The 144,179-nt window shown below is 33.1% G+C and overlaps 3 protein-coding genes and 3 long non-coding RNA genes across 7 annotated transcripts; 3 read left to right on the top strand and 3 right to left on the bottom strand.

The window, feature by feature from the left end:
• The first annotated feature begins 49,711 nt into the window (after positions 1-49,711).
• On the top strand, positions 49,712-50,538 carry LOC137397057 (uncharacterized). The gene is made up of 2 exons (XM_068083340.1): positions 49,712-49,740; positions 50,097-50,538. Exons 1-2 carry the CDS (start codon positions 49,712-49,714, stop codon positions 50,536-50,538), a joined length of 471 nt encoding a protein of 156 aa, XP_067939441.1.
• Positions 50,539-82,653: 32,115 nt separating this feature from the next.
• LOC137396151 (uncharacterized) lies at positions 82,654-84,351 on the top strand. The gene is made up of 3 exons (XR_010978485.1): positions 82,654-82,759; positions 83,098-83,127; positions 84,300-84,351. It is a non-coding gene; the product is annotated as an uncharacterized lncRNA (long non-coding RNA).
• An 8,412-nt stretch (positions 84,352-92,763) lies between these two features.
• LOC137396664 (uncharacterized) lies at positions 92,764-110,171 on the bottom strand. The gene is made up of 7 exons (XM_068082982.1): positions 109,998-110,171; positions 101,829-101,969; positions 99,663-99,857; positions 98,765-98,848; positions 98,159-98,242; positions 97,236-97,350; positions 92,764-93,846 (listed from the first exon to the last, which is right to left on the bottom strand). The coding sequence occupies exons 1-7, from the start codon at positions 110,143-110,145 to the stop codon at positions 93,294-93,296; spliced, it is 1,320 nt and encodes a 439-aa protein (XP_067939083.1). The 5' UTR covers positions 110,146-110,171; the 3' UTR covers positions 92,764-93,293.
• A 7,965-nt stretch (positions 110,172-118,136) lies between these two features.
• LOC137396775 (uncharacterized) lies at positions 118,137-122,212 on the bottom strand. Of its 2 annotated transcripts, XR_010978608.1 has the most exons (4): positions 122,072-122,212; positions 120,927-121,087; positions 119,893-120,027; positions 118,137-118,487 (listed from the first exon to the last, which is right to left on the bottom strand). It is a non-coding gene; the product is annotated as an uncharacterized lncRNA (long non-coding RNA). The 2 variants fall into 2 exon arrangements; XR_010978607.1 differs by lacking the exon at positions 122,072-122,212 and having other exon boundaries at positions 120,927-121,508.
• A 1,877-nt stretch (positions 122,213-124,089) lies between these two features.
• On the bottom strand, positions 124,090-133,202 carry LOC137397056 (uncharacterized). The gene is made up of 17 exons (XM_068083339.1): positions 133,180-133,202; positions 132,917-133,091; positions 132,351-132,469; positions 131,395-131,520; positions 131,056-131,208; positions 130,293-130,513; positions 129,606-130,006; positions 129,107-129,247; positions 128,627-128,736; positions 128,136-128,308; positions 127,175-127,955; positions 126,733-126,918; positions 126,387-126,507; positions 125,794-125,927; positions 125,013-125,138; positions 124,686-124,885; positions 124,090-124,300 (listed from the first exon to the last, which is right to left on the bottom strand). Exons 2-16 carry the CDS (start codon positions 133,086-133,088, stop codon positions 124,727-124,729), a joined length of 3,123 nt encoding a protein of 1,040 aa, XP_067939440.1. The 5' UTR covers positions 133,089-133,091; positions 133,180-133,202; the 3' UTR covers positions 124,090-124,300; positions 124,686-124,726.
• Positions 133,203-133,374: 172 nt separating this feature from the next.
• LOC137397020 (uncharacterized) lies at positions 133,375-143,446 on the top strand. The gene is made up of 4 exons (XR_010978702.1): positions 133,375-133,393; positions 140,277-140,367; positions 142,900-143,042; positions 143,340-143,446. It is a non-coding gene; the product is annotated as an uncharacterized lncRNA (long non-coding RNA).
• The last annotated feature ends 733 nt before the right edge of the window (positions 143,447-144,179 follow it).

Raw genomic sequence — 144,179 nt, 5'->3', positions numbered from 1 at the left:
GCGGAAAACAATTAACTCAGCATCATCATTTTTTCAACTACACTCAAACCTTTCTTGGGCACCTTCTACAGACTGCCTGCCAAACATGAAAGTAAGGTTTGAGCAGATTTTCAGTTAAAATCCGGTGAAACATCTTGAGATAAATTTCAGTTTTGGCACCAAGTTTCGCTTGCCTGTTTCAGGCAAACTTTGTCATCAAATTTATAGTAAAGGAAAATTGAGTGGTACAGACATACTAATAAAGTCATAAATAAGTTTAGAATACATCGAGGTAACACAAATAAAATATCAATGCTATAGTTTAAATCTTAATATAGCTAAAACAGACATTCCGACATACTGCCGCTGGAAAAGCATCAAATAAAAACACCCGAGTGATGCACTCATGCATTCTTAAAAAAAATTGGTTACATAAATCAAGCATTTAAACCCCCTATAGTCATGTAGCTTGAGTTTAGGTTTTTTTATACCTCTTGCCACTACTAATGCATCTAGCAACATCATTAGATAATGTCTGAAATTACCAGTTCTGCTTCTATGTAAAGCTTTTTTCTAGTACTTGTATAAATCACAGCTAATGCATAATAAATCTTGAACTGAACTGTCTCATTATAGCTTCACTTTTAAAGCAGCTTGTTAACAAATGTTATGACAAAAATAAGGAGCAATGAAAGACCAAAATGTTGTTACTTGGCCTTAAAATGTGTTAACATGTGATTGGTCTTTAGCTAGTTTTGCATTTTTCAAGGCAGGATTGAAAAAAGTTTTGCTCTAGCTATATGCTAAATAACATAAAGCTATGCTTGCAAATTATCTACACATCATACTCTAACTATGAAAAGCTATTTTTGTAGATTTGAAAGGTAATATCTGGAGAAAAAGTTAGAAAAAGTTAAAATCTTAGGCAGCAAGAGTTTTTTTAATGTAAAACAAAAATAGCTGCGTAATTTAAAAAAATGATATATATTTAAAAGAACAAATGTTTGACGAGATGTTTAAATGTTAACGTTTGATGGGTTTCAAAATCTTTGAATGCAACTAGTGCACTGCGCCAACAGACATATTACTCTGGATAGTAAAAAACAAACTTTTGGTAGTTTCATTGTTAAATCTAAAAACTGTTAGTTTTTAAAATAAAAAAAATCTATTGACTTTTCTTTATTAAAAAGTATTACAATTTAACAATATAGTGCATGCTGATCAAAAAAAGGACACAATTAGCTTAAAGCTGGTTTATTATAACACTATGATAACCTTACCTTATAAACCTCAATCTACCAAATCTTTGGATTCCACTAAATTCACTCTAAATAAATTTTAACTAACAATTTAAATGAATTGGTAATACTTACTTTAAAAAGCCTTTGGTTAAATACATTTTTCTGCCACATGCTATTTCATTTGTATAATGCATGGTAACATTGCAGAATTTGTACAATAATACATCATATATATGAAAACTGAATATGCTGTGAGGCTAAGGTTAAATCTCATCAATACTCAAGAACTGCAAGGTATGCAACTGGCTATTTGGTTAGGATTTTCTCCCTATTATATCTTACAGCTGATAAATAATATATGCAATAAATATTGTTTTACTCACTAATAGTTTTTTGGAAAGAACATTTTCCAAGACACAATTTATTTCTGGTAGTGTTGATATTAGAGTGGTGTTGCCAAACCTTTAGTGTAGATAATTTAATTGTCATTGTAGTGAAATGTTTAATCTGCTATTAGTCATGTGTGAACAAGTTGAAGCTATTTTGCATGTTTTTTGTAGTAAATAAATATTCTACATAAAACATGTTCACGTTTCTAATTACCAATATATTCGAACTCGACATGACCAAGACTTTTCCTGAAATCAAATTTTGATGCAGCAAACAAAGAGGCAATCAGATTTTAAAGACGTTCAACATAAAAACAATGAGGCTTGACTTAAAAAAGAGGTTTGTTCAATTGCTGCTATGAGGAATGCTTTTTGATAACAGACAAAGCACAAAAACTTTACATTTGCTATGTCTAAGTTTTAAATTTTGAACTGTCTTTCATTTTAAACTGTTTCACCATAAGTTACCATAGTTACGAAGAACATAAATTATTGTGTGGAGAGGTAATTTAAAATGCTCTGATGCAAAATGTGGACCCACCTTATTATGTTGAACTACAGCAAACTAAAACAATTATATCTTTGGAAATATTGTCTTTTGGAGACTAATAACACTGTTTTTATTTTTGTGGCTTGTTGTAATTCACCAGAAGTACATTAGGAAAATGCTTATATGGTTTCACTTAATTTCATGCTCAATAAATTCATGCGGGCAATTATTTTTGATGGATTCTTTGGCTGACTGGTTCCTTCATGATTCACACATCTTATGTTTTATTTAGAGCTTTTGGATCTCTTCAAATAACCAGTACTTTTCCTAATATTGAAGGCAGATCGTAAATTGTTAAAAAAATAATTAGTTTAAAGTTGAGTTTTTAGCCCTGATGTTTGAGACTAATGTCTCTCTCTATGTAAATAAATATCTAATATTTTGAGCTAAAAATAGCCTTCCTTCGCTTGAATTTTTGTAGAATTGTAAAATTACTTTGTATACCATTAGCTGCTCATCTATCTGTTTTTTTTTGTTAAAAGACTGTCTTTATATATATTTCTCAAAGTCCGTGTGTCCGTGTGTTGGAAATCCGGCTACAGATCTTAAAATCTTGAAACAAATATTCCGTACTGAAGAGGATTCGATATCGGACTAAGCCTTTCACAAGTCTCACGCCTAGCCCACTGGACTATGGAAATCAAATTGGTCCACCAGCCAATATAAGTCATTATATCAGAGCAATACCTAACCACTTTACGTATGACGCGGGTCATAGCATAACGTCACGAGAAGCTGTTCTCTAACATTAAACTGCCTAATAACAAAACTCTCACTACTTCTCACTGTTTATAAGACAAAAAACTTTTCTCATGATACATGTATGTAGTTTGAAAGTTAGAACGGCAAATGTTGTAATATGGTAAATACAAATCAATTTTCTGTCCAAATACTCTTCTATTACACGGGCAACGCCGGGTGGCACAGCTACTAGGCTTCAAAAAGTTGTTTGTGGTAATGCCTACATTTCTCAATTATTTCCATTATTGCAATGACTTCAATCCTCCTTTCCTTAAAGCGCGAGCAAAATTAGGAAATTAAACACAATTAGGTTGACTTTAACTTTGACAAAAAATAAAAATGAACAATAAACTTTAATCTTCTCCACTTTTTCATTGGTATCGCAATGATTTGAGTTAAAATGCATTTTGTTGAGTTTTAAAAAACAAACTTACCTATTTACAAGCAACTTACTGGAGAAGCTCATTTAAGTCAATTAACTTAAATTTCATTGATCTCTAGCCAAAAAAAATATCAACAAGATTAGCAGGAAGCAGTACCCATAGTAGACCAAAATGAGATTGCAGAGGGTTGTGATGACTGTTGTCTCATCTCAGGTGAGTTTGTATATCTTAGATTAACTGACTATGTTGATCATAGAATTGTATGGCCATTGCTAGTCAACAAGATGTTTGCAAGTAAAAATATTAAAGTCTTAGTTTTTTTAGCTAACGCCAACAATAAGTCTCAAAATGGCATGTAAGAACTGCCTCGATTGAAATCTGACAACCAGCATTTGTAAAATAATTGCATGTGTAAGGCTATTGGGTAGCATTCTTTTAACTCCTCGTATGAAGCCCTAACTTACTGACATGACATTACCGACATAGTTATTGCAGTAAGCTAAAATATGCTCACTGAACAATTCAATGCGACATGCAATCATAAATGAATGCAGAGCAAACGTTTCAAGTTTGCAAACATCCAAAATTGCCGAGGTATGGAAAGTTTGATGGAAATCAGACAACTCCATCATCTAGTGTTGATGAAACAGATTACCGTTAAACGTCAACAAAAATCAGGATTAAACTTGTAGCTAATTTAAAAGAAGGAAAAAGTCTAAAGTTTTTGAAAAAAAAACTTCGGTTGTCATGTTAACATATTAACATGATGCCTAGAATTGTTTCAAAATGCTACACAAATTTTCCTAATAAACTAAAAGGAATTAAAAAACACAATGTTTTTTGGCATCTTTATGACCTTTCTTGAATATAATTCATTATCCAGCCAGTCAACTTGCTTTCTGTTTGCCTGGTTTTATAGCCGTTTTTTGTGTATGTTCTCAATTTTATAAACTACTTAGTTTGAAATTATTTTGTATCTGGCATTCATAATACCCATGACTATAAGTTCACTGTTGGTGTACTAAAATTTTCAAATCAAAAATGCAAAGTTGACACATACACATGTACACTGGCAGGTGCATCTACGTGCTAACAAAATTTGCCATTCTAACTTTCAAACTACATATCATGAGCTGAGTGGTTTTTGTGTAGTTGAAATAAATTGGGAGAGAATATAAAACAAATGTAAAGGTTTTGAAACAGTTTCAAACAACTGTAACTTTCAAACTTCATATCATAAGGAAAAGGTTTCGTGCAGGAAAATTGAATTAAAAATAAATAAAACAATTGTAAATTTTTTCAAACCATTGCGAATTTAAAATTTCATAACTTTCAGTGACGTATATATTTTAACAACATACAGGGAAACCTCTGTTTAAAAACCAAGCTGTTGGAGATCTAAAGCAACTTTTTTCATTAGAATGAATGTAAGTAAATTTGAATCCATTCCAAGGCGAGAAATCCACTTCGGTAAAGTAATTTACATTTTAAACCATAAAATGTACTGTATACTGAATACTATAAGTAAAGAATCAGTAAATTTTTTGTTACTTTAGAAAACTGCGAGAGAGGAAGGGAAATAACAAATTAGCCCAAAGGCATCAAAATTATTACCCACTCGATTTCTATAACTGAAATTATGGCTTCCTCCTTTATTAAAGGTAAATGTGTATGTTAAAAACTCAATTTTTGGCATGTTTTTATTGGTTAATCACCTTTAGTTTTTAGCAAATTAATTTGCTTACTATAATACTAATTATATGTTATAAAACTACTTGTTATGAAGGTAGACTATTATATTTAAGTGTAGATAATATAGAATGTTCTATCTAGGATACTTGGTAGTAACTTTGAAAAGAAGTCAATCTAGATCATTTACACCAATCTAGTTGAGTTATGAATGTTTATATTAAAACATGGTAAAACTATAGATAATATTAGTAGTGAATATAACAATCAGTAACGTGTTATATCATTTTGCTATTTAGTGAGCTTGGTGCATTTGAGGTGATCAGATGTGTCTTCTGAACTTTTGTTTATCTGGACTGCATTGCCGCACCGTGACGTCAGTAAAATGAGCAAAGTTTTTTATAGATAGAGTGCGAGTTATGTTGATGAGAGAGCACCTTTCGCAATTGTGTGTCTCCTCCTTGCGCTAATGATTAGAATGAACCTTTGAGGTGAAAGCTCCTCGACCTGTTAAGTAGTAAACAAGCACACATAAGCAAGCTCGACTGTAGTTGGATATTAAGTATCGTCAAGTTTTATTTGTCAAAGTGTTTAACAGAAACAAAGTAAAACAACCAAGTTTTATAACAACCTTGAGTTGTCTTATATGTCGCATATAATGAAGAAACAAATTTAGCTTTAGTTTTTAAGTTGCTCTAATATATTACCAAAGACAGACAACAGAAAAGTTTCAGTCAAGCTTGCTGCTTGGCATTTTGCCATTCACATCAGTCACTTACTTTCAAGTTTTATGTAATAATAAGTATGTAATTATTGGCTTTGTTTAACTGACACACCTGAAAGTGTTTCCCAGTCATAAAGACTGCCATACTGGTAAACCTCACGGGCATATAAACCGACTATACTAGTAATTGCTTGCTACATTGTTATGACTTCATATGAAGACCTCAATAGAAGAACGATCAATGTCACAATGCTCAAACATGAAATATAGTCATTTAAAAGTTTAAAAACTTGGACATTGATCAAATTTGCAAAGAGCTAGTTTATTTGAAGTAGGGATATTTATTGACCTAGATCATTTTTGCTGAAAGTTTGTCCCAGAGACTAAATTTTTGTGGCCAGAACTATCTAATGCAAATTAAACGTAGTATTTTGAGAAAATGTGACATTGATTGTTCTTTCGTTGAGGTCTTCATATATTTAGCTCTTTTTACATTTTTATTTGTAAACAGAAACAAAACAAAATAAGTTGATTGGGTTTCTCTCCTTCCAATATAAGTAAAAAACGGCATTAATTTTTCCTGCAAAATTTATACCTAATAATTGTTATGCGCATAGTTTGTTTTTGGTTGTTCACAGTATCTGTAATGCTTAATTTTATTCTAGCACAAGCTTTTTTACTACCTATATGTTTGGTTTATTCGTGTTTAGGTATCGCACAATTGTTACTCATGTGAAAGTAAATAAGAAGCAGCCTCAGCATATCAAATATCATTGATAACTGATGATCATTAGAAACTTTCTAAAATAAGTTTTGGAGAAACGAATATTACAAAAATATTTTAATGCACCTGAAGTTCTTTTGGCAGTTGAATCAGCGTGTAATCTTTTCTGTTGTCCACTTTTTAAGAGCTGTAGCTTGGTTTCCCTAAAAAAAGCAGTCACTTGCCAAAACTGAGAGAACAAAGAATTTCAAAATTGAAAGACTCAAGATTGGGTCATACTAAAAAGTTTGCCTCATTGAAATGACTGAACTAAATTATTTTTGTCAAACCATTACACTGCGACTAAAACTTAACATTTTGTTAACTAATGAATTCATGATTACTATATCTTTGCTATCTTTTGGTTTGCTATAATTGTTTTAATAGAATGGTATGCTTTTGGATAAAAACTCATATTTTTCAGTGCCAATAATTTGTTAGTGAGTTCATAAAAAACTTGATAACTCAACTATGCAAACTTTAACAATAAAATCAGCGTGAATATCATTTAGAAATACTATTTATGTATTATTATTTGCAAAAAAATCGTAGAATTTTTTTTAAAAACTTCGATATGCAACTTTTTTATCGGTAATTTACCACACAAAAAAACCAAGCTTGTAATAAGAAAGGCCCAGATTTGTTTTTGGTTTAAAAGTTTTAGCTCATGTGTAGGTAGTGAAATTATTTGAAAACCAACAGAATTGCTAAGAATTTGTTGGAATCATTTTCTGATGAGATAAACTTGAAAAATTACCATATGTTTTTCAACAAAAAGCATGAAATGCTACAACGATAAAATGAAATATCGGGTAAATCAGGTGTTTATGTTTTCTTGTAGCATAAACTGTTACAGAGTTGTTCAAAACATGAATGACTTAACAACATGGAATTTTGCTATACTTAATTAGAACTAATACTATTCACATACCATTTTTGCACAGAGTTCTTTTCTTTAAGGCTTTTTGTTTTTAGCAAAATATTCTAAACTTAAGATATATGTTACTGGTGCTTTCAAAGTGTTGCTAAATATATTACGATAACATTTTCTCTGTCATCATATATCACTTATTTAAAAACAATGCGCTAAAAATTTAATTTACTCAACATGCAATAAGTCATACCGGTTAGAATATTGTGATGAAATCTGAAAAAATACTATCGTAGGGCCTACACTGCTTTTGTTTCAATTATTAAATGTAAGGTAAAAATTTGTGAACAACCTAATAAAAACCTACCTTTGCAGTAATATTTTTGTTCTTTTCTGTTTTCTCCAATATAAATAAGTTCCGGTCCCAGCTAACACTAAAAAGGCTGCTGTTCCATTTACAATTATGATTAGTTTTTCCGTATAAAAGTCTATAATAACCAAATAATAATCAAATAATTGCTCATTTTACAGATAGCCTTGTGAGTAATCTTAAAAATAATGTAAATGAATTAATTTATTGATACTTGCCTTCATGTCAAAATGTATATGTGTCACAAATAAAAGATAAAAAAACATATATTAACAATATAAATGTTTGTTTATATTTTTCTTATTTGAATATGATATTTGCAGTAATTCAGATATGGTTGAGATTGAATACGAAAAAATGAAGTACTTGACCCAAATTTGAAATTTGATGCTCAAAAATTATATTTTACTTTTTGGAGTTTTATAAACTATTATATAACACAATAACATGAAACAAAAATGATTGTAGAAACACTCATCTAAATATGACAGCGAGTGTTTAAAAATACTTTGATTATCAGGTGTCGCTGAGTGAGAAATATTATACAAAATCGTTAAAATCATCAAAGAAAAATTTTTTCCTATAAAAAAACGTAACTCTGCCTGGTATACTGTTTTACTGAATAGCTATAATATGAAAAACAAAGTTAATAGAACTATTACTTGCCAATTATTCTTGGTGTAACTGCATCAGGTCCCTTATCGTTTCCTATAAATATAACTACTATACATCATTTCATAAAATATTTACCTAAGAAATATCGATGTTCTCAAATGATATGCTACTTGGCCTAATAAAGGTCAACACAAGGCGCTTTTGTTAAAACAAAAATACTTCACGACAAAGGCTATTTTGTAAAACTCTGCATTAGTCTGGACAGCATGTTCAACACAAGCTTTTTGAAAATCCATGATCTTATCAGGAATTAAATCTCAAATATTTTTTAATGGAAAACTATTGGTGATAGTTTTTTGAATCAAAACAAAATGTTTATTCACAGGTTTTTTGCTGATGATTGAAAATGATCGTGTATAGAAATAGTGATGTAATATTTGTGAAAAATTCACAATATATCGGGGTATGCCAAAATGTGTTTTGCCAATTTTTATCAATTTTTAAAATTTATTGTTGTAAAACTTGTTTGATAAAATTTAATTTTCTAAAAGCTTTTCAGAGATTAAGGTTTTTCAACTTTGCTTTAATTTGAAAAGAAAATACAAAAAGCTGTCATATACCAACATTTTTATATTTTTACTACCGTGAACTTTTAGTCTAACTTTGTGGTCAAAAGTTTTTGACTTGAAATTAATTTTGTTCAGCAGACAAAATTTCTAAAAACCAATTTTTGTTAGCTGTGAAAATGCCCAAATTAGCAATTTATTACATGTCAAACTTACTGCCTTCAGAAACTTTTTTATATGCATACATCACGGCATTTGTTTGTCTGTTGTTTGCGTATCCAATTATACTAATAAGTTGAAAGATAAAAGATCTTCTGTGAACCGGAATTGAGTCGGATGCTTTCAGTCTGTACACAACTACACTTATGACTAGCTATGCAACTACTATAGACAAGTGCGCTATCTACACTTGAAAATTTGTATTGGTGATTTATCAAATAGCGTGTTTCACTCGTCTGCTAGCACACTAAAAAACCATGATGGTGTTAGAAATTGTAGCATCAATTTTTTTCATAAACTGATCTCAGAAGACAAACATAAGTTTGACTTCAATAAAAATCCAAACTAGCTTAAAATTACTTAAAATTACTTATACAAACCTAATCGTTTAACTATAGTCAATCTACCTAAGAAAGTGTATTAATTGCTGTTAGCAATTTCTCATACAACTTACGATAGTTTCCATATTGTTTTAGAAGAGTAGCAAAAATTTGAATCAAATAATTTAATTACTATTATAGAAAATACTTACTTTCAAATATTTTAACCTTTGCAACGCTAGATTGGAAACCATCTTTGTAAATTTTGAAGGCTAGTACTTCACTTTGATGTGGCAAGGCAGGATGAATGTTCAATTTTGCAATGTACCAATATACATCATTTCTAGTTAAATTTATTTTCTTCCATAGCTCACAGAAAATGATGTTGCAAATCTGATACTCTCCAAATTCTGGAACTACATTCAGCATCACCTCTATGCGTAGGAAGCTGCCATTTTTTGTTGGTGTAACTTGCAAGCTTATGATTGCAGGGAACACTAAAACAGTAAATATTTTTAAATATCTTGGTTTCAAATTTTTATTTAGTTGATAATAGCAAATGTATAATGCTAAAAAAGCTTGGTGCTTCAGCATTTATTGATAGTTGCAACAATTATCTGCAAATCATTTGTTACCCAACCTAATATTTACATACCATCATGTAAAAAATCTAAAATTTATAGTCTCAGGTTAAATAAATATCCAGATTAACACAATTCGTTTAAAGACAATACACAACAATGCATACAAATATTAACTTCTTATATATATATTTATATACTGCATGTATAATAACAAATAAATTAGCTTTCGTCACCAAGCATATTTAACATTGCAGAGCAGAATTCAGCTTTTTAAGTGCTGAAGTCTGCAAATATACCTTTTTCAACCAAAAAAAATGGAATATCTTAAGTTGTACAAAAGTATCTTTCAAAATTCAGCCGGAACATTTTTAAAAAACTTTAATTGTATTCTTTTTTAATTTTTTGGGGAAAGCAGTAAACTAAGCTCATTATAAGTTGCCAAAAGGGACAAGACTAAAAAAGAACCAACGAAAGAACAATTTTATAATACAATCTATACTTTAATATTTTTAAAAAGGGTGTGATATTGTGGATGAGTTAAAATTAAGAGACTTTAGAAAGTTTCACTGAACCGCAACATTTCTTATTTTATTTCTATTAAATGCTTAACTTAGTTTTCAATTTAAAGATTCATTTGTGACCCAGGCAGTCAGAAAGTGTAATCGTGCTAAAACTACATTTTTGAGTTAGTTAAAGCTTAAAATTCAGCAAATTCTGAGGATTTCAATGCATTTTAATTTTTTTTAATTCGGATTATGTATGGCCAGGTTATGCAGGATTTAGTAGAGGAGGTCTCGCAATGAACTAAAACTTTTGCTTTGAGTTTAAGCAGGATAAAGTTGACAATTCATGAATCGTAAATCATGGTATTTGTTTACAAATCAAAAAGGCATAGCAACCAACCACCTAAACTCAACCTATATTGATGAAACACGGCATTCTACACATTAAAGCCATTTAAAAATGATGGTCGCATTTTCATTCAAATCCAATTGGCGGTTGACCTCCAAAAGGTCATGGTAAGGTCAACAATATATGTCGCTAAAATCTCACAGCACTGAAGATTTTCATTAAAAGGGTATGTTTCAAATTGGGCACTTCTCATCAAGCTATATGGCTATGACTGCATATAATGACAATCCAACAACTTATCAAAGTGTTGAAAGTGTATTTAGAATTGCCCACCTATACAGAAGGTCATGGTAAGGTCAACAAAAAGGGACCACAGCGGGCATCAGGATGCGGAAATATTAACTCATCAAGTGACCATTCAATCTAGAGCTCTTTTTATGTAGTTTAAAACTCACAGAGTGTAGCACAGAATACACTGCAGATATTTATTGTAGCACATTGAAAAAGTTTGCTTGTTATGTTTGTGGCAATTTTTCTCAACACAACCATGTCCAATGATTCCTTCGGTAATCCTAGATACAGAGTTCTGATGAGGCTTATTTGTTCAGATGACATAAAACTAGCGCAGAATTCCCTACATTTGCATTCACTTATTACTTTGGTGTCAACAGCTAAAATGGGAATGATATCAGCAGTAATAGGCTGATTGTTATTCTTGTAATTTGATTTAATTCATTAGGATGATCCTTATTACTTTCATTATTGTTAGCAGCCACATATTGCGTAAGCAGCTTTAGTTTTAACATTCCCTTATTATAACAATCCTCATGATCACTTTCATTATGATCTGAGGCAGCTGAGTCAGATTCTAAGTGGAAATACTCATCTAAATTGTTAGCATCAACTAGCCGTAATTTTTGCGACGGTTCTATTTTGTTTTAGCTTGAGGCAATAAAACAGGAAATAACCACATACACGCGCACATCCGCAATTAGAGCCTATACTTACGATCTTGGGGGATGAAAAAATCCATAGCAACTACCGATATGGGTTGAGTTAAATGGAAATTTTGGCTTTATGATTGGTCAAGCACAAAAATAAACAAGACCATGTGAAAGAGCAGGGTTGAATGCACTATAAACCACTGTTCACTAAAATAGTGATGGTGAGTCATCTAATAGCGTATAGCACGCGTAGCGCGCTATTGTGAACAATCCAATTACCGCACGATTGTACATTCTGATGGCCCGAGTCACATTTCTGTTTTGTTGTTTTTTGTTGTTGAAACTTGAGACTGTTTTTAGTATATTCTTTTAGGAGTGTTTTTGTTTTGATTAGTTGACCACATCAATTTTTGGCAATCATCATGAATTTATCTTAATGGAAACCATTTTTCATATCATTCAATCTTTGTAGTCAGCGTTTGAAATTCAGTTTTCAAAATTTTACTTATCTATCATCATTGTATGTAAGTTCTAACAAATTTGATAAATAAGTTAGTCCTACATTGAACTAACCCTGGCGGCTGTCATAAGTTTTGTTAGTAGATACTAAAAGACCATCTCTGATGACATACACAGTAGTAAGCAAATACACATGCCCAGATTGTATGATAACATGGCAGAAAGTTCTCTTGGTTTCATCAACTACAAAATAGCTGTCAAAGTGTAAGGAATAGATAATTGTAAAATAGGGTGAGCATTTCAATCTCCCTATTTTGTAACACTTTTGAGACTTTATGCTTACAAAATGTAAAAAAGCCTCCAACCACATAAAGAAACTTGCAAGTTTAAATACTTTAAACACCATCCAGTTGGCATGCATACAACATTTTTACATTATCTGTCTATTGTTGTAACTATTTTGCAAGTATAATCACATCCACACTTGCTATGCCTAAAATACCACATATTTCCAACTTTTTTTAGTTTGTGCACTAGTTGGTGTCTAATGATTACCACCATTATAATTTCCTAAATTTTTCTGTTTTTTCGTAACCAGCTTTTTCAAGGGGATTGCAATGTTCATAGGCAGATCAGAGGGTTATTTAATTTTGCTTTGTTTAAGCATTTACGGTCAGATCAATTTGCAGATTGAGTAACAACTAAAAACATGGTCTCGCTAACAGACATTTTGCATTTCAATTTTTGTTTCAACAGCCTGCATTCAGAAGATACATGGACATCATGAAGCTACTAAGGTGAGTACTGCCTTTCTTTGCAAAAAGGAACTCTAAAAAGCCTTTAATGTTCTTGTACCTTGGCAGTCACTCTTTGGCGAACAGTCTCCACTCCCTATTGGTTGACACAGTACATGAACATTTTGGAAGTTCGTCGTTTGATGAGTCAGAAGTACAGATAGGTTTGAGTGATCATCTGAGTGATCTATTATTGTCATCACAGCAGGCTTTGGACCTGCCAATGTGTAATTGCACAAAACTTGAATTACAGAAATGTTTGCCTTCTTGCATTTTTGCAACTTTATAAAGAAACATTGGCACATATTAACACTTTTAATTTTTTGATAAACCATGAAACTATTGAATATTAGCTACAAAAGATATTTTTCTCTAATGAATAAATCAAAAAACACATTGAAAATACTTTAACCAACTTCAGCAGCAACTTTTAAAGTATTGAAATGATGCAAAATTATTAGGCTAATGCAATGCTTTGTTTTTGCTAGCTGTTATATACATTTTTGCAACTTTATGAAAATATATGAGCACAATTTAACACTTTTAATTTTGTGATTAACTATATAACTATTAAAAATTAGCCACAAAAGACCACTTTCTCTTTTGGATAATTGAAAAAAACACATCAATAGAATTTTAATCAACTTCAGCAGCGACCTTTAAAGTATTGAAATGATGCAAAACTATCCAGCTAATGAAATGTTTTGTTTTTGCTAGCTGTTATAAGCACATGCAAGTTATTTTCACACACCGTGGTTCAATAGAGAAAAAGTAAGTGATTAACCATAATTCAAAACTAAATAACACAACAAACACTTCATTTATTTTGAACCAAAAAACTACAATAAAACTTAATTTGGTGTTTTGAAGAAATTGATTGATCTAAATGAAAGTAAGTTTTTAACCTGATGGAAATCTGTAACTTAGTTTGTTTAGCATCATTTGTAACTACATATAAACTAATCTACTACTATTTCTTTACACAAATAAATATTTTAGGCATCATAATTACATTGGATAAAATGACCGTAACTGGCCAAGATGGCCTAAACTACTATGTTTCTGTCACAACATATGCTTGAATTTTTGTAAAGCCTTCATGAAGGTCATCACTTTTATTTTATAATATTTAGGCAACTTTTTAATCTTTAGTCTCACCTTTAACCTACTTGAATTAATACATTAAATAAACCATATAAGTTTGTTCAACGTTTAGTTCTGCAGATTTTATAAAAAAATCAATTCAAAGTAATATTTTCAACAACTTTTTTAGAGCTTCTTTTCCACTGGATTAGCGTAAAGTTTGTTTCGTTTCAATTTAGTAAATGAACGCTAGCCAGTTTTGATTCACGAACCCTGAATGCAAATTACCACAGTTATTTTTTTCTTAAAAATGGCAGATGACTACTGAAGTTGTTACGTTGTTTGTTAATAGAATAGAGAAGCAAGATAAATTTTATAAACTATGAAAGCTTACCTCTGGTTCTACCGCAAGCAATTTTCTTGTTGCCACAAGCAATACTAACATTAATATAAATCCAGTAGTAGTGAATGCTAAAAATAATCTGAAAGTAAAAAAGAAAGAGTTAAGTGAGAAAGTTGTACATTCTATCATCAACACCAGTTATAGTGATCAATTAGTAAAGAAGTGATAAAAAATAGATACTCATATCTATAAGTTGTCAGTGATAAACTTATAAATTATATTTAAACTGATATACCTCATTCCAGATAATTTTACTTTATGCTTTAAGTTTCTATGCATTTACTCTACAAGGTGCATTCTACAGTTCATTATATGCACTCTGTAGTTCAAACTATGGAATTTAAAATGTAATATTTATATTTCATAATTTGTAATTAAACACATGTGCTTTCTACTTTAAACTAAATGCTTTATAATATATTTTTGATAATCTACTACATGCTTTAAGATGTACATCAAGCTACAAAACTGTTTAGCAGCTTATTAACAAATGTTTGAATCAATACAAATTTGTAGCTGGTTTGTTAGTGTATCAATAAATTACCATATGTATTGTTACTTCTTGAATTCATGCAGAGTTATCACGGGATTACTGAAAGACAGGATATTCACTTACAGTCAACATCAAAGCGTAGTTAGTTTATGACTATCAACAAGCCAAATTTAGAATGCTCTCAACTCACTAGAATAGAAAATACAAATGAACGTACAGTGTAGATAATATTAATATTTTAAAAGTTTTACTAAACAACTATCTCACAATGCCAAAAAACAGTTTAATTTATTAGAAGCACATATAAAAATCAGTGGCTTCCATAGCTTTAAGCTAAAGTTTTATCATTAAGCACTTCCTTCAGCCAAAACGAATTAATTCGAATATAAAATGCAACAGAGTGAAAAGACTGGTTAGGTTTCAATAGAATCTACTTATTTTTCATTGAAATATAAAAGAGTTAAAGATTGATAGGCAAAATTTATTGAATATTGTTTTTTGATTACAAAGCTTTTTGTTCAATATGACTGAATTAATAGATTTGGAACATATTTTGCTGATGAACTTTTGGTGATTTTGCAGTAAAACTTGACACTTTTGTATAGCTTTGATATGAACAGTTTAATACTCCAAATATATTCGGCACAAAAATGAATGCAAATGACCAACAAAAGCGTCAATAGAAATTTTTAGTTTCACAAACCTGACTGCAAAGAAATTTAAATGCTTTTTCTAGTTTGAATTATTCACCGACATGAAATAAAAGTTGAGTTTATTAAAAAATCTATGCTTTCGGGTAAAGAATCAAACAAACAAATTACGTGATGTACGCTTGAAGTTTTTATTTTTATTTATCAAAAATCAAAGTTATCAAATGAATTAAAGATTGTGCTGAGCATTCTAAATGATTTAATTGGTTCATTTTTAAAGGCTAATCACCAAACAAATATCCTAAAATTGTTACGCAAAAAGTTGCAAAACTTTTTACATATCTGATCCTGGATTAGTTTTTGTGCCAATAGGTACTAAGGCAAGCTGTTATCAAAGCTTGTGGCCTAAATGAACAATATATCCTGCAAACAAGCCCAAGGCTGTGTATGAGTGAGTTACGCAAATCAATGACTCCATACCAAACTGGCTATTCTCTATCCAAACAAGCCTCATCAATTATTTTATATCATCTTTAAAAACAGACCACAACAATGTCAATTACAATATTTACTATTAGCAGTAGCTCTAAATGAATTGCAGTATTGTATAGTAATTTAAAACCGACAAAATTATTCCCTACAAGTTCAATATTATTACTTACCTACATTATAAGTGACATAATTATGTAATTTAGGAAAATATATTAATTTTGCAGCTCAATTCAAAGCACAAGTTTAGTCCAAACTGAAATATAACTCAAATTTGTTAGGTTTTGTCAATGCATGCTGTATTTGGCTGTTTCAGGATAGTTCTGTGTTTTGATGCTTGTGTAAAAATCTTACAAGCTGCTACTGAAAAGTCAAAAGATAGTACAAGCAAGTGGCTGGCAACAATATTAATTTGATTACTGCCTGCGGATGCTTTTTGTCATACTGTCCGCCTCACAATCAAACAAAGATTTTATTGGCTGATACAAGAACACAGCAAGTTTGTTTTAACTTTTATCTTAAAAAATTTCTGAGCATATATTACAATACAATGTATTTTCAAAATGACAAAGTCTAAAAATCTATAGCTTACAGTTAAAAGTGTCAAAAAAACTGATTTTGTTAATTCTCATTTTTAAATTTAAATCATACATTTGAGAACTTTCTCAAACATAAGGCAAGCACATTTCTAGGGAGAGTTGAAGAGACATATTAGAAAGGATATTACTTATAATCATCAACCAATCAGCTTATTACATATGTGTAAGTATTCAAATGTATATAACCATCCCTACTGTGGCATAATCTACATAGGTATTCAAATATATATAACCACCCCTACTGTGGCATAATCATAGTTTGGTTGACCACAAAAATTTCCATAAATTAATAATCGCTTAGAAAATTAAAATGGCATTATGGACTTATCTATTAAATTTTCATTGTTAAATTACTAAAAACAAGATTTCTGTTAAATATTAAATACGCATTGAGTTTTTCAGTTATAAAATCATAGTTATAAAATCAACCAATAAATTGCAGTGTAATCTAAAATTTGCATATGAAAAAATATTTGTCTAGCAATTAAATGGAATAGAAATCAAAACGTTACATTAAGCATGAAATATAATCATGTGAGGCTTTAAATACTCAGTTTTCAAAACAGTTTGTTTAATTACTGAATTGAGTAATTAGTTTCTGTAGAGACTAAATTATGAATGGCACTGTTAAAGTAACAGTTAAATTATTTTTTTCTGAATACTAAATTAGGATTTTCCTGATTTTAACTATCAGTTGAATAAGAAATTTCTGGAAACTGTCATTTGTGTTACTGTTGCTTTTGTTATTTTGTTTGCCATCATGATGAAATTTTATATCTTATATTTCCTGCAAAGCTTAAAACAAAAAAATGGCTGTTAGTAAAACTTTACTCAGTTACACTGATGCTTCGGCGTTAACAGTTTTTCCATGTTGAGAAAATTTCTTAATATTTTTATGGTGATGCTTTGCAGCTTGATTTTCAATGTCTTTTAATGAGAGAGTGCCTTATCTCATGGAGCCAGAAAACCTGTTTTTTTGCCAAAGCCATCATTTCTAGAGTAAAACGGTTTTGAAAAATAAAACATTTTAAAACGTTTAGGAGTGTGTTTCTGGAACTCTGGATGAATGGAAACTCCTGCCACCTACACGTAGTATAGTTCCTCTACATAATTCATTCAGGTTCGATTTTGGATATTGAGTGACTATCCACAATCTTTCTCTAATTTCTCAAATCATAAGCAAAATTGAAATGAATAGTTCTTTATTTTGACCCTAAACTATCTTAAATTGTCCGTCACTATGAAAACAAAAAATCAGAAAAAAACTGAGAATTGCTTATGGTAGAGAATGCATAAAACTGACAGTCAATGATCATTTTTACAATATGATAACTTGCAATCTTAAAGTAAAAGTTATATGGTACAGCAAATAATTTTTTATTCCAAATTTTATTAATACTTGATTACAGTTTAACCTTTTTTATATTGCAAATGCTAATGAACAAAATAAACAAATAAAAACTGATAGGTTTACTCCACTGAGTAGTTGAAGTTTATTATCTAAAACTTTATTTTGTTGGTCACAGCATGCTAAAGGTTTGATTTGTACTATAATATATCAGAAGAGGCATTTGATCCTAAACCGTTTTTGTACCAAATAACAGAGATTTGAGAAAACAACCTGTAGCAATCAATGTAAACTATTTCACAGTTTTTATGTAAAAGCCAATTTAATATTTAATTGAAGTGGCTATAAAGACAATAAATTAAAAGGCTTGCTTAACAGAAAATACTCCAGAATAATGCAAGCTAATTTTACCAATTTTTATGAGTCAAAATGAATGCAATCGTTGATTATTTTTTGTACGCTGATGCACTAAAAAGAAAAATCTAAATATTGTATCTGATACAAGATCAACATTTTTAACTCATACCAGCTCATCAGTGTTATTTCTAAATAACAAGTTCTTTATCGGATCATAGTAGATTTGAAGCTCTCCTGTGCTGGTATGATTATAGCGTAAAGAAATGCCTCGTTCTATACGCCTACTATCACAACTGTGCTTTGAATTGCCGAACAGCTTTACCACCGCATCAGTATCTTTTTGTCCAAAATAAATCCTGTGACATAGTCAAATAGGAATGATTTTGATTTAAGTGATTTTTATGATTCTCTGTCATGATTTAATGTACATCTAGCCTTTAAACAAAATTTAAACTATTATTGATATGCAGCGATAGCAATAATATTGAGAGAGTAATTTCTGACATAGGAAAATCTCAAGGAAAATATATGATAATAAGATCAAATTGCATAGTTTAGTGTTAACCAGTGCATTGAGACTATTGCAAATGATAACTATTACTACCCATTTTTGACCACGAAAATCTTTAGGTTTCTATCAAATACAGTAAAGTCACTTCTAAAACATTGTAAACTAGTTGTTCAGAAGGCTGCTGCCTCACGAGGATAGTTTTTAGTGTAAACTATTTCTTAAAGTTTGGAAGCCAAAATTATGAACCAGTATAAGTATGAATGTTCAGCTTTTAAATTGAAATAAGTTAGCTCTTGATTTTATGAATGCATCTTTAGTACATACATTTGTCATACATTTGTTGGTTATTTTAGAATTAAGAGAAAACCTCTTGAAATGTGACTTGTTCCAAGGACTGTTTTCTAAGATTGAAGGACAATGGGTAACCCTGTGACAAACTAAACAACCCATAACCAAGCAGGCTTTAGCTGTACTTGGCCAGCATAGAGCTACTTTAGCTTAACCAGTGCAAAAGAAAAATAGCTTGGCATCAAACATGCTCTTTTGATTCAGTGGAGAAAAAATGTGAGTTAATCAGTATGGTTAGTATAGTAACTGGCCGGTTCGACAAAAACCAGCCATCATCCAAAAGAATACATAGAACACTTTCATATATAAAAAAAGCCCAAAACTAAGCCATGGAGAACATAATAAATACTTTAATGCAAACATTTTTGTGTATATGTGCATGATTTGCATTGTTTTATTATGCGGAGAAAAAATCTGATATAATGACTCAAACAGCTGAATTCTTTTGAGTTGAGCTACAGTGAGTCTCTAAGGATCTTTTTCAATATTATTTTTCTCTGAAATGTATGTACTTTTTAGAGCTTTACTTTTGTGTTTAACAATAGCTACTGAGAATATAAAATTGCTTGAATAAAATCTTGTTTTTGACACAGTTTTTTGTAAGTCCCATATTGTAGGTATAGACCCAGAATTACTTGAATCTTTTCATTACTAAGGTTGTGGTGACGGTTCATTTCCGCTATGTTGAATGTCTGGAATAGTTTAGGAAAACCAAACTAAGCTAAAACATTAACAAAAAAGGCCAATAGTTTCCATTATAAAAAGTTACATGAATATTAGAAAATATGTTTTGATCTTGGATTTGTTGTACTTCACTTTTCAATTTTGCAGGAGATTTAAAAATTAAAGCTGATTAAATTAAAAGGAGTGTTGAGTTACGGATCAAGTTGAAGATCTGACAGCTCACACTTAATTTTTATTTTCACGATTCAATGCCAAATATTGCATACATTTATTTTACAATTTTTTTAGAATATAACCTACTGTTACAGTAGGTATACACTTGAAGATGTAATTGCGTCAAATTTTAGATGATTTGAAAAGATTAATATTTTTTTGTCTTTAGTTGAGATGTTGTTTGTTGTGTTAGGCGATCTTATTGTAGATATATTTGAAGAAAGATTAAAATTGACAAAATTTGATTGCAGTTAAATCGCTCAAGAAAAAAAAAGCCCAGACTTTCCCAAAGAGATGTAACTGGCGATGTAACTAGCGATACAAATGGTATCTATCTCTCGTACTTAAATTGGCAGTCGCGATAATCGTCTAGTCCTACGCGGCTCTATTGGCATATATTTTATTTTGTATTTATTTTGTACTAGCTCATATTAGCTCATTAGCTGCATAGTGTCTCACCAGAGAGTTAATGACCTGACATCAGCTCTTATATTTAAAACTTCTATATTCACACTTGATAGTTCAACATTGCCTTCGCACTAAGTTTTACGACATACCTATAAGTTGGCCTAGCAGTTTTTACTGCTTGTTTGTCATCTTTATCATTTGCAAAAATATTCTTGGATGATAATTTCTGCAAGGTAGCAAATTTGCGCATGTAAATATATTTTGCCGACAAAATCGCTATTTTAGAGATGACTGGGCTCTGTAGCATGGATCACCTCGAACAAATTTTATTTACATTTTGATTGAAGTTTTTGAACTATTCCTACCATTTAAATGTTACACTGATTTTTTGATAAAACTTTACCAACACAGAAGATTCATGTTTTATAAAATGTTTACATAATATACATCAATATATACAGCCAATAATAAATGAACTAAGCTTGAAAGTTGCTAATTTTTTTTTTCACAAAGTGGCTTATCTATATTGAGTTATGTGTAAATCACTCGAGAACAAATAGCCAGTAGCTATCTTCAATTAATATACTATTGGGTAAAAGAGTTTTGTATTCTAGAAAAATCAAATTTTTCTTTGGTGTTTTACGCAAAGGGAGTCTTAAATGCTATGGTAGTTTTTTCGATGTATAGGCAAGTGTTCAAGCTGCTATCAGTCGTAAAATTTTAGACAGAACTATCAGCAATATATTTGGTTTTGGGAGCTGTTTACAGTTATCAAATCATACAAAATAGATTCAGTTTCAGGTCATGGTATATGTTTTGTCTGAATTTCAAAAAGAGGAATGATGACTGGCTGGGCATAAGCATTTTCTAAAGTAGCCTTTTGTAAATTTCCAAAACTTGGTTTACATGTCAAACTGCTAGTATCTGTTTAAAACAAAGAAATATTGGTAAAAATTACATTCCATTGCTTTCGCGTAGTTTTACGGAATCTATTACTCCTCAGTATATCAACGCATGAAGTAATAGCCCGAAGGTGTCTGTCTGTTTAAATTACATATACTACCGTAAATAAACTAGCTAAACTATTGTATTTTAATCCAAGAAAAATCCTCGAAAAACTTAGAATATGCGCTCACAATTTATTATGGTCAGTTCCTTGCAACTTTTCAATATTAGCTGTGGTTTGCTTCAACTTGGTCAATTTTGCCTTATCATATACTAATTGAAATTTTTAAGTCTGCTTTCAGCGAATAAATATTTTTATCAGGATAAGAATTGAGTAGTAAAATAGGTTTATATAGTTTGTTGAAATGGTCAGCTTACAAGCAATGCTGAGGAGCTGTGAAGCAAAATAATCCAAAAATCAGTTCAAGGAAGAGTAGATTTGTTGGTGCCATCACCTGATCATCTTTTAAATCATCTCTTGCAAACCAGGCATGAAAGCTAATTTAATTTGTTTATGCCTACAATAAAACAGTTCTGGATGAAGGTTCAACGCTTTATTGGGTAGTTTAACATAATATCTTAAGGTTGTAACATATAGATAAATTAGGAAATGCTATATAATTTTGGCTTTACAGTAACAAATGGTGTCATATTGAGAGAAGTGGTTAGAAAGAGGCCAGTCAGATGGGTCAACAAGACTGACTAACTACAGTATTAGCAAACTGGCTTATCTAACTAGCCACATGATTGGTTAGCTAATGAGTAGTAGTTTGCAAGCAAAGTTACTGTGGCAAAAAGCTGGTACAGCTAACTTACCATGGCTAAAACTTGTGAAGATAAAACTAGCAAAGCAAAGACCGACACAGCTTAAACTGATACAGCTAAAACCTACAGGATTAAAGTTGACACGAACAAAGCCGACACGATTGAAGTTGGCTTATAACAACTATAATCGGCACTGCTAAAATGCGGCTGTCACATATTACTGCCCAAATTGTCTAATATAGCTCTGTGCAAAAAGTCCCCCTGGCTCCAAGCTTGAACAGGCTAAAGCCAAAGGAGCGCGGAATCACACAGGATCTCAACCGCCCTGACCAACTTCAGATGCTGAATCCTATCTACACAATCAATATGCACACAAGATTAGATGACAGCAATTAGACAAGGAGCCATCATTCTTTTGAATGGCAGACCCCAGAGGCTTAAGGGATTTGCAAGGCTGCCGTGGCATAGTGAGTTGCCACAAACTATCAGCATACCTTTAGCTTTGACAACATAGCACATGTGCCAGCCCAGTGGTTAGTGAAAGCAATGAAATGAACATAGGGAAAAAGCTGGCCTCTATGATAATCTCAAGACATGCGTCATTTTTCAACCATCATAGGATACCAATTCTAAATAGGTTGTATACTTTAATTATGAATGCGAGCCAATGGACTGTAGGGCTAAGTATTGTATCAAGTCCATAACAGAACAGAAAAGTTAATTGCCTACTTAAGCATGTTTTAATGCCGGCAGAGAAGAACCACTGTGTCACATGCAAAGAGTTGCTAGCCATAATACCGGTTGTAAAGCACTTCGTACCTTTGTCCTCTTATGCATAACAGGTTCTATTCTCACTCTTTGATCTGACGGCTGCGCAGGTGGAAGGAGCCATGCTACTAAGTGACACAGTAGCTGGAGATCCTAGTAGAGCTACAGTACTTGCTGGGATACTAGGCAAGTTTGCAAATTAAATACGCTGATCGTCTGGACAACATACCTATAAAGACTTGCTTATTGAGCTCATCAAACTGAGTCATAGGACACTCATCTACCTAGAAGGAAGGTGTAAATCTGAAGGAAACCCAATAGTGATATCAGGGATTGTCAAAGCCTCAGGAGTAACAGCTGACCATTTTAGTCATTCTGGTGATTTCCAATTTTTTTCCATTGAGGATACCAAGACACTTTGTGACATGGTTTAGGTGAATACTCATAGTAGCTCTGACAAGGAGCTTGCACAGATGCAGGCAACTGACTCAGGATCTATTGTCACCATTAATACAAATAAAAATAATACAGACTAGCAACAGCAAAGAAAAAAATTCAAGAAGTATTTAATATACTTTAAAACCTAATTATAAACTCATGTTTAATGTTTCCACTGTTCATGTTGTCTGATAATTACATATCACAACTGGTATGCACAAATTTGATCCACATGAGAGGAATGTTTTTTTAAGAATTACAATGTCACTTAAATAGAACATTCAGGGTTTTATTTTGGTTGACTGAGGTTGATCCTTTTTCCATGTGCCTTTGTCTACTGAAAATATGTTATTTTTTTTATCAATATATGTCTGCTCATTATCCATTTGGGCAGAGCTGGTAAGACTGATGAGCATTTGAAGTGCTTTTTCTTTGTTCATAACCACCCGATAAAGCTGCTTTTAATAAAAAAAGTTGCTTGTAGCCTGAAATCATATACAAAACTATGAATTTTATTTTGAAACTGACAATACCATTTCACAATTACCCACATTATTTTTATGCCTAATGCAAAGACAAGCTCAGCTGTGAGCACTAAAAGTTTAACATATTTGCTCAGAGATTTTGCCCAGTTTAGTGTTTTGAAAAACCAATGCTTTTTTTTCGAATGGCTGGCAATGCAAGTTAATATCCCAATGTTTCTTATACTGCTTAAATATGGCTTTCTTACCTTCTACATATGTATGGAACAACAAAATGTGTGAAACAATAATGCTCAATGCAAAATTCATCCGTAGAAAACAAAACTATTTTAATGCCAAATGAGTGAAAGTGTTATGTCATCATTTTGTGTTATATAAAATTAAAATCTTTTTAAATTATTTTTTCATTAGCACACAAGGTTTTGTTTCATTCCATGAATTTTTTTTAGCTTGCAAGCAATATTTTTGTAAACAAGGCTATAGATTTAATTTTTTTCAAAGATTTCATGTATTGGAAATCTCATTCGTATTATCACTAGATGTTGTTGTTTCAATAATACTTTTTCTGGTATTTTTATTGCCAATTATATTTTTATGAATTATATTAATAATATATAGGCCTACTGTATAATTATACATACTTTTATTACATATATAATGTATATATAGATGTTGTAAAACTTGTGTTTGAACAACACCTTTATTTAAAGGCAGCCTATTTTTAAATTTCACCATCAGAAAAGGGTTCAATAAAAAAAACCTGCACTTTGTTTGAAACTTACCTATATTTGAAAGCAGTCAATATTTTAGCGAAAGTTTGACAATAATTCAAATTAGTAACCATAAGTACTTAACTTGTCATATTGTATTAAAAGCCCTGTGTCACTTTGATTGACTTTGAGTTTTGCAACCTAATATTAAATGCACTGATCATGCATCAAACATGGGAATAAAGAAATCTGGACCACATTAATTTACCATCTAATGGTGCGTACTACATAAAGGCCATGGCACTCCTACCCCAGACCCTGAACAATATTTAATTTGATTGTTAAAATTTATAGATTGGTTATGAAAAATATTCCTTTTTGTTTGTCGCAGAGTGCACAATTTTTAATTTATTTGTTTGAACCACTAACATTGGGAGTTCGGCTCTACAAACTATTAAATTGTAAATTGATGTAGTTTATGCCAGCCCAGTTCACAAAGTAGCTTACAACAAATATTGCACCAGTAGAAATCTAAGCACAGTATTTGAAATTAATTTTAACTTGTATAAAAATGTTTACTCTTGTAGTTAAACTAATTGTGTTTCTTTTTCTTTTGACCAAGAGTGTTTGCTTTACTTAGTGATTATCAGTTCTCCTGCTATTCACACACCACATCAAAATGATAAGGCTGAGCATTTGTGGCACAGTGTAATTTAAACGGCTCAACGCCAGCAATGGCCATACACCTTAAAGCATGCTGTATATCTCCAAAATTGCAACTCTCAGCAACATATCTCAAAACAGGGTACCAACTGTTTACGACTTACGAATCCGACATGCTCAATATATACAAGTTTGGTGCCATCCGTACCTTCTACAATAAAAACCCTAAAGCAAAGCTTAACCCAAAGAGTAAACATGGTATTTACATCAGTATTAATACGGACAGTCAAACTTTTACATTCTCAAGGACAATCAACAAATCGTTACGACTCGAAACGTTGCCATACATAAATAGTCCGATCTGTTTGTAAACATCGTAAAACCAGAATCGAAGGCTGCTGTTCTTATCTATACTTAAAACGCTAAACATGTAGTGAGAGTAGAGTCAGAGCAATCTGTTACTACAAATAAGTCAGATCACTCAGCCTATGGGGAGCAAAAAGTTCGGTTGACTAGGGGTCACTAATGAATAGTACTCCACAGAATATTCCAGAGACATCGCAACCAGCTGCCAGAAAGACTAAACAAAAGAAAAAACAAAAAGATACCTTCTCACCGGAATGATTATCACCTCACTGCATCGACCGATGTTGCATTTGCTGCTGTAGCCACTATCGCAGAAATACATGAACAAGCGATTAATGGTTCAGATACAAAAAATTGGAAAGCTGCCAGGAATTAAAGACATGGAAACGCTCTTAAAAAACGACACCTAAGATCTACTACCTTTTTCAGAGAGACTGTCTGAAGCCAAAGTTAGATGAGTATACACTACCCAGCAGAGTAAAGAAAAAAATCAGACTCAATAAAAAGCATGCCATGTAGTAAAAAGCTTCACACAAATGCATTGTCTTGGCTACTCTGAGACATTCTCACCCACAGCATGTTTCACTTCTATTAGAACCCTCTTACAAAAGGTGGCAAACAATGGCATGTTCATACATCAAGTCGACATTTAAGGTGCATACCTGAATGCACATAGATACAGATAATTAACTACAACAGCATCCGGGGTATGAAAAAATCTATCCCGACTTAACCGGTGATCTCAAAAAATGCTTGTATGGTCTTAAACAAAGTGGCCAAAACTGGAACAAAGCATTGAAAGGCCTCCGTGAAATCTTGCAATTTTGCGCCTACCACTATTGATCCATGTGTCTGTAAATCAAACGAAAACGAACCCCCATACATACTGTTCTGGGTAGACAATATCCTGCTTGCTAGCAAATACATGAAGTTTAAAAACCATGTAAAACAGCAACTAAATCAACGGTTAAGTTTAAACAATTAAGGCCAATTTAACTGGTTTCTAGGAATGAATTTTGTTCGTAACGAAAAATTGTATATTATGCTTCAACAACAATACCTTAACATGATTCTGAAACAATTCAAAATGTCTGACTTTAAACCAGTCAAAACACCTGTTAAGAATAGCATGAACCTGACGAATTTTATTGGTAACAAATACAAATCCATGCCTGATCTTCCATATCGCCAACTCATCGGTATTCTGATCTACCTACATGCTACAAGGCCTGGTATATGTTAGGTCGTCTCCAATGTATCCCAAATTCTCGACAAACCAGGTCCAACTCATTTCACAGCGGCAAAACGTGTTCTCTAATATCTGAAAGGTATGATGAACTATTTGCTTATGTTCTCATCCTCTGATGGTAAACTTGCTAGATATTGTGATGCAGATTGGGCTGGTGACTCTGATGACAACAGATCGACAACAGGATATGTTTTCAGTCTAGATGACCCCACTCCAATCAGTTGGTAGACGCGCAAGCAGCCTGCTGTTGCACTATCCTCTACGAAGGCAGAATATATGGCTCTCTCCCAAGCAACTAAAAAGGCCATCTACCTTTGTTCATTCTGCCATTCTCTCGATATTCAACAACCGACCGCTAACACCATACACTGTGACAATCAGAGCGGGATAGCTCTTAGTGATGGCTACCACATTTCACACAGTCACACCAAACATATTCACATCAGATACCATTTCATAGGCAAACAAACATCACATATCATTATATTAACATGACAGACAATTTTACTGACTGTCTTACAAAACCCCTCACAACCTCAAATCACGAAATTGCTAGCCTTAAACTCAAAATTTATGTTTGTGGGAGCAGGTCAATATATACAATCATAGTTTTTTGAGTTTCCCACACACTCATTTTGATTTGTTCAACCCGCAACTATACTTCGTTCTATTAATTTATAAAATCATAGCTAAAAGACATTGCAGTATGTCAATTTGAGTGTTACATACAATATTTATGTTTATAGAAATATCCAGGTCTATGTGTTGAATGTTATAAAAAGCCCTATATGTTTAGTTCCTTTTTTTTTGCTATTGAGAAGCAAAATAAAATCCTCTGTCGTAATATCATCTATTTAGTTCTGAAAAAATAAAAATATATACATGTACTATGACAACTAATAATTCATTAAAATTTTTTATTTGCATAACAATCATATAAGACTTACCAACAAATGAATCAAGTTGATTTTTTCACGATATTTTTTTAATAAAATTGGTTATTAAAGCAGAGAATGCGAGCGAAGGTATTTGAAAACTGTTACCAATGAATGTAGAAATTTCGCACCTTACACATTGCTGCAAAACCGGTCGTTCGAGTTTGAAGTGTTAAAAGCATTCCAGACTTATGAGAAACTAATCATTGATTTGAACAAAATCCTCAAGACAAGAACATTGAATTTTCTGCCATGTTTCACTACAGCCTTCAACGTAGACTAAAAAGTTGACATTCTATAGCTCCATCACAGTTTAGTTATAGTTTCCTCATTAGTTTGCTGATATTTAATTTCTAAAAAGTTAAACAACAATCAGCTGTTCTACAGATGAGAGAGCTCATAAAAAGGTTGCAGGTTGAAAACTATTTTTTTAATTCATGTTCAACCGGTTGAAAAGCAAAATTTTTTCTATTAGTTTGCTTTTTAGCTTTTTATAATCGGCAAATCAAATGAGAAAATTTTTAGATAATATCCAGTTTATTTGCTTTTTGCATGAAACAAACTAACAGTAGCCAAATAAGTCTTTTAGTTATTTATTGCAAAACTATTTTGTGAAACACCTTAATTAAAACTTTATGTCAGCAAGTCAGACTGTTTTGCTATTATCTTAAAACTGGCCAACTGAAACAAAGGGTAAATTACCATAGCCAATCATGTGGTTAAATTGTTTTTATTGCATTGAAATTAGTAAGACAATTAGCATGAAGTTTATTATGTACAATCTCAAGGAGCTCTTTATGCGGTTCCAACCAATCTAAAGTTTTTGTCAACTGATTTAACTGGCGAGTTACTCTTATTTGACTTTGGTTTTAAACTACAGGTGCTTTAAAAGGAAGTCTTGTAGTAACTGTCATACCTCAAAAACTTTTTTAGACAACTTGGAAACTGCCCGAATCAAAACTGTTACTTTGTGGAAAAATATAACCAACTTATTTTTTATGGTTCCTCATGAATCTTGGTAGAAACATTTCCTCTGTAGTGCAAAGTAATAAAGCTACCACGATTAGAAGTTTTAGGTGCTCGCTAACGTCTACATGACTAACATGACAAGTAACGAAACATATGCAACAATCATTGTCTGTTCTTCTAGCCAAATATGTGAGCATTATATGGTGTTATTTTGAAATAATTTTTTGTTTTGTTGGCACTCATTATTATTGAATAGTATAAAATAGTAAAGCCGCCAATTTTATCCATCATCAGAGAAAACACTATGGCTTGAACAAGATACAATTTTTGGTTTCCAAAATGGACCACTTCTTTTTTCGTGACATGAAAGATTATATATGGACATATGGCATTTTGAACATTTTTTTCCAATAAATTCAACTATGAAGATTCGAAAGAATATTTTTCTTCAAATTTACCATCAAGTATGCAATTAAGTACATTTAATTAAGTTCAGTAATGCTGACGTTCACTACGTAAGTAAGTTCAAACAACTGCTGACGTTTTCGCTCTTACATTAACTAACAAGGCAACCTTGTCTACCTATTTTCAATGTATTAAAAAAGTTTCCAAACCTATGTTGCCATGTTCCGAAATATATGTGGTAATCATCTAGATCTGCAAAGAGTGTTGGTTTATTGGTTAAAAATAGACATGAAAGTTAGAAAAAAGAGTTACAATAGAACATTGAAACATATTAGAAAATAAATGTAAGAAAATTGTGTATATAAAATATATGAGCAAAATGTATATAAAAATACATTTTCTGTGCGTAAAACATAGAGAAAACATGTTCATAGAACTTATAAAAATTAACTAAGCTGCAACTAGTTTTCATAATTTCATGGTAAATCTGTAAATTAAACGAATTTTAGCATTAAATTTGAGCTGAACAAATTCCAAAATTTAACCTTAACGGAAGAAAAGTAAGTCAGGTTGTAAAAAAATTAATCATTTTTGAAAATAGAAAATAGACAACTTGAAAATATTTATTTGCAGTGTAATAATAGGTAAATGTACTATCTCATAATATGTTGAAATTACGCAAGATACACAATGATGCAAATTTGCTACAGATTTGATCAGTTAGAATAAAGCGACGATGTATCTACACAATGGCTGAATGACCCTTTAGATGTTACCCCTCTATTAACAACAGGTATGAGTAAATTGTGTGATTATAAAACCGACATTTTGGAGTTATTTTCTCGTACCTAAATCTTTTTTCAAGACAACCATAGTTTTATCTTGGTGAGTTACCAATTCTTTCAGTTTTGACAATTATTTTTCATGAGAAAAAGTTATCCTGATGCTAGGTTGCAGTAAGTTTATAATTTTCGCAATAATTACATTAGGGATAGAAGATTACTTAAATGTTTATTGAAGACATAACTCCCAAAGTGCCAAAAATTCCCTCAACAAAAACGAGTCATTAAATATGAAAATTCTCAGTTCAACTCCAAATTTCATGAGTTCCTTGAATCGAATAGCTATTTAAAACGTAGCCTTTGCAGATCAGTGAATGGGCAAGAAGAATTTTCAAATGTTGTTTGCAAAGTATTAACAAACCAATAGCTATTGGAGCCTGAAAATACGGTCACAGCAAGTTTTACACAGAGATTTTACAAGAAATATTTAAAAAAATGCCATGCTGAGTCTCAACAAACAAGTCAGCTGGTAACCATCAAAATTTTATTTTGGCATTTTTATAAAAACATTTTTATTCAGTTTAAACAAAACTATCGCGTTTTTTGTTAACAAGCAATAAACTATTGGATAATTTTTGAATGAGAAGACAGCATTTGTGGAAAAGTTAAAAAAAATATTATTTTGTCATTGGGAAATAGATACTAAAAAATTAGCAAAAAAATTCAAAATGCGCCATTGAGACAATGAAAACATTAAAAAAATTCTCAGAGCTTATCATGATTGTTCACATACATGTATATCTGCTAATATCTGTGTAAATCAATTGTTCCTTATAGAGCAAGTAAGCGTTTAATATCTGAAATTGGGGTTATTTTGCTGCTCAGGGTATGGTGGTTGGTATCCATAGTTGACTTGAGATGGGCTTTGAGGTGGATATTGGTGAGGTGGGCTTTGAGGTGGATACTGGTGAGGTGGACTTTGAGGTGGATACTGGTGAGGTGGGCTTTGAGGTGGATACTGGTGAGAAGGGCTTTGAGGTGGATACTGGTGAGAGGAGCTTTGAGGTGGATGCTGGTGGGATGAGCTTTGAGGATGATACTGGTGAGATGAGCTTTGAGTTGGATACTGGTGAGATGTTGAGGGAGCCTGATGAGAACGCGGTTCGGCTTGTATTGGCTGCTGTCGTTTACGTTTTTGCTTTTGACGAGATGGCATTTTGAGCTCAATATCATCCTCACCGGCTTCGTGTATCTCGTTGGCTGTTTCAAGGCAGCAATCAGAGCATTCACAACACTCACACCCTCTGTAGATAAATATGACATTAAATAGTGGAAAACTGATAAACTGAATATTAGGATGAGTTGCCTACTCGTGATTCAGTTTAATGAGAACTCCAACACAGAATAAAATTGGTGTTTTCTCATAAGTTGTAGTTTCCACATTGATAGGTTACAAATTCAAATTCAAATGAGAATGGACCAATCAGGTTAGGGTAAATGTACGATAGTTAACGAATCTTCTAATTGGTTGGTATTTTTAGATTACACGATATACTTGTAAGGTTTTATGCTTTAAGAATAAAGGTTCTTAAACCTTACAACTAAACCAAAATTTATGCTCGTTATCATTTTTAATGAGAGCATTTGTCCTGCAGCCAATTTTGTAATGAAAAATTTTGTGAAGAACCCTGAAAATATCTTCAAATACACAAAATGGGATCATGTCTAATGGTTAAGTATATGGTGTCAAAGGTTTTTGAAAAACTGAAAAATATAGGCAAAATGAGACATAAATTTATTAAAAATAAAATTTAGTTTTCTTTTGTCAATAATTTTCTTATATTTATTATAATTAAATTTATACTAAGTATCTCATACTTACTGGCAGCTTTTGTTGACGATGCAGGTGATAACACGAATAGTGGTAGCAACGAGAGCTATTGATCCTGTGCTGACACTCGCGATCAAAACTGAAAAGATTAAAAACAGGTCAGTTCTATTGAATATGAACTGCGGTAACAAGGAGTGAGTACGCAAGTTATTAACTGTTATTATGAACAACGTTTTGTGACAAAATAATGCATGAAATAAACTTTTAAACAGCAGTAAAATCTAGAAATGTGTTGTAAAAATAATGTTTTCACTTTCATGAATAATGTGGCAAAGTTTTCCAGCATTTTATTTATTTTATAAAAAAAATATTATTCTTTTGTTCAGTCAAGTCCAAATATGCTTGTTAATGAGTATTTATTTGCAGTTCATCCTACTGTGAGGGATCATATTATAAATCATATTAAAATTGTATTCATATCCAACTGCTCCCTTTCTGAATTAAATATTGAAAGCAAAATGTTATTGACCAAAGAATTTCACAAAAAAATTGTAACGATCAGTCAAAAAAGCTAAATATTTTGCTGGATCAAAGTTAAATATTTTATTCCAGTATACTTATTAGTATACTTATTCCAATAGCAACTGATAGACTTCTTAAAGATCAAAGATAAGCTAATTAGACTCAGGTTTCAAACAACTGTAATCCCAAAGTGTAATTAAATATTTGTAAATTGATAAATAGTTCATTTAAAAAGAATGCATTTTTGGTAAATTTTCCAACCTAAACTTTTTGTAGTTTTACAAGTTCAAAACTTACTACATTTTTACTGGCCTTCAAAAAAGTCATAAATAAAGCATACCAATTGTTTCTGTTGTAAGACCTGGCTTTTCCTCACTGGCAGTTGTTGTATCGTTCAGATCACCATCATCATCATCAAATACTACAAATAATTTAAATGTATTTGTAATAATCATTATAGTTTCCTGAATAATTTTAACTGAATAAAAAATTGAAGCTTTAAGTTTGCTTTAGTTATCTTTGCAACATGTCGACTTTCCGAATGTACCACACTTTACCTAGTATGTTTATGTATGAGTTTAGGTAATCCCACGACCAAACGAGCGAGAGCGAAGTTTGAGTGTTTTTATGACAAATGCATGTGCACACAGCTTACGAAAATTATTCATCATCAACGTCGCAAATCCTTGTTTCGAAATCTAATCAACTAATTTAACCATCGTTTTGTAGAGTCGTTAAAGTATAATAACGATACAAAACACATATAAGCCTTTTAAATATGTTACCAAGTCGTTGGAAATTGTCGACCGTACTTTAAAACTTACCCATCTGATCATATTATTCACAAATATACAGATTAATTTGGCCAAAATTCACCACAAAACGCTTGAAAAGCTTGGTTAAATAAAATATAAAATATATATAAAACTTCCAGGCACTTAAACGCTCATACTTGCTTTTTTTTAAAGATCTAGATTTTCTGTTAAAAACCCGACAACGTAAAAGAGAGGAGACTACGTTGTGTGACATTTAAAAGATCACTGAACTCATCTAACTTTTCTATATTTGTTGAAATTGTTATTTGCACCTTTTTAAAGTCGTGCTCCCTCAAATTTATTTCATGTCATTTCGAACAACTTTCATTTACACTATACTCGGCCAATTCCTGCTGACAACTACTTTTTCAACAACCAGCACTGTCATTTATTTTTTTCCATTATCACTTAATCCATTAACAAGCCAATTTCAAAGTAATTGACATTTTGGATACTTTTGCGTACTTTGTTATTCTAACTGATGTCTAAAGCAGTATAAGTAAAGGAAATGACAAGATATTTTTCCTAACGATTCTAATGAGATTATTACAACGTTTAATTATAAGTTTGGACAACTACAGAACAATGACTACGTAGTACAGATTTTCTAAAAATCTATATAAATATCACAACTCCTTGATATTGTTAGCTATGACATTTTGAAATGTAAACCAATTGGACATTGGTTTTATATTATTACTGTATTACTATAGTAATAATATTGGTTACTCTAATAATATCATTGCATTTTACTTCTAATATTGGCCAATATTGCATTTCTCTTATTGCAGGGAGAGAGATAGAAACGTATAATCTTTTCCTCTCATTTTTGTTGTCTGTCATGACCAAACACTTATTTAAATAGATTTTCTAAAAACCTATATAAATATCACAACTTCTTGTTATTGTTAGCTATGAAGTTTGGAATTGTAAACAAAATTGTGCATTGGTTTTCTATTATTACCATAATAATAATATTGGTTATTCTAATAACATCATTGCATTTTACTTCTAATATTGGCCAATATTGCATTTCTCCTATTGCAGGGGGAGAGATATAAACATATAATCTTCTCCTTTCATTATTGCTGCTTGTTGCATATAATAACACCCAACCTCAGTACATTAGCTACCATTGCAGTTATCTTATTGCAATGCCCTGCCATTTGACTGCTAATATTGCATTTTGCAACCATCAGTACCCTTTTTTTCCAATATAACTTTGGTTGTGGGCTGCATGACAGTGAAATTTCTAGTGTGTTTATATTGTTCTATTACTAGAATTTGTGGTTTGTCTAAAACAAACAAGCAACAAACAACTTGAATATGCTTGTCTTTGATAAATATTTTGCATAAACTTCTAAACCCTTGAGAAAGTTAAGTTACTAAAATAGATATTTAATTAAAATGAAATACAGAACAATTTTTTACGAAACTGCTAAGAAAAAGTCTTATAAATGTATACTACTGATACACAGCTAAGGGTAGAGAAAAATTAATCATATATTAACAAATATTTTAAACTAAAAATAAAAAAATACATATGTGTGTTAAAAACTTTGTCTTGTCAAAAAAAGTCTATTTTAAACCAAATTATATGTAAGAAAGTTCAAACAGTAAACTTTTTTGAAAGATTAGCTCAATTTGATGACCAAAATGAAATTTTAGCATACTATGTGTTATATCATTGTTCTGAACTTATAATTAAAATATATTACTCTACTCCTGGTCAATGACTAGCTAATAATTTAACCCTTTTACACAAATTGCGGCTAAAATACTATATGTATTAGATTTACTTGGTCAATTTATTAAATCAGACCATAATTTTCAAACATTACGCTTGCTCAACCTTGGCAAAATAAGAAAAGTTTTCACTATTATTATAAATTATTGTAAATACTGTAAAAAGTTTTGCAATCTTCAACAAAGTATAAAAAATAGTATAATAATACTGTGAACATTTGATCATGGCAATAAATGTTCAAAAAAGTTCTTAAAATTATCTTGCTGACAATCCATGGCATTAACTCTAAACCTTTTCTGTGGGCTTCAGTTTGAAAACGAAAAATCATCTCGCTGCGTATGTCAATGATGATGTAATACAACGCTGTGGTATTTCGAGGGGCTGTTTGGCCATGCATTTGAGTATGTCCAAAATTTGTTTGCTTAGGCTTAATCACTTTTGGCACAAACATTTTTGTTGGTGAGTTAGAAAACTTTGCTATAAGTTAAAATTTTACTTATGACTTGACACGGAAAAACTTTTTTGTTAATTTTATCAAAATGTTTCGGTACTTTTTGTCCTTGTCCATTGTTTGGATGTCGGAGGTAATGTGACTGTCAAAAAGTTTCAAGATTGCTGTCGACAAAATTTGATCACAGTTACAATGCTCAAATAAACCAAAAGCGCAATTATTACACCTACAATTGCAAAATGACTCACGGAATAACAAGGCGTAATGTGGCAATCTAAATTCAATTGTAAAAAGTACTGATGCACAAATGAATTTGAAGAACCATAAAACAAAAAAACAAATAGACACAAATGCATGTCAAAAGGAAGTTGCATTCCTTTATTATAAGCATTTACTCTCAAGTTTATTAAATGATTTTGAGACATGTGGAGGATAACATACATGTGAAACATGTCGAGAGCGTCGCGAGCACTACATGTAGGTACCTTTCAAATTTACCAAAGCTAATGACACGACAGACGCAGCAATAGCTGACATGATTAAGTCTTCCTACGCTGAGAGACACCTGAGAGATTCTTGTATTCAAGTTTTCTTATTTTGTCATTGCTGTTTTGTTAGAATAAAATTTTTTTTATTGCACTTGACTTGCTCAGAGCTTGTAAAAATGCTATTTTTAGTTACTGTTGCAGACAAACAGACAAAATAAATACTCGTTATGCTGCAACTTGAGTGCATTAGTCAAATCCCTTATCGTAACTATATCAATTAGTGAAATCATTTTGCTCAGGTCTTTGTTCTGAGCTTTTATATTGCTTTGAAGTTTCTTTGATTCTAATCTTAAAATCTATTTGCAGCCAGGTTATCTCAAAAAGCATAAATCATCTCGATTAATAATAAATTTTTATACTTTTCTTCAAAATCCAAAAACGTCTCATGCGAATTTATTTTTAAACAAAAAGTAACCGTATTTTAGCGAAATTGGGCTTATAGGAATCATGTTTACCCTTCACACTTTGCAGCAATGGTGAATTTTTTCAGGTTGGTCACTTGAGTTGCAACGACTGCTCATGCTAGTCACATTGCCACTGCCTCTTTTTTGCAAATAAAAAGTTTTCAAACCTTTGTCAATTATCTACGTGTATTATATAGTAGTATCATTATTTTCATATTTCAAACAATAATTGTAATGATTTCAGTCGCATAAATTTTAAAATTCTAAATTTTTGCACAGTCAAAGTTTTGAATAATATACTAACTAACAGTCCCAAATTAATCTACCAGACATTTTTTTTTGATTCTGTGGAATAACTTGCTGCAAAATTCTGCGGTTTAAGTTCAAATCAAAATATTTTTTGTACAGTCTCTGATTTAATTTCTGTCACCATATATTTGCCTTTTCCAATTACTAAATTTCACTGTCAACAGTGTGCTTTAGATATTTACACTCTTTGCAAATATCATGGGGTATTAGGTAACTATTATCTATTAATATCAGGGAGTCAAACATCAAGGGTTGGCCAAAAAGAGGAAAACTATGAAATGATACAGTAGGAGGTTTTAACAAAAAATTATTGAATGACTCGAATGAACAGTTGCATACGCATTGCATAGTAAATCTTTGCGACTATCCCCCTTGCCTACCATGACCAGATGTCAAATATGTTTTACAGAGTGTCTGTTGTTATAGAGCTTGTTCAAAAGCTTTTTATTGTTGATTTTTAAACCCTGAAAGAATCAAATTTAAGTAACTCTAACTCACTGATTTTTATGAACAAAATAGTTCCTTGCTTTACTCAGGCTAGTACCAACTAGTGCTGGAACGATATTACGATATTTCGGTATATCGTCGATATCACTTTCAGATACCGACCGTACCGAGTGCTTTCTGCCCATATCGAAATATCGTCGATATTTGACGATATCGACGATAATATAGCTCCATCGGTTTTTTGACGTCATCGCCCTGTTTGCATATGCACTCGTCTACAAAAAAGCCGCTATCTATGTAGAAAACTATCGTCATTCTCTTGATTAATAGTATGTTAGTTAGTAATATTTAATTTTGCTGATAACAAAAAGCTTCTATTTGCAGGCATATTATCAAATAAAATCGAAACTGTAAAAGTATCCTGAATAAAAGATAGTAGTGAACAATTCATGTTTAGTTTGAGATTGTTTGAGTAACAATTAAAAGAAAATTCACATGAGATGATGACTTCAAATAAGTAATGCAGGATAACTTATACAAAAATAAATTGAGTGATACTATATAGGCCTACAAGAGTTTAGGTCTGAAGAATAGATCTTCTATGAGTATCGATTAAGGCAAGATTGATTGTTATTAATAATTTGATGACTATAATATGGTTTGTACCATCTGACTGTGTAAGTATCGTTGATGTTTACATGATTAATAGTATTTTTCGATGTTGTTTTGATACTACAATAAAAAATTTGCAAACAAAAGCATTGTTTGCAATAATTAATTGCAGAAGCTTCGCGTTTTTAACGATAAAAGTACTTCATAAAGATGGCGGACAACAATAGAATGACGTCACAAAAAACCAAGGATATTCTACTGTATTTCATACTCGATTCTTCAAAGAATTATACTGGTGCATGGATTCATTAAGGAGTTGTTCTCCCATAGCAGCTTTTTCTGACAGACAAGACAACTCCGAATAACAACCGATATTTCGATATATCGGTTGACCACGCCATCATATCGTACCGAAATGAATTTTTGATATCGTCCCAGCACTAGTACCAACACTATAATTGTCAAAATCTGCTTAGCAAAATATTTTGCGCCAGCGTCATTGACGCCACTCTGCCGGAAAGTACAAATAATAGGAAAAATTCAAAAGTGGTTATAAAATATATGAACAGCAAAAGTGAAAAAAGTAGATTTTTGCTCAATATTGAATATTGTCAACAAATTCGAATTTTTTGAAAAAAAGCAGGCTAGAGAACATAGAACTGAGACTCTGATTGCTTCACATAGTTCAAAAATTAAGGTTTGTGTTGCCTAAGTAACTCGCCTATATTACATGTTAGGAGTTTGTATTCACTTTGTTGCTGGCACCAAATAGAGTGATTAAACCAATACGGAAATATTGAGAATGGCGGATCATTTTGTATTTGTTCACAATTATACTAAATTTATTGCATTACTTTGTTGAAATGATGTTGAAAACTTATCTTAAAAAGGTCTCTGGTAAAAAGTTAATATGACTGTTATTAGCATCAAAATTAGTCAGTATTAGACAAGTTAGGTATATAAGGAAATAATATAGTTATATCCATACTTGCTGAAACCTCTTTAAAACGGTGTGATACATTTCACAATTACACTTAGGAAAACATTGCATTACAAACATCATGAATTTGTAGGTCATAGCTAACAATTAACATATCTGAAAAGCAAAACTAAAGCATTTATTTAAGGAAAATGAGGGAAATCTAAAAAAAGTACTTACACATAGAACATGGAAAGTCTTCAACAATTTCATAGTTGTCCAGCTGACAGGTTTTAAGCTCATCAGGAACCAAATACTGATTGGTAGTGTCATTATAAAATAGCCTCCCGAATGCTTCGGTTATTTTTACATCATAATTTAGTTGGTCACCAGATGTTGTACTTGTTTCATATAAGTCTCTGTAGTAGTATTTCCCTACAATGAGATAGTATGAACTTGCAATTAACCGATTCTGTCTTGTTTATTTTGTATCTATAATTAAAGTTAACATTTATGATAATAAAATGGAATACTCATTCATTGTTACTGTTCTTCAATGAAAGTCTTTGTGAATGGCTTTGTATCCTGAATCCTGATATTTTGATAATCCTGAATCCTGATAGGTAAATTTTACTTATTTTGCTTATTGTGGCAGCAAATTAACACAGCAGCAACAAATTTCTCTTAAAAAGTAGTTCACTATCAATGGCATCACGTAACTTATTTCAATTTTTGAAGATTTTATATAACTACGTCATGCCATGCAAGTCTTACTCCAAGGGTGCACTTGCTCAATCTAAAGGAAAGATAATTTGTAAGTTAACCGGCTGCTTGTTTTTAAGACATTTTTGTCACAAACTAAGGAAAAAAGAAAGAACTTACAACATTATATAAAAGAACAACGCAAGAGTGATTTAAACAATACAAACAATGATTTTAAAAATGATATATTATAGTAAGACAAGTGGATTTTGTATTGCTCTGAATATTTCTTAACAAGAGCGGAAAAAATAAGAAGATGATTTTTAAAGGTTAGCCTCCTCACTTCAAGTTTTAGATTTTTTCCTAGTAAGTTTAACAGGCAGCAAGCAAATACAAAATATTAATTTATAGAAGGAAATACTAAATGAAAAGCTTGTAAAGCATTTTAAATCACTTTCACTGAGCACGGGTTTTTGAGAGCATGTCCTATTTTTCCAAACAAAATCACTTAGTCAAAAGTTTTTTGAACATATCATTAGAAAGCATCTACAACGATATATGCTTAGTATAAATACATAACTTTTAACAAAATAAAAATAATAAGCATAGTGTATAATAAGTGTATAATAATTGGGTTTGTTATTATGATATTGCTACAATACTCATAAAAATCGCGTTGATGCATCGCTTTGTAACTGTTTCTAGGCATGTAAACAAAACCTATCACAGTCAGTTAATCTAACCTAGTTTTTTATAGGCAACCATGGTTGAATTAAGAAATTTCATCTAAAAGCTGTATTTGCACCTCTGACATTGATGCTTTGTCAAAATCGACTATTTCCATCATTTAAATCGATGATGCAATGACAATGGTTCTTACAGTACAAATCAAGACGTATGATTACATGCTTTTTTTCAACTCTCTCAGTATTTTTATATGGCAATGCTTAAAAACATAAATATTGAGCCAAAACAATAACTAACAGAATAGGGTTTTTGTGGTAAGGTTTATTTAATAATTTTGAACTACATCCAAAAGCAAAACTGCAGAATCCACATGGTTCCCTATGGTTTCTTAAAAATACTAGTTTTATATTACTTTTTACTTATAGAAGAAAGGAGAGAAAGAAACCTTTCATGAAATACCATCATAGTAGTATTAGCAAAGCTTAAAACTTTAATTGAGTGCAATTAATCTTATTGTAAAAAGTAAACCATTTTTTTTAGTTTTTTCGTAAATAACAAGGAAAAAATATTCCAAACTACTAAAGCTTCTCCAACTAAAGCAAGTATACAGACAAAACAAGTTAGACATGAATACATTTCAATCATAATTGTTTAACAGTTGACCACATGTGTTGTCTTGCAACAAATTAAGGTTCACATTCAAAATAAATGTGTTGAAGTAGCGTTGTAATATTTATGTTACAAGCAGAAAAAGATATGATACACCTGCCCTGTTTTTGAGTTGGTTCAGCTTTGAAATCTTATTTTTCACGTCAAATATGAAGAATTAAGAAATTAGAAAAATTGGAAATTTTTAAAATTATTAAAAAATTTTTATTTTCTTCCAACAGCGATGAACTTACCACGGTTTATAATTTCTATATTATGTTGTTTCCTTTAGTTTTTTGACCAAATAAAAGTGATCTCTGATAAAAGCTATCTTGCAAATGAAAGTTATAGACACACATATATATATATATTTGTATATATACATATATATATATAAATATATATCTATATATATACATATATATATAATTATATATATGTATATATATATATATATATATATATATATATATATATATATATATATATATATATATACATAGCCTATATATATAGCAGGAAGTCAACTCTCATTGGTAATGGGATTTGTGTCCCTTGCCTAAGCTCTGAGCTGCACTGATGAGGCTTCAATAGCTGAAACAGTACTGTCTGTAGCATGAGTGTATGCTCTCTTACTTCAGTTTGGTTGAGCACTCTGTGAGAGGTGCGGCACTATTAGCCTTTGTGCAAAGCTCATCACTTTTGTGATTTGAGCACTCTGGTGTCAGCCCATTGACTTTCTTAAAGTCTGTGAGGCAACTTAGTTGTTTCGTTGGAGGAAGTCAACTCTCATTGGTAATGGGATTTGTGTCCCTTGCCTAAGCTCTGAGCTGCACTGATGAGGCTTCAATAGCTGAAACAGTACTGTCTGTAGCATGAGTGTATGCTCTCTTACTTCAGTTTGGTTGAGCACTCTGTGAGAGGTGCGGCACTATTAGCCTTTGTGCAAAGCTCATCACTTTTGTGATTTGAGCACTCTGGTGTCAGCCCATTGACTTTCTTAAAGTCTGTGAGGCAACTTAGTTGTTTCGTTGGAGGAAGTCAACTCTCATTGGTAATGGGATTTGTGTCCCTTGCCTAAGCTCTGAGCTGCACTGATGAGGCTTCAATAGCTGAAACAGTACTGTCTGTAGCATGAGTGTATGCTCTCTTACTTCAGTTTGGTTGAGCACTCTGTGAGAGGTGCGGCACTATTAGCCTTTGTGCAAAGCTCATCACTTTTGTGATTTGAGCACTCTGGTGTCAGCCCATTGACTTTCTTAAAGTCTGTGAGGCAACTTAGTTGTTTCGTTGGAGGAAGTCAACTCTCATTGGTAATGGGATTTGTGTCCCTTGCCTAAGCTCTGAGCTGCACTGATGAGGCTTCAATAGCTGAAACAGTACTGTCTGTAGCATGAGTATATATATATATATATACTCATATATATATATACTCATATATATATATACTCATATATATATACTCATATATACATATACTCATATATATATATATATATATATTGAAATGTATCCTACTTGAAACTAACATATATATATATATCTATGTTAAAAATAATTTACCAATTTCAATTATATATATAATTAAAAGATATATATATATTTATATATATATTTATATTCATATATAACTTTAGGTACATATATAAATGTGCGAAGGCGTGCATATATGTGCGTCTATGCGTGTTGGCGTGGGTCTGTGCCTGCGCCTGCACCTGCACCAGCACTTGCTAGTGTGAATGTGTGTTTCTGCAGGTATATTAAAGAGTAATTACCTTTCTCATTCCAGAAAAGTGAGCTGTTAAACGTTTGGTACACCACAATGCTCCGAATGACAGTTATGTTCATGAAAGCAGAAACTTCCAGTTCAGCTGGAGGATCTGGATTAAAAATGCATCATTAATGTTTTCTTAGTAAATAAACCAAGTTAGCAAACAACAGTTGGTCTAGGCTCTTGAGGATGTTTGAAAAAAAAATGACGTACCTTAATTATCGTAGATAACTTGGCTACGCGTCGTTGTGTTTAAAAAAGAAACTGGTAATGCACTGGTCTCACATACTACTTGACGAGGGCAGAGCAAAAGACACATAAAACAATATTTTTTGGTTGACTAACAACTAAGGGCAACTTATATTCCAGTTTGTTGGTAAAGTTTAAAGATTCAAGCATAGCCCTTAATCCTAGACAGTATTATAAAATTTTCAAGAAGTTTGAAAGTTTTTTAAATAGAACAAACTTTATAGGAAACTAAATATCATATTGAAGCTTCAAGTTCAAAAATCCTGATGAAAGAACCCTCAATAATGGAATATAAATAGTTTTTTTCTGTGTTTTACAAAACAGTGATGTTTTGGAGACTACTGACAAATTATTATTGTTTCACCACACCAAACATGATAAGATGTTTATATTTGTCATGAATAAAAGCAAATAATTTTTAAATCAAGTTTTTAAGTCGAGAAGAATGGAGTTTTTTGCACTTTTTAGATTATTTTATACTAGTAATATGAATCATTGTCATTTTAAGCTAACACTATGTTCATTCATCATTCAGTTTGAAGGGCTTTCTAGTTGTTAGAATCGCCTCACAAACTAATAATGTAATCAACATAAAACTTTTATTTCGGGGCAAATGATGTGTTACAAAAAGAAAAGCTAAAGCTTTGTATTCATACGCAAATTGAGACGGCAAAATACCAATGACACTGCTTACCTGATTGTTTTAGGTATAAAACGTAGTGAGAAAACCTTTTCGTTTTTACTATTGAGTTTGATATTAAAAAGGCAGTTGTAAAGAGAAAAAAACCTTACGATGCCTGTCTAATGCTAGGCGATAAAAACGTCACGGCTTTGGTTAAATATAGATGCCAAAACGTAAATTCAATGATTGCCAGTCATTGCCAGCAAAGTCATTTACTGCCTGAATGCAAAACAAAAGCTTATTTATGCCTGCCATGAAAGCAAGACAAAAACTCTCCATATGTCAGCCATGAACGTAACACAAAGGCTATCTTTGCAGTTGTAATTTTATACATTTGGGTCGCAATTTCAGTATATGGGGTTAGGTTGCACATATTACGTTTGCTAAATAGTAACGGCAATTTAGTAAAAACAATGCTACCTGCAATTGTAATTAAAAAAAAACTTTATTTTGCCTAATCAGGTATCCTCTTTCAAAATCTGAATCCTGCTAAACTAATATAAGCTTAAAAAAGCCTCAATTTGCTTCGTGAAGCCGTTGCTATGCAAACCGGAAGTAATAAAACATGGCGTCACATAAGTCAAATGAACGCTTTATCTATTGACTTGAATAATATTAACCATTTCGCTGACAACCATGTATCAAGTCGGCTATCCGCCTAGTGCCAGCCATTTTACCGAAAATTGATGATATTGCTTCATGATATGTATACAATAGTTTTTTGAATTTCAAACTCTATCTAAAACATTTTTCTTACATATTTTATTTTAAAAACAAACTAGCCAACATTGCTATGCAAAAAGTTCAGTGTAACTATACTTTGCGCGATGATAAATTTATGTGAAGCTAAGATCGCTGCAAAGCTAAAATGGTCCGCCACAATGTTCCTTATTCTTACAAAGTTATTACTTTCATCACTATCAAAAACAGTGCTACTAGTTTAATTATCTGTATAATCACAACAATCTGAATTGGCTATAATGATATAACCATTTGTCTAACAAGCACACAACTTAACAAAACTTGCACCAAAAATCTTTTATTTTAGTTTGGAAATTCTCTCACAAAAAATCAAAAATTGCTTCAATCTTTTAGGCTAACTTTATAGATAAACCTTTGGACAACACTGTCGATTTTATAAAAGTTCTAAAGACCCTGAGTTATGTTGTCGATGAAAAATAAAATTAAGTTACAACGCAATTGCTGGAAAAGTCGCCAACATGTGTCTATACGGCACTCAATCCTAGAAAACGAATAAATGCGTCTTCGGCATTGAAAGAGTTAAAAAATAAACAATAACTTTCAAAAATTACTTTGGTCAATTTGATTGATGCGGAAATATCTGATGAAAAAGAAGGTTATAATATAAATGATTTTTTATGTTCAATTGCTGCCGAAGATGATCCTGAAGAAATAAATGCGGTCAGAAAAGCAACAAGCCGTTATAATTTGGACAATGCTAAGAAATTTTGCTCACAAAAACGAACTTCATGTTGGTAACAAAAGTTGACTTTTCTAACCTTTCTCTTATTTTGAAATGTTTCTGTAAGTTGGGTTCAAGAAGCTCTAAGGCTCTAACTCAATTCAAGAAGAATGAACTCAGTCCCTGCAGATATGCTCGCTCTGAACTATCCAGTACTGATTTCGATGTTGGTAATTTGGCAAAGAATGAATGTGAACTTTATGCTAATAGGCATGTAGTTTTTAGAATAAGAGCTAGTAATCCACTTAAAGAAAAAGTTAGAGCTGAGTATAAACACCATAGTGAGCCAGTATGTATACCTATGTTTGCATGTATGCACGCTATACGTATGTTGCAACAAGCTGAACACTATTGTAAATCACTACAATTCATTTCAGTCCATTATTCTTCAAAGAAGCTAAATCGTGAAGGCAAAACACATATTACATATGAACATCCAGTATGCTTCCAAAACTTCATGAAATATTTTTTGCAACAGCACAGTTCAGTTCTACCTGGTACATTGAATGGAATATACAGATAATCTAGAAAAGGGTTGCCTTCACACATGACTAAATTATGTCTACAGTCAATATCATCAGGTAAGTTCAAATGCTGAATTTTTGAAAGTCAGCATCTCTAGTTTTAAACAAATGTGGAAGTTGCTGGCCCCTGGAGTACGCGGAGGTAAACCCAAGTCAGACTGGCGCTGGACAAAATAATGAAGAAAAAGTAACAGTGAAGTAGTCTTAATGAGGAACATATTTTGTCTTTTGATATTGACTCGGTATAGATCATTACTAGTGCGGATCATCAATGATGGAATAATTTTAGTTTAACTATATGGATATTGAATTAAGTTTCATTGTATTGCCTATAAGATGAAAAGTGTTTATATGTTACAGGTTACTATATTTTGGTGCAATTACCAATCTAACTTTTGGCATCAACAATTTCTTGTTAATAATTTGTAGCTAATATTATCTATAAAGATAAAAATAATTAAAACTTTTTAATTTAAATATTCAGATTCAGCATAAAATTTGGTTCCAGATTTTATTTGATTTTTCAACTACAGCTAAACTTAAAAGTGGTTTCTAAGCTGATTCTAAGTGTGAACAAATTGTGGCGTGACCCGAAACTTTAAACACGATTTTCCTCAATTACCGTTTCAGTCATATTTCAAAGGTACAAGTCTTTGGACTATGAAATCAATTCTAAATTCTTTTTCAGAATGGAAAATTCTAAATTATCCTTTGTCAAGCAAAGCAAATATATAAATTCTGATAATTTCCAATTTAACTCTACTATCGGAGATCATGACCAATATATTTAATTACAACGATATGACATTACGGTCAACCAACCTAACAAATAACGTAATTCCAAAAAAAGGCTAAAACTAATTATACAAATGGTAAACAAGTATTTGTGGTATTTTATATTTTTGCACTAATTGGTAATTTTTCTTATTCAATTGAGCTATTCCAACTGATTTGCGAGTATCACCATGCGACGTGTGGTAACAAAACATTCGTTTTACCTCTTGCTTTAAATTTAAAAAAACTGTAATCAAAATTTAATTTTTTTTAGAAATCATACATTTAAAATATTCAAAACATGGCTTGACTTTATCAGTAAGACACTCCAATGGACAATTTCACAATAATTAGTTTCAAAAGATGACAAATTTTATTTTGACTAAATAGGTACTTCCTGTGTGTGATCAATACTTTGAACAGATCAAAAATCTTTATCTTTCTTTGCATGACTTGAAGAATGTTCATATACACAGAATTTGTCAAATACGCTATTAAAAATGGTTCAAATTGCACTCTCTACGAGTATCCATTTTTGTGAATGCTTTTGCGCTATTACTTTTCTGTTTTAAGTTGACATTTAAAGAGCGAAAGGAAAAAACACAATGGTTTCACATCTGGATGTTAGCCAATATCTAAAACTTACTTACAATTCAGGTAGTCGTATGGACGATACAGAATTCTGAGGCCTATTATACCGTCTGGATAGGATCTCGCAACCCTCATTGTTCCGCTTTCGTATGACTGTGAAAAAGTCACCGCAACCGACAAACAAAATATGACTGTTAGCATCACTGCTGACATCTTGGTTAAAGTAGTTATATCAAACCTTGTCACACGTTTGACTAAGCTCGGGAAAGACAGTGTCTGAATGTTGGATGCCAAATAAAAGCTTGCAACAATGCAACTTGCTCACGTATTCTAAAATATGTTTCACTTCAATAACCATGAATAAAAAATCAATATTTGACAAGAAGAGCAAAAGAAATGAGAATGAATAGGCGATTCAAAGACGCACAGATGCAGCAACGAATGAGCTCTGTTAACACAAATAGTAAGAATAGAAAAAATTTACTAGGTCACACTAAACCTTTTGACCTTTTAATTTTTCATAATTTTAATACCACTCATCAGTAATGGCTTTTGTGTCGGCATTTATTTGATAGACCATCGGACAAATTCAGGTAAAAGCTTACACAAATCCAACCTTACATTTTTTACGAAGAAAACTCAGCTTGTGTTTACGACAGTTTTAAAATACAACTTTTAAAATAGAGCTTTCACTCTTGACAAACTTGAAAGAGAAAGCCATGTAAAGGCTATTATTAATACTAAACCCTGTTAAACTAGTTTGCCATCGGAGACTGTCAGTTGCGTTGACGAAACGGATAAAATATGTGGTTGCAAAAAAATACAAAACCCTACTTGGCAATCTATTAGTGCAGTCATTGAAGTGTTGACAAACCAAGTTAAATGTCGTGAGTTGTAGTACTGTCAAAAGCGATCTTTTATCCTAACCTCGAACGAATAGACGGACGACCAGACGCCCCCTTCCTATTATATAAATTCAAAATATTTTTACTGCCTACTTCATTTCATATACAAATGTTTTTAATACTTTTTATTTGCAAAATAGATCTTGCCATCTAGAAAAATAAAAAAATAGTGTAACTTGACATTGAATGTGCCAAATGTACACCTGTTAGCACTCCCTTTAAATTATTGTAAACTTCTCAGAATCATAAGCTATAAGCCGAGTACTATTGATAAAAAAAGTAAAAACTTGTCAATTCAAATCATTAAAGCTACAGTTACTGCAATCTGTTTGAATAAAAAAAGTTATTACTAAGTTTTTCCTTCTTGAAGGCCCCAAAGAGTGAGTTTGAGAAATCTTCAAATAGAATTTACAGTATTTGACTGTAGTAGTTGGCAGTTTACATGTATTTAACTTGTAAAAAGTGTAAAAATCCTATAATGTAAACATTATCGGAACGAATCGTTTACGGTGCAGGTGTGCCTAATGGAGTTGACATCAACTGTTGTGATCAAGTTTCAGCAATACGTGCTTTCATTTGGTCGATCTATTTGCAACTATGAATGTCTTCATCACATTTTCACGTGATCTGAGTGTTGTAACAGCCATAAACATTTTTCGATTACACTTATGAAATTTGCTACCGGTCAGCTCACCTAAAACGCAAGCAATCACAAATGATAAGAACTAGTAATATAATCTGCAAAAAACATAGTAAAATTTTGTGGAAGTTCATCTTCAAGTGAAAAAATGCTAACAGTTACTGAAAACGTTGGGTGATTGATCACCTGAAAGATCAAAAGCTGATTCTAACTTAATACTGGAGTTACTTCTTTATGCTTTAAGTTATATCTGAATTAAATACTCCTCAATCTTCCTTGCGCTGTAACGTCTGAAGTTAAAAAGCTTACAATTGTGAGCATAAAATGATGACCGCTTAACTATTATGAATATGTGTATCTAGAGGAGAAATAACATATAAGGCTGCATTCAGGTTTAATTCAAGCAACAAAGTGGAAGATTGTGCTCCAGTTACTTTTATGAGTTTTATTTAAAGATAGGATTTTGCTAAAATTAAACACAAAATTAGATGTTGATTTTATTATTCTGTTATATATCTATATTATAATATATATAAATATTATATACATTTTTATTCTCTAAAATACGGTACTAAACTTTTATTTGTCATTATTGTGTTGACATGTGTTTATCTACGTAAGTGCCATGCTTTACTACATGTAAGATTGGTTTTGTTCAAATTTGACATATATGTACATACATGTACATATATGTCACACTCCTTTAAGACGGTCACTAATAATATTTATCTTGAAAGTCTGTTCGGTTTCTGGGAACCATTCTCTTTAACCAGTCTCTTTTTTGGACTCTTTCAATGAAAATTTAAAAAACTCATCATGCTGCTTACTGCTAGCTGCTCTGTCGATCAAGGCTATGTGATTTAGGGTATTGACACAGTTAGTTGAGGATCTCTCTCAAACCATTGATTTAGAACCGGTATTGTTAGTAACTGCTCAGAAGGCTTCTGCAATATTATCATCCTTTTTGATTATTATGTTTGTATTTTAGCCTCTTGCAGACTGGTATGCTTTTTTGCCTCAAATAAAAGAATGAATACTTAAGATATCACAATGGCCAAATTCAAAAATACCAAATTTTGAAAGGATTGCCACATGAGTTTCACCTAATTGCTTAATACAAACTGGTTTTGTAACATTTGCAGTCAATTTTTTTTTGGGTACACAATTAGATTACACAAAAATAGCCGCTCTGGTAGCTGCTCTTTCAAGGAGCCAATATATGCGGCTAATCAACTCCCAACACGCCGATAATCAACGGCGGCTTTGCAAGAGATTAGTGCTGTTCAAATTTTGCAAAGAGTCGCGAACAAAACCTTTTTAAATTCATTGTACAGATGGACATCAGCGTTATCAAAAAGACATGGTGAGCAAACATGTTTATCCCGCTATTAGCAAAGCAGCTTTACGTGAACATAAGCCGCCGAGCCTGGCACCGCCAGTGTTTTGCTGCACAATGTTACCACCGGAGTCTTGCAATTGATATGGGAACCAGGCTTTACGCTTGAGTTGCTCACTAAGGATAACACGCTGTCTTTTCACTAATGCTATTGCACTAAAGCCATACTCAACATCCTGCTTTGCAATTTTCTTCATTTAACTTTTTCAAACGTTTTTTGATCTCACTGGTAATTCAACATCTTTACAAGCGCTCTTACTCTCCTATTTTATATCAACTGCCTATGGGAACTCCTTGTGTGAAAATCATGACCAGTCTAACAGTATCCGGTTAGACTACCAAAATAAGGCACCCAATACAAATACCCAATACCCAATACCCAATACCCAATACCCAATACCCAATACCCAATACCCAATACCCAATACCCAATACCCAATACCCAATACCCAATACCCAATACCCAATACCCAATACCCAATACCCAATACCAATACCCAATACCCAATACCCAATACCCAATACCCAATACCCAATACCCAATACCCAATACCCAATACCCAATACCCAATACCCAATACCCAATACCCAATACCCAATACCCAATACCCAATACCCAATACCCAATACCCAATACCCAATACCCAATACCCAATACCCAATACCCAATACCCAATACCCAATACCCAATACCCAATACCCAATACCCAATACCCAATACCCATACCTTACAAATATTACAAGAGAGTTTCAATGCATGCCTAAAATATTACATAAATATTGCACTTTAAAATGTTTTTGTTATTAAATTGTAATAGTAATGATAAACAGGCCTCCGTTTATCTGTGTCTTTCCAATTTTTGTCAGCCAGCTAGGCTTTGGTTATTATGTGTAGCATATTTTCGCATTCTCGTCTCTTGAGTTCAGACTTTTTCTAAATTTCTTTCACATTATTCATGAATTTTTTTAAAGTACCTTGTTTTTTTCTCCTTTTTTCCACACTTTGTTCAGATCTTCTCAGAAACTAATAACATTTTCTCCCCTACACAATATTGAAGTTGTTTTTTCTGTGGGATCAGTAAATTATCTAATCAAGTTATCTACTTTAACACATTTTAGTATGATATATTTCAACAACTATTTAAAAAGGATCTGCGTCATTTCTCTTTTTACAAAAGTGACTTCAATATTAAACAATTTCAATCAATAAAAATATGCTATTGCCATAGCAAATAACCTTTGGTAATATGAAAAAATGGTTCATTAGTCATTAGTGATACAATCTGTAAGTATTTGTGTCAATGCCACACTGTTTGATGTATTGACATTGTCAAGCCATATTCAATTGAACAGGGAATGTTCTGTTTTCAGCAACTAGACAAGATCTTGTATCTAATGATACAAATAATAAACCACATAAGTTCACTGCTAGAAATTGATATTGGTATTTGAATGTTGACATGAACCAAGATGTTCTGAAGTATTCATCTTATATAATTTGGCCCGTTGACAGAAACTATATTTAGGTCGCAGGTGTAAAGGTTGGTTAAAGGTTGATGCTGAGCAGTCACAGTTCTATTTAGCACAAATATTCACTATGACAATTCATCCGTAGAAGGCATTTGAGTGAACAATTGAAAGACTTTGGTTAAAAAGACAAGTCAAAAACACTTGAAGATAAGATCATTGTTATTGAGAACCTTTCCATAAGGAATGTGATTATAAGTTTCTACTGCTTCTTCTGAAATACAATATTTTTCATGCTAACGGAGTCATTAGGTAACTACATAGACACAAAAGCTTGCTTTACGCATGAGTTCCCTACTAAAGATAACACTTCGTCTTTTCACTAAAGCTGGTGCACTGAGGCTATACTCAACCTCCTGGATACCAGATGTCCTCATTTAATTTTTTCAAAAACTACTTTATATCTCATGCGTTTAAACATCTTTTCAAATCAATTTAAGTTTGCAATTTTCTAGCCTTCATATAGTTTAAAAACATGAATAAAATGATCATTGCAACAAAATCAGAACAAAATCATAGAACCTTTACTTATCTACCAATAAGTGAAAGCTTATAGAAAACTGTGATAGCTGCAATTAATGTTGTGTATGCACCTACTATGCATGAGAAAAGCATATACAAAAGATAGTGGTAGTCTTGGTGCATGCATTTATATATCTCCTAAGATCTATTTAGATAATACAAATATAAGAAGGTTACATCTTGAAGTGTGAATGTTAGTTGTTATTAAAAGATTAATTAAGTAAAATTTGTACCCTAAAAAGAGGAATGTTTCTCACACTGCCTCGACATAACTGAGTGCTGATGATGCAGCAAATTGAGGATTAACTGAACATAATGCAAATGAGTCTTCCACATTGTCTGGTGCTCCTGCTGCATTAATAAATGCAAAAAAGTAAAGCTTTTAATGAATGGATTTAGTGTTGCCATGGTTTTTCCATAGATAACTCTAGTTTTGCTTAACGATACATTGCACTTGTAAAATGGTGTCTTTAGTTTGTACTGGTTATTAGATTTTGTTAGGCGATTGTCAAATATTGAAGGTACTGCAATTTACACATCTCCTGCAAACACATGCATTAGTAAAAAGCCTAAAGTTAACTGAATTTGGTGCCGGAGACCATTATTCAATAACCATCTTTTCGTGACTTGCGCAACTTCAATTTTTCCTCTCCAATACTTGGGCATTGTTTAGCGAGTTTTATTTATTCACGGGTAAAAGAAACAATCTTGTAATATGTTGGAAATGTAAGCATGTTCTAGTGCCTTGATAACTTGACCTCTAAATTTCCTTATGCATTAGAATAACCCGGTCATAAGAATAGCCATACTAAACTATCTACTTTGTGTTAATTCTTTATCATTTTACTACTCTCAAAAGAAATTGTGTTTTCATGAGATTGAAGTACAAAGGCCTTCTAGTCCGTTTTTCCGAGTACTTTCTGAAAAGCATTATGGAAGTACCTCACTTTTAAATATGGATCCAAGGTAGATTCCTAATATTTAGATATTTGCTAAATGTGTTACTAGCGCTCCTAAACGTGCCAGGTTAGCTTGGATTATATTGAGCAGAGTATCAGCATCCCCTTGTCAGGTCACCAAATTACTTTCCAAGTGCTACTGATATTGAATTTCTATAAAGGTGCACCAAATATTAATTATTGTGTCTATATATTAATATATTATAGTTATCAAGCAACCAAAAATGAATCAGTAAGAATAAAAGGGTGTGTGTTTGATGTAGGTCTCAGGGTTAACCTATCAAAAGATTTCTGCCCATTGACTAAATGAGCTCAGCCAAAGATCATTTTAAAGTGGAAGTTTAGTTTCCGAGCAAATGATGGAGTTTACTTTGCACTCTGCATCACTCCTTCATAGCTTGAACTAAAAGAAACTGCTACGGAATGATGTTGATTATGTTTCCGGGTAATATTTGATAGCTTCCAATGACTTCACCTACAGAAGTCAATGACCTTACCAAAAGAAAAATTATCTTAACTAAATTCTCACTAACACATATTTATATGTGTTAGTGAGCATGTAACAAATAACTCACTAATTTATCAGAAAAAGTATCTTGCCCTGTAACTATAGTAACTGTAGCAGCCATAGTTGTCTTAATGAATACACACTCTTTAATTACTTCTAATCTCATGATAACTTTTCCATTATATATGTTTGACTAGAAACTCTTTTTAAGTTGTCATTGCCAAAAAAAAATGTATCACAGTACTTTTTTTTGGGTTATTCGCGATGCGAAAAGTGAACATTGGTGAATTAGAAACTATTTGGATCACATAAGGGAGTCGTTATTTTATTAACTGTACCCGTTTTTCTCGTTTACAAAGTTTGTGAGAGAATTTCAAAAAGCAAAAGCACTCTATTAAGTGTTTAGCTTCATTTAAAAATATCTTTCCACTAGATCTGTGAGCCATGGTGGTTGCTGTCATATTAATCCTTGCAGGGCTGATTATAAGACAGATTTACAGATGTGAATGTGTTTTGTTTTTTTGTTTTTTTTTCGTGAAACATTGATCTCTGAGAAATTACTGCTGCTACAGAAACTGACTCAATAGTTAGCCCATCACCTTTTGATACATATATAACTGCCGGAGTACCAACAATATCCAATAGATTTAGTTTTAAATTTGCAATCCAGTTATATCGTCAACTTAACTCTACAAGGCTTTCAAGATTATTATCTAAAATGAACTGAATAAAAATTCTTTTCAGCTTTGCATAACTTTTTCGCTTTGTTGACTACAGACGATGTGAAACTGTGTCACATGAGCTCCCTTTGTAATCTAATGAATAGGTGGCGGGACGACTAAAATGTCATGCAGTCAATGACCTTACATTGAACAAATTGGTTTTTTCTCGGTGCCTTTGATGTAGGCGTGTATTTTATTCTCGATAGCGAAAACAATTAGAAAGTCATAGAACTACAGTTGAGAAAGAATTACTGTAATAAGAACAGGGTCAATTGGTCTATCTATTCAAAGGCATCCTCAAAGCAGTAGAAACAAGTTTATATCGCGCTGGTATGGCACCCAAAGTGTCAGATTCAAAGGCATTAGGCTACCAATAAATCACACAACTAATCACTTGAAGGATATTCATCCATATACTGACTACACATGCCACTCTCTGACAGTGCACTAGACTGGCAAGAGCATGAGTCTACAATAGTAGTAAATGAATCGTGGTTTGCTTGAATATGCCTTTATTTGGAATCGTCAGGGGAGATGGTATCACTCGGCATAATTCAAAAATGGCTATTGCAATAATTTGGTATCGATCCAGTAATAAAATATTTGGAATTACTTCTTGAACTTTAATTTGTACCAGTTTATGTGTTACATCATAATCCAAGTTTTTGTTAGTTTGCATATGATCTTAGCCCAACCAGAAATATTGTTTTATCAAATTAGTTGGGTTCCGCACCAGTTTAGTTCCTAAAGTTTAAAGGAAAGATAAGTTTTGCAGTAGAAATAGCACAATTTGAATGTGATTACATGATTGTTTGATTGTTCTCGTAGCCCGATCTTGTAATGGTAAGTATCATTATAATGCTATTTAAACATATTCAACCCAGTTGTGTCTTGTCAGTTCACGTTGGGAAAGAAAGAGTTATGAAAAGTTGGTTTGTCTTGCTATCTTTGAGCATCATATATGAAATTATCATTTTCCTCAACAATCCTCATGAGCCTTCGTTGAATGTTGTATTTATGATGACCCTATTTGCCAAACATCATCTGTTGCCTGCTTTTTAAAATTATAGAACCATATCAAACCTATTTGATAAATTTTGTGTATAAACTGACTACTGTAAAAAAATGTTTTGGAACTAACTAGCCAAAGATTTAGTCATTAGGAACTTGAATAAAAAATGACAAGCCTTTGTTGGGGTGTTAGCTGATGCAAGTATTAAAAGATTTGTGATAGTGTGAACATTGTAATCATTGACAATCAGCAACATATTGTGGAATCAATACTGAGATGCAGTGATTTAGTAGGAACTAGCTTATGAATGCTTGTTGAACGAAATAATATAATGCCCTTTTTTGTGCAATATTGGCTCACGGGAATTTGCTTCTTTTCACTACGTTTGGTTACAAATACTTTTTTTGAAGCCAGTCTAGCGAAACAATAATGCACCTGCCTATAGAGGTTTTCATAAACAAGCTCTTGTAGTCTTTGATGTACAAAAGCTGTTAACGCCTTTGCATTTGAGGAATGTTATACTTGTGTTACTAGCTTGACATGATGTTGCTATAGTTTAAATTAGTTTGCTAAGTTTAGTTCTTTGCTGATGCAAAGAATGAAAGTTTTCCGATAGTTTGAGCATTGTAATCAGTGACGACCAGCAAAGTATTGTGATATCAATGCTGTGAGGCAGTGATATAGTGTAAACAAGCTTACAAACGCTTGTTGAACAACTAATATAAAGCCTTGTTATGCATTCTCGGCTCACAGGAATTTGCTCCATTCCCCTACCCTTTGCTACAATTACACATTTTAGAGCCAGTCTAGCGAAACAATAATGCACCTGCCTATAAAGTTTTTATGACCAGGCTCTTGCAGTCGTTGATGTACAAAAGCTGTTCACGCCTTTGCATATGAGGAATGTTATCCTTGCGCTACTAGTTTAACATGACATGTGTTACTAGCTTAACATGATGTTGCTATAGTTTAATTTAGTTTGCTAAGTTTAGTTCTTTGCTGATGCAAATAATGAAAGTTTTCGGACAGTTTGAGCATTGTAATCAGTGACGATCAGCAAAGTATTGCGACATCAATGCTGTGAGGCAGTGATATAGTGTAAACAAGCTTACAAACGCTTGTTGAACAACTAATATAAAGCCTTGTTATGCATTCTCGGCTCACAGGAATTTGCTCAATTCCCCTACGCTTTGCTACGATTACACATTTTAGAGCCAGTCTAGCGAAACAATAATGCACCTGCCTATAAAGGTTTTTATGAACAGGCTCTTGCAGTCGTTGATGTACAAAGCTGATCACGCCTTTGCATATGAGGAATGTTATACTTGGGTTACTCGCTTAGCATAAAAGCCCTTAAATTGTCTGTCTCTTTTGCACTCAGAATGGTTTATAATTTCGGTTCAAACCCTGCTTTTGATGCCACATAACAAACAATAGTTTTCAAATAAAGCAGATTCTATTTATTAAAAGATGCAGCTTGACAAGTAAGTAAAATGGCATTAACATAAGGCATCTTGGCTATCCGTTCAAGGAATGACTATTACCTGGTATGCCAAGCATAGAGATGAGTTTAGTTAAATCGCTTTTTGAGGCACACAAAATGAAGGCGCGCGTATACAATCAGCCTTACAATAAACCAAACTCTATACTAGAAATGATATATTAAGATGACGTCAGCCTGGCTCAACAGTATAACTTTAGGATAATGGGGCCAATGTTAAACTGAAATTTGAAGAAGGTTGTGATTAAGATTTTAGTGTACAACCATGTGAAGAAGATAATACACCTAAACAAGCTGAATGTATATTCGATTTGCAAGCCTGCAGATTGGATAGGTGAAATGGTTGATGTTAGCATGTCAGAAATACCGCTATGTTGCCATAATCTGAAAGTCATTGCATGATAACATGTACTAATCTCAATGACAGAACAATTTTACTACAGTTGCCCTACTATTCTACACATTGCTGTTAGCTTATGAAAAAACTCACTGCTTTGGTACTCAGATTGAATTTAGAGTTGGTAGCTATCAAACTTCAATAGAATATTACATGCTTTCAATTTTTCAGACAGCCAACCAGCAAAGTTTGGGCTACCGTGGCATGGTCTGTTTTTAAATATTTGATCATCATAGACTTGGAATATGTTTCATGCTTGCAAAATACATTCTAAAACTTTTGGCTAATAGAGAGCGGTGATTTTGGAAGACCTGAAAGTTGCCAACCAGTGTTTGGGTAAACCTTTTTGGTGATCAAAAATGAAGCCTCGCTTATACATGATGATAACATCTTCTTGTTTCAATGAAAGAAAGGTTTTCACTACAGTTGCACAACTACTCTACACTCTGCTGTTAGCTTATGAAAAAAGCTCACTGTATCAGAACTCACAGCTGTTTTAGAGCTTTTAGCTATCAAAATTTGATGAAATATGGTATTCCTTAGATTTTGTGTCAACTTATTGTAAATAACTCCATTCAACCCAGAAAATGTTTTGTACTCGAATCCAAAAATAGTTTTTGGCTTCAGACTTCAGTTCAGAACAAATATTTATTTACAACAAGTATGATTAAAAGGTTGATGAGTTTTATATGGGCCATACCCTGAATATTTTGAAAAACAGCTCGTGTACAATATATTACACAAATATTTTTTTAAATTATTTGTTTATTATAATTCTTATCTTATCTTTTAAGTGTTTTCTTATCAGTTTTTACTCCCAATTTGGTCTTTCTATTCTGATATTAGTTCACAAGCTTTAAACATTTGTAAACGGTTATGCGAGCAAATGACAATTGTTTTTAGTTTTTTTAGCAATTATTTTAATTGTGTACCTAAATTTATATAAGCTCTGCAAGAAAAGACAGCTGGAAAGATCTAGAGTAGCAGGTGAAAAATGTCATTTCCCTATTTTTTCTCTAGGTAGTTCCAGCTACGTCAAACAAATCACAATTAAAACTTTGTTATCGTCATGGAGTTTCTTTGTGTAAAATATTCAGATACTTTTACCAGTGATAAAAGGCAATTCCAACAGGAAAAATTTAACTAGCAACTTGTTTGTTTTGTATTGCCTACAATGCTGCAGCCTTTTATTAGATACGCTTTTATAAGATTTTTTGCACACAAAATCACATTGTGGAAATTTACAACAGAACTTTGCTCGTTGAACAGAAAATATATTTAAATATACATTACGTTAAATGCTGACTTTTAACAATTTACTAAGAGGGGAAAACTGTTAAATTTTGATGCTGTTTGCTTAAAAAAATGATTTACTGTAGATTGGAAGGTTTTACAATTTAAAATATATTTCAGATGCATAGATGCTTTGAGCGTTTACCTTAAGCAACGCTGTGCTCAAACTTAATTATTAAAAAAGAATAAACAAATGTGACGAAATTCCAAAAGTAAACCAAGATAAGGAAATAATACCTTCAAGAAATAATGTTAAAGGCGTTTCAGCAAACAAGTTGCACAATTCTTTGTTCAAGTTGATTGCTTAAAAACATGCTGAATTTTCTTTCAGCATGTTCTTTGAACAATGCTGTTCATGTATTTGTAGAAGGTCACCATTTCCAATTTCAAACTGTAAGTACAGGTGGAAGATATCTCAATCAGATTGAATACGCCACTTTGGTCTTTGTTGAATCACATATATGTAGCCCAAAAAGTTGCTCGCTACAAATCATGAAACTACTGTTTTAAAAGTTGCCATACAATAAAATCGCAAAGTATTTTTGTCATTTCTCTAATATAAGTACATGTAGTTATGTTAAGTTTTTACTTAAACTTAGTTTAATTGTTGCGAGATAAGACAACTGCGAAATATTAGAGGAATGGTCATGAAAATTGATTTCTCTAGTTTCATCTGGGTACACACAGCTACACTGAGTAGGTTAAAATTGAAGCTATGATGTCATCATAGAGGTTAATCACATTAAATATTTAGATACATACTTTCACCAGTGAGGAAGACAAAATTTACATGAACCAAATAAACCTGACCAAAATTTGTCTGTTCCGCTTTGCCGGTAGCGTTGCGGCACTTTTAGGCTTTATTGAACAGTTTGAATAAAAGAAAAGCTCACTGTAAAGTCATAACAGGTCATCGTTAGTGGTACAGAAAAGTTATTACAACGAATTTTAATGCTTACTTTTAACTACATACACAAAGAAGACCACTTATAAAATTGGAAATATTTAATTGCAAAAATATAGTTAAATTTTAAAGTATTTTATCTTGAAATACAATTCAGACGTTAGAGCAACTAACTTAACTTAAACGAGGCTTGGCTGAAACCTAAATATTAAAAAAATTGACAACTGTAAAACAATACAATACAGATCAAACCTAGATTAAGGTTTGATTATATGATATGATTATGATTAATGCTTGATTATTTTTATAGCTCTGTAATGTAATATTAAAAAACATTGCAATTATAATGCTATTTAGACATCTTCAACTTAGTTGTTTTTGGTCAGTCCAGGTAGAAGAAATACGGAGGTAGGGCAAGTTGTTGTATCTTGCTCTCTCTGAGCGTAATTTGTGAAAAATCTTTTTCGGCAGCACTTTTTACAAGCCTTTGTTAAATGGTTTATGTATGTATGGTTATCCCTATTTGACCGACATCATCTGGTGCCTGATTTTTAAAATAATAGAGCCATATCACATTCATTCGATCAGTGTTTTATATAAACTGACTAATGGTAAAAATTCTTTTTAGCAAACTAGCCAATGGCATATTCATTAGCAATATAAATGAAAAATGAGAGCCCTATGTTGGGAGTTTTTGCTGATGCAAGTATTAAATAATTTGTGATAGTGTGATCTTTGTAATCATCAAAAAGCAGCAAAGTATCGTGGCATCAATGCTGAGATGCAACAATATAGTGTGAACAGGTTTTTAAACGCTTGTTGAATGAACTAATACAAAGCCCTTTCTTATGCAATATCGGCTCGCGGGAATTTGCTCCTTGTCACTCTGCTTGGTTGCAGTTGCTCCTTCTAGAGCGAGTATAGCTAAACAATAATGCACCTGCCTATAGAGGTTTTCATGAACAGGCTCTTGTAGTCTTTGATGTACAAAAGCTGTTCATGCCTTTGCATATGAGGAATGTTATTCTTGTGTTACTAGCTTAACATGACAAGAATAAAGATGCCTATCTTTCTTGCACTCAAAATAGTTTAGAATTGGTTTTCTAATCCAGTTTTTGACACCACATAACAAACAATGGTTTCCAAATAAAGCAGATACATTTAATAAAAGATATAACTTGACAAGTATGTGAAACTGCATTAGCTAAAGGCATCTTGGCAATCGGTTTAAGCAATGATTGTCACCTGAACCAATGAAGTATGCCGAGCAAGGAGAAGAGTTTAAATAAATCACTTTTTGAGGCACACAAACTGAAAGCACGCATATAAAATCAGCCCTACAGTGAACCAAACCCTATAATACAAATGATATTTTAAGGTGACGTCAGTCTTGCTTAACAGCACGTGACTAGGATCATGGGGTCAGTGTCAAACTGAACTTTGAAAATCATTGTGAAAATTATTTTAGTGTAAACTGCTGTGAACAAGATAATACAGCTAAACAAGCTGTATGCATATTTAAATGGCAAGTCTGCAGATTTACAAGGTAAATGGTTTGATGTTAGAACATGTATTTCAGGATACCTGCTATGTTGCTATAGTTTAATGATCATTGGATGATAGCATATACTTATCTCACCGGGAAGTTTTTACTAGCGCTGCAATACTATTCTACTCTCTGGTGTTAGCCTATGAAAAAACTCAGTGTTTCAGAACTCACATTGGTTTTGGAGCTTGTAGCTATCAAAACACAATGGAACATTAAATCCCTTGTATTTTTAAAAAGCTATCCAGCAGAGTTTGGGCTACGGTTGTACATTCTATTTTTGATACTTGATCAGCAATGACTTGATATATATTCCATTCTTGCAAAATGTGTTCTGAAATTTTAAACTAGGTGGGAGCAGTGATTTTTAGACTATTGGAAAGCATCGTTTTTGGAAGATCGAAAAACTGCCAACCAGTGTTTGGGTTAAATCTTTTAATGATCAGATAACTTGAATTTTCATCATTTTAGGAATAACTAATTATTTTGCTTTGTTTTCATGGTTTAATACTAGAAAATAGGCTCACCTTTGTTTCATTCTTCTTAGTTAGTCTCAGCTAATCATAAATTTCTGAAACAATATTTTTCTCATGTTCTTCAGTGAGGAATTTATTAGCACGCACTAGTGTTTCCATTTCCAATAAATACAGGACTGTCATCATTGTACAGACCGTTGGCGACAGCCGTGTCTGGAGCACTAAACGCAAAATTTTTTTACTTGAACAGTAATTTCTGTTACTAGCTTCAGCTAACGATGGACAGTATGTCAAAATCATAGAAACTTAGCCTATTATGAAATTCTAAAGCACTTCAAAGTAAGTGTCAAATTATTATAACTTTATCCAACCCGAAAAATATATATTTGTTAAATCAAAAAATTGTTCTTTGGTTCAGATTTCAGTTCAGAAGAAAGATTTCTTTACAACACATGTGAATGAAAGATTGAGGAGTTTTATTTTAGCCCTACTCTGAATATTTTTATAAACAGCTCATGTGCAATATATCACACATATATTTAATAAATATTTTATGTTTTATTATCATTCTTTTCTTATATTTTTAGTGTTTTTTATTATCAGTGTTTTACTCCAATTTAGGTCTTCCTACTTTGGTTTTAGTCCATGAGCATTACATGTTTGTAAACACTATGGGAGCAAATGACAATTTGTTTAGTCATTTTAGCAATTTGTTTAGTTATTATTATTTTGATTTTTTACTTAAAATTTATAAGTAAAAAATTAAAACAAAATATAAAATAAAATACAGCTGGAAAGAATTACAGTAGCAGTTAAGCCAAATTATTTCCCTATATTCTTTTCTTGGTACTTGCAGCTACGTCAAGTAAATTGAAATTAAAGCTATGCTATCATCATGGAGTTTCTTCGCGTAAAATATTCAGATACCTTAACCGGTGGGAAAGGCAAATCCCGAATGAAAAAATATAAACCAAGAAAAAACTTGTTTATTTTGTATTGCCTACAGTGCTGCAGGCTTTTGTTATGCTTTATTAAGCATTTTCAAAACAAAACTACATCGTATAAGTTTACCACAGGACTTTGCTTGTTGATACAGAAAATATCTTTAAATGTATGTTAAATGTTGAATTTTAACAATGTAGAAAGAGGGGACAACTAATAAAATTTGATGTTGTTAGTTTAAAAAAATGATATGAATTGTAAAACTGTTCATTTTAAAATACATTTCAGGCTCATAGGTGCTAGAGCGCTTAACTTAAGCAACGCTTGGCTCAAAGTTAAATATTAAACAAGGATAGACAAATTTAAAGCAATACCAAAAGTAAAAAAAGATAAGAAATACCACTTAAAAAATAATTTTAATGAATTTTCAGCAATTAACTAGCACAAATTTTTATATTTTCTTTGAACAATTTTATTCATGTATTTTATAAGACCACAACCTTCAGTTCCAAACTGTTCATACAGGTGGAAGATATCTAAACAAGATCGAATATGCCGCTTTAGTGTTTGTTGAATCTCATATATTTAGCCCGGAAAGTTGCTCACTACAAATCATAAAGTTTTTTTTTTAATTTGTGATACAATGAAATTATGAAGAAATTTTGTCAGTTTTCTAATTTTTGCAGTTATTTTAAGTTTTTAATAAAACTTAGGTTAATTTTGCAGGAGAAGACAATTGCAAAAAATTAGAGGAGTGGTCGAGAAATTTTATCTATCTAGTTTAATCTAACTACATGCAGCTACTTTGAATATGTTGAAATTAATGCTATGCAGTCATCATAAGATTTAATCACCCTCAATATTTAGATACTTTCACCCGTGTGGAAAACAAAGTGCACATAAACTAAATAAACTAGGCAAAAACTTGTCAGTTTCGTTTTTCCTACAGCGATGCGGTCCTTCTTATGCTTCACAAGCAGTTTGAATGACAAAATGACTTGGCTTAGTGATACAGAAAAGTTATTACAATGCAAGTTTAATGCTGACTTTCAATTACTTGCAAAAAGGGGACCACAGATACATCTTTTAAATTTTCATTTGGAAAAGTCGAGTTAGATTATGAAGAGTTTTATTCTGAAATAAATTTCAGACTAATAGATGCTAGAGAATTTAACTTAAGCAACTCTTGGCGCAAACTTAAATATTAAAAAACAATAGACAACTGCAAAGCAATACCAAAAAAGGATTGGAAAAGAACAACCTCAAAAAATGATACGCTTTTGGAGCATTTAGTTAACCAAAATTCTTGTTATTTGCTCTAAACAATGTTATTCACTTGTTTGTAATAGACCACCACCTTCAGATTCAAATTCTACCTACATGCGAAAGGAATCTGAAAAGATGGAAAATATCAGTATAGTCTTTGTTAAATCCACTAGGTGTACCCTGGAAACTTGCTCGCTACAAGCATTAAACTCTTTTTCTAGTGTATATACAATGAAAAAAGGAATTTTTGTTTTCTCATTTTTTCTAGAAGTTTAGATTGTCCTAGTTAGCAGGTCTGTGAATTATTAAAACTGATTTGCGTCGTTGCTATGCATTACAAAGAACTCATGCAGTATTGTATAAGTTTTAATGAACAGTATATCTTTGCTACTGCGCAACAACTACCTGCTGTGCAACTGCTAAAAGATTAATTTTGAACTAATTTTGATTTTCAGTATGCACCAGTTAATATGTTACATCAATATGCAAGTCTTACCAGCTTGCATACGATTTTAGCACAACCAGAAATATTGTTTTAGCAAATTAGTTGTGTTGAACACCAGTTTAGTTTCTTAAAGTATATAGGACAAATATGTTTTCCAGTAGAGAGTTGCATGATTTTAATAAGATTGGATTAATGTTTGATTATATGATCCTATGACCAAACATGAGCGAAGCGAGCGTTTTGGAGCTTCATGATAAATGCATACGTGTACACAACTTCCGAAAAAGTATCCACTGACAGCCTTTGTACCCAAACCTTTGTACAGAAATACCATCAAAAAAATAACCATTTTTTTGTGGAGTTGTTTAAGCATAATAATGATACAAAACACGTAAAAACCTATTTAAATATGTTACCAAGTCTTTGAAAAGTGTCGATAATATCCTAAAACTCACCAATCTGAGCGGATTATACAATACATAACTAAAAAGATTATTTTGGCCTAAAAATTCCATTAAAACCTGACAAACCTTATTAATCAAAGTTAAGACTGGCCAAAAAACACCCATAAGGTCATGCGACAGAGAGTGGAACCATAAAGCCGTGGGCATTTCACGAGAAAAACACACATTTCACCAGTCTATGGTCAAAATTCCCACTAAAATATCTTCTGTTGCTTTTTTTCGGAGCAGTATAGTTTATAATGGAAGACGTTCGTTTTCTGTTACAACGGTACAATATTGAGAATAGTAACTTTAAGATCTTGAGATTTGATTTTACTGAGCTATACTTTTCTTGAATATTAAGGAAACTGAAAATTGTGCGCACCTTAGGTAAAATCCAATTTCAAGATTTTAAAGTTACTATTCATCGGCTCACACACACACACACGCACGCACGCACACACAGATAAACTCTCAATATTTTTCCGTTGTAACAAGAAACAAAATGTATAGTTCATTTTTCAAATATGAACTACACTCTACCCTCTATCAAGTTTGAAACATTAATGATTTACATGTACTTGTTAACACCTTTGCTGGGGAGTGCATCACTTGATTAGCTGTCAATGATCAAATCATACAACTTAAAGGAAAGGAAACTAGACTGCGTGACCTTTAACAGAACACTGCAACTATCTAACAGAACTATTTCTATTATTTTATGTATGAACCGTTTCTAAAAACTTTATATGTCTTCTTTTCTATATTGCTATTAGTATATATTTCCTTTGTTACTAGTTTGTATACAAAATACTTCATATATACTTGTATAGGGCATGTATATAAATCTTTTTACAACCTTATTCTATATCATATACCATTATACCTTTTCGAATACTTTATATACAACTTTACAATCACCATATACTTCCCGTTCACAACATTCTTAACATTTTTCTATATATACTTACACTTCTAAATAGAACTTTTTCACATTTATATATCTATTTATATTACACTACCAAATACAACTGTAATATCAACAGTTAACAAACTACTCCTATACCTGGTTTATACCCGACTTGATCTCTAAAATAAATTGTCAGTTGCACTTTTTTGGAGTCGTGCTCCCTCAAATTTATTTTATGTCATCTTGAAAAACTCTTATTTACACTATACTCTGTCCATTTTTGCTGACAACTAATTTTCAACAACCAGAAGTACTCTTTCTTTTTCCCATTATCACTTTGGACATGGGCTGTATGACCGGGAATTTCTAGTTTGATTACGATTATTGTTTGCTTATTTTTATAGCTCACTATTGTGATATTAAATATCATTGTAATACTATTTAAACATATTTAACTCAGTTGTCTAGTCAATTCATGCTGAAAAAATATGGAGGAAGGGGAAGTTGTTGTATCCTGCTCTCTCTGAGTATGATATTTGGCAAAATAATTTTCGGCAACTCTCTTTACAAGCCTTTGTTCAATGGTGTATTTCTTTACGTTTGGTGATAACTTGTCTGCTTTTTAAAATGATAGAGCCATATCAATTCTATTTGATCAATGTTTTACATGAAATGACTATGGTTAAAACATGTTTTTCAACAACCTAGTCAAGGACTTATTCATTAGGAGTTTAAATAAAAAATGAAAACTCTGTGTTGGGTGTATTTGCTGATGCAAGTATTAACATATTTTTGATATTGTGAACATTGTAATCATCAAAATCAGCAAAGTATTGAGGCATCAATGCTGAGATGCAGCGGAATAGTGTGAACCAGCTTTTAAATGCTGGTTGAATGAACTAATATAAAAGCCCTTTCTTATGCAATATTGGCTCATGGGAGTTAGCTCCTTGTTACTAAGCTTAGCTCCATTTGCTCCTTTTGGAGCCAGTCTAGCGAAACACTATTGCATCTGCCTATAGAGGTTTTTATGAACAAGCTCTTGTAGTCTTTGATGTACAAAAGCTGTTCATTCCTTTGAATATGAGGAATGTTATATTTGTGTTACTCACTTAGCATAAAAGCTCTTAAAATGGCTATCTTTTTTGCACTCAGAATGGTTTAGAACTGGTGTTCTAATCCTGCTTTTGACAACACAAAACAAACAATAGTTTCTAAATAAAGCAGAGACTATTTAATAAAAAATATAACTTGACAAGTAAGTGAAACTGCATTAGCTAAAGGCATCTTGGCAATCCGTTTAAGGAATGATTATCATCTGACTGAATGAAGTATGCCGAGCAAGGAAAAGAGTTTAAATAAATCACTTTTTGAGGCACACAAATTGAAAGCACGCATTTAAAATCAGCCCTACCGTAAACCAAGCCCTATACTACAAATAATATTTCAAAGTGATGTCAGCCTTGCTTAACAGCTGACTGCCCATGGTTGGTAAAGCAAGTTATCTCCCATAATTTCGCATTTTATGCCTGCCACTGCAAGATTTTCATTCTACGGCTTTGAAATGTTGTATGTGTATTTATGTGATTCCAATTTTTGTAATATCTAGTAATCCTTTGTTAACCTGTTATACCATCACACTAAATGTTAGCAATATCAGTGTAATTTGATGGTAAACTGTGTTATCAGCTGCTAATAGGTTTTGTCTGCAACTTGACTCAACAAATTGATATTCCATTGTGTGTGATGCATAACTCCATTACTTATTGTCTCACATAAAGTCCATGGAATTAGGAGCTGAACTCAAATGTTTCATGTGGTTAATATCATGGAATCAATATCACACTGAACTTGGAAAATCATTGTTATTATGATGTTTAGTGTAAACTCTTGTGATCAAGAAAATACACTTCAACAGGTTGAATGTATGTTCAATCTGCAAGCCTGCAGATTTGACAGGTAATAGGTTTTATGTGAGTATATCAGGATTACTGATATGTTGCTGTAATCTGATAGTAGCTGAATGATAACGTAAATTTATCTCAATGACAGAAATTATTTTACTACCGCTGCACCAATATTGTACATAATGCTGCTATAGCTTACGAATAGCCAACTCACTGTCTCGGAACTCACATTGGTTTTGGAGCTTGTAACTATCACACTCCAATGGAATATGATATCATATAGATTTTTTAAAAAGCTATGCAGCAGAAATTGGGCTACTGTGGTATGCTCAATTTTTTATACTACATGTAACTCAGCAATGACTCATAATGTGTTCCATGCTTGCCAAATGCATTGTGAATTTTTTGACTAAGTAGGAACAGTGGTTTTGGAATACCTAAAAGCTGCTAACCAGTGTTTGGGTTAAACTTTTGCGGATCAAATAGCTCGAATGTTCATTATTTTAGGAATTACTTATTATTTTACTTGTTATTCATTGGTAATATGCTTATGAAGCCAAAAATTACACTCATTTCTCTTTTATTCTTTTTTGGTTAGTCATCAATTAGTCATAGGTTTCTAAGGCAGAACTTTTGTCACTTTCTTTAGTAAGGAACTCATTGCCATGTGCCGGGTTTTTCTCCTAAAATAAATAATGCTACAGACCAATGAAGGAAGTCGTGTATGGAGCCTTAGAAACAGAAGAAAACTACTTGAACAGTAATTTATTTAACTAGCTTCAGCTAATGACCGATAATATATCAAAGGTGTAGACATTCAATAATAAATGTCAAGGTCCTTTCATTCTACCGCAATAATTCATTTTACCTGAATGAAATATTTGGTCTTCTTTGGAGTTATGCTTAGATAAAAAAGTATTTGCAACACGTGTGATTAAAAGATGAAGAAGTTTTATCTCGTTCCATCAGTTGAATATTTCCAAACACAGCTAACAAGCAGAATACTCAACTAATAGTTTTTTTAAACTATATGTTTTGTTAACATTTTTATCTTATCTTTCAAATGTTTTTTGGAAATTTTAGCAAATACTTTAAGTTTTTACTTAAGTTTTATATTGGTGTCTGCAAGAGAAGACAACTGCAAAAAATAGATTGTATGTTAGGCATATTTATTTACCTAATTTGTTCCTAGTAATAGCAGCTATGTTGAGTAAATTGAAATTAAGTCTATGCAATCATGATAGAGTTTATTCGCATAAAATGTTCACATAATTTTACCAGTAGGAAGACCAAATCCTACATGAACATATAAACTACAAAAACTTTGTCTGCTTTGTTTAATTCTTATTTAGCATAGTAATAAAAACAACAATGACAGAATATGATAGCATTTTGTGGTTGAAATTCTATTAGAACAATGTTTGCAAAAAAGGGTTGAATGAAAAATTAATATTAATAATAAATATTGAAAACTGACTAAGTTAAATAGGTAACAGTGAATGATAGGACAATGAATGATGGTTAAACGTCAAACATATATTAAACTCAAGTTATGTTTAAAAATTGAAAGTTGCAATAAAAACGATAACGTAACAAACCGCAAAACTTATATTTTAAACTTCAAAAGTTATACAAATCTTTTAAATGAAATAAGAGAATGTAAATCTACCTATGAATATATTTCTCAAAGTATGTAAATGTATGTCAACATAAAAGAGTGAGAAATAACTGATCCTAACGATAAATCTTATGGATAATCTTACATTAATCTTACAAATGATTGTTGTAAAATGTGAAAATACTTACGGATTACTAACTGGTTAGGTTTAAAAGGAAAGATGTGTAAGATAATACACAAAGTGAGCACTGATAGAAATAATTTTGAAACATGCATTTAATATACAAAACATTCGGCTATTGAGGAAAGGAAATTGTTACTATTGTTACTCAGTGGTAGGGCATCCGGATAAAACCCTCGTTGACGAGAAAGGCGTCGTGAGTTCAATTCTATCAGATTACCATAAACCAAGATTCTAAGATCTAAAGCCGAAAAACCGACTTACGACAGACATACTTTGAGAAATATATATATATATATATATATATATGTATATATATATATATATATATATATATATATATATATATATATATATATATATATATATATATATATATATATATATAGACAAAGTGGACGCTGCACAGTTCGTTACAGAGTGCTCAATGATAAATCAGAGCTAAATTATAAAATATTTATAAGTGGAACTTCACTCTATAAGTTAAACATTTTATTACTAATAGTTTCATGTGGTACACTCAGTATCACACTCTTCAGATAAAATGTCTCATTTTATCTGAAGAGTGTGATACATGTGTACCACATGAAACTATTAGTAATAAAATGTTTAACTTATAGAGTGAAGTTCCACTTATAAATATTTTATAATTTAGCTCTGATTTATCATTGAGCACTCTGTAACGAACTGTGCAGCGTCCACTTTGTCTATATATATATATATATATATATAGACAAAGTGGACGCTGCACAGTTCGTTACAGAGTGCTCAATGATAAATCAGAGCTAAATTATAAAATATTTATAAGTGGAACTTCACTCTATAAGTTAAACATTTTATTACTAATAGTTTCATGTGGTACACTCAGTATCACACTCTTCAGATAAAATGTCTCATTTTATCTGAAGAGTGTGATACTTATTGTACCACATGAAACTATTAGTAATAAAATGTTTAACTTATAGAGTGAAGTTCCACTTATAAATATTTTATATATATATATATATATATATATATATAAATATATATATATGTATATATATGTATAGGCCAGTGAGTATATATATATATATATATATGTATATATATATATATATATATATATATATATATATATATATATATATATATATATATAGGCTAGTGAGTATGATAAACTTTACTAAAATTATTGTGAAAGTTTTTTTTAAAAGGAAAAGAAATAATATCTGTTGCTTCAACATTTTCACATGAACAATGCTATTTTATAGATGAGTTATGAATGTTCCCTTTTGTTGCACCATGATCTATTAAACGATAGCAACATACACGGATAAAAGCGTTTGTTAGAAGGTTATCAGCAGAGCATATATTATGAAAGTTCTGTCGTACTAGTGTTATTCTACACCTCACTAATGTGGCAGTGCTCCGGTGTATCCTGGTTAGGTTCAAAAATGCTAAAAAAGAAAAAAATGACTGCAAAAGATTAATGTTTAGCATAAATGAGACTTGCCTTTTACTTTGTTTCTCGTTTTTGAGGTAAAAATTCCCTAATCTTCTAGAATGTCCCATAAACACAATCAAACTAAAAGAAATATGAAGGGGAATTTCCCGCCATGCCTAATGAAGATGTCCATAAGCTGTCAGATTACTAAAGCAATAAGTCACATATAAGCACTTAGTCATAATATTAAAGCTTGTGCTCGGAGATTACCCATCAGCCTTTTAGTGATCAGGATGTAGAACCATATAGACTAACCTGTTCAGTTGCTCTTTACCAAATTGAAAAACAGACAGTTTTAATTAGGCTTTCTGATCTTTAAAAACATCACCTTAAAATTAAGGTTCTTTTCGAAAGTAAACTTTGCTGGTAGATTGACCATCAAATAATAAAAAATTTTCAATTTGATAAATATACAAAACATTTATAAAGCAAAGTTGGTACAATTTGTTTAGGGATTATTAGTCTAAAAATGGTTTGATTCAACATATCACTTGGTCTAATGGTGATAAAATCAAATGCTAGGAAAGATAAGAGTTCAAATGTTAGATTGGCTTTTAAACTGGCTAAAGCTTGTTGCAGACCAACTGCATACAAAAGTTTACTTATGAGTACAGGTCATGGTCTTCTGTACATATTAAAAAAGATAGTTACACTGAGAAAGTGCATAAAATACAAACTTAAGTCAATTAAAGACGTTTGGGATACTATCAAGGGATTTTTGGCCAACTTCTAGACTTTGGTTTACACCTATTTCCGGTTCCCTTGATTTTTCACTATTCATAAAGCCAACGCAAATATATTTTTATATTAGAATTTTCCTATTGAAAGTGGATAAAAGCCTATAAGTCAACAATACAAGAACTGCAAGTGTACACATGTCATTTAACGCTAGGTTGTATATTTCACATAAAAAGGCTTTCAATTTTAAGTTCCTATTTAAAACAGTAGATCTCAATATCAAACTCGTTGATCTTTCTAACCATATTTTAATTTTATTGTGGTTTTTTTTTAAATAGTACTTGCCTTTTAAATAAGTTGTTTGCGTAGTGTAAAACCCATACATACACAAATGTAGAAACAGTTTTGTAGAGTTGCCACACATATAAATATAGGTAAGAAGAAAAACTAATCCGGAGTTTAATCTAAAAACTTAAACTAGTCCGGAGCGAGTAGCCTGCTTACTCTATTAGCCTACCGTGATACCAATGTAAGTTGATAAAGTAGAGTTGTGTGCCCCTGAAGCCAATTAATTTATTCCTGTAAATTAAAAGTGAAAAGTTAGACATACATGAACGATCAAGCTGAAAACTGAGGTGATAATTTAAACATGCTTTTTTGGCTACATATTATATATTATTGTATGTATTATATAATATATATATCAATTATTATCCCGCAACCAAACACGAGCAAAGTGATTGTTTGAGAGCTTTATGAAAAATGTGCACGCAACTCACAAAAATCATTCATAAACACCCGCGCAAATCTTTATACCGAAATCTCATCCACAAATTTAACCATTTGTCAATGGAGTCGTTTCAAGTATAATAATGATACAAAACACATAGAAACCTGCCTAAATATGTAGACAATATCCTAAACCTTACCTATCTGATCAGATAATACATAACTAGACAGATTAATTTGGCCTGAAATCGCTCTTAAAACCTGATAAGCTTTTTTAAATCAAAGGGAAGACCAGCCAATGAATTGCCTATAAAGCCGCACAACCGAGAGTAGAACCATTTGGTTGTGCTTATTTTTTGAGAAAAACGTTCACATTTCACCGGCCTATGGCATTGTCCAAATGCCGAAGGTTTTTAGTATCTTTTTGTTTTTAATGTTTTTTCCAAAAATATTTGATTATAAGAGTAATCATTCGAATTTATTTGTCCGAAGCTTTCTGTAATAAAGGTTGACCATTTGAGGCATAGACCGATTTACAGGTACGAAACTGTGGTACACAGTTTATCAGCCTATCATTTTGTGTCCAATTACCTAAGGTTTCATTAAATTATTTAGAACATTAGCCAAAATTATTTACATCTTATGGTTAAACTGGGGCCAAACTACAATGCCCCTTTATGACGAGAACATTTGCTATTGATGACCAAATCCTACAACATAAACGAGAAGAGACTAGATTGTACAACCTTTACCAGAATACTGCACTTATCTAACTTATCTATATTTGTTGAAATTGTTAGTTGCTTCTTTTTGAAGTTGTGCTCCCTCCAATTTTAATTTATATCATCCTGAACAACTCTCATATACACTATACTCTGTCAATTCCTGGTGAAAACTACTTCTTCAACAACTAGCAGTAACATTTCTTTTTTTCATTATCACTTTGGTCGAGGGCAGTATGACAGCGGAATTTCTAGGTATATTATAACAGCGTAAGTTTATGTGAATTCAAGTGTAGCATAGAGAATCCTGTTTCACATCTAGTCTGGGTAATGTCGGGTTAATGAATCATGTGAGTATTTGCTAAATTATGGTGAATTAGTGGTTAAGCATATCGGCTATAATGAGCCACAGTGCCTAGCACTCTTTACCGCCAAGGAGATCAGTTATTGAATTCTCATTTCCGACGGGAATAGCTCCTCTACAAGGGCATTCCATAGAGTTGCGATCATATTAAAGCAAAATTCTGCAGCGCAACTCGCATCTAGAATTGCCCTCAGATATGTAGGCTTTGTTTTTCCTTTGACTATGGAGACCTGAAGGCGCTATAAACCTTGATCTTGGAATGTCAATAGAACCTTTATCATTTCTCGAGTTCATTTAAAGAACGTTAACTAACAATTGTGACCGAAGTGTGTGGCACTAATATGCATCTGCTTTTAATGCTCTTTAATAAATCTACTTTTTTAATAAGTTTTCAAAATCAACTAATGTCCTTTATGCTGTGTTGGGATTCCAAATTTTATCTTCTAACGAAATTTTAACATAGATTATCAGTTTCATTAAGAGAATAGTGATTTAACACAAAATTCTTATGAATTTTATCAGAAAGTATAGTTATTTTAATGATCTTTAACAGTTTACAATGTTTGAGGTGATCTCATTGTCAGGATGTTGCAAGATTGTTTTTGGTGAAACATTTTCAAAGTTTAAACTTTCACACCCATCAAAGGTTCAACTATCATTTTTATAATTGCAAAGAGAACAACAAGTAGGAGTTTCTTAAGATCACAACATGAGCCCCACAGCCAATGACAACTATGACAGTGATAGCAGCCAGTGCAGTCATTTTTTGCACATATTATTCTTCTGAACGTTTAAAAACATAGTCACAGTCATATCACCTCAAAAATAAAACGCCTTTCTCAAATTATTTGAAATTACTAGTGATTATGATAAACTTTACTAAAAGTATTGTGACAGTTTACAAAGGAAATGAATTAATGGCTTCTGCTTCAACATTGTAACATGAGCAATGCTATTTCAAAAACAACTGGTGATTGTTCGCTTTAATTGCATCATGATCTATTAAACGATAACAACATACACAAATAAAAATAACTTGTTAGATGGTTACCAGCAGAGCATATATTATGCAAGTTGCGTATTACTAGTGTTACTCTACACTTCACTAGTGTGGCACCGCTGCAGTGTTTCCTGGTTAGGTACAAAAAAGCTGAAAGAGAGAAAATGACTGCAAAAGATTAATGTTTAGCATGCCTCAGACATATCTCTAACTTTGTCTCCCCGTTTAGCTAAAAAGCTCCTTGTTATCTAGAGTCTTCCCATAGACGCAGCCAAACTAAAGGATTTACAATGGGGAATTCCCGACATGTATCATGACTTGGCCCATAAGCTGTCAGATTGCTAACGCAATAATGCACATATAAACAATTAATCACAATATTAAAGCTAGAGCTGGGAGATTATGCTCACAAATTACCCAAAGGAATTTTAGAGGGAACTGGGAGTGACCACAAACTCTTTGCACATCTTATGAACTGGTAAGCCATAGTAACATACACAAACCAAAGTGTTGGTTAGATAATTTTTAGGTAAGCATGTTTTATGCAATTAGTGTATTACAAAGTTCATACCACACCTCACCGGCTTGGCACCGGGGCAATATTTCCTGTTCAGGTACATAAAACCTAAAAGAGGAGAAATGACCACAAAATATTAACGTTTAGCATAAATGAGACCTGCCTTTTACTTTGTCCCCTTTTTCGAGGTAAAGATTCCCTCATCATCTAGATTGTCCCATAAAAACAATCAAACTAAAAGAATTAGGAAAGGGGAATTCCCGCCATGCCTAATGAAAATGCCCATAAGCTGTCAGATTACTAAAGCAATAAGTCACATATAAGCACTTATTCATAATATTAAAGCTTAGGCTCAGAGATTACCCATCAGCCTTTTAGTGATCAGGATGTAGAACCATATAGACTAAACTGTTCAGTTGCTCTTTAGAAACTTGAAAAGCAGACAGTTTTAATTAGGCTTTCTGATCTTTAAAAAACATTACCTTAAAATTAATGTTCTTTGCGAAAGTAAACTTTGCTTGCAGATTGACCATCAAATAATAAAAATTTTCAAATTTGAGAAGTATATAAAACATTTATAAAGAAACATTGGTACAATTTGTTTAGGGATTATCAGTCTAAAAATGGTTTGATTCAATATATCACTTGATTTAATGGTGATTAGACAATTTGGTTTTACACTAAGTAGCTTTTGGACTAATTTGTGTTATAATACGTGCATGAAATGTGCTAACGTAATATTTATGGAACAGCTTTCCTATCATAACTGTAAAGCAAAAAAACTTCTTTATTTAATGATTTACTTGATTACGTACTTTTTTGAAAGAATTAATTAAGTTCATTAGAGTACACAAATATATTGATTTATATCAAAGAATAAAAGAAACAATTGATTAAAAATGATACACTGAATATGTCAGCCTTAGCGTTTTCACACAGTTAGGCAATCTTGTTTGATAACTAATACCTTATTATAACAACAGCGTTATAGTATTTAGTATAAATTTACAGTTCACAATAGATCAGCTATTAAATATTCATTGTTCTGATCATACTGAAAGACTTTCTAAAAATTAATTGCCAAAAACTATGCCGGATGTTAACAATCTTATCTGGTGTAAGCCTGCAAGTTTTGTTTTTCATAAATTCTATCAATAAGTCCGCCTGTAAGCTTTAGCCTAAATCCTTGGTGTTTGAAACAAGAAATGCATATTTTAGCTGATGCTCTGTATAAATATACTAATTCGAGATTGCAAAAGTTTATAGTTGGACATCAATCATGTTACCATAGTTTTAGAGGAATAAAAATATTAGTTATTTGGATGTAGTTTGCATGTTATTGCCAAACACAGGAAGCACTAATTTAAACAAATATTTTAATCTGCTGAAAGTATATATCTCAAACCTAATCTCAAAATGCTTTACAATAAACACATAGGGATGCAGCAAAAACACAATCGCATTATGCTTTTCGAAGAAAAGCATGGCCTTATACTAACTTGTTATCTTAAAAAGAGATTTTGAGTATCATATGCCCAAACTTAACTTAACATGATCAGCATCTATGGCGTCCTAATACCTAGCCATACACAATTTTTTTATGATACTAAAATATGAAATGAGTTAATATTCTATTCATTAGTGGAACAGCTGACTTACATGAACTGTAGTATATCTTATTATAATTGGTGCAACTGTGTATTATTGTTTCATGTTGACCAGAGTAAGTATAGAAGCAATATAAAAAGCTGGCAACACATACATGTATGTTGGGAACCAGAAAAAAAACTTCACCAACAAGATGGTAAGTGATTTTTGGCAGGGTTTATTTAGGTTCATCTTAGTCAAAATATGCTTGAGACTGTCCACTTTGTTACAAGAACAATCAATGTATGATGTGGTATGATTCGTAGGCCTTTTAATAGATACAAACATGAGCAACCATTTCAACTTAGCCTACAGCAAACAAAGAATGAGCTCCTTGGATTATACTTTGACACATGTTGTGTGTAATCAACAAACAACTATAACAGCTAGTACACAAGAGAATCTAGCTTGCCAGTAACTCACAGCAAAAATGTGTTTTTAGAACCATTTGAAAGTTGAAGCACTAGAGGCGATTATTTAGTACAGGTATTAGAGTATTGTACAACCATTCAGAAAGTCATAATTTTATAAATTTTAAAGAACAAGTCTTTATCCTATATTAAACCCCGGCTTATTTCAAACATACACAGCCCTTATTATAATAAAAAGTAAAACTCTGAAACTCCTTTGAGCCTTGAGAGACCATCATGAGTAAATTATGGTACAATTACATGTATATCAAAGCACAATAGAGTAAATGGTACAGGTATCCCAAGTTTTGATCTACCAAAATTAATTTTGACAGTTCAATTAGTGTACAACACAATGTTTTCCTCACCCATTCTGCGGGTTGAAACAGATCGATATGCGGACAGACTTTTAATTCTGCGAGGAATGTAAAAGACACAAATAAAAAATGCATGAAGTACACACTAGGTTTTTACTAGAAAATTTCAGAAACAATTTTAAATCAATATTTTAGGAGTAAAGCATCTCAATTTCTGTTGAAATACACTTCTTACAATTATTTGCTAAAGAAGCACTGATACAGTTTTTATTATGTGACTTTAAACATTATTATTCACATAGACGGTGCTGTTCATGCTGATGAAACTTCAGAAGGTGGAGCTGATCTGTTGCTAAGCAACAAGCTGGACTCTAGCTTATGATTTTCAGTTTTACGCATGAAGATTAAAATTGTTTTAAAATTAATAAAGAAGTAATTTGGTAGAAAATAACACATTACGCCTTAAATCAGGATGTTGGAATAATTTATCAAAGTGCACAAATCTAACAAGTGCAAAAATATCAGAATTACCAGAACAAAACAAGACTCAGTATAAAGTGATCCTTTTCATCGAATTTTTTATATAGTATAAACGATTCAATAGGACAGTTCAGAAGTTTTTACTTTTTCATGATTGTAAGCAAACAGTGTATTATTATTACTGACAGGTTTTTCAACCATTCTAATTTTTACTACGCTAAAAACTTTTGAGAGACTTTCAAAGAAAAGAAACCACCTTAAAAATAACCCTAAACTGGCAAAGTACACAATTAATTTTTTATCACAGTTTTTGGGACCACCAAATTAAAACATTTGTTTTATGTCATTGTTCATCAAATTTTTCTGTTCCCTCTTTGGACTACAACATTTTTTTTACAGCTGTAAAACATTTAGAAGGGTTATTAGGCAGGTAATGTCATTGATGCAGTTGGACAGTTTAAAGATCTATATATCGTTTGACTACAACAGATAAACAGTCAAAGTTCTGCACCTTTTGCTGATTATAAACCGACATACTGTTCAAATTTTAGAACAACTTATTGATGTCGTTGAGTAGCAATTGTCTGCTAAAAAGTTATTAAATTGGTCTGCAAAGGTGAAGTTGTCTTCAAAAATGGAAAAAGTTACTAAATGCTTTCTATGTCTCACATCATGGTTTCAAAAGCGTACAAAGATTCGGGTTTGTTGAAAACATTATTGACCAAAAGCACAAACTGTTTCAGTAAAAGGGCTTGCATGCATTATCTATCTTTGAGAAGATTCATAAACAAAATGTTGCTATATGCACCTAGTTAACTTTTACATTAGCAGCTAAATCACCATCACACAAATATAAGCAAAATTACATCTTACATGTATATTTTTCATATCTTGGAACAATTATTAACGACCAACTTGGAAACCCTTAAAAAGCTCGTTAAAAGATGAGCTTACATCAAATGTATTAGATTTTATTAGAAAGTGTACTTTTCTATTGTTTTTTACTGTTCTGGTGCGCAAGATTATCTGGTAGCTAATATTTTTTAAGATTGACATTGAAATTACTTAACAGTGGTTGCAAAACTCAAAATTAAACGAAATTGTGACTTTGGTATCTGTCATTGAAATTCCGATCAAAGTAACGAGTTAAAGTTGTGTAATACTGCAACTTGAAAAGATTACCATATCTTGAAATTGACAGAGACAGGCAGCGGCACAACTAGCAAAGTTATTTCGGCATATGTTCTTATTTTGAGTTCTAAGTTTCATGTGTTTAAATTTTTTAACCTGGAAACATCTTGGCAGTCATATTACATCTGCTGCCAAAGCAATAGAAAATGATGACAAAAACACTGATATGTTCATATAAAATCCAATGATCTTCTGTTTGAGTTCATTTTTAAAAAGCGCATTTATTTCCTGTTGTAACTAGACGCATCAGTGAGCAGCAACTGAATCACTCTACTAAGTAGCAGAGAGCTACACTTGGACGTGTAATTGGTTGTTTGCTAATCTAGAGTGAGCAATGCTGATCTACGTGAGCTGCACTCTCCTGGCATTGCAGTTAGCCTCTACCTCAACGATCTCTTCTTCACTAAATGGTTTAATATATTCTGGACTCATCCGCAATGATACCAAAGGAGGGTTTCAAGTTTTTTACAAGCCTGCAAGTAGAAGTAAGGGTACAAGCTTTTTTCATCTGAATCTGTAAATGATCAATAAACGCCTATAAGTTAGTTTTTAAAGCTAATTTGTCTGTATAACAAAAATGGATTAGATATTTTTACAAGTGTTGGTGCACTCCGACAATGCACCGAATGATTGATGTTTTTTTCTTTTAGAAAAAAACGTTTTTTTCTACCAGAAACAAAATTTAAGTTTTTTTCTGGTAAAACTGTTAAAGTTTTTTTTAAAGAAGAAAATGTTAACAACCAATCTAGTTCTTAGTTGAATGTATTTTATTAAAAACCTACTTGTCAATTGGTGTGCATGTCTGTTAGTCTGCGTAAATTTTCTGTTTTTCCACATTTTTTGGTTGATTTCATTCAAACTTTATATGTTAACACACCATACTTTTTTCAAAAATTCTATGACTCTATGAAATACCGATAATCTGTTTTTTTTGGAAAAAAGGTATTCATTTTTGTTTCACCTTCAAAAGTTTGTGATCATCAAAATCCACAGCTGTGTCCTGAGAACCAGCCACTCAACTATCATGCTATCTAAAAAATAATAAAACAATATTCAGGCAAGCTCACTGCTATTGATGATGGTACAGAAGTAAATTGTTATTCTAATTTACATATATTTTTAGGAAGTAAAAACAAATATTTTGTTTGCTGTATTTAATTAGTTAAATTAAGCCAAAATACTTTGCCAATAAGCTAGTGCATTCACTATTAGTTTGTGACTAGAATTCATTATGAGCCACTGAGAACTACTTGTTTTTGTTTTTAAAAGCAGGGAAAAACCTTAGTTAGACATAATTTAATTCCCTCTAGATTAATATTTCAGAGATATTCACTGTCTGACGCAAAGTCTTAAATGTGTAGCAAATAGCTTGAATTTTTCCAATAATAATTGTTTCCCGACCAACCATTACAGTTATGGCATGTATCAGATTCATACTTTAAGTAAGTTGTAGATATTTTTACCCAAATCACTGTATATAAACTAAACATTTTGAAAAAAAATTATAAATTGAAATTGGTATTAATTAAGCAGTTAGAGCTGTTGCGAAACCCTTGTGGATCGTGTGATCATGAGAACACGTGTTGACATTGTCAACAAGAAATATTTAGCGATAATATTTTATGACGCAGTGTAGACAACAAAAGTTGGAAGTTTTACAATCAGCCTGCAAAAACTGCACCACTTACATCGGGAACAATACAATTTACAACAAGGGCATACCAATGTTGACATACTTGGATTATATTTCAGTGAAGTTCTGTACTCTCATTTAGCTGATATCTACAATTCCATGTGCAAGCGCCATATTGTTCAGCTTCGAAGTAATTGAAATTAGGCCAAAAGACTACAGCTAAGACAAGTTTTTTGACTTGAGTTCAAATTTCGATGAAGAACTTTTGATTCATAGAAACTTTGTTGAAGGTAGATTTGCAACATAATTTATTTTAAATTTAGTTAGTATCAAAAGGTTCACAATGTCTTACTCTGCTATTTTGTGGGTGCACAATATGTGGAAATGTGATTACGTACAAGCTTTTAAAAGCTAAAAATGAACATTTCATCGCAGCAATCACAAAAACGCCATAGTTTGGAATCTCTTTATTTTGGTGCCGTATTCAAACATTGCGGTTATTGATTGGACATGTGATGTCATCACGTAAACTTATAAGCCAATAAAAAAGCTGAATATTAAATGTTTTGTAGCACTAGTTTATGACAAACACTTCGGGTTCTAACGGAAAGCTTATACCAAATATAGCTGCATGTTACTTTACAGTTTTGTTTGAGACTGGTCATATCATCTAGTCATAATCTGATCATGTAACCCATGCTCCCCGCCGAATGTGCAAACAATTTTTGCAGCATTTTTAAACTATCGCATGTGATCAACAGGCTCTTCATGTTTATTAAAGGATGATATGCACTCCTTTGAGCTTAAGGTTAAAAAATTAAACTAGTTTACACAGCAGTTTTGAGATATCATTGCTCAAAGTGACAGCATTACAATAAGGATGAAATAGACTCGGAAAGACAATAGACATGGTTTTGTTGAATGCATGAAGTATATTTGAGAAAATATTTTGACAAATGAGGTTGCATGAAAGTGTGAACAGAAGCCATTATCCTCAACTTTGTCCACTTTGAGCCATTTTGAAAAGGGATCCCAATCTACACAGAATTTGTGATGGCTGAGGTTACCTGCTGATTTTTGAGCTTTTGAGAGCTTGTAACCACAATTCCACATATTTTGCGCCTACAACACATCAGAGTAGAGCATGGTGAATCCTTTGATACCAAATAACTGTATTTTAAATTTTGTTGCAACTAAACCTTGGCAAAGATTGCTAGAACATTTGCACCTTAGTTTGTTGCATAAAAGGACGATTCATAGGCAGTTAAGTCCGTTATGTAATTTACAATCAAGTACCCTACACATTTTTTGAATTTCATCCTTAGAGATTTTTGAGTGTTCCACATGAACAAGACTAGATGGATTTCTAACACATTATCAGAAAAACTTGGTTTAAAACACGTTTTTGTCCCCAGTAAGCATATCACAGCTGTAAAACTATTGAGCCATAAAAAGCAAGGAGTTATATTCATGCTGATAACTCAGTAGATAGAAATACTAATGAATAGTGGGATAGGCATAGGCATCAATAGATAATGGCAGCCAGCCAGGTACCAACAATGAGCTTTCCTGCTGGAAGGTAAAAAAGTAGTAGCATACAATATGAGCTCAGTTAATGTGCTCTAATAAGCCCGGCTGACAAATTAAAGTTAGCATGACAACAGCGTCCCAGTTGACATAACCAAAATAGGGCAGCTCAGTTACATCAGCTACAGTTTGTTAAGCTTAACCAACAATGTTTATATTTGAAAGCAAAATCCTGTAAACGAGTTACATTACAAAGGAAGACAGAAATAAGCAAATGCTTTGGTGAATTTTTATATATTCTAATTAAAATATATATTATTTTGAGAATAAACGATCAGGATTTTTTATTTCCATTGCTTGACTGTCTAAACGTCAAGAAATAAATAAAATTTCTGTTTTATGTATTGCTTGACCTAGAAGCCATACATAAAACAGGTTTGTTCCAGTCTTGTGGAGAAGTAAAGATAACTGGTAGTTTCCTTTTGATTATGTCTAAAACAAGCATTTTAATTGAGTCTGCCAAAAAAGTGGTTTTGCTTTTTTTAATAAATAATCAATTTATTAATATTACCTCATTCTTTGAAAAATTTGCGATGCTCACTGTTTTGCCTTTTTTTAACAATGCGTTTTGTTGAGGACAAAAAAGTGCATAGTTAAGATTAATTTGTTGTAAAAAAATAACCCCAGTCATCAATTTTTAACAAGATCAATAGAATTTACAGCTAAAACTTTCTTAGATGTTTTGTTGAAAATGTTTAAATAAAGGCAAAATGCATTATTCCATATTTTTGCCAGTTTAGTTGTCAAGTCCGTTTTTATTTTGTAATTTCTCATTTTGTTGTCTAATTTTTAGTGCTGGAATTAGAGCAAAACTTCAAACCCTCAAATCTTCAATTATTCTCTTTTAAGGAATGTGTTTGCATATTTTCTCTATTTATAAGATCTCAATGCATTATCGTTATTCGTTAGTGGTAGCAAAAATAACATAATTTTTTATGGTCAGTTTGCTCAACTTCTAAACAAGTTTCCAATTTACTGAATAATATATTCTCTTTGAAGGTGATGAAAACAAGTCAGTTCATGTAAATATTAGGATAGCCAATCAGAAGTCACCATTTTATTCTTCACAACTTTTGAGACATGAACCGTGTCAAAAGATGACCTACTCTGACAGACATTCCAATGCTATGCTGTCACAAGAAAAACGTGGTGAGTTAAATACTTTTTATTACATTCGTCACTATTATAACAAAAAATAATGGCAGACTTTTATTGTTTATATAAATGTACATAAACTGCTTATTGTTTTTGGTCTTTGTCATTTTCACAAACTATTTTATGGCATCCCTTGTTCATGATTGTTTATGGTTGATGAAAACTTAATTGCTTTGTTAAACATGTTGGGTAAATCTTTAACATCTTTAAAATTTTTAAATTTTTTGGTTTACAAAATGCATATGAATTAATAACAAATTTTTGTCAATGAAATCTAAAGACACGAATATAAAAAATGTATGCTGCTGATCAACTATTTCCATTCATTTTAGAGAATGATTTGAAGTACAGCGACTACCTTGGTAAGTATGGCATATGTACGTGATGTAAGTAAATTGATTTTGTAATATATTCTTATTTATTAAACTTAGCTAAAAAAAATTTAACAGATTAAAAAATAATGTCATAGGCGCATTTTAACATCTTTAATTTCCATGCTTTTTCAAAAAAAATTATTAAAATGTTTGCTAGAATAAAAGTCACATGCCAAAAGTTTGAATCAGAGTTTGGATAATTAGTACATACTGTTTTAGTAGCCATATTGTTTAAAGATTTCCTAAAATGCATTTGGCTAAAAAGGAGAGCTATTAAACATAACATGACTCGTTTTTCTGCTTTATAATAAAGGAAAAAGTGACGACGAAGTTCTGCCTTGACAATGACTCGTTATTCAACAATTAACTCTTTAAAGATTGCATACAAACTAATGCAAATTGTGGCCAAAAAATGTAAGTCGTCAGTTCAAAAAGCAGCAGTTATCTTTGGAGAAGTTTTCAAAGTGCAAATTTTGAGTTAATGACCATTTATGATAAAAAAATTGTGAATGAAGAATTAAGAGGTATTCAATATTTTTGAATTATGAGATATATTACAATTTGTTTTCAGGCAATAAAAAATTAAAAGAACTTTTAAAACATGTACGCCTTTTATATTAATTAAACTGATAACAATATAAACAAATGTCTATTACCACTGTGTGACATATATAAAAATGTTTTTATTTAATCGGTCGAAATGGTCAGCTGTGACCATAAGACAGATATCCTTTTGTTTAATTGCGTAGGACAGTACGAGTGCGCATAAGAAAATCAAATAGCCTTCCAACTCATCAGTTTTCAGATAGCAATACGAACTTGCTTTAAAAAGATTTGTTGTTCAAAATTATTTAAAAACAACTGTTTACGGTAACTATGAGGTATTGAAAAATACATTCAAGATTCATTCAAACCACCAATATAGTTCTTGTAAAAACTTTAAACATCACATAGCTAGAATTTGCTAATATTTTTTCAAGTCAAGTTTTGTTCAAGTTTTAAAAATGACAAAAAGCTTTGGTTCATATCTCAGTTTAAAAATAGTATTTGCTCTAAAAGTTATAAAGTCAGTCTTAAAGAGTTCAAAAGACCAAAAGAAAGATTACTGGTAAGTGCAACAGTTCAATATACTAATCTTATATTGTATTGTTTCTTTGCAGGTCTTCTGGTTGGCTCCATCAGCTTTATGGTTGTTATACTTCTGGTGTGTTTTATAGAATGGATAAGTAAATATTCATATTATCCTAACAGGTGAGAATAATTAAATTTTCATAAAATAGAAGCTTCATAACTTGTAAATAATTCTTGAAAAATCTTTGTACAGCATGTGAGACGGCAACAATACCAAACCACAGTCACAAAAAATATGTATCGATTTGGAAAACATTAAAACACTGAGAAAGATTGCCTATTTTTTATATTTGTAGAAACTAAAAGACTAAAAATGTTTGATATTATTCTACTATTTTTTAAAATGGATTGTTTTTACTTATTATTCAAATTTTATGTTAAGCTTTGGTTTCCTTAAAGTAGTTTGAGGCCTTTCAAAACTTCTTTGTATTCTTATTTCAGCTAAGGAACAGCCACTATTCACATGTACAAGTACATGTATTATGTTTTGCTGGCAAACACTCCCTATAACTAAAAAGCATTTTAGATTAATGACAATATTAATTAGGAGACAACTCATAATAACCATGACATTTGTTATTATTAGATTCTTTTAAAATTTAATAAACGATTTATGACAATACGTAAAGCAAAAAAGCTAAACAATTTAGATACAAAAACTTCAGTAAATCTGAACCTATATATTTATTTTTCAGCTCAGTTTAGGTGCAGCTTATCGTTTTCTGCACATTATGAAATAAATCAAAAAAACTAAAATTATGTTTTTTAAAAAAAGTTGGTTTTTTATATTTATTTAACCATATGTAACTACTTGAAAGTAAATTGATCACCTTTGGAGTATTTGTAGCATTGCATATTTTGTTAGCAAGACATTATTGCCAAAAACCTGATGGAATAAGATGGGTATGTAGTAGAGTTGCCCCGATTTTGGTATCGGAATCGGTATCGGTGCCGATATGAGTGTCAAGTATCTGAATCGGTATCGGCCGATCTTTTCTTATAAAATCTGAACCTTCCGATACTTTTTACAGATTAACCATTTAGCAGAAAACTGTATTTTAGCCTGCTATACTAATAAAAAATCATCAGCTGTAAGCTTCTTACTTTTACTTAATGAATTTCAGGCCTGCCACACAATTTATTTCATGTCTAATAATAGCCTGATCAACACAGCGAAGGAAACTTTTTAGCCAGAACGTAAACAAAAAGTGTGGTATTTCCCAATTACAGCGATAGGTTTTATTGCAAGCAATCACGAACAAGATAACAAAAGTGGGAAACAAGAACGCAGTGTAATATTTCTATTTACTAGCATTACGAAAGTAATTTAAACAGTCGACGCATAAAGTTATCTATCACTCTCTTGATCCTGACGATACAATGGATCGTTTGTATTGTACAAAAAACGGTAACCCCAGTGGCGTATCGGTATGTAGCCTGTCCTCCAACATCTGTTGCAAGGGAATCCCCCTTCAGTACGCTCGGCTACATTGATAATGATGGAAGAAAAGAGACGTCTTACTGAGATAATTGAATCACTAACGGTTTTTAAAAGAAACATTGATTTGCTCTAAACTTGTACAGACACAGCAGTTCATTCAACAATAGAAGAGGGACTTCGTTATCACAGATAAAATTGTACCACTAACAGTAATTACCTTTATTTACAAATTACAAGAAACATGGACTGTTTTGTTACTACATGCACGGTATGTCAGTATGTGAATATGTATATATTTTTTTCCATAAATGCAAACAAATAAATACAATAATATTCATGTTTTCTTTGCATTATGTTTGTTTTTGCATAATAAAATGAGCTACTATCTATGCACTACAAAAGATCTGAATCGGTATCTGAATCGGATTATTTTTCAATTAGGATCGGTATATCGGATCGGTATCTGAATCGGCTGGTGAATTTAGAATCGGGGCATCCCTAGTATGTAGTTAATACCTTACAACTTTAGCAAAGAGGGATGTTGAGAGACAGAGTAGCTATACTACATGTATGTGTAAAGCATGTAAAGCCTATTTGGTCTTTAATAGAAGGAAATATGAGTTTCTACCATTAATGCCAAGTATCAAAAAACTACCAAATTCTTCCAATATTAAGATCGATACTACACAAAAATCTGAGTTTTATTGTTAGAGTTATTGAAAAAGCTGTTGTTAGCAAATACGTCTATGCGACTATAAAAAACATTTAGCTTTTTTATATAAAATATGCACTGTCAGGAATATTGATAGTTCAAATTAATTTTCCCTAACAAATCAAGAGGTGCCATGTTTTTTTTAATTGGGCTTCTAAAAAACTACTGTTTTACTTCCAAAAAAACTGTTCTTAAAATTCTCTACCAATTCAAGCAGAGCAACTCATGAATACGTCTTTATTTTTCTCTTTCTTTTTTTACAGAAGTATGAACAAATGTTTTCACGATCTCCTACTCAAGGACTATGGAGTACAAGATGTCTAGCACAACCAGCTACACAGTGGACAATACCGTTACTAAATCTTAAACTGGAAAACCTTCGCTTCATCTACATAAATTAATATATTACATTTTATTACTAAATTAATAAAATAATTAAATGTATGTATTATATCAATGTATAAACATGTGTACAGTTCCTTCATATTTTGTTGTATTAATATGAATGTGTAGGAGCCTTGGTGTACCGCTTAAATATTTGAGTTATGATGAAACAGAAGTTTTGGGATATTGAATAAGACATTCTGTCTTAATTTTCAACTGTGATAAGGGAAACAACACTGACCAAAACCCGGGACAGGCAAATAGAAATTACCACAATACCCTTTATCTCACATTAATGTACTCCGCAAGTGACTGCGCTGCCAGTACTTTAGCCTTCTCTTGCTCATCACTGATAAATACAGACAATTTGTGTACATAGCCAGAGACAGCATCGGAGAGCAAATAATTTTAATTAAAATCTATATCTGTTAGATGGAATGTATTGCCTGAAGCTGAGCCGTCCTTTCCATGTGAGCAAGCTTTCTTCTACAGATATAAAGTTACCAGGCAGCAAGACAGAATATAACCGGTCACATATCATGTCAGAAACATTTTCCAACTTGAAAAAATTATTGTCAGCAGATTTTTCAAAATTATCGAAGAAATTCACAGTAAAAAGTAAACTAGCTGCTAGTTTTAATTTTATTAAAAACAACATAATAAATAATTTTAGAGTCGTAAGACAACAGATTAGGCTTAATGCGAATTATACCTATATGCAAAACTAAATCAGAAACTGGCCGAATATATCTTTCATCAACAGGCTCCAAAGCCACATGATGTTTTTGAAGGCCATATTCATTCAACTTGTTAAATATAACATTTAGACGGGCTAATGCTATAAGAAGCTTTAAATAATATAAAACACCTGTTTAAGAATTCAAACTTATATCACTGTCATCAAAAGCGATTTCTTTGGTTTTAAATCAGCTCTTCTTTAATAACAATTGTTTTCCCTTGTTTCTAGGCCAGTCGTTTAACTCTTACTTTCACAATCCGATTGATTGTTTTAATCTTCTATTTTACTTTCATCATCTTCTCCACATTCTTCTGCCCTGAAATCCTCTTTTTCACTTCTAAACCAGTCAATGTCTTCCTCTAAACAAATTTTATATCAGAGCTCAAACAATGTGTGCGTCCATGATGAATAGCTTTCCATGAATAAAGATCAAATCTTCACAACATGCTCTCTTTGCACACGCGTATCAGCGATTCTTTATAGCCTCAAAAAAGTAGCACAAATCCTTCCAAAATTGCTCAGACTATTAATTTAATAGTTTTTGCTTTTTCAAAAATAAACAAGATGTTTAATAAAAGTGTATCGAAAACTGAATTATTTTGGTAATTTTGGGTTAGGATGCTGAGACATCGCTCGTGACCCAAATTTTTTAGTTTTAGAATGGAAACGGTTAATAAGTTGTGCAACAAAAAATTCTGACTATGAAACAATCACCATCCAATCTGGTATTTGTTAAAGATGCGTAGAGTTTAAAGTGATTTTATTCACAGTACGGATTGAAACCGCGCTTCGATGTTAGTCGGAATACATTTATATTGTCTTTGAATTTAGGTCAATTATGTTATCATTAACAGCACATTTTTAGTTTTGCAAGACTATTTAAAATTATCTTGAAGGAAAGTTGAATCTTAAGGCGCCTCTTTACAAGACATAAATTCAAAGATATGAGACACCATGGATTGATAAAAAAGTTACAAGTAAAATAAAAATTATGTTGTTACCAACAATAATGTGAAATATAACTTGTCATTCATTATAGCGGGTTTGAATACATAAATATTTGAGCAAACATCCTCACCAAGAGCGTTTTAAAAATTGAAACATGCGCAAATAGCATATACAACATTTTCTTTTAAGTCAAAGTCTGTCACGTTGGCTGAAAAAATGTTTCAATTTATTCTGCCATATAAAAGTTGGTAGTATTTAAGCAAATTAGAAATATTGCCCTAAAAAGGAATATCACCAAGGCCTACATACATTGAGTGTTTCTTTTTGTACAGTTATGATTCATTTGATAATTTTGGGTATTATAAAACGTGTAAATAAAAACTGCTCATTGATTTCTGAAAATCGAAATTTCTAATGCCATTAAAAACAGTTGATTGTGTCAGACAAAAGCCTTAGGTTTTGATAATGACTGGTTACAAAATAACTATCTTACAAGATGTATTTTAAATTACAACTCAAAATTTTGCATTTTAAAATTAAATGCTATCATTTTTAATTTTGGGAAAATTGCAGAAACGACCAAAAGATAATATAGAAGTCTTACCCTAGTTGCGTCATCTGAATTTATTGTAGAGTCAAGTGCAACGGTATAGAGTCAAATACAATAATCCAATATTCCAAAAATATGTATAACTACAGTGTAGTTGCAATTTTTCTTAAAATGACATTTATTCAAAAGTTTAAAATGATTTTAACATGCTTAGAATTGCTTTTCTTGTAGTTCAGTCAATAAAAACTTGTGTTTTTAGTTTATGAAACGCTGTTTAGTGTAAATACTTTTTTACTAAATGCTATTTAAACTAACAAGTACCAAAAGCGTTCATAAAAACTAAAATTACTGAATTTAAACTTTCTAAGAAATAAAAAAGCAAACTTTCAAGGTAACAAGAGTTTAACGCAGTGGCTTAAAAGAAGGAGTTACTACAAATTAGGTTTTGCCATCAATTCGTTAATACCAAACAGACCTTATCGTATCACAGTATCATGCGCTTAGAAAGAACCACTTTTAACTTGCCAACAATACCATATTTTAGCATGGTACCTGATTACAGGCTGATTTGTACCTCTGGTGATATTATTACATTGATTAGTTGGCAGCGAGCTGGTAAACAAGTTAGCTGGAATTGACATTATAGGTTTTACAATCATTATCAAAGAACATTACAGTTTGTTTCATTGCGATTATCTGTCTCTAAGCATTATACCATGTGAGAACATTGATGATTATTGTTTTTCATTACTGCCTACCATTTGTGTTTTTCAATGTTGCTTGCATTGATACCTCTGGTCTCCATAATTCTGGTAGATGAAGCGTCATCAATTTCTTTATTATCTTTACAATATTCAAATCACTATTGCTACTGAGTACTAAACATACAAATGATACACATCATAGAGAACAGCTATGTAACTGGTTAACAGCCCATCATTTTACAGGCATAGCATTAACATAGCTTACCGGTAAAAAAGAATGCTGATTTTTTTGATGTTTTAAAATATTATCAATCAATGTCAGTCAACGCGAGTCAAATGGCCTCACAGTTAGTTTTTTTTCTGCCAGAATGGCACGGTGTCAAATTTAATGAATCATTGATAGGTAACATGATACATTATTTTGTTTCCTTGGATAGCAAACTTACCAGCAAGCTCACATGCATTTTAAAACAGGAAAGGAAAAAGCAGCCAATAGCCATAACCAGCTGTATCACTAACAGCCACCAGACTGAGTGATGTAATTTTGCATGTATTTTATTGAGTGTTTATAATTTTCAATAGTTGTTGACTTTAATCATGAAATGTCCTGGCATTCAACTCACCTAAATCATCAAAAATAGTTGCATAGTGTAGGTTTTGTAAGTTGCAAAGTGCAATTTACAAAACTTACACTATGCAACTATTTTTGATTATTAAGACTTATTAAAACTTATTAAGTGCAACGATTGAGCAAGTACAAAAATTAGTAAGTGCAAAAAGTTGTAAGTGTAAATTGTGTGTAAGGTAATTTAAATATAAAAAATATGGAATCATTCAACCAACTATTTGGTGCCCAACATCTAGCAATTTTTCTATTGAAATAGAAGATAAAAACTGTTGGGAACAAAAGCAGAACAAAAACGCTTTTTTATATAAAATACATAAAAGTTTTATAAAACTAAAAACTGATCAACACTTTTTGTTTGAGATCTTAGCAACATTTCTGAGTGGTCTTAAAATGGCAATACAATATATTTAACCACAAACTCGCATGCATGCTTTTGACTACAACAAAAGAAGAGTTTGTCTGTCTGCGAGTCTGATAAAAACCAAAGTTAACTCTCAGGATAAGCAAATCCATTAGCTCTAAGTCAATCAATTTGTTATGACAGACACTCCAACTCTGACAAGTTTTGTCATGAGATAACACACATCAATGACATGAATCAAGAACATTGTAAGATTTTGGAACAATTTGCAGATACATGTAGGTAGTCTCTGTGTATTATTACCCCATTCTTCAGTCTCTGTGGGAATCTTAAACTGTCAAAGTATTAGTAGAGATGACAACTAGCAATTACACCCAACTGATGGATATTTTATTTTGATAATTTAAACAAAGTATAATGATTATCATTTGTAACTGCCCTCCCAGAATTAGTTATGAAGTTTCAAACAGATGTATAGATGTATTTGTTGTAGTATATCTACATCCTAACTCTGTGAAGCTAAAATTTTGAAAGTTTGATCACCATATGACATATAGCTAATACAATATAATGTGAAGTGTTGACAAAAATTGCAAAAACTAAAGATATGGATAAACAATATTATTCCAAAAACTCTAAATAGTCCTGCTAAATAAATACTAAAATACTAAATACTATATAACATACATATAGATAGACTTACTTTTTTTCACCCCTTTTCAGGATAGAGTTAAGTCTACAATAAGCTTTTTATCCTATCTAGTAGCAAAAAGGTCTGCACTCACTAAGAATATAATATGAATTGAGTACGAAAACGGTTGCTAGAAATTTATAACAAACTGGAAGAAAATCATTGCATAGCAAATAATGACAATGCAAAAGCAGCAGTGATTTTATTTATTTTTTTTAGTTTGTTGGGCACTACTTAAAACCACAATTTTTAAAGGTAAGATGATGCTGATCAGTGGTAATCTTTCCAAGGTAAACAATACATGCAGTCTGTGGGTGTACATTTGAATGTGGATTGGCAGCGTAAAGGTATTGCACCTGACTGCAGGCTCATTGGTTCCTGTGATTATATTATTACATTGATGGATTAGCAGATAATAAACACGTTAGCAGGAGTTGGCGTTTTAAAATTTCCCAATCATTATCAAATAAGTTTACACAATTTGTTTCATTGCTATTCTCCGTAATAATACCAACAGCAATCAACTGAGGTAAGTTGCAGAAAAGTACGCTATTGGGGACAGCTAAGATCTTGAGACGAGTGCTCAAACTCCCAGGTCTCTGGTGGGAGACCGGAATTAGTCATGTCTGTAGCATGAGTATATGCTCCCTTACTTTGGTTTGGTTGAACACTCTGTGAGAGGTGCGGCACTATTAGCCTTTGTGCAAAGCTCATCACTTTTGTGATTTGAGCACTCTGGTGCCAGCGCATTGATTTTCTTAAAGTCTGTGAGGCAACTTAGCTGTTTCATGGCAGGAAATCAACTCTCATTGGTAATGGGATTTGTGTCTCTTGCCTAAGCTCTGAGCTGCACTGATGAGGCTTCAATAGCCGAAACAGTACTGTCTGTAGCATGAGTATATATATATATATATATATATATATATATATATACCAATAAATTATTCGAAAGCAATACTTATCTTTTTTTTCCAGCTACTGTCAAAAAAAAAGATAAGTATTGCTTTCGAATAATTTATTGGTATATAGCTGCTCCAATATATTTGTTGAGCACTCTAATTTTAGTAATACTAGCCCATAATTCTTAGGAATTTATAGTTTATATATATATATATATATATATATATATATATATATATATATATATATATATATATATACATATATATATAATATATATATATATATAAATATATATATATATATATATATATACCTTCTATATATGTATATATATCATGTATATTAGTCTACCATTAGAATCTAACAAATTTTATAAAATTGTTATATATCAACAAACCTTTTTGTTCCTGAAAGTATGAAAACCGTAACCAATGACCAACAATGTTGCAAGCATTTAATGTCTTTGAAAAACACAAGTTTACAGGAACTTTTTTTAACTTCAATTAACACAATTTAGCTTAACTTCTCAAAAGCCACAATCATAAAATCAAGTAAAATATTATTTTATGAGAAAATCACAGTTTATTCATGAATACAATAAGCATGTTTGTAAAAGTTAACTGGGACACCAAATATTGCTGCAATTGTTCATAAAAGTCCCTTTGCCTGATTAGATCCAATTGAGGCTAACCAGTCAGCAAAAAAGAACAGAGATAAATGAAAAAATTCTCTAAAACATGAATGAAAGCATTGGGATGTTTCTCTATCTTTTGTGTCCTTTTTACTAAAATGCCATATATTGCTTTACAAACAAGTAAAAGTTACTCAGAAACAACCATTCCACATTAAAAATTTAAAAGTTTTTAGCCAAAACTTCACTATTTGCTGTGGTAAGTTAAGAGTTAGAAACAGCCATCAGCTGGGCAAGAACATGGTCTCAATACAGAATCAGAGAGACTCAGTTATTCTTCAGAGCCTAATACCTCAATTGCACTTCCCACAAAATCCACTACACCTGCTGCTATCCTAAGATTACGAGGAGTGATCAGGCTAGATACTGATAGTGCAGTAGGTTGAGCCTCAGCAGGTGCTTGCTGTATGAAACTAGGTGCTGATGGTGCAGTAGGTTGAGCCTCAACATGTGCTTGCTGTATGAAACTAGGTGCTGATGGTGCAGTAGGTTGAGCCTCAACATGTGCTTGCTGTATGAAAGTTGGCTGAATCATTGTTGGTTGGACAACTGTTGGTTGAACAATCGCCGGCTGAACAACAGCTGGTTGGTATGGAAGAGGTTGTAATGGTGCTTGATACTGTGAAACAGCTGGAGGAGGAGGCTGGTGAACTACAGGTAGCGGAGCCATTGGTTGATAAGGTTGCGGATTATATGCTTGATTGACCTGTCCAGCAGGAACAACTGATGATCCAGCAGGAACTACTGCATTAGTTTGTTGTAGTTGACTCATTTGAACTCCTGCGTTCGGATGGCCAGAGTTGTTAAACGCTCCATTGTTTGGCCTGCAGTAAGATATTTCAAGTTATATTTTAACAAAATGTTACACTAGCAAGAGAATTTGGCTACTGAATATTTCTATTAAAGAACTTTTAACAAAAACCTTTCCAAAGTAGGACAGAGGATTTAGGATGACATTTTTTTTTAAAGATAACTTGCTCAAAATTTTTGTAAATGACATCATAAAGTACCGACATATGTTTCCTGTTATACTTCATTTTTTCAGCTTTAAAGTGTTATGATCCCTAGAGTGTTTATACTGTAGTTTTAAATCAAGAGACTTTGATCAGGGTTTAAAATCTCTAAAGAAAAATTTTGTAACACTGTGACATTTATTATCATTTTTTTTTCTACAGAATTGGAGGGCTACGCATTTTGATTCCGCTGAGCTCTAATCACAAATTTGGCAAAAGAGCTACGTTTTATCAATCTTACTCTCAACATATATCACTAATCAGATTAATCAGATCAATCAGATCTGATTGATCCGATTGAAATCATTGAAAAAAAAGGCTAATCAGATCGCTTCAAGCATAAATAAATAAATTGTAAATGATAGAACCATTCTAAGAACTTCTGACAGGATTAACTAAAAAATTGAGCAATTTCATCTTTAGCAAAATGAAGGAAGAGCTACAGCTAGTTTATTTGTCGATTTTAACTCATTAAGAATGGGTTAAGCAGCTTGTTTGTGCTACTTCATGACCTGCGATAAAATCTGTACATTGGCCAAATTACCCTTAAACCTCTTGATTTTTGACCAAACTTGCAAAATGCCATAATTAATTTTAATATGTAATATTTTAGAAACTTTATAGCTGACCATCATATTTAAAATCAAGTCTGTGAAGAAACTCGGATATTGTTACTATACAATCTCAATAACTATAAAATGACTGAAAAGTATTTACGAGAAATAAAAACATATTAAATTTTATTTTTTCATAACCCACGGCCATGCATGTCTAAACGCTTAGGAATTATTCTTTGTTAATATTTATAACACAGTTTCATTAAAAAAATTTACTGCAATTTGCTTTTAGCTGTTTATTTTAAATTTTGTTCAACTTTCATGAAAGTTTCAATGTTAAAAATGAACTTCCACAAAATTTGTGGTAGAAATAAATGAAAAAGTAGTAGTTTTTATCAATTAAGTTGCTTTTAAGTTATGATGTGACTTGACTGCTGACTTGACTTGACTTGATGCTTTAAATTTAAACTCGATAAAATTTCATGGTGACAAAATGGCTCAGAAGAAAAATACAAAAAAATTAATTCAATAAATGCTATTGTTGCTCAAAGTTGATTTTTGCTATCATGTACCAGTGGCAGCATTATGCGTTGCTATTCTTCGGTATTGTTGCAGCGATTATATATGCCATAATCAACATTTTAGTTGATCCGTATTTCACCAGCATTTAATTTTCTCAGTTATAATCTTCAAACATCCTGGCCCTCAAACTATCTGAAACGTCAAAAGCAATAAAAGATGTATTTAAATTTTTTTGCATGCTAAAATAGTGCCTACTTATTAATTAGTATTGTATGATGAAAATTGTTACAAACTTGTGCTAGCAGCTCCATCTGTGTCAAACTATTAAAACTAATTTTAGGTAATCACTGTTTCCCTGCATGAATCTGCTGAACATTTTTTGTGGCCTGGTAATATAAACGCCAGTTGGGCCACAAACATTTTTGTGGTCCAACTGTCTAAACATTTGACATGCAAAAAGCAAGTGGAATTTCGATACCCAACAGTGACACCGGTAGTTAGAAAAAGGTATCAAATACAAATAGCTTCTTAAAATTGGATGTGCCTTAATTTTTTAAGATTTTCTGGTCACTCAACTTGGAAAAATTTAGCCAGATGCATTGTGGGTGGAAAATGTTCTCATAAAATTTGCATATTTTCTAATTGTAGTAAGCAGAGCAGACGTCGTATTGAACCTTAGAGTGACTCATCAAGAACGCATATACATGTCTATCGTGATTAGCTAAGGTTCTTTAATATGAGTTTAGGAAAAAAGGAAATAAACTGATGAAACAACATATCACACCACAAATGAAAAAACCTGCTGATACCCAACTCGTTATGCAATAAGCCTGTCAGTTTAACTTATGTCCCATTTGAAAAAGTGTCATCATAATCATCAGTAATAATTGAAAAAATATTTCTATTGTGTATTGTAATAGGTTTTTGAATAATTTTAAGAATTGAACTGAAATCTTTTGATTAAAGTTACATGCTCTAGGCTTCTAGACTATTTCACCACTAGGACATTGTTGTGGCCTGTTTTAAATCATGAGGTATCTTGGGTCTGGTGAAAGTAAAACTTCAGTTTTAAAGGTATTGGTGATCACAGCTCGTTACTAAAGAGACCCAATTGATTGCCGAAAAAGTACTCCGACCAAGTAACATAATTTCCCCTGACTCCATTAAACTTTGTTTTAGTTTAAAATGAAAAATTCAAATGATTACAAAGGATTTTACTTATAGGTAAAATTACACTATATTTTAAAGATTTTCACAAAAAATCTAACATGTTTCAGCATTTGTGATAGTTTTTGATATTTGAGTTAATCTGACTGCTCGGATGTAGCGGGATTAAAAATGATAAAACCTGATTGCAATAAAAATGTTCAGGAAAAAGTACATGCTGAAATGCCATCGATAGTTCCTACTGCCGATATATATGTTATATTTACTATCGCTTTCAAGTTGCAGATTCATGTGTCTTCATTTTGTTGTTGTTTACAACTATAAACATCATATTATCACTTTGACTTGATCTTAACACTTTCATGATGATCAAGCTATGTTAATTTTAATTTAGACATATCCTAACAGTCAGATCACTTGTAACTTCAAAACAAAGTAAAATGACAGAAATATTGTAATACTTTTTGATAAAATTCACTGAAGTTTTTCAAAGTTGATCCTTAAAGAGCAGAAATATTATCATAATTATGGTACTAATATTGCTACTGAATTTTGATTAATGTAGTATTGGGTTACTCTTGCAATTTATTTATTTTTTCTGCCATCAATGAGCTAAATGTCTACAAATAATTAGCACTCAAAAGTTTCTGATCAAACGCTTTCACCTGTAACACTGTTAAAATATCAATCAGTCACTTCTTTAGCCTACTCTCAAAGTGTTTTAAGGTTATTCCTTCGGTGCAATATGATAAAAGCGTTTTGTGCTTTGAAAAAAAAATTATTTTCTTTATGCTTGGCCAATGGAAAAACCATAAATGCAAATAGGACAAATTTTGGCTAATAAAACTTTCAAAGTTAAGCAGTCAAAAAATAAATAAAAAAGATAACTTTATTCTATGTAAGAAAAATTATCTGGTGAATTAGATAAAATGTCTATCACATAGATTGACATACCTTCTTTGAAACTTGTTTCTGAAAACCACGGCGCCTCCTTTTTTGATACACACTACCACTCCAACAACAATAGCAATCACGATGGCGATGACTATAACAGCTGCTGCTATGGTTCCTACAGAGAGCATGGTTTAATATAACAAACATTCCTTACCATTTAAATAAACACCTAAAACAATACTTTATCAAGTTTTACGAGGAAGTGTCTGAGTTTTTTTAAATTTTCAATTGGTTCTGATGGTAAATGGGATGTTATTGTCAGAATGTTTTAGGTTAAGTTAAGCAAAACATATTTGTGGTTAAAACACTAATAAAAAAATGTGCCGAACAGAAGTCACTATAAGTTTTAGAAGTTTTATAAGTCTCTGTTTTGACAGTCTCTGCAGCCAGAGACATCCTAATGGCACTTTGCTTAATCTGACTGGTTTAACCATGATCAAGTTTTCACAAACTTAATCCTAAAATATTTTTGTAATCTGATCATCTCCAACCTAAAAATTAACTGCAATTTATAGAAAAAATGTCAACACTTCCTGACAAAGCATTACATTTGCGTAATTTCACATTTAAGCTGACGTTTTGTTGTTGGGTTTTATGCCAGCTTCGGGAATGCATATTTGGCTAATTGTTTAGTTTATCAATCTATCTTCAATGCCAATATTTACCATAGCAATAAAACGTAAAGGCATTCGTTGTAAACTACTCTACAGACAGTAGATAAAAAATGCCTTATGCCGGAATTAAACTTGAATATTCCAATTTAGAGACAATTGGGCTAAATACCACAAGCCTTAGTTGTCTTGCTATTTCATTAACTAATTTCTCTTCTAATTAACTAATTAACCATCTCTTTTTTCTTTGGCCCAAAATCATTTCATTTTGGTGATAGTAAAGTTGCGTTTATTTGAATAAAAAATACATACCTGCGCTGGATTTGCTAGAACTTCCCTCATCGTAACTGCCAGAATATTCATTTCCGTTTCCCCAATAAGTGCTTTCGTCGAAAACTACACGAAACCAAAAATATTATTTTGTAAAATTGAAAAATATGTTTTTGAAAACAAAATTATTTAACATTATATTAAATGTATATTAAAAGTAAAAATTATCTGTAAAATAAAATTGAAAGTTTTAAAAAAACTTTTAGGCTGCAAAAAAAATTGTTAAGTTTCATGATCTATCAAGCCCCTTCTCCAGCTCACAACTCTTCTAAAAATCCACATCAAACGACCTTTTAAAAGATTGCCTCATCTCAACCTTGCTTGCTTCGGCATTTCAGGTTTTGGATTCCAATATAAACTACGCCCAAGATAGTGGTACATGTGTTTATCCTTTAAGACAATTATTAAAAAACATCATTTTCTATTTAATGAGACCAACACACTACATCCATTATCATCTGTCTCGATTTACTAAGAGTTATTAAAATCTAAAATTTGGTCATAGCACAATAACTGTTCTTTTTTGACCAAAAATTGTTCCATTTTTGTGCTATTAGAGTTGCCTTTGTTTGATTACTAAACACCTACCTGCACTGACTGTGCTAGAGCTTCCCTCATAGAAACTGCCAGAATATGAATTACCATTTCCGGAATAACTGCTTCCGTCAAAAACTAGAACAAACGAAACATCTTATCGTGGTTATTTGTAAAAATATTTTTAAATTAAAATCATTCAAAATTATATTCAATAGGTGTTAAAAGACAAATTATTTGGGAAATTAGAATGAAAATTTTAAAATGATATTTGTGTTCAAACTATAGGCTAACCTTTATGTCCTACTTATCACATATTCTAGCTCATGTGCTTCCAAAAACACAGTACACAACCCTTTTTGAATATTGCCTTATCTCATCCTTGCTTGCTTCGACATTTCAGGTTTTGGATTCCAACATAAACTACGACCAGAACATTAGTATTTATCCCTCCACACACATGAAAAGCATCATTTTATTTTCCATGATACCAACACACTACATCCACCATCGCACATTTCAATAATGAACTCTCAGTTACTACAACATTTAAGTCACTATTCTCACTCCTCCACAAAACTATTGCATAACCAACTTGATTGTTCAACTTACTTGATAATTAATTTGACATTTTACCTTATTAATGTGGGCGAGCATGAATCTGTTAGTATGAATATACACCACAATTTTGCAAAACTTTGTTCAATTTCTGTAAACTATACACCTATATATCGAATTATCTCTTACCAGATATCTAGATATACTGGGTTTCTAAGCTCTATCTACATAGTACTAAAGTTTATCTGGTTTTAGGTGAACAGCATATATAATTGCCACCAATCTGCTTAAAAATAAAAAAGATTATTGACATTTTAACATTTAGAGTTAGTACATGGATATATGCAGACCTATTCTATGGAAAATAAATGATATATTTGCTAAAAAAACTCACTTTCTGAACATTTTGTGTTGTAGCTTCCTGCTTCGTGGTCGAGCTCGCAGAAACCGATTTCATTTGGGACAGGGTAATAACGGTAGGAGTCATTGTAAATCAAAGAATAGTCGTCATCATATATATATATGGCGATTGCAATCAAATACCCTTGTTTTATATCTAATTCATGATCTTCATCATAATAGTACTTCCCTGTAACAGAAAGCTTTCGACTTTACCACTACTAAAAAACAATGCCGTACGATATGCTGGTTAGATTATGGTGCTATATAGTACAAATAATTATGAAACATCCAGAGCATGAAAAAAATTGATATGCCTTAATTACATGTAAAAGTGACACTAGCTTAGCCTAATCAATCTAATGAACCAGTTTTCGGTGATATAAAAACATGTTTACTTTCTTTTGGTAAACAAAAGATTGTTGATATTGAGTCATTATTGAGTGTATGCAACCCTTACCACACTCAGTTACGCTTTTTCTCCCTCTCTCTCTCCCTTTCCCTCTCTCTCCTTCTCTTCCTCTCTATCTCTTTCCTTCTCTCCCTCTCTGCCTCTATCTAGTTCACTCTCTCCTTCTCTCCCTCTCTTTCACTTTCCCTCTCTCTTTTCATCTATCCCTTTCTCACTCTCTCCCACTTTCCCACTTTCCCACTCTCCCACTCTCCCACTCTCCCACTCTCCCACTCTCCCACTGTCTTTCTCTTCCTCGTTCCCTCTCTCCCTCTCTCCCACTCTCAATCTCTCACTCTCTTCCACTCTCTCACTCTTCCAATCTTCCACTCTTCCACTCTTCCACTCTTCCACTCTTCTACTCTTCCGCTCTTCCGCTCTTCCGCTCTTCCGCTCTTCCGCTCTTCCGCTCTTCCGCTCTTCCGCTCTTCCGCTCTTCCGCTCTTCCGCTCTTCCGCTCTTCCGCTCTTCCGCTCTTCCGCTCTCCCGCTCTCCCGCTCTCCCGCTCTCCCGCTCTCCCGCTCTCCCGCTCTCCCGCTCTCCCGCTCTCCCGCTCTCCCGCTCTCCCGCTCTCCCGCTCTCCCGCTCTCCCGCTCTCCCGCTCTCCCGCTCTCCCGCTCTCCCGCTCTCCCGCTCTCCCGCTCTCCCGCTCTCCCGCTCTCCCGCTCTCCCGCTCTCCCGCTCTCCCGCTCTCCCGCTCTCCCGCTCCTTCTATCTCTCTCCCTTTTTCCTTTTTCCCCTTTCTCCTTCTCCCTCTCTATCTCTCTTTTTTCATGTTATCATTTTTTCTGCAAGGCTAGCACAAATAAAACTCAAAAAGTAGATGATTCCCTTTTGAAACTTGGTGATTTTACTCACCTGCTGGAGTAAAATAAAAGTTATTTCTGTTGTTACTGCATAGCAAAAGGTTTTTTTTGTATCAACACCAATCTATTTATGGAGATAACTATATAAACGTGTGTAAACTGCTTAAGAAGTCAATCTACAGAAAATCTTGGTAGATTTAATCAAACAATTTTAGCATTTTTCTATCATTTGCGATTGTTTTTGCTCTTTGAGGTTATTAGGTTGCCAAGATGTTTTGAGATTAAAATAGGCAAAACTTGATTGCAGCTAAATAGGTTGGATTAATCGAAACTCAAAATACAACAAGGGCAGTTTCAAAGAGACCAAAAGCAAAGATTTTGGTCACAATGATAACAATAAGTAGTGTCCTTCAACGCTGTTTTTGTACATTTTAATTTCAATCAAATTATTAAAATTTTAATCCTGAAAAATTTAAATTATCAGATCGCTGAAAAGATCAAAATAACGCAAACGCCGATACTTCCCAATGAAATCTACACCGGTTTTATATAAGTTCTCTTATATTTAAACCCAAAAAAGTTTTCAAAATAATTTACAATAAGTTATTCTTACTAATATGTTGGCAGAAAAATTTCCCTCTGCAGGCACTATAGTGTATGTACAATGAAATTCTTTACTTGAAAGCAAGGAAAGCAGTGTTATTGTTATTGCAACTGTTTGCAAAATGAAATATCTGAGTTTGACCTCTGTGCGTGAAACTTTTTTTACAAGGGTTCTTAGTATGGATCTGAACAAAAAGACAAACAGCATCAGCTTCTATTATTAATAATCCATTTTTTATTATTATTAAATACCAACAGTATCAGCTCTCATTATAGTACTGTCTGTAATTTTCAATCTCACCAACACTGTCCCAAGCCAGTAGAGTCCATTCGTCAAGGCTTTTTGTTATGATATCTGTATAGTAATCTCTATTAAGCTTGTTCTCTGACAGATAAATGGCTCCTTTAAAGTAACAGTACCTAGCTAAACCGACAGGGGAATCTGTAAAATATTACAAGCTTTAATTATATAGCTTGATTTCTGAAGTCACACCAACAATGATTTAATGAGTGTTGAAGTACCACAATTAAACAAACTCCCAAAGGTTAGTACAAACCAGAAAGTAGTAAATTTAATGTCTGCATATTTTAGTTGAAGAACAAAAAAGACTAGTGGTCAGCAAAGAGGCAAGAGACCAATAATCTTTATTTATTAAATTTTAAACTTTAGCATAAAATTTAACCCTTTCCGTTCCAAATACTGAAAGTTTTCGTGTTACGAGCATTGTCTCAGCGTACTGAACTCAAAAATCCCAACAGATTTCAGGATTGGATATACCTTTTTTAAAAGTTGATTTATTTTACACATAGCTTTAAAGTTTAAAGTTAAAAACTTTATCAATTCTGGTAGTTTTTTTGTACTGTTTTGGGGCTATAAATAATCTCTAATACGCATGTGCAAAGAGCACATGTGGAAAAGGTTTGATCTTCCTTTTTGGAAAGCTAATCATCATGAAAGCACGCAATTGTTCAAGCTCTTCTAAAAAAGGTTGTTTAGAGGAAGACATCGACTGGTTTGTTTTGGAAGTGAAGAAAAGTGTTTCAGGTAAGAAGAATGTCGGGAAGATCATAGAAGTCAACAAGAAGGTCAACAAGGTGAATTTCGTTGTAAAAATGAAATTGAATTAGCTGGCATTGAAAAAAGGAGCAATTACGAATTTTAAAGAGGAGCTTATCTAAATCCTACATAATTGCATTGTGATGTGAGCTTGGCAAGTGTAAAAAGTAAAAATCTTGAGCAGATAAGTATTTTTAATTATTTACAATTTGTATTACATCAGCCATCATGAATGTTATAGTTAACGCAATTAATATATAGGATTCCTACATCCTACATCCTTTAAAAACATGGTGATGCCTAACAGCCTGTCGATGGCAAAGATATTTGGCGAGTAGTCGGTTTATTTTGCTCATGGATATTGGCAGAAAGCCTACTCCATTGTCATAATGGTCTATCAATCCATTGATATCAACGCCGATATTTAGTAAAATGATTTCAATGAAGAGGTTTTTTAATGGTTTTTAAAAGTTTGAATTTTACTCACAATTCTGAAAAAACCTGCTGGCAATAACTTGTTCAATCTAAAAAAAACTTTTGCCACAATATCTAGCCGGTTATTCTCTGTTTGGTTTTCTGCTAAAATTATGTCTATAGATGAAAGCTTGCTGGCTTGGAATGAACGGCTCAGCTTCAGACAGAATATTTCATCTAAAAGATCTAGATTTCGATGAAGCTATTTGCTCTCGGCCATGCTGTCTCTGGCTATGTGCACAAGCTGTCTGTGTACATCGGTGATGAGTGAGAGCAAGCTGAAGGAACTGGTAGAAGCATCACTCACAAAATGGCGATGAAATTAATGAATGGTTTGCTAAATTTGGGTCGTTGTTTATACATGGATAATTTTTTAAATTTGCTAGAGTTAGCAGCTGAACTTATAAAAAATAACACTCATGTTTGCTGAGCTCTGCGTCCAAACAGAAAAGGTTTTCTAAATATTTGAAAGTGTGTAATGGAAAAACTATTAAAACAGGTGAAACAACAAGCTTTCCTAATAGAAAAAGTATGGTTGGCTGTTGGAGAGATAAAAATATATTTCGGTATTTTCAACTATGCATAAAAACTTGGATGTTGTAGATACAGGCAAAGTAAATTATAAAAGAGATAAAGTTGGCAAACCAGCTCAAATTTTGAATGACAATAAATAGTGTACATGGGAGAAGTTGACAAATATGATTTAAACTTGCATTAGTATTACGCTGCGCGTAAAACCATGAAATGATACAAAAAACAGTTTCTTTTAATTTTTACACATTTGTGTGTACAATGCAGCCATAGTTTTTTTTATAACCCATAGCGATTGTAAAACAACTGAGTTAGAGTTTTTAAAGAAATAAATTGATCAAATATTTGAATACAATGGACCTTGCCGCAAAAAACATTATTCCTGGTGTTTCGACTTCTTCCAATTATCCAATAGTGCTAAGTAGTCCATGAAAAAGTAAACAAGCTAAATTTAAGATTTGTAGGTACTCCCCAAAGCAAGTTAATGACAACACCTGTAAGCAAGCCGACACAAAGTTTAAATGCAAAGCATGTGAAGTGCCTTTGCGTGAGTCATGTTTTGATCATTACGATGCTAAATGAATTTATTCCGAATTGTATTTCATTTTGTTTCTGCAAATGCTTCATTGCTTAGTGTTGATAGCTATTAAAAATACATTGGCTGAAATGTCATAATCTATTGTATTTGTTGTGCATTGGAATGTTGTATTTGTTGGTCAACGACCCTCTTCAGGGCCCTCACCTAATCAAAGAGTTCAGCTTTCATATTGTTCTGCCATCTAGCAGAATGATTTCTCCACTATTTTCTGTTAATGCTTATTATAAATGTTGCTTCCTGTCTTTTGCTGCTTCCCCAGAGTTTTGAATACAGGCTCACCACTCAATTTTTATTGTACGCAACCAGCTCAGCTTTGGTGCATCAAACATGGATCTTAGCTGCCGCGCACTTGAATCAGTTCAATGAGTTTATATTCAAAATGGTCATGTAAACCTATAGTTTCAAAACATACATATAAGTCTGACAGCAAAAAATCATAACTGTAAACATAAAAATCTTAAGTTGCAAAGTCTTGGCAAGCTGGCCAAAAGAAAATATCGCCGTGTGTAGAAAAATATCTCAGCTCTTGGATGCATGTTCATTTGCAGTTTTATGTTCATTTGCATGACCATGCATGCCCAGTAGCAGAGTTACATAGAGCACTCTTGTTGGGTAACTGCTGCACTGCTTATCATCATTAGTATTTTGAAGGTCTTTATCCGCAATGCACAGGAGCCCCTAAGTCAACTTTTGATGCACTTGGACAACCAATTTTTGAACCATCAAACATTTGATACCATGCAGATGCTGATCATATAACATTTTTGCAAAGTTATTGCTTCTTAAAAATGTACTTGTTTTCGATATTTCATGGTAGAAAGCTAACAGCTTTGTCAAATCAGAAATTAGACTTAAATGTTTACAATCGATTTGTAGGGATTAAATGTCTGCATTTTAAGATATATCTAAGCTTTCTAATGCATATTCATTTGTATCTTCATGCCAATTTGCAACTAACTTATAGCCAAGTTTAGGCACCCATGTCAAGCTTCCACTTTTTGCTAGTCATCGGGGTTCTGCCTGAGAAAACAGAGTGACGCTATTGTATTACATCGGAGCTCATAACTCCACTTTTAATGTTCTGCAATGACTAATTTTTTTGTAAATAGTTGTGAAAATATGAATCCATGCAAATATTAATTATGCAATATTGTGGACTGGACAAACACTAGCCATATTCTTTAGACAACGATATTCCTTGTGATGGCTTTAGGTGTGCTTCCTTTATCTAGCTATGTAATACTCTTGTGTGTACTTCTTCAGACCCTGTTATGTAATACTGTGTTTTTGGGCCTGCTTCACAGGCCTGCCAGCATACTCTTATATATTATTATCTAGGCCTGCCTCACAGGCCTGCCACGATACAATTGGTGTTACATAATTATTATATAAGTGGGCGGAGTAAAACCGTATATAAGGAGAAGGCACAGGCCAACTCATTGGGATTATTCTTGTGAGATCGATGCTGTTAACACTGTATTGCACATGTGCCTATATATATATATATATATATATATATATATATATTAAATAGACTACATTTATTCTTACGAACTGACTACGTTTGATGCTTGCCTGGTGGGCTTAGTAAGTTTCCTTCTGCCAGAACTGATCAGGCTTCAAGTATGAACTGCTTTGGGAGACACCTAAGGAAGGCTAGGGGTTGGCTGCGTTACGACCGGACCTGATCAGAAATGCGCTAGCATTGGAGATCAGGCCCTCCAGTAAGCTAGCCGGGACCTAGACTAGCCAAGATAGGGTCTCAGAGAGCGGGCCGTGTTAGCATTCCAAGTGAGCCTGAACTGAGGGCAACAAGCCGTGGCCTGACCAGACCACTAGGTGTGTCAGGCCTGCTGATGAGGGGAAGGCCCAGTGTTCAGGCTGCACCGCCTTGTTAGGAAAGTAAAGCTGGCTCAGCTACTGGGGCCAGACCTTTACAATATTGTTAATAACCTTTATCAATAATAAAAGTAAAATTGAAAATAATCTATAAAAAAGATTTATGGTTTCAACAAATTGAGACTTTAGTTGGAAAGCATATGCAAGCTATCTACAAAGAAAAAGTATCAAAATGTAGAGAAATTCCTCAGATTTTCTATGCTTGTTATTGTATGTAATTGCCATAATTTTGAGGTAAGTTAGTGCGGATTATATGCAGTCATGTCAAAGGTTCAAATCCCCTAGTAATTGCCTCCGTACGCTGGTACTTTTCCAGCCATAAGCGAGTCGTTGTGAAAGGATTAACAAGGCTGTAAAGCAAGCTGATGATTAAATATTAATCTTATCAGCTCATGAACAGTCAATCAGACTCTCAGACTCTTATCTCATCTCAATGTAAACTTAACTCAATAAGGGGGAGTTTTGCTAGGGAAGTGGTAAGGTTGAAGTATGAGTTTCATTATGAATTAAAAAATTATTGATTTTTTCTCATCAAGAGTAATAAAATAGCTAGTGAAAACATTTTAGAGTTTTTCTTTTGTCGCAACGAGTAAGGTTGCAGATGTAACCATATAACTTTGATGGTACTTTTGGTGTAAATGGTTCAATGCAGTCATTCAATACACCTCCAACTAGTTAGCTGTATGGGGATTAGTACAGGTATAAGAAAACCCAGTGAGGGAAGAATGTATGTGTGAGAAGAATAACTCTCCAACGATCTTTTCTTGCAAGTGACTGAAGAATACAGTGTTCACTTTGCAAAAATTTTAATTAATTTTTTTAAGAAAGCAGAAATCATGAATATGTTGTGGGTATTTACATGTAATTATACTCATCATATTGCAGATGAAGTAGCCACAGAGTTGACAGACAGCGCTATTGAGAAGGGTCGGCTGATATTGCCTTGGTACGCTAGTGCTTTTCCCACACGCACCCGTGCGGATGGGAAGAGTTGCTGGAGTTTGGCTGTCATCTTTATTATTAAATCAGACTTCTTCAATTTGTGATTTAGTGTGTGTGCATGTGCATACTTGTGTCAATTAGTCCATAAACACTGTGTTGTTCCACAAATGTTGGCCAAATTTAATTAAACTTCACGCCAATGTGGTTCATGCTTTCTGCCAGGTTGCTACATTGGCTTACTTTCAAAAACTTGAAAAAAAACTTGATAATCAAGCTGCAAAACAAGCTAAATCTTTAGACCACAAAAACTCAATTTTCTGATCAAACATAATTACATAATATAAATGTAAAAACATTTAACAATGTGTAAAAATAGTACATAGTAAATTTAAACAAAGTTTTTAAAAGTTAAAACATTTTTACACTCACTTAGACTACTGGTTGAGCTTTTTAATTAAACTCTCGCCAGCTAAATATGACTATTAAATTATGAGCGCATAATATTCAAATTTGAGAATGACTTCCAAACTCCACGTGTTGCTGGTCAAACTTGGATGTTGTCGCCGCTGATGCTTTAGTGCATGAGTTTTCAAAGAAATTATTTTTGGTGCTGAACCTTTCTGTGCAGGTTACTAAATCTGAATTTGTCCATTTTTTGCTGTGACTCATGGCTCAATCAATCCGAAGCAAAAGTGATAAAAGACGTTGTACCTAGCAGCGGCATACAGGTATTGGAGAAAGGATCTTGATACTATTCAACCAAATTTTGGGGAGCTGAATGTAGGATTTTTTTAGAAAGTATATTTCTATTTTAAAAAAGTATTATTCGTAAAGGTTCAAGATTAAAAGAATAAATCATCTTATTTATTTACTGTAGGCAAGCATAACTTATTTAATTCTTGTAAAAGTAGACATTTTGAAAAAAATTGGCACCAACAATTTTTTGCCAGAAAGTGTGCTTTTTCAATTCTGCTTTACATGTAGATAACCGGCTATGTGTCAAATGCTTTTAGTGGCTTTATTCAATTCAAAACACTTAAATTTTTTCAACAACTACAATCTTTCTCATTAATGTTTGAAGTGAAAAAACAAAATTACATAGATAATCAGCTAGTTTAGTACAAAAAGTTTTTATTACTCAATTGTGTTTAGGCTGCTACTACTGTAACAGTCATTTGGAGTCAAACTTTGTTTTAACGTATCAGCAAAATTTTTTGACATTTGGGAAAATACATGTAATGTCTTGCCTCTTGAAAGTAACTCAAAAAATATATTTTATTTCCGATAAGAACTGTAAGTGTAGAAAGCTTAAAATCCAAAAATGAGCAGTTCTATTATCAATACCTGATATCCCTGTTTTAAAAGGTTGTAAAGGTTAGACCATGTAGACAAAGTAAAACAAGACAAGCTTTGACCCAATCATTCTCGCAAGTATATAGGGGCAAGGAAATTTACGGAAGTTCCATAATCTTTTAAAAAATGTAGCTAGTCTGAATATAAAACAGAAGCAAGTTAATATGAACTCTTAAGAAACTGTTTAGTTACATTGATCATATATCTGTGGTCATATGTGCCAAAAACAATAGACAGCCTTATGACCCATAGACAGATAATCTCATCGGTTAACTGCAAAAGAGAGAGAAAGAGATGGGAAAAGGAGAAAAAGTGAAAAATCAAAACAGAAAGAGAATGAGAAAGCGAGAGGGCAAAAGGGTGAGAGGGCAAATCATGAAGATGCAAAAGGTGAGATAGTCTGAAGGCGAATAGATATAAGAAGCAGGTATAAAAATAGGTATAAGATTAGGTATAAGAGCAAAAGGAATAGCTAAGAATAGGTATAAGTGCAAAAAAACGCACAAGCTTGAGAGCACAAGGGAATTGGAGAGCTCAATAGAGCGAAATCCAAAAAGCGATAAGAAAAGTTAAAGAGGTAGATATAAGGAGAAAAAGATCAGGAAACTGTCTGAACAGCAAAATTCAAAATTGATAATACTACGTATAGTGCTAACTCACTTGAAACATATTTACATATTCTCAGCACAAAACTTGTAAGATGAAGAATGACATTCATTTAATGTATTTACTTATTTATACTTTTTAATTTGTTATTTGTTACATTATTCTTATTTGTCTAATTGGGTCTTTTTCTATCATAGGACATTCATCAAATGTTTCTGAGACAATGTCAGCTTAAAAGGTTTTCAAATAATTAATAAAAAAAGTGTCGGACAAATTTAGAAATGACAAACATATAATCAAAAAAGACCTAACTTGTCTTTTAGTTACATGTCCGCACCATCACCTTCATGGTTAAAAACAGATGCCATTGAATTATTAAATGAACCTGGAAAAATATAGTTTAGTTCAGCTTGAAGATTTTGTCAATTTAACATCATTTCAGTTTTTATTTTATTACCGTAATGAAAAGAGGTTTCGGTGATGATAAGTAATTAGGAGTCTAAGCAATATAAACTAAAATATATTCGCGTTCCACATACAATGCATTTATACGACAAACATACGGTAGGCGAGATATATCTCTCAAGTTTGTACACCCGTAGTATCAACTGTAAAATTCAAAAAAGTGACATGATAAACTGCTTTCATGTTTCATTTGGTAAAACCAACATATTTTTGAAATCTACGATTAGTTTGTAAAATATGATGTGAAACTCTTTGAGATACAAAACTGCGCAGTTTAGATCATACGCAATAAAATACGTTGTGATTCGAACCTCAGCTGAATCATCATACTCGGTTGCAGAAAATACAAACCAGCTTAAATTCCAAAGCTAAGAACTGCTTTAACCTATCTCAAGATTAAAAAACATTATACAAACACAAATTTGCTTGAAGAAACCATCTTCAACCACTTTAGCATCTTCTTCCACTCTGCTATTGAGTTTATGTATTGAGTTTTCTACAGATGAACACAACAACCATTTATGCACAAAACTTTGTATACTCACATGTCCTATAATCTTCTGGTCTGTAGACTATTCTGACACCCGATTCAGTGTACTGATTCAAGTGACCGATGTGTACTTTTCCTTGACCTCTATAAACTACTGCTGATGCCGCGTTGAGAAAAAATATGAATATCAAGTATCTCTGCATGTCTTTCACAAGTTTAACACACTTTGTTTAACTGCACTGACAGCACTGAACTGCACTGCACTCGCTCAGCAGTGAGTGTCAACAAGCTACGGTTGAAAGAACACGCAAATAATCTTGAGCCAAATATCTTAGTATGGGAATGGTACTGAAGATGAACATTAAAATACTTTGTGGCCAAAAGAGACATGTTTGTAAGAACCATTTAGAAAACAAGAAAATGAAATTTCCTTGTTGAGAATAATAAGATATCTTACTTACATAAAATGAATACGTTATTTCAAACTTAATAAAGTCACCATATATTTAGAAAGGTTTTGATAATAACTTATAACCAGCTAGTACACAGGTAGGGACTAGTAGAGACTAGTGGTCTAGATGGTCTGACCTGCAAATGATATATCGGAATTCAACTTTTTTCAAGGAAGCTCACTGTAGGTGACACGAATGAAATCTAGCCTTGAATTGCTCTCTGCAGTCCGGCAAGTCTTCAGACGACAAGATGCCTTTGCCACTGAACTGCACACTTCATGATGGTCATGTCATATTAAAAACCAGATTGCAGATGATATTGATATTTACTCGCAAAACCTACTAATATTTTGTGTAAGTCCGGATCAAAACTCATTGACAAAACAATGTGCAAAACAAATTTATTGGCTTTAAATTGTGGATAATTTTTTAATCTATTACAGACGGTCGTAGCTATTAATTGGAATTAGGACTGGTATTGATCTACCTAAGTTTTGACTCTTTTGTCCCTCAGACTGCCTGCAGCATGAGTGTCGACCTTTCATTGCAAATGCTGTGCTACTCGCTTCACCTATGAAAGAGTTGTGAATGCATGTGAAAGGGCAATTTGAAAGGGTGTCTTTGAAAAGCTTTTAAGCATATGCTTTTACAGTTTGAACAAAATTTAACCAAAATTGTTAAAACCTAATGTTGTTGATGCGGATTAACACACACCAGCACATGCACACACACAGACACATACACAGACACACACGCACACACACAAGCCCACACAAGCTCACACAAGCACACAAACATGCACACACATGCACATGCATACACTTTCATGCATGCACTCAAGCACACACGCACACACATGCGTACACGCACACACACGCACACACACGCACACACACGCACACACACACACATGCATACACATGCACACATGTAGGCACACAGACTCACCTGCAAAAACGCACATACTCGCGCACAAATGTGCATGCACACACACTGCAAAAATTGTGATGTCACTATTGTTATTGAGTGAGTTGAACCATCAAATTGGTAACATATTAACATAGTGGATGAGTCATGATGTAATTGTGGTAGTAACAGAAAGTTTATGAATTGAACCATACGACGGTAGATGTAATGAACAGCTGTCCTGAAGAAAAAAATGTTTTTCATATTTGTCCAAAGACATATTTTACTAATATTTAAGGCATAGTTCATGCCCGCATTGAAATATGTATCATAAATGCAGAATCTAGCGAGTTCGGAATGAGGTATTATTTTTAAAGATTACGTGAAGTACTACGTAGATATGCTAGAATATTCTGGATTGGATAGGCTGGAGTATGTAAATGGTAGCACACAAGGTTTAGAAGAGATTGTTTAGATACTTTAGATATCGAGAGATTGTTTAGATGCTTAGATACAAATTTAGATACCTAAATGAAAAACCAAAATATTTAGAAATGTCACTTGGTTAATACGACCGTGATTGATTGTCTTTCAAAAACTTATTTGGTCAATTCACAAGATAAGATGTTTTATTTTGTCTAGTTTTTGACAAAAGCAGTTCTTCTGGAAATGAAAACTCATAATCCATCTGTTTTTTTTGTGGAAAAAGCTCTAGTAGAGTCAGTGCAGGTATATCTTTGGTAATCAGGTAAACTCAACTCTGGTAGAAACTAAATAAAACACTTTTTTGCCAATAATTAAGAAGTGCAGTGCAGTGACTGACTTATAAATTTTGCCGTATTTTTATAAACTAATTCAAAAAACATTCAACCCTAATGCTCTGTAACTAAACTAATAATTGAACAGTTTTTCTCAAACTTTCGATCGGCTGAAAAGGTACAGAAAATTTAAGTAAGCAGATATTGTTTTGAAAAAAATTAAATAAATCTTAACAAGAAATTTTTCATTTTTTATTTTAGAACTTTTTAATGCTCATAAAATTGCTCAAAGCTTCAAACATAACTCATCAAGAGCCCTTCTCTCAAAGAGCAAGCTAGAGAATCCCAATTTTTCCTACACCAAAATTTGTGCCTGTTCCTTGTTCGGTAGTAAATAGTTGCAACAAAAATTCACTGTAACACTTGCACTAACAATTTTTAACTTTTTTGAACAATAATCTTATACCAATGTCTATAAAACAATATTGTGTTTGTACTAGTTATGTGATTAATTATTAGTTTACTACAAAGGTACATCTGACAAGATATCACTGCGCAATACACCGAGAAGGTCCTAGTAAAAAGTAGAAGTACCAAACAGTTGGTCATGTTATGGTAACTATTCTGTTTGGCAGTCTCATGCTTGGTGAGAGATTACACTGAGCAGTCAGTGTATTCATACTTAATAAAATAAATAGCAAGAGAACAAACTGGTGTGGTGGTTAGCACGCTGTCTAAATACTACAGCAGCTGAGTTGAATTGATGTGTGAAGCATTTGCTTTTTATGTTAAAGTGTCATTTTGATCAAATGGATTTGCATTATCTTACTATAGTAAAGAATAAAAAAGGCCTGGCGAGATGCGGTATCAAAAGTCAGCTCGTAAACTGTGACAGATAATGTATTTGGTTGCCACTTGTGTTTAGCCTGACACACTGTCATTGGTAAGTTTGAGTCAGCTACACAGTTACATACACACATCAGCTACACAGCTACATACAGTTTGAGTCAGCTACACAGCTACATACACACGTCAGCTACACAGCTACATACAGTTTGAGTCAGCTATATAATCAAGCTTTAATCCTAATAGGTATCGCTTAGCGGTAATTTCACCCAGATGTTTAAGAGAATCCATCAATCTTGCTTAGTTCAATCCTTTAGTGAGAAGTTTCAATATCCAACTTTCTGCCATAAACATTTTTCATTCCAATCGGTTTAATAGCTATAGCTGGGCAAATGAACTACACATGTGCACAAGGTCCTTGGGATTTGCATACATATACACAACTGAGTGTCTGCCTTTGCCAGAAATTCAGAGTTATATATACGTATATGAATCTCTTGCTTTGTTGAAAACCCAACTTTGCCGGGCATTCAGTCCTTCCATTCCACAGCAGGAGTCCCGCGGCAACTCACGCAAGTGTCGCTACTTTTCTATATTTTTCAGTTGTTTTAGTTGTTTGAAAAGATCTGATTGCCAATATATTTTAAGAATAAGATTGATAAGGTTTGATTGTAGTTGAAACACTCAGATCATGCCAAAAGTGCTATTTTAATGTCAATCGCTGCAGTGACAGTCAAACTAAAGAGAAGCACTACTGCAACTTGAACACAACTGCCGATATCAACGATAGCAATGATGGCAACCAGTGATTGCAGTTTGGCAAAACTTTTTTTAAATTAATATGATCACAAACAAGGGTTCATACAGTTAATATTGAAATACTTTGACAACCAGATTACTTGAACCAAAAATGACAATAAAAAATTCTGGAAATAACCTGAGGCATCTTTTGTGAAAACTACTAAAATCTTTCTCAAGTTTATCTCTAAATGGTAACGTTTATTTGTCATACTAAGCAAATCTTTCTGCAGGACCCATAGCAGCAGCTTTTATAAAACTCCTTATACTGATATCCATTGTTGTTTAAGTGGCTGTGTGCATCAAGAAAAGAGGCGTCACATCTCTCAGGAACCAGTTTCTAAGAAAGAATGTCTTTGAAAATCTCTGTGACACCTGTTTTGTCTACTTCACAAGAGACTTTTGTCTACGTGAATTAAAGTTATTGTTTTTGTATAGTTGAGATTTGGATCGATTTTCCATGAGTATTAAGGCAGTAAGTTTTATCGTATTGCGCCAAAGCAAATGGCGAGATTAACTTTATGCTCTATGTGAGTCGGTTGAAGATAAAACTGATTGATTAGTTTGTACTGGCATCGGCAACATTTGAGCAAAGTCTTTGAATAAATAACATTTGTAGACATTTAGCTGATTGATGGCATAAGTAAGATGAGAATGCAAGATAACTGCAAAAGACATGTATAAAAATTTATTAGCCATTTTAGCAGCAAAAAGTAGTTTTCCTTCAGTTCAAAAAGGAACTTACAAAGAACTTTTGTAGATTCTATTAAAAAGCATTACCATTTTTTAAGCATTTGCCAGTACTTCTGATGTTCAAGGTGATCTGGCTGTCAAGGTGTTCCAAGATTGAAACAACAGACCTGTATGATATTTGAAACTTTCAGATAAAGTGAAAGTGAAAGCATGTCTATAGTTGAAAAGAGAAAAGAGAACAGCAAAATGGAATTGTGTAACATAGCATCTTGAACTCAATAGTAGATATCAACAGCATATATAGCAGTGATGGTAACTAGTCATGGCATTTCAGCGTGTATTTTCTTCTGAACGTTTTTCTTTAGTTTCAATCTTAAAACATTCAAGTAGTTAACTTGATGAAAACATCAAAAACCATTGCAAATGCTAAATCAAATTCAGAAACTTTTCAATAAATGCCACTAAAACACTGTTTATGTTCAACTTTGATGATTTGTTTGTCTTTAACAATTCTTAATTTCTGTTTTAAGGTAAAGCAAAGTTGGCCAAAGTTTAATGAATATGTTGCATATTTGGTCAGATACAATAATTTACTTTATGATTAGTAAATGACTCTATTGACTAGCCAGTTGTAGTCAACAATAATCTTTAGAAGTGGTCTTCTTTTGGCCAAAAAAAGTAAAACTAAGAAACAGTTATGGCCTAGTGGTAACAAAGTCCAGCGGTTTGAGTCACATAACTGTAAACTGATGTTTAAAGATCAATTCTCGAAATGCTTCATAAATTATTGCAATAGCTAATAAAAATATATTTGCAATTATTACTATCAATTCCAGCAAAACAGTTTAAAATAAGCATAAGTTAAGCTGACAGGTTTATTGCACACTAAATTAAAGAGCAGAAAAGGTTTGTGAATCAGGCTTAGTAAAATGTTTTTACGAGTTTAGTTTTTTCATCTACAAAAGTATTAAAGACTCTCTAAGCTTTTTGCAAAGTTTAGGTAAAATGTTGAAATTTTTCTCAAATACAATATATTACTTCACCACTAATAAATGGACTCTATTCAGTTGCCAGTTGTAGTTACAAAAAACTTTAAATTTGGTCTTATTTGTGGTAAATTGTAAAAAACCTTCGTAAATAAACGAACAATAGCGACGGCCTAGTGTTAAAGTAGCCCAATGGCTTAAAACGCACGATTGTAATCAGAAGTATAGAGAATAGGCCTGAGATTTTCTCATAAATCTTTGCAATGGCCTGTCAAAATATTTTTACAAATATTACTAATGATTATGTTGACACATTTTAAACTAACTATGAGTTAAACTGACAAGCCTTTTGAACAATGATTTACACATCAGTAAGTTATGTCATTTTTGGCGTGGTACAGAGTTTTTACGAGTGTGCTTTTTTTCATCTATAAAAATATTAACGAATCTTGCCGCATCACAGATAAACATGGACATGCTTCTTTTTCTAGTCCCTCAAAGGTTAAGTATTATGTCTGCTTTGGTTACTGCAAGTGGAAAAGTACCGTGTTAATGAAAGAATATGTAAAAATCCACAAACAATGCCTCTCGCTGGATTTACTTGAGTCAAGTGACAAGAAAAACTTTGACACTAAAAAAGGTCTAGTTGTAAGAAGCCATTTACTTTGATGCCTTTTTGTAACAACCAGTGTGTTTCTTTTTAGGTACTGAACTCTATGCTGCTCTTAGAAAGTCAGGCCTTTAAAACATATGGCTAAGAGTGCACTTACCAGTCTTATGTAACAAATACAGACCACTTAATATAAGTTTTTAGTTATTTGAAACAGATAGAAATGCTAGAACAAGTTTTAATAGTTCTGTACCATTAGACTGTTACAGTACACCACATTGACTTATAAAGTATATACAAAGAAGTGCTTGACAAGTGAAGCATTTCCATAAAGCTCAACTTTCACCAAAATGATAATGGATTTATCACCGATTTGCACTATTTTTCAACATTTGTGATTTTTTTTTGAGATGTTTTGAATGCCAATTTTTTACAGACGATAATTAATAAAATTAACCACGGGTAAAACACTCAAATCATGTACAAGCGTGATTTCGATTTTGATAGCTGAAAACCCAATTAACAATTTTACGTTCCCAGAACGTTCCAGGGAGGTTCCGAAAAGTCCCAGAAACGTTACATCGTAACGTTGTCACAAGATTATTTGTAGACACATTTTCAACGTTCCAGCAACGTTGTGGGAAAAACATTGCTGGAACGTAACTCTCAAAACGTTCCATCAATGTTGTGGGAATTACTTTGCTGGAACATATTTCCCATAATGTCCCTACAACGTTGTGGGAAATACGTTGCTGGGACGTATTTCCCACAACGTCCCAGCAACGTTGTGGGAATTACGTTGCTGGAATGTTAGCAAATGATCCTGCATAACATTCCCACAATATTGGGAGAACATTGCGTAATATTCCACGAACATTTCTTACATAATATTGTCTCAAGGCTATTAGCTAACATCCCAGGAAGGTTACGCATAGAACATTGGTGGGACATTGATGCGTAGGGATTTCCATCTTTATTATACAATATTCCTAGCTACTGAGCATCGCTTTCCATGCCGCGGTAATCTCGTTGAGCTAAAACGAAATATAATTATAAGGGCATACAAGTTAATGGGCAATGGCTTCGCTCTACTAACGAAATGATTCACATACGCGTCGGCTTGTCAGACGACACGTAGCGTTAATCAATCCGTAGATAGACTATCACCAACCATCTGACACAACATGTATATGTGGCGACTTGGTCAGTTGCGATGAGTTCACACTGTCGCGTCTTACTTCGACCCGTTTAGCGGATGGACAGAGCTAATGGACCCTAGTCATTTTTGCAATATGTCTAATAAAGTGCGAAAATTAAAATTTGTAGTGACTTTTCATTTCATTTACATAAATCATTCAAATTTATCATTATTTTTTTTCATTATTTTGTTTGTTTTTATATCTGTAATGAAAAATCTATAACATTTTTAATTTATTTCATTTTAAATAATTTTTTGTTATGAAAGGGGGACAACTTCCAAAAAATGAATCATGCGTTTTTGTACCATTCTAGCTAGAACGTTAAAACGAGGAAAAGGTTTGCTAACGTTATTATAACGTTGTTACAAAACATTGTTATCGAATGTCCCAGCAATGTTACAGGATTGCTACTTTGAAATGTCTGGGTATAAGCATTCACATAATATTGTCTTCTAATATATTCGGAACAGTATGGCATTTCACCATTATGGAACATTCAGCAGATGATCTGGTGCAAAATTCCTGCGACATGAGGAGAATGTTACAGAACATTCCACAAGCATGCCTTTCATGATGTTGCCTCAAAGATATTAGCTAACATCCCAGGAACGTTTTCGTGCAGAACATTAGTGGGGTGTAACTGTGTAGACAATTTCTAACATTTTGATGTTTCACAGAATGTTCCTCTAATGAATTGCGTACAATGTTACTATAATGTACCGAGCATAACCGTCGACAATATTCTTTCCTTAAGCTATACAACATTCCACCAACATTACGTCTCCGAAGCAACATAATTTTTCTATAATGTGCCATGCTTAACCTTCACACAACATCTCTTCTCAAGGCTGACGGACATTCAACAAATATTGCACCTTAGATATATACGAAGACTTTTACTAGATTATTCTTAAAATAATCTTTGTGAGCATCTCAATAGTTAGGGCATGGTTCCGAAGCTGTATATTTTGGTACAAACAGTTGCATGATATAATAACAAAAAATAATATGAAACACAATAAAAATATAGCTATAAAATGACTAAACTCTATATATATTGTCATCATCAAAACATGGCAGAAAAATACCACAACCTTTACACCAGAATAAATTATATATCAATGATACACAGAGACAAACAAGCAAAGCTATGATCATATTTGTGAATAATGCTACAGTCCACCAAATGCTTTACCACATTAGACTAAAGTTTTTCCAGCTCGTCCGTCCTTGGATTGTGGTGGCGAAGGCTGTTCTTTCATCCAACAATTCAGATTACAGTACAATCCTTTAAGCCCTGAAATGTGAAGAAGCATTTATATTAGCAGATGAGAACTGCTAAAAAGTACAGAATACAAACAAAGCGAATATGAGTATAAACTAAATATGGCAACAACCTGTTAACAAAGTAATTATGAGCATCGAGGTTGATCTGCCACATCACAGTGTCACTTGCTAGATACATGAAATAGTACCAGCAATACTTTTCTTTTCACTATTTGTGGGCACTCTATAATAAGGTAATATTGTCCACTCATTCAAGTTTTTGGAATCGCGATTCCTCATAATAGGCACAGGTGGATACAAGAGTGCACAACCACCATATTTTCAAAATCATCCTAACCAGCTTTTTATTTAATGGCTTCATAACTGAGCTTCCTATAAGGCTGCAACTTCAATATTATGAAAAATGCACAAGCATATCATATTTAGGGTTGCGCTAATAGTAAGTTTCTTCAGAAGCAACTAATGTCCTAGTCGCATTGTTCTTATGCTGAATTATCATTTTAATAATTTGAAATTTAAAAAAGAGTTGTTGTAGAATAGCAATGCGGTAAATTAATTAGTAAATCTCATGTAGCAAAAAACACGAACTTGGACATATCCATTAAAAGATAATAACAAACTGTAAGCTAACAACTCCGCATTAGTCGAGTTAGTTACTTGGAGGTTAACCTTTCTGATGAGACGCTATATGTGCAAACAGCTATATACGCAGGTAAATGAGAAGCACTGCTAATGCTATTGCAGATTGTTCCAAAGCTCTAAGAAACGCCGTGCAGATATTTAATGAAAAATTAAACGATAAGATTTTGTAAGTTTTAGTTGATCTAGGAGTATGCGAGCAGCCTGCCTTTTCAATTTCCTTTATAAGCTTGTTTGAATTAGCGCGTACACTCTTTTAAAAATACATAGTCAATCGGCTATTGTTGCCTCTTACATATTGTCAAATTCTTCAATCATACCTATCTTATATCACAATCAAATAGCTGAAAATCATGTCATAAAAAGAGAAAAAGAAATTACATCGCACTACTAGCTCTATGTTGACATTTTGGTAAAAGGCAGCACGATTCTCAACCTAACATGCTTATCACAAGTTATACATAATCTAACACAATGCAAACTTTCAAGAGTTGCTTTCTTAATTATGTACACGTGCACACAACTCTTAGATTTCCATATTTTCTCTGCTTAAAATTCTGATGTGCTAGGTAGTTAGTGTTGAAATGTGCTTCCAATCTGCCAAAAAAATCTACGTTTTGTACTACAGCATTTCTAAATTTGAAACTAATTTTTCCAACTTTCAATAACAAAAATCACAGTTAAAGGGAGAGTAACTATAGATCTATCGTAAATTCAAGGGTACAAGTCGAGATCTGAAGTTTGGTTCGAAAATCCTGGTTTTGACATGTACATACCGTGACCTCTTCCATGGCTCAAATCTTTTATTCGCTAATAGTTCAATCGGGATCAGAGGCGGGCAATGCGTAGCTGAAGAAATGGCATTCAAAACACCATCAGTAAGGACGCCTTTTTTGGCGCCGTCGGGAATACTACAATTAACAAAAGCCTGAGAGTAGCATGTTATAGTGAAGATCACAGAGAACAAAAAACAAGCACTTAACCAACGTACTGGTTCACCTCAATACAAGAACAAAACCGCTACCTCGGATAATAGGTATTCAACAGAGTGGCAATGCCGCAAGACAGATTTCTGTCAGAAATCGTGATTCATGTACAAGAAAAAGGTGTGAATGCCCAATAGTGGATGTGTCAAATGGATTACTGAAGTGTGGCCTTGTAGGCAGATACTACAAAAACCAACATCAAATTCAAAACATATCACGTAATTCCAGAAGAGAATCCTAGTGATGACATTTCGAATGGTGAATAATGGGGACCTGGTGTTCCAATCAGCTCACATTGAGTAGGATTACTGGTATTTCACTATTTTATAAATAAATTCCTATATGTGATATCATGTAATTTTGATTTGCAACGGTTTTTTGAAGTTGAATTTTACTAGAAATCGTGCCATGAATTACATTACCGTCATATTTTTGTGCAGACACCGCAGCAATACTATTTAAATTCATGGAAGAAACGAAGTCACTGTTGGGATTCAAACACAAATGCTCTATGGTAACATCTTCCAGCGCAGCGAGCTAGAAGCTTGTAGGTGTAGCATAAATACACACTGGTCAGTGCGCGAGGCGACATTGCAGTAGAAGGACTGGTCTTATGTACTGAATATTATATGGTATGTTTATCGAATTTGATATGGTTGTCACGACGTTAAGGGCTTAGGGCACAAATAAACAAACTTTCCATGTAGCTGAATTAAAGCATATTGATAACATATTAGTAAGCCTACAACATGTATAATAAAAACACAGACATGGAAAATTTGCAATAGTGATGGAAAAATGCAAGAAATATGTCTAGATCTCACCTGTCCCACATTTATTGATACCGATTCAATTGGTTATGGAGAATTTACTGTTGAGCCGAACCGGTGTATGGTTGGCAAATTGACCATAGTAGTGGTGATTGACTAGATGGCGATTAGACGATTAGTTGCAAGGATAATGGCCAGATCTTGTGAGATTCATTCTAAAAAATCGCAAACAAACCACATTAGAGATCTTGCAAACAACAAATCGATAAACTATCTATATGGTAAGAATCTAATGGTTATGGACTTGGACTGAGATTGAACCGATAACCTTGTAGTTGCAAACCCTAAATCTGGCCACTAAAAACTGCTGGTTGGTCACTACTAATATTGCTCAACATTTTCCAACTGAATAACAAGTTTAGTAGCTCAGTGACTAACAAACATGTCTTTACTCATTTGATATATGCGTATAGATCTTCATCTTTATGAAATTTTGGAGACAAAAATAATGGCAAAGAAAGAATTCTTCAAATTAAGTTTAGGAAATGGCGTTCAAACTTGTATCAGAGTTTGTCACATCAGAGTTGTCTTCTCTATTTTATGGCAGTCAAAAACTATTAATGATTCACCATTACTCCGTTTGTACACAACACACAGTCACTTGCAATGAGATTTATTATCAACAATGCCTCTGAAGTAGGTAATGAAATCAAAAGATACATGCTACTACTCAGTAACATGCTTTACACATTTTTCTACGCATATATGGCTTCAAAGCCATTTCAATTCTATTAGCAAAAGCTCACTCAACCAGCAAAAGTGTTTTTATCAGTTATTAAGACATTCGATAACATCGCTGTGATACGTGAAAAAAATCATATTAAAAGTTGTACTTCTCTTAAAGCACAGAGGTACAGTTAAAGAACGAAAGCAATATGTAACCCTTTTAGTGCCATAGGCCTACTCTTTTTGATGAATTCCTGTTTACAGAAGCGTGACATTTTAAAGACAAATTATATCCATTCTATGACTCGCAAATGCTTTTCAAGCTGTTTTCCAACGTCAAACGCATCCAAGAACGATAATCCATTGCAGTTTACCACCATGGAGTGCAATTATTTAGAAACACAGTCTTTAACACTCGGTTTTATTTACGGAGAAAAACTTGAATTTGTACCAATGCAAAAAACTTTACTCACCGGCAATAACGATCGCAAAGAGCGTCAATATCATTTATTACTATATTGTGAATTTTATTGCAAGTATTGCAGATGAGTTAAGCATCGTTAAATCATTAATTAAACTACAACAACTGGAAAAATAAATCAGTATGGCGGATATTTCCTCCTCCTAGTTTTGCCTTGTCCGATATTTTCAGGCATAATACGATGTAAATGCATACCTTCGAAATCTTTCGAAGGAGTACGATGCGGATTTTTAGCTTTCCCACGCATCGAACTTCATAAATTCCTAAAAGTTGTAACTAAATTCTATGTATATGCCCACAAACAATCTCGGTTGATATTTTGGTTCATTATACAGTAATACAAAAACGCGTCTAATCTCTTTGTAAAGATTTAATAGACGTAAACTGACAAAACGTCGTAAAACCACGGTTATGGAAGACCAAGCGAGTCATACTTAACGCCGAATACCTGTTGGAGATTCCGACAAGTTGGTGATTTTTTCTGAAACTACCGATGTGATTACCGCTGCCTATACTCATGATGTTGTGTTAAAACTGCTAAAAGAGTTCTGAATAAATATCGCCGAGTGATTTATTCACTACTAATGGAGGGCGTTTCTTAAGAAAGGCTTTTTAGCAGCTGACGTTTTCAGGCGGCAAATTTAGTATGATTAGCGTTACCGTTCGTCAGCCAATCATGTGGCTGTTTTGATCGAAAGGCTTTTTCACAGCTGACGTTTTTAGGCGGGAAAGTTAATATAAATTAGTGTTAACGTTCGCCGGCCAATCATGGAGCTGTGTTTTTATCGAAAGTCTTTTTCGCAGCTGACGTATGGAGACGGGAAAGTTAATATAAATTACTGCTACCGTTCGCCGGCCAATCATGGCAGGTTGTTCAATCGAGAGGATAAATCGTAATTGTCGTCACCAGGCGGGAAATTCTATAACAAACAAACGTAAGCATTGATATAGGAACATTATAGCAAATACATGTATTTCAAATTGAGAGAAAGATTAAGTTGGCGACTTCCCTAGCTTATAAGGTTATGATTCCATTACAAGATACGCACAAAAATCAAGTGCATGCAACCTCTGCTTGCTGCAGAGGTTGTAACTACTTTTACAGAATTGTTTCTCCTCCAAAAATACCAGATGTCATCTTTTCAAGGGGTTGTTTCTCCAAAAGAAAACTTCAAGTAAATTCTGTTGTTTTTTTATTGAAAATCATTGTATTATCACTGCTGAAAACTGTTGACAGCACATCACTGATAAATCATACCTCACATATACAATATCAAAATATTTAAGCTTTTGCTGGGGCAGTATAGACATCCATTTACTAAATACATTTGTATTCTAGATGCTATCTTTATTTGAAGTTCAGAACCCTTCAGTAAACAGAACAATTCGCATAGAGCAAACTCGGTATAGAGCAAACTCACACAAAAGTTACTTTAAAATTTCTTGTTTTAAAAATTGTGTCTCAAAATAAGATGAGTTAATCCTAAAAAGCTTATAACAATTCACAGGAACACAATATAGCTTTTACATTGTTTGTGGTAAATAAGGAAACTATGAAGGGGTGGTGATGTAACTAACAAAAAAATAGCAAAAGTTAGATAGCATATTGTGTAAAGCTATTCACATATCATTCAGTCTTTTGACACTGTTGTATCTTTATATAAAGCTGACTCATATTTCGATGATAATATAATATGTATGAACAGAAAGATGCTGGTTAGAATTCGACCAGAGTTTGTACTGATAATTCTTTAGATTTCGTAAGTACTGCTACAATTTCATAATCATTTACACTCGGTTATAAATACACAGAATATTCACACAAAATCTAGTATAGCATATGAACATTATGCTTTGTAATTGTCAAGATCTAAAACTCAAAACAAAATTTCAAAGACCATGCGCTAAACACATCACCAGTGACAGAAATGGGAAGCCGAGATTGGTAGTTTATGTCAACAACGGTTCTTGCGAAGTGTATATATAATAGTCTTTTCTTTAATTGTGACTAAATCCGTGAATTCAACTTGCAGTCTGTCGGCAACAGCGGTTTCGACCATCACTTTTTAGACTAGGCATCCATTTATCGCCTGATGCAATGTAATGGTCAGTGGTAGAATCGAAAATTTTCAGAACAGATTCTGTGGTGTGTGAAAGTGAGTCTTTTCTGGACACGGCCTTGAGCCATTTATTGAGACAAGACTGATTCGTGAGAGGAAATCTAAAACAAATTTAGGTATTAGTAAACAGTATTTGCACTGAGCTCAGCTTGGGAATGGCAAGAACCCCTATTTGCACGAATATATCCAACAATTATTACGAGGAATTTATAATCATATTATAGCATATCCACACCCATAAAATATCTCTTAAGTTTCCAAGCACACACCTATGAAATATGCAATCAATGCAGATTCATTATTACAGCCAAAAGACTGCACATTATTTTACCATACAATGAAGGGCAGTTCTATCGAAAGAAATTTCATGTATCTTTTGATTGGTAAAAGGTTATCTTTCACAACCCTTACATTGGTATTGCAACATTTGCATTCATTATGGATGTACCAGATGCACATTGTGATGCACTACTATATTGTACGTACAAAGTAATTCTTTTGCTTTTTGCTTGATATGGCATCCGCTTTTAAATACAACTGTCACATCTGTAAGGAATGATATGTTTCCCAATGGTGTAGCCGATAGGTAGTCCCACACAATGGGAATGATACCAGTCCCCACACTGGTCACATTCTACCCCTTCCTCTCCATCTCTCCGCCATGTCAATCTGCACTTGCAGTAAACCTGAAAGTCCAAACAAATATTCAAATTATGCATATTTATACGAAAAAGTTGATATGTTGAACATTGCTTATCTTTATATTTTCTGCCTCAACAATAATTCAGAAACTGATGCACAGGTTTTTTTTACCTTCACTGTCACGTATTTTGAGCGAACCCGCCTTTTTTCCTCTAAGCACTTGGGGAACCGTGTAAACTCTCCCTCTTTCAGACAGTTGAACAAATGCATGCGCAACAGTCTCTGGTCAAAAGTCACCTGTTGAGTACAAATGTGATTTAGTAATCTGTATGACCAAAGGGGTGAGTTTAGAGATATCTTGGAACAGATTAGGCAATTCACATGTATTTTACTATTCGAATAACGTAAATTCCTTATAATGTCAACGCTGCTGGAATGGATTACTTACTTTGTAAGAGTGTCTACTCTACTTAAAATTAGAAATAGTAGGAAGATAAATACCACACAGGTTGTTAACAACAGATTATTAGGTTGGGTTAATATTAGGAATCTTAATCAGAAACTATGTTATAAGCGTGGTACACATCATTAGCGAGTCAGTGTTCGCAAACGTAAATGACCGATTATGCACAGTGCAAGGTCACATAAGGGTTATATTGAAACCAAGCCACTCTTAAGTGCAGTAGCACAGCAGTAATTGCTCTTACCCTTCTTACTTGGGTTTTATCTGCAAGTCAGCATAGAAACATATCATCAAAAGATTGTTATTTAGTCATTGTACATATAGTTGAATGCATAGGGAACGATGGACAAAATTGATTTCTGAACTCAAATTGCTGCAAATGTGAAAGAAATGATACGGCTATTCCACAAGTTAATATATAAAAAACAATGTTTCCTTTCATCAAAACAAAAGTGGAATGTCATAAATTAAATCCACATAACCTTATACCTTGGCCGGGTTGAACCCAAATAGTGTCTCTACCAAGAAAGCAATTGCAAATAGCCCGCAGTCATTGGCTCCATCTTGCCTCTGCACACTTTCCCATCGGAGCCGCAAATGTGGTGCTAGGGTCTTGTGTAAACCTGCAGGTAAAACCAAAGTGCAAATTGTAGTTTTGAAAAAATGAATGAATACTAATGTATCCAGATGGTGCATAACATAAATGTATTTAATTAGCAAACGCTCAGAGCTCTGTGAGGTAACACTTTTCTTGATAAAAATACAATACCACTATGTTTATCTGCCTGTGCTATAGATGCAAAGTGTTGATCCGAGCATTTGTGACTTCTCTCCAAGAATTCATGAGAACCAGAAATTTAGATCTAGGGCATGATCTGGTAGTCAAGTCATTGATCAATCTCCTGTGAGTCGGCCTAGTTATGATTCAATGTCAAATGTAAATTTATGAATTTAGGCAAGACAACTCATTTTTAAGTTTAAATATCAGTCTCTATCTTGTGATGTGATGTACAATCACAGCGAACACCTTTAAACAAATCTAGTGAGAGCAAGCTTTTTATCTGGTTTGCACAAACCCTTACTGGCAATCCCTTTCAGAGCTTGATCGTCAAGGTCAAAGGCAAGAGAATCAAACAGTCGTACAAATGTACTGGATCCAATGTTGGTGCAAGCCAGCCAATGGTTCCCATTAGTGTGCAGAATCTGTAAAACAATTGGAACTTCCCATCACTTGACAATATAGTCATACATATACCTGACTTAACAAAGATAATGAAAGCTAAGAAATCTGGTACATTGAATTCTCGCCATATGATTGAAAATGATCAAATGAATTGTTAAATGAACCATTATCATGGAATGATTACAGTAACCACACCCACAAACCAGATTAACAGACTGCTTCATCATTCATTAACAGGGCATTACCTGAACATATTTAGAATGATTCGCAGTATCAAAACCTCCGGGACGTTGAATGTAACACGGCGCTTGAGTTTTTATATCAGGCCATTGGAACCTGATGAGATTGACTGCAAGCTCCATGTCATCATCTGCCAGCCACACACTGCTTATCTGAATGCTGCTGTTCGGATCTTGTGGGTACTTTTTCTTCTCACTGTAGGTGATAAATACAGCAAGCATTATCACTGTATTCTTCAAGTAAAAAAATGGGTAGATATAAAAAAGTTAAGTGAGTAACCAATTTATAACTCAATTCTCAAGACTTTTCTTGAGCAAGGATTGATTTCATTGCTATTTCTTCAGTTTCTTCGTGGGTATTGGCAATAAGTAACGATGCTTTCTGAAGAAGAAGCGTCGCTGCCATGAAATCTGCAGAAAAAAAGGAAAACAGATTTAAAATTATAACTTGCCTTCCAACCAATTCCAATCCGGGACCAGAATACTGGTTAGTTGGAAAGCAGTCGTCCAGTGTTTCCGCAAGAGGAACTGATGTAATTCCAGCCAAACGACGTCGGTATTTAAGTGGCATCCTGCGCCTCCTTTTCAAACCCCCATCTCTGAGAGTGAGTCGACGTTGTTTACCACTTGTTGAAGGTCGCACGATTAGGTTGGCTTTGATGTTGGTTCCAACACATAAAGGCTGCATTTCTTCTAATCTTTGTAAGACGGTATTCGCGACATCCTTCTCAACACAGTTGTAAGTCCAGCTTTTGATGTCATCCGCAAACGCCCGGATTTTTCCAAGTAACTTTGCTAATGTACTTTCATCTGAAGTAGACTTATTTGGGAAGCGCTGTGGAATAGCCTCTGTATATGTAGACAACTTTGTGGGAGGTGTGTATGCATTATCCTCTCTATTACCATCACAAACATCAAGGCAGATCCATGGGGTAACTGTAAGATTGCTTGGAATGCATAACTGCCCATCCTCATCAAACCAATGTCTGATGATGTGTTTGCACGGGAAAGAGTGACGTGAGAAATCCTCACATGAACATGATGGCATTGAACTTTTACCATCAACTATATATTGTTCAGGTGAGTTAGAGCATAAAAGTTCTCTTGCGCTTTCCAGCCTTTTAATCACATGTTTCACAAAGTCATGTGGTCTGTTGTGGAGAGCTGCTGGAATGTCCTTGGCATAACGTCTTGACATGGAGCTGAATCTTATATTTTTATCTACATACCTAAAAATAGTTGCAGGAAACTATCATCGCAGGGCAGTCCTACTGTAGCTACAAATGCAAAACTTGGACACACTTGTCTTTTTTAATAGCTTTTATATGTACTTATTTTTACCACAGCATCAGCTTTGATATTAAAATCATTATTATGTGTGATTTACTTCTGGTGATTACAAATCTTACTTCTTGTGATGAGCTGCAAGCCAACGCATAAGTTTCACCATCATTGCCGTCAGAGTTTGTGCCCGTGCTCCTGCAGCTATTTCAACTTTGGCTGCCCGATTTATAGCTTCAATGCCATTGTTGGTGTTGACAGCCCTCAGCTCTCTTGTGAGGCGAAAACATTTCACCCATCTCTGATTTGAAAAAAAAAAACCAGATCAATCTAATTCATTTTAAATTCGGATTTATAATCTATGATTCTCCGCAAATATTTCATCTGTGTAGTTCATCTGAACCAGAACAACTGTGGACTTGCAGGTAAATTTTTTCCATAATTATGCTGCTGTCAATAAAAACTTTGAATAAATATAGATGCTTTACAATAGAGCTCTGTAATTTTACAATACAATTCACATCAATTTTCAAAGTATTTCAAATCATACTTCGGAAAAATAATAAATAAATATAAACATCTTCTTTAACCCATCTAATCAGTGTACTGACAACCTCACCTTGTGCATTCCATTGCTAAACCATGTTTGGTTGAAGTACGCTTGGACGTTCTTGTGGTCCATCCATTCTTTGCTACCTTGCAGCTCCGTCATATTCTGAAGGTATATTTCTATAATAGAGAGGGAACATGGTAGCTTGGTTTTAAGCACAAATTACTTTGTGCACAAAATGTGCAGGCGCATGCACATTGGACAACAGTCTTTGCACAATGTGTGTGTACACGCATATAGGAACTTGTTCTACTTAAGCATTTCAAATCACAGATAGTTTGCATTTGTATAACTCATTTATACCAGAGTTGGTATCGACATAATGCTCATTTTAAAATATATGTCAATCAAAATTCAAGTAAATTTAATATACCGCCTGCCACGTTGCAGTCAAGTAAATGCTGTTTTGAATGAAAAAAGTATGAAGGGCTGGCATTTTTAAAATGACAATAGTGATGTATTGAAGTATTGATGAGCTTTTTGTCTTACCCTCTGTCTGGCTTTTAGCAACTTCTCCAAGGAGTTTCTTTAGATTTTTTTGGACATCTTTATTGATGTTGTTGGTACCCTTTACCAACCAACGATTCCAGGCTTGAAGACGGTGAAAATCGCACACAAGTATAGTAGAATCTGAAAAAGATTTCACTGTAAAATGTTTTCAACTGTCAACTCTTTCTAACACTGAATTTGAATGATGTCTTAGCAATGATTTGCGCCTTGAAACAGGTAGGTCATCACATGTCGAACAGGTTGAATCTTCATTAATTAATCTCATCTACAAGATCACAGCTTTAGACAAAATTATGTGAAAACTAAGCAATTTATCTCTGGGACGTTGGCAGGTAATCTGTACTGAGCAAACATTTGGACAAATGATGTTAAGCATTACTTGTTCAGATGTCTTTCTCACATCACCTTTTAAATTTTCAATAGCATGTGATCATTAAGTCAATGCAGTATGAAATAACAAAATCTGTAATGTGATTACCAGGAAATATAGTGCTGACGGCTGATATTTCAGCAGCGCAGCAGTCTACCATCCACGACTTTGGCTGCCAGGACTGATTCCAGGACTTGACTACAGCTATCGCCTCTTTGATAGCTTCCTCGGTCTCTTCGAGGACTACAAAACTAGCTATAATCTGATAATTAACGTTAGCTTTTACCACGATGAAGAACAATGGCAATCCATAGCGTGTAGTTTTGTGTATAGCGTCAAGTAAACATATCTCGTTGCCATATTTGTACAGAAGTTGTTGCTGATCCCTGGTCTGATGCACAAGCATCAGCTTTTCTCCAGTATCAGTTGATTTTCGAAAACTCCATCGATTGTTTGGATCGAGGCGCCTGAGGAGCTCTGCAACGTTGTCTTGGTCATCAGAATGGGTACTGAAAAGTCAAATATCTTTGAGATAACACAAAAATAAAAACCGCATATTATAGAATTCCATCCCTCCGAAACCAAGTCAAGCTTATCGATAGCAATCTGGCCATCCTTATGAAATTAAAGTACTTTGTTTCACGGCTGAATCTCTATGGATGGATTGTAAAATCTCACTATGTTATTTTGACACGTGCTAAAGAGCTCATGGCATAGGCATTACACGTTAGAAAATCTTGCCTTTAATCTTAGATAAGGATATAAAAGGTTTTGATCAGGCATTGGATAACTTACTGGTTAGCAGCTGTGACACGATCTATACAGTTCTTTAGCTCTTTGGCTGATGGATAGAACCTTCTATTAGATTTAGGTGGCGGATTTCCGTGAAACAAACTGGTTTCTACAAAGTCGGCTAGATGCCTGGCAACCAATTTAGTTTGAGTAACATACAGCTTGTTGACTATATATGTCACACGGTCTTGTACTCGCTTATCCATTGGGAGATATCCTGAATGCTAAAGAGAAAATCACATATTGAATGATATTCTATATATTGATGTATGAATGAGAGCAAATTGGGTTTTAAATTGGTAGATAAAAATAGACCAGGCATATAGATTAGCAACACCCTTCAGGATGTTGCTAGGGTGTTCCTAACACCAGGTCATAAATATATAAGCCATTGTGTAAGCATAGGAAAAAAGAACAGGATAAACGGGAACTTATTTTCACAACCTCAGTCTTGTTGCCTATATGAGTTTTAGCATTTTTATAATGTATGGGCATGCATTTTTTGTCTGGAAATTCTCAAACACTTTTTCTTCTGGTATGATTTCACACATAAAACTGCTAGCTGCAGTGTTTAACCCGAAGCCATGAAAGGTTGATGAAAGTTGAAAACCAGTTCACGGGAGGGTTTCTTGTTCTTAAAACTTTAACTCTATAGCTGCACAGACAGAAGCAAGGAAGACAAACATTGAGATTTATATATAGATTAGCATTATATTCTGCACAGTGATGCATTCTCATTGTGACTTTTAAACATTGTTTTGCTTACCTCACCAATTGGATGACCTTGGTGCTCAGATGCATGAGAAATGCTAATTATGAATCTCTCCTTGAGAGAACATTGTCCCATCTTCAACGCATGCGTAGATGAGGCAATTAATTGCCAGTGCCTATCTCTCTGGCTGCCACACATGTGGTCAAGCTGAAATGTATCAGTAGGAATCAAACCATTTAATTCAATTCATTTAGTTTAGAATAGAGTGTTGAACATAGTCCTTGGTAATCGAGCAAGGACGCGCTTGTGACACGAAGGAATGATAAAATACATTGGACCTGCTCAAAAATTGTGATGGTCATCTGAATTATGAATTTCTTATTGATGAGTTACCTCAAATCCAGTAATAACTATTTGCCTAGCTATGTGGGCTTTAGCAGGGCAGCTAAGTTTCCATGAGTCCTGTATATAGACTTTTTTCTTTTCGAAGTCATGATCCTTATTCTGAGTTTGCTCAGCCTACAAGATATTTAACAATACAAAAATCCAAAATTGAACACTTCATCAGGAAGTTACCTCCTTGCAAACTATGTTGCGACAACAACGCATATTTGCAATACTCATGAATATTGTACCTCAGAAATATGCTGATTAGCATTGATTATATGTTTGAGCATTATATCTGAAATTATTTAATCTGAGTTTACACCAACAAAAACAATAGTGAGTCAATAGCAATTGAGCAGATTCTTTGTAACATGTATAGTGCGCCTTCGGGTTATGACGACTCTGTCATACGATTTGATCATCGTACGATGTGGAAGGCAGGCGACGTTTTTCTGCCTTTGCCATACAACATTTTTTGGCATACGATATCAGCAAACATTGTTCTTAAAATTAAATTTGGCAGTTGGTGTGCTTATTAAGTCGAAATAACAAAGATGCCGATATGCTATTCGCCAAGTATTCGTCAATATTATCTTGTTACTGAATTTTATTATGTGCAGTATGCATACAAACTTTTTATGAATTTTACCAGAGGGTGTTTGCATTAGGTAATTTCTATGGGTTTTTGTACTCCTCATTTAGAAATTGATGCCTTGCAATGCCAACACTGGAACAAATTAAATAAAACAGTATGACAATGGTCTATTAGTCTGAAAGCATCCTAAATCGGGCAGAATGTCTACTATGGGTGTGAATATGATTGTTCCTGATTTGTTGAATTACAACCTTGATTGTATGTTTGTTACATGTTCTGGCTGTGTTACATACTCTGGCGATTACAGATTTTACTTGCAAAAAATAAGAAACATGAAGACCTTAGTATAAACATAACGCTTACTCACAGCTAATTTTAATTTCTTTCCAGCATTATGGTCTGCTCCATGCTGACATGCTAGGGTCACTGATCCTAACTTTATAACAGCCTTTCCCTGATAGGCGACCACTCTCCGTTTCTGGACATCTAGAAAAAAGTTAAGCTATTAGAAAGCCTAGTAATCAAAAATCATGTGCAATTGCCGAAACAAAAACAAAGTTAAAGATATTAAAATGCTGCTTTTGTAATTGTAGATGAACGTATTTTGATCATAGATTCCACCCAATAATTGAGGACTCCAGTGCAAAGAAGTCTGCATGTCAAAAGGCTCATCCATCGTTTGTAAAATGTCACTATTGATTAACACTCCGGATAGTACACACGTCCCTTTACACCCACGAACAGACACATTACAATTGAATTCGTAAAATGAGCAATGATGAAATAAAGTGCGTTTCCAAACTGAGAGATTGAAATATATTAACAAGTCTGTGCACTTACACGTACATCCAGTCCAGCCGCTACACATTGCAAAGATAACCTGAAAAACACTCAGTGATAACTATCAATAAAATACACGTAGATCATACTGACCTGGTAACGATAAAGGTTTGTTTTCAGACTCAGTCCTGAGTTTGCTGAGTTTTCCATCAAAACTTATATACTTCACCATATATTCTATTTCATGTGCCTTGATGAGTGATAGGGCGTCTGAGAGGCTATCAGCAAACATGAGCTGTTGCTTTGTGGACATGGCGCACTTCATTCACTGCAAGAATACCTGTAGGCCTACCTATGTTTGATAACAAAAAAGCCAAATAAAAGCATGAAATAGCCACGTGTATTAGATAACTCACAGGGTAGAATGACAGAAATAACAGCTAAATGCGGTCAGTATGTTCAGAGATCAGCACCGAACGGTAAGGTTGTATTCATACAAATACAATATGGAAGCCACCGTAGCGGGAAATATAGCGTCATCAGGCGGGAGTTTACTGAATTTCGCGCCCGAAACGTCAGCTGCTAAAAAGACTTTCTTAAGAAAAAACGCACGTGATTTGACGCTATTTGGTAAGAAACCTCAAATTGTTGATCAGTTACAAAACTGCCTTACACAAAGCCACTGCACACTCGCAGACCTGCGAAAATGGTGCCCGAAGGGTTGAAATCAACTTGATATCGAATAATGAATACCATATTTGCTCTGTGGTGACCGATTTAACTCATGCACTACTATAAGCCCCTCTGTGGGGCTTACAGATAATTTAAATCAGACGGAAGCCCCTCACTGGAGCTTTTTTATATTATGTGGTTTGGTTCTCTTTTTGTAGCTACAAGTGAATGGATTCAAATTTTCTTGGTTCAAATGCTTAGTATGGAGACTATTGTAGTGTGTGCTCATGTGAAACTGTCAGTAAAGGATTCTTATAAGTATTATATATATAGCATTTGTATTCATTTCATGTGAAACGTTAATTGCGGATGATTCCCAACATCTATAAGCACAAAAGCTCTGAAACGCGCTCGTAGAGAGCATAAGAATTTCATCGCATCTGACGAAGACTTGTCTTGTTTGGCCTGACCCATTTTGTGAGCAGCTGTTTGAATGGCTTTTTGTTGATACAAATTAATTATGTTCAACCTAAAATGAATTACGTAGTGAATAAGTTGAAGACCCTTTTATGAGAAAGAGATTTTGAGGTGATTTTTTGTGAGCAGTACATCATGTTTATGTTACACAACTATTTATTGTACTGACTGAAAAGAAAAACGAAGTTGCAAGTTGTCAGTCAAGACTCAATAATCATTTTTTATTTACAGCATGAAACTTTGTTGAGTCCAAAAATAATCCATCAGACAACAAGCAAAGCAACCTTTTCACTTCTAACATTCCTTGCAAAAAAACATAATTTTCAGTGATTTGTCTGCTAATATGTTACACAATTCTAAGAAAATTTATCTTTGCCAAAACTATTTAAGCATCGCCAAGTGGAAGTAACTTTATGCGGATCCATGGTCTATTCTAGCAAATACATGTAGACTAATTATTATGACATGACCATGTAGTAACTGTAATTTTTAATTTCTGTAATTTATCTAATTGTGATTTTTACAATTTGATATAAATGAGATAATCTCTCTTCGAGTTAAATTCAACAACAAGATTGCATAAAGGTTTGGAAATTTTTTTGAAGGTGCATCCCCCTTTTTCTTATTTTGTAAAGAGCAAATCTGACAATACAACAATCATTTCAACGGGTATGTGAACTGACTGTTTGATATAGCCGCGTAATTGCCTTCAAGCTGTATAAATCATCTATGTGAGAATTTTCTGCAAGTTGACAGGCTCGGTTACGATGGTTGTTTCTTATGTCATTACTGACCAATGCCCCAGATGGGCGCAAACTATTTTGTAATTGCAAAAGGAAGATTTGTTTAGTAAATTGACAATGTCATATAAGCAAGCTAATAACAATAACTGAACACTTCATTGTTTTGTTAATTATTTGTAATATCTACTGTGACAAGCAACGACAAAAACTGAGCCAAAGGTTTCAAAAGAACAGTGAATATCACACTGTATTATTTAACACTGTTTACGAAAACCTACAATAGGTGTTCTCGTCATTTCATGAACAAAAAATAAGATTGTTATATATGACTTATTGTTAAAGGTTGACTTGCAACAAAATTCACATTACAGTTATTTGATATCAAAAGATTCACCATGTCTTATTATGTTGTGTTGTAGGTGCAAATTATATGGGAAGGTGATTAAAAGCTTTTAAAAGCTAAAAAAACCAACAGTTAATCGCAGCCACATGAGACCGCCGTAGTTTGAATTCTCTTTCCAAAGCGGCTCAAATGGGACGTAGTTGTTACAGGATGGTTTCTGTTTACACTTTCATGCAACCTCATTCGTCGAAATATTTTCACAAATATATTTCACACATTCAATAAAACCAGGTCTATTGTTCTTACGCGTCTATTTTATCGTCATTGTAATGCAGTCACTTTTAGCTCTGATATATTATAACTTACCGTAAAAAGTCGTTAAACTTTCTATCCTTAGTTCGAAGGCGTACATATCATTGTCTGATAATCATGACAAGCCTGTTGGTCACATGTGATATTCGAAAATTGCTGCAAAAATTATTTGCGAAGTATTGGGTCACATGATCAGATTACGACTTGACGATTAGATCAAGCCAAAACAAAATTGAAAGTAGCGCGCATCTATATTTGATATGGGGTCTTCGGTAAAACCCGAATTGTTTGTCATAAACTAGTGCTACGATAAGTTTTATATGGAGCTTTTTATTGGCCTTTCAATTCACATGAGAACATCACGTAACAAGACAATAACCAAACTGTCAGAACTACGTCAGAGAAATAAACAGATTCCAATTTACGGCGGCTTTTCGTTTTTGAGCTTTCAAGAGCTTGTAATCACATTTCCACATATTTGGCACCTACAACACAACAATGTAAGACATGGTGAATCTTTTGATACCAAATAACTGTAATGTGAATTTTGTCGCAAGTCAACCTTTAAAACTAAAACTAAAGCTTTGGAGGCTAAGCTGCTTTTCATCAACAACAAAAACTTCAGCTTTTTAAAATTCACTCTCAGAGTCGTAGAGCTCACATGTGTGCTATACGGCTCTGTTCACGTCTACACATACTGTTGCAACAATAAAGCTATCTCTCCTTGGAGCAGACAATTCTACTTCTCCGGTAACTTTTAACTACTAAACAGCTATGGCATTCGTTAAAAAGTATTAGTCAGCCCAGCTTTTAGCTCTATGGTGACAGTTTTGTCTTATTAATAGAAACGCACATGCAATAGATTGAAGGGGAGTCTATGGGTGATCGATCCGCATGATGCCACACTATCACAGTATTATCCAAGAATTGTATTTCAATGGGATTATCGCTCAACTGAGCAGTTACCCGTGTATCTTAGACTCGCAGCTTACAAATTGCTTACTCATCAATACTCTTTAAGGGTGGTCAGTGGTCACGTGAGAGCCGAAACGAACTAAACGACACAAAACAACGTCGCTGTCAGTTGTAAACTGTTCAGCCGAAGACATTTCTGGCTGAAACGAACCAATTCGATCCTGCTCGAAATTTTGTGGTCGAACCCTTGCGTTTATTGGCTGGTTAAAATTCTACCGAGCACTCGTCACATTTCTATTTACGTGCGTGTGAGCAAAGGTAAATAGAAATGGGACGATCTTTTTATTTGGTTAAATAAACAACATCAAACAATTTATGACAAGGCTCTCCCGGACTTGTGATTGTGTTGCATGAATGTAAGATGTTGTGCTTGAGTTTTGCATAAATGTTAAAGAATGGTTGTGGTTTTATTTCCTGTAGAATATAAGTAATGTGTCATACTCATCCTGATGAATAATCGTTGCCTGTTTTATTTATGTAAAACCACAGTACTATGATGAAGACTGTTTTTGTTTGTTATGTACTCAGCATAGAAAAACATTCATATATTAACAAAAAGTATAATTTTGTTGATGGAAGGTTCGGCAAAATTTTTCTATCGAGTGATTTATTCTGAGCAGCTGAACGATCTTCAGATAAGTCTGCTGTGTAATAATAATTAATAATTGTTCCTCAAAGTTTGTTGTTTACAATAGAAATATTTAGTTTAAATACATAAAAACTACCAATGAAACAGTGTCCTGTCTCCATGCGTATGGTATCTAGGAGGCGAACTGACTTCGGATGCCATGTGACATGTGGCTTAGCCGACCCAAAGTAAACTAACCTCCAAACCTAAGTCAGTTCGGTCATCGCGTGACCACGGCTTTAGCGTGTCACCTTTGCAACATTACTAAAAGGCTGTGTTTCAAGTAAGCGAATCTTTTACTGGTGCACCTTCCATTACATCACGTGGTCCATACATGCATACATAGCTGAGAGGTTCTATAGAGGTCCGAAGGGCTATACAATATTACATAGCCTTTTGCAGAGGTCTCTCCAAAGTCGTTCTGTTATTGAAGATGTCATTGGCAGCTGACCAAAATTAAAGTAAAACAACCATGATAGTGTAATTAATATAATTATTCAATAAGTTAAAGCAATGGTAAAATAAATTGTGGCAATATGTTACAATGCAATACTGTTAGCAGCGGACGACATTCAATCTATATATAAATGTGAGCGTTTGTCGGTCGGTCCAGTTGTATACGGATAGTTTTAGTAATAAAAAATTCGCTTCGCAGAGGATTTAAACTTGCGAAGATTGTAATCGCAAGTTTGCAAACGCGCATAACTAACCACAAGATTGTGATTTTCGGCCATCTTTTTTTCAGTATCCGTATTGCGATTGTAGGTTACTAACTAAATGTATATGTAATTTTTACTATTAACTAATATTACCATTTGTTTCATTTTTATAAAGTCATTTTAAAATCCATTACCTCTCTTTTAATGTGATGTTTCAATTTCAGATGTCCTGCTACACTCCTATTTTCGGTTTCTTATAAAGCAATCGCTAAATCTACAAAGTACCGTGGTGCGCTTCATTGCTATACATTTGTACTGGTATCGTCCATAAAAACTTTTTCAATAGTTTTTCAAAGTAGCTTCTGCTGCAGCAGTAACCTTTGTATACACACGTTTCTACATGTATATAGTCACTGTTATTAATAATTCAGCCTAGTCATGATTTTTATTTTATTTTTTCAATTAAATAGTGCAAGTGCTCTAGAATATCGAATATCAGAATAGGATGAGGTTAAGCACTTTACAAAGAATCACAGCCATCTTTGGTACTAAAAATGATCAGTGCTTGTCCAATTACTACATGAATTATGATGTTATACTTATTTCTTTGGCAATTAGGCTTATTTGTGCTGTTTGTCCGAGGTTGGAAAGAGCAGAAAAGCCTCTGACCTCTTGTATAGATTGCACTAAAGTTTGCGCAAGCAGAGTGCCTCAATAGTTTAATAACCTAACCAGTATGGACAATCATTTGTGTCGCTTTGGTTGTCCACTAGTTTATTGAATGATTCATAAGCAGTTTGTTTGTGTGTGTGTATGTGTGCTCTGGTCACTGCCTGTTCCCATTCACGTCGCAAAGTACTGGCGACAGCACCGCATGCTATTAGCGGTGAAATGGGAACCTATGCGCCGGGTACAGCCAAGGACCGCCGATGGTTGCAGACGGCCTCGCAATAGTTTAGGGCTGTTCAAATGTCGCAAAAGGCCGCAGGCAAAACCTTCATGTAATGCTCGTACAGGTGAAGGTCACCATTATAGAAACGGCATGACGAGCGAACATTTTATGTGATTCCTCGATTATGTTTACCGATGTAGCTTATATGTGAACATATGCCACCGAGCCTAGTGCCGCAAGCGTTTTGCTGCGCAAGTTACCGCCAGAGTTTCGCAATCAATATGTGAACCAGGCTTTAGTATTAAGCTGCGTTCAGATCAGCCATTGTGCAGAGGCCAAGTTTGATCTGAGAGTGGGTGATTTTGTCCGTTTTTTATTTGCAGGGTCAGATAACTTTAGCTGATATATTTTAGTGAGTCACTCCTTGAATTTTGCTGACTGTTTCCTACAATGTTTTTAGTGAACTTTTTTAGCAAGCTGCCTGATTATTTTGCACTGCTCATCGCTAATAATGGATAACCATAAGGAGGACGATCTTTTGCTAACATAATGTGCTTCAACTATTATAATAACAGCAGATACTTCAATTAGCATGTGGTTGCTATGATAATTGAACCTGAGCAACAATTCCACAGCAGTTTTCCGGGTTGCTGTTACTCATGAGTGAAGCTATGACAATAGCATACACAAGTGTGAAGACAAATATGGTGTTCATATTAAAGCCTGATTTCCATATGACAGCACAAGGCCGCGACGTCCTGCGTGCGTAGGCCAGCTGTGATATGGAAACTTCAACACACGACGATAGTACGACGTGCGTACGTTAATCGCAAGGATCCAACAGAATGGGTCCTTGCGATGGGTGCGCACGATTATGTATCCCACAATACACCGCTAGACCTTGTCAACCCATCCCATAATTCAAACGGAGGGCTGTTTTCCGAAGAAATCTGTCTCTCCTACGAAAAAGTAAGGAAATTATCCACTCTGTCCAATGCAAGCATGGTGCCTACCCGCGATATGGAAACACCGCATCGCGGCCCATGAAATGCATTGTGCACGATCACTGGGCTGCGCACGATCATTGTGCTGTCATATGGAAACCAGGCTTTAATGACACTATGACTCACGGTAAAAAAGATGTCATTGGCTACTCAAATAGAATATCGGCTTTGAAAAAAATTTTTCTCTTTGGACTATATCGGTATCAGGCTTGTTTGCGCTGTTCACACGATACGATTCTCGGTCAGTAGAAAAATTGGTCGGAGAATTGACCCAAAATCGGCTGCTGTGACCGCAGCTTTAGTCTGTTAGATTTAGCTTTCTGCTTTTAGGAGGAAACTTATGTTATGCAAAAGCTATTATAACGAATATTGTTGGTTGGTCACATCGTGTATCTGCTCTAGTAGGGCAGTGGTGTCAGGTTTAATGCTTATTAGTTTGTTGTAGGGGCTTAATAGAAACTGATGTTTTTTTTTCTTTTCTAGAAGGTATTCTCAGTAGAAGCATATATCTGACTTTAGTTCATTTTTGGCAATTGTTTCCAGTTCTAATTTATTGAAGCTTCAGTGGTAGTGTCTGCCTTTGAATTTTGAGCTAATATAATTGTGCATTGTGGTGCCATTTTGTGAAGCGACCAGCATTTGTAATCTTTAGTTACACACCCCATGAATACTTGTCATTGTGAAACAAAGGAACTCATCATGTTATTCAACTTCTATATTAGTATTTATGCATCCTGTATTAAGAGTATTATACACCTCTTACATAACCACTCATCCCCTTTTATTTAACCATTTCTGATGTGATTAGGAAACAGCTTTCTGGACTCTTGCTAGCTAGCCTGGGCATGGCTCTCGTGGTGGATATGGAGAGAGAGCCTGGGACACATAGCGAAAAAAAGGTAAGATAACTTCTGCAAAACGAGCGACATATGTTACATATGACGCTCAGACTGATACTAATGGAAGCGTGTCGTTAGATTCGTATCTCACGATGTATTAGATGTGGCGCGTTTAAAAGCCTATTGTCACGGTAACGTGACTTGATCTAGTAAAAAGCGCTATTTTTTTGATAGGCTGGGTGGTTACGAAATACCTTGTTTGATAATAAAACGATAGGAACCATAGGCTACTATTCTCTTGCGTTTTCACGTTAGCAGTTTCATTTCCTATACTGATAAAAATGGAGCCATTCAAAAATTACTATCAAAGCTAGGCATAGTTGAGACCAGAACAGTCTCAAGCTTTACAACATATTATCGCAGGTCTTGACCAATTTATAATTCTTCCTACTGGCTTCGGAAAGAGTATTTGCTTTCAGATGGCACCGTTTTGCAGTGGTAGGTCCGAGTTGTTCATAATAACTGTCGCGAATAATAATACTCGTGAGTAAAATAAAACTGAGATTACTTTTTACTAGATAAACTTTTCTTTACTAGCAGCGTGCAATTCATTTTTGTTGTTCTATTGCTATTCGTTTGCTATGTTTGTATTGTTATTGTGAATTTTTTTTATTTAATTGATTCAATTTTTTATTATAGTTAAATCAAAACATAATGAATTGAACATATGCAATAATATAACTGTCGTTATTGATTTATTATGCAACCAACATTTCGTACTTACTAACCAGCGTTTGTTTGCTGCCAATTCAGATTAAAAATAATACATAATACTCGCGTAGATCATAAATAAGACCGTCACATGATACTCCTTCGGAAATAACGATTGTGATATTAGTGACTTCAGAAGTCGGCTTTTAGAGTTGTCTTCCCCGTGTGTTGCGATGTGTCCCAGGCTCTCTCCCAATCCCCACGAGAGCCATGCCCAGGCTACTTGCTAGCCTGACACGCAGATTTATTATTCCAACTTCCTAGCACCTGCTATTTTACTGCTTAGCATAAATGTTATCTGCTTCCTTGTACTTACTCGCTTACTGCCTAGGAAGCTTTGCAGCGCCCAATCGTCTGTGATCTACGGATTTGACGATTGCCTGACTGATTAGGCAAACATATATAAGCCTGTGTAGATCAGAAACAATTCGAACTCCATATTTTACTCACGCTCTACGTATCACTCTGCTCTTGTATCACTCTTTATATTTTTAGACTTGCGCAATGAGCATCGGCCATTGACTTGATTAGCCTTCATATATTTTATGTTTTTGCAATTGAAAGTTTGAATTTTTAATAAGTATATTCTGTTTTAAAGTTTTTTAACTAAAACAAACCAGTCTAATTCTTGACATTAAATCTACACCTAAAATACAGTTCTTTATAAATTCGCAAATCATAAACCAACTACTTGAACCACCAATCCAGCACTTATAGTTAATAATCCTTTAAACAGAGGGTCATTACAATTTCTATGTCATCAGTCAACTATTCAATTGACAAGTTCATTACTGAAGCAGCATGTTTGTGGTGGTTGTAGATAGTAGTTTGTGATTTTGCTGCCAGCAACTTTCTAACAGCAAATTGTTTCCAGCAAAACTGTTGAAAATCTGAGTGTATTGATTTTAACTACATACATTGTATAATAACCGCAAGTACATCACTAACTTCCATACTATACTCCACACAAGTTGCTTGTAAAACTGTGTATCTCATAACTGAATATTGTAAGATGGCAGATCTCTTCATGAGTGTTTCTATTGTATTCTCAAAAATCTGGTTAATCATTGATTGGCTTGGTTTGCTGAGCATTAGTATCTTTGTCAGACTTATTATTGTTGGGATAGGCCTGAAATCCTCAATTGCTTTATTTGTTTTCTCTATAAAACGTGTTATAATGGAACTCTATACATAACAACCCAAAGGTAGACAAATGTGTTTTATTTTATAATTTTAAAAGTATAGCACTATGATTCTTCGTCTTAACTTATTAGTATGCTAGACTTGGTAGATGGCATCGAAATCTGCAAGCAAACACATTAACAATCAAATATATTACAGAATAGGAGAATGTGTTCTAAAAATGGTAACTACCCTTGTTGCTAAGCTCGCACCTATTTTTTGGATCAGCTTTAAAATGGCTTTTTTGCTAGAAAAACAGCAATACTGTTTCTAGTGCTTTTTGATTCAACTTAACTAGCCCATGTTTATTACATTTACTGTGACTAGCATGCTCACTTATCACCACTTGCGACTCTACTACATGCCATTCAGCCACCTAAATGCTGAGTATTATTTAATGTCATACGGCAACCAGCTTTATGGATGCAAAGCTTTTATGTGAATTTAATAATATTTTTAAAATTAATTGCTATTAAATCTAAGTGGTAGGTACAATGGCTGGTTTGGAAACTTTGGATAAATTTTGGCACAGTATTCCGATGTCACTCATGAAAAGATCCTGAGACCTACCGAAATTTATTAAAAATAGCATTCTTTGCAATTGTGTTATGCAATTAAAACTTGATTTTAATGACACAGATGGCTCCTGCCCCTACTTCTCTCATCTAAACCAAGAAAGAGTCATGTAGAAGGTGACGATGACTTCCATGATGATTTGGAATCAAGCGAACAGCTGGAAATCGAACTGTCAAGGTCTGGCTCGAACATAGTGGAGTGCATCGGTAGGTAAATATGACCAATATATCCAGGTTTTCTACAAAACAAAATATCTGGCACACATTGCAGCCTTGCTGCATATGCTAAACTGCATGGCTGCTCATATTGTGGTAGATAATTTGGGTATATAAATGTATTTTGGTATTAGCTACTTTCATTTATTGTTAGTGTATAAAGCAGATATACAGAAAGCAGAGTGGCTTGAAATAATACTGCAGCAGATCAGCGATATGTAGTTAAATTTATTTTATGGTTGATACATATGCTTTTTATAATAATATTAGCATATGATATTTATTTAGCAGGTTATGAGGTACAGAGCTTAAAACTCAACTGCAATGACTGCACCAGCTTTATAGCCTCCTGTCCAGGTTTACGCATCAGGGGATGATGCGATACTAATCAGTGTAGAAGATAGAGGTGGTATGTTTCCACCTCATCCTGTCATCACAAAGATATATCTAGGCTCAGAACTGAGCATACGGCAGGGTGTCGACTTACAAGGAATCACTGCAGACATACACAAGCTGGTGGTCACTCAAACTCTTTCATCGGTTTTACAAAGCAATTTGCATCAGGGATTTCCATGCTCGTTCCACTGCGCAGCGCAACGTTAGTTAAAATATCACCTCCAGATATTTCAGGATTATAATTCATCAGGAGGCTACAAAGGTAGCAGCTAACAAGGGAATCTCAGATCAAGGCTTAGCCGACTGGTCGTCTTTAGTCATGTGTAGCCTTTCACAGTATGTCTAGAAAAGTGTACCATTTGTCGCTTGTTTTCTACGAGTTTGCTGATGCTGTTTGCATAACACCCAAGACCCAACATTTATATTCATGGCAGACTGCAATCAGCGTACGATGTACCAGTGTGTATGCATTTGAAATCAGTTTGTACACCTAGCTATCTGACATGTTAGCCCATAGCATATGGCAACATTGATAATTTTGCAATATCTTTTGGAATACATGTGCATCAATATACACTTTTACTCGCACTTTTTATATGAAATATTCAACTTTATGTTTATAAATTTGCAGGGTAGGAAATACATAGTGTATAAGCGTTGTATCTAAAATTTGAAACAAATATCTTGTGTGCTTTAGTAGTTATATCAAATTACATGTAGCAACAAAAATGT

Source organism: Watersipora subatra, chromosome 5 (assembly GCF_963576615.1).
Source record: "Watersipora subatra chromosome 5, tzWatSuba1.1, whole genome shotgun sequence".
Taxonomy (NCBI): Eukaryota; Metazoa; Bryozoa; class Gymnolaemata; order Cheilostomatida; family Watersiporidae; genus Watersipora; species Watersipora subatra.
The sequence above is the reverse complement of the archived record's forward strand: the minus strand, read 5'-3'. Positions and strand labels throughout refer to the sequence as shown.

Excerpts from the sequence above, each read along its gene's own strand:
- LOC137397057 (XM_068083340.1), top strand. The coding sequence starts at position 49,712 with ATGGACATCAGCGTTATCAAAAAGACATG. Across the intron at positions 49,741-50,096 it reads AGCGTTATCAAAAAGACATG|TATCCGGTTAGACTACCAAA; the intron begins GTGAGCAAACAT and ends CCAGTCTAACAG.
- LOC137396664 (XM_068082982.1), bottom strand. The coding sequence starts at position 110,145 with ATGCAGAGATACTTGATATTCATATTTTTTCTCAACGCGGCATCAGCA. Across the intron at positions 101,970-109,997 it reads ACCAGAAGATTATAGGACAT|ATTCCCCTGTCGGTTTAGCT; the intron begins GTGAGTATACAA and ends AATATTTTACAG. Across the intron at positions 93,847-97,235 it reads AGAAACAAGTTTCAAAGAAG|GCCAAACAATGGAGCGTTTA; the intron begins GTATGTCAATCT and ends ATCTTACTGCAG.
- LOC137397056 (XM_068083339.1), bottom strand. The coding sequence starts at position 133,088 with ATGAAGTGCGCCATGTCCACAAAGCAACAGCTCATGTTTGCTGATAGC. Across the intron at positions 132,470-132,916 it reads CAAACCTTTATCGTTACCAG|ATGTCCAGAAACGGAGAGTG; the intron begins GTCAGTATGATC and ends ACTTTTTTCTAG. Across the intron at positions 127,956-128,135 it reads CTTGCAGCTCATCACAAGAA|GTATGTAGATAAAAATATAA; the intron begins GTAAGATTTGTA and ends AACTATTTTTAG.